The sequence below is a fragment of the Panthera pardus genome, unplaced genomic scaffold (assembly GCF_024362965.1).
Source record: "Panthera pardus isolate Hobbes unplaced genomic scaffold, ASM2436296v1 HiC_scaffold_19, whole genome shotgun sequence".
Classification (NCBI taxonomy): domain Eukaryota; kingdom Metazoa; phylum Chordata; class Mammalia; order Carnivora; family Felidae; genus Panthera; species Panthera pardus.
Window position 1 is genome coordinate 13,582,635 of NW_026526754.1, and position 144,179 is coordinate 13,726,813.

At 45.5% G+C, this 144,179-nt stretch overlaps 2 protein-coding genes and 1 pseudogene across 2 annotated transcripts in view; all 3 read right to left on the reverse strand.

The window, feature by feature from the left end:
* The window catches only part of RFWD3 (ring finger and WD repeat domain 3), a 42,005-nt gene extending 6,386 nt beyond the window's left edge, over positions 1-35,619 (reverse strand). The window contains exons 1-10 of the mRNA XM_019413188.2: positions 35,489-35,619; positions 30,330-30,804; positions 21,302-21,498; positions 17,936-18,006; positions 16,130-16,321; positions 15,942-16,033; positions 7,298-7,412; positions 6,574-6,802; positions 2,222-2,372; positions 931-1,107 (exon numbers count right to left, since the gene is read on the reverse strand). Coding sequence (XP_019268733.2) covers positions 931-1,107; positions 2,222-2,372; positions 6,574-6,802; positions 7,298-7,412; positions 15,942-16,033; positions 16,130-16,321; positions 17,936-18,006; positions 21,302-21,498; positions 30,330-30,802 — 1,697 coding nt within the window. The 5' untranslated portion in view covers positions 30,803-30,804; positions 35,489-35,619. The remainder of the gene's footprint in view (positions 1-930; positions 1,108-2,221; positions 2,373-6,573; positions 6,803-7,297; positions 7,413-15,941; positions 16,034-16,129; positions 16,322-17,935; positions 18,007-21,301; positions 21,499-30,329; positions 30,805-35,488) is intronic.
* LOC128778181 (40S ribosomal protein S11-like) lies at positions 23,125-26,678 on the reverse strand (annotated as a pseudogene).
* A 28,420-nt stretch (positions 35,620-64,039) lies between the features above and the next one.
* On the reverse strand, positions 64,040-117,249 carry FA2H (fatty acid 2-hydroxylase). Its single transcript, XM_019413186.2, has 7 exons — positions 116,878-117,249; positions 90,935-91,027; positions 79,161-79,303; positions 78,242-78,348; positions 69,981-70,153; positions 68,416-68,668; positions 64,040-65,566 (listed from the first exon to the last, which is right to left on the reverse strand). Exons 1-7 carry the CDS (start codon positions 117,217-117,219, stop codon positions 65,487-65,489), a joined length of 1,191 nt encoding a protein of 396 aa, XP_019268731.2. The 5' UTR covers positions 117,220-117,249; the 3' UTR covers positions 64,040-65,486.
* Between the last annotated feature and the right edge of the window lie 26,930 nt (positions 117,250-144,179).

Below are 144,179 nucleotides of genomic sequence, written 5' to 3' on the forward strand. Positions count from 1 at the left end.
AGTGTCCGCCTGTAGACTATGTTCCTGTGAACTTTGTTTCTGCTGAAGGTGCCCAGGTGGTCGCTGTGCCTGCTTTCTTTCATTGCCCCGTCATGTCACGACGAAGCAAACTAAAACAGAAACGAACACTGCATACGACTATTCTTTCCTCGCCATTTGCTCTATTCGATTGCCTACTCTTGAGCAGATCTCTCTACATCAGTGGCAGTTACCATGCTTGCCTGCAGTTCACACTTCTAGAAGTTTACATCAAGTCATCTTCAGGCCTACAGACCACATAACTGAAGCATGATTCTACCCCACTCAAATGAAAAGACCTCAAAGTGTTGAGCCTAGGTTTTCGTAACCAGTTACTACTATGGTGATAGCTTCTGAGGAGTCACAGTGGTGCTGGTGACCACCCATCCTCAGAATCCGGGCTGACTTTATAAACCTCCCAACTTCGTAAATGGTTATAAAGGATAAATCATGGTAATTGGTATCTTTAGACCAAGTTGGTTTAGCTGGAGATTAGGGAAGTTTTAAATCTTTTTTTTATAGGCCTACCTTTTACTGATCTCCTCCTGCGTGTTAGACATGTGGCCATTAAAGCAAGTCTGTGTAACAGGCCAAGAATTGAGACCAAGGTCGCATAGCTCCTACGCAGCGGAGTTTGGTTTTGAACGCAGATCTGACTTCATTTTGCCACACTGGGGGAGGAGCGACTGTATGAACCTGGCTATACTTGGTACCAGGGCTTTCTACTGTGTAGAAATATCACGAACACACGCTCTAAGGATCTTAGTGATTCCCAAGCGACAACACCTCACTGGACTCAGGAGAACTGCCCTCTGAGGAATTCTGATCAACTGTGAAACACACTCAGAAGACAGGATTCATACAACGGTCCAAGAGAAAGCTGCTACAGGGGAAAAGTAAGTGGCTACCCACCTGGCTTTCTGGGGTACCAACTCCTGGATATGACAGCTCGTGTTTCGAAGGTCATACACCAGAATTGAACCATTGACCAGTCCAGCATAGATGTGATTACTTTCATCAAGACACCAGCAGCAGCTCCAGACAGGACGTCCAGCGTTGTAAGTCTGGACCACTGTATTTGTCTCCAGGCTGTGGAGATAGAAGACTTTTACAACCATGTGTTAAGGAAATCAATTATAAAACAAAGATGTAAAGATTATCACTGAAATGATAATCCCTTAAGAACACACCCCCACACCCAAACTATTTGGGATTTCCAATTTCCTCTAGGGACTGCCCAGATAATCCCTTTTAATTCCAAAATATTTATTTTGGGGGTTACAGGTTTTCTTCTTGAAATGTAAGGAGATCAAAGAGATATTTAAACAGTACATTCCCTACCCTACCCCTATTTTCTATAATTACTATTATGCAAGTAATCAATATTCAATGCTGAAAAAATTAGAATATACCTATGAGAAAAATAAAAACTAATAATCTAACCACCCAGAGGTAGTCATCAATAACACTTTGGTATTTAACCTGCCCTTTGCATCTATTTTTTAACACGACTAGAGAAAAAAATCATAACCTATATATACATATAAAACATAATGCTACATGGAGTTTTGGGGCAAATTAAGCTGAAGCATTCTTGAAAAGTCAAGAGGCTTCTCAGGTCTGACAGTGCTATAATGATGTTCCTCAGATTTAACTGCAGAATAGGAAGCCAACTATCAGACATCTGATCAGAACTACTTTCTAAAAGATGAAGGCACATTCCATCTGGTTCACAGCAGTCACATGAAAGATGAAATACAGTGACCGAGGGTTACTGATGAGAGAAGTCATGGCACCCCAGGACAGTGAGTTCCTGGTGAGCATTTCTGTTAGGCAGAATGGTCCTCGTAACAGACCAGCAGCAAGCAGTTCCAAGCTGGTTTGGTAACTCCATGGTGCCAGGTACCAAGGCTCCTTCCACGCTGTCATTCGACCATCTCTAGCGTGTTACTCGCATCTGCGAGGCTTAAGATGCATTTTGTAACATAAATAATTTTAAAACAGACAGGACGTTGTACATACCATTTATGATGTCGCATCTACTTTGATGAGCAACACATTTTATATTCAACGAAACTGGATCTCAGAAGACAATGCCTTAGACCAAAAAACGCAATCTAAGGCCATCTTAATACAGATACTAATTTCTACGCTGTTTAACACTAAACAGCCCAGGCCCTACCGTCCTCCCTAAAGCACTCACCTGGTCAGTTTAATAGTGCTGTCTAGGGAAGCAGAGAGCAGTAGGCCTTTGGGCTGATTGCTGAAAGCCAGTCCACGGATCTGTTTGCTATGCATGGGAATGTACTGACTGCTTTGCATGTTGGCAGTACTCAACATCTTAACACCAAAGCCTGCCAAAGACAAGGGAGTGTGAAATAGATCACCGAAAGTCAATTCAAGGCAAAGCAAACGACCTTTTCAAGTAGCTCCTTCGTTCACCTTTCCTGGCATATAAATCCCTGGAAAACAGCTGGTCAAACAAACAAAAAAAATTCCCCAGGGTTATAATTATTTTAAAAAGCATATTCTACTCCAAATGCCCAGCAACAGGTGAATGGATAAACCACTATGTGAACATGTACACAGAACAGAATGCTACCCAGTAATAAAAGGAAATGAAATATTGATATACATATTAATACGGACGAATCTCCAAAACTTTATGCTGGAAGAAGCCAGACAAAAAAGAACAATGCTGCATGATTATGTTTATGTTAAATTCTGGGAAATGCAAACTAATGTATAGTGACAGAGAGTAGATCAGTGGCCGCCTGGGGATGGGGAGAGGAGAGGAGGGAGGGGCAGGTGGGAGATGGATTATAAAAGGGCATGAGAAAACTTTGGGGCAATAGATATGTTCATTATCTTGATTACGGGGATAGTTTCAAGGGTATAGACATAATTCACCCAACTGTATACTTTCGATATGTGCAATTTATTGTATGTCAGTCATACTTCAATAAAGCTATTAGGACAGAGACTATTCTACTTGAACCACAGACACTGAAGATGTAGAAGAGAAGGAACAATAAAGAATGGAGACAGGTAATCTCTATGTCAGGTGGTTAAGATATGCTACATTTGTTTGAACGGAATAAAAACAGATGACACTTCAAGTATTCTAATCAATTTGTGTCATTCCAGAAAGGGAAAAAAATCCCCCCCAAACTTGTCCTTGACAGGTCCTTAAAAAGTCATGTTACTGTTCTCTTACTAGGCTATGTAAATACATTATATTTGTTTTCACTAAGTATCCATTATTATCCAAGTTATCCACAAACAGGATTTGTCAAATCCTAGATTCAGGACAGCCTCGAGTCCTACCTCAGCTTCTCCAGGGAACGAAGTGGGAAAAGTTTATTGTGTTCTCTGCTGAAACAGAATTAGGACAGCCAGAGAGACAAACAGAGAAACCATAGGCTTTAAATCAACAAGGGAACATGACTACTGGCCTAGTTAATGATCAAGGGAAGCAAGGAGAAATTAGCACCAACAGGCTAGCAAGAAGAGCTAGCTGTACAGTGTGGAATGCATGCATTAGAAAAAAGGAACCGGGGCGCCTGGGTGGCTCAGTTGGTTGGGCAGCCGACTACAGCTCAGGTCATGATCTCGTGGTCTGTGAGTTCGAGCCCCACGTTGGGCTCTATGCTGACAGCTTGGGGCCTGGAGCCTGCTTCAGATTTTTTGTATCCCTCGCTCTCTGCCCCTTCCCTGCTTGCTCTCTGTCTCTGTCTCTCTCTCAAAAATAATAAACATTAAAAAAAAAAATTAAAAAAAAAAAAAAGAAAGGAACTGGGTGGCTGAGTCAGTTAAGTGTCTAACTTGTGACTTCGGCTCAGGTCTCACGGTTCCCGAGATCATTTGTGAGATCAAGTCCCACATTAGGCTCTGCACTGACAGCATGCAGCCTGCTTAAGATTCTCTCTCACTCCCTCTCTCTGTCCCTCCCCTTCTTGCGAGCTCTCTCTCAAAATAGATAAACTTTAAATAAACAAACAAGAAAAAAGGACCGGGGGCTCCTGGAGGCTCAGCCTCACAAACCATGAGACCATGACCTGAACTGAAATCAAGAGTTGGACGCTTAACCAACTGAGCCACCGAGGCATCCCTGAGCTTCCGACTCTTGATTTTTGGCTCAGATCATGACCTAACGGTTGTCGGACTAAGCCCCACATTGAGCTCCGCGACGGCGTGGAGTCTGCTTCGGATTCTCTCTCTCTGCCCCTCTTCCTTGCTCGTGAGCTCTCTCTAAAATTTAAAAATAAATATTTTCCCAATTTGGTGAATCTTACTAAAAATGTGGATGGGATACAGAAACATTATAAACAGTCCTTTTATGTTCTCCTCAAAAGGAGTTTCTCTCAACTCACAGCTATAAGTGATTAGAAAAATACATAATAATCTAGGAATTCTACTCCAAAACCTGATTATACCTAAGTTTGGAGGGACAGAGTTTTGAAGCATTTGAACGGAATGTTTAAGTGAGTAAACAGGAAATCAGGCTAAAGCAAAAAGACCTGACAGCTGGAGGAAATCATATGCTGAAGATCATGGAAAGAAGCATCTATAACCATCAGGAATAATTTAATCGAGCATGTGAGGAGATTTGTTTTTCAACCTTAAGACAATCTAAAATTTGGGGCACCTGGGTGGCTCAGTCGGTTGAGCCACCGACTTCACCTCAGATCATGAGCTCACGGTTTGTGAGTTCGAGCCCCACATCGGGCTCTGTGCTGACAGCTCTGAGCCTGGAGCCTGCTTTGGATTCTGGGTCTCCCTCACTCCCTGCCCCTCCCCGGCTCATGCTGTCTCTCTCTGTCTCAGAAATGAACATTACATAAAATTAAAAAAAAAAAAAAAAAAAAAGACAATCTAAAATTAATCTTAAAAAAGCACAAAATTTGAGAAAATTTAGTATTAATGTATTATTATCAATACTAATCTATGCATTTCCAAATTCTTTTATTTGGAATTTGTCAATTTAACACTACTGAACATAAATATTAAATCTTGTTTCAACTTGAATTAGCCCTTGGGATATTATTTTAAAAAAGAATTCGAGGGGTGCCTGGGTGGCTCAGTTGGTTAAGCATCCCACTCCTGATTCTGGCTCAGGGAATGATCTCACGATTCATGAGATCGAGCCCTGTGTTGGGCTCTGCGATGACAGCGCAGAGCCTGCTTGGGATTCTCTTGGGATTCTTTCTTTCTTTCTCTCTCTCTCTCTCTCCCTCCCTCCCTCCCCACTCTCTCTCAAAATAAATAAATAAACATTTTTAAAAAATTATTAAAAAAATATTCCTAGTCCAGGGATGCCTGGCTGGCTCAGTTGGTAGAGCATGCGACTCTCGATCTCAATGTTCTAAGTCTGAGCCCCACGTTGGGTGTACAGATAACATTTTATTTTATTGATTTAAAGTTTATTTAGAGGGAGAGAGAGAGCGTGCGCACATGAGCAGGGGAGGCACAGAGAGAGACGGAGAGAGAGAATCCCAAGCAGGCCCCGCGCTGTCATCGCAGAGCCCAACACAGGGCTCGATCTCACGAATCATGAGATCATTACCTGAGCAAGAATCAGGAGTGGGACACTTAACTGAATGAGCTACTCAGGCACCCGCCCTCCTTTTTTTATTTCAGAGAGAGAGAGAGAGAGAGAGAGAGAGCGAGCGAGCAGGCGTGCACATGAGCAGGGGACAGGGGCAGAGGGAAAGAGAGATTCTTAGGCAGGTCCCACACTGAGCATGGAACCCGACACGGGGATCATGACCTGAACAAAAAATCAATCAAGACCAGAGCAAAAATCAAGAGTCGGACACTCAACTGACTGAGCCACCCAGGCACCCCAAGATAACTCAAAAAAACTAATATCTTAAAAAAAAAAAAATTCTAGTGTAAAATGAATCTGTGACAAGGGCAACTGGGCGGCTCAGTCGATTGAGCATCCAACTTCAGCTCGGGTCATGATCTCACGGTTTCCGAGTTTGAGCCCCATATCGGGCTTGTTGCTGTCAGCCTGTCAGCGCAAAGTCCGCTTTGGGTCCTGTTTCCCGCTCTCTGCCCCCCACCCCCAAACTTACGTTCTCTCTCTCTCTCAAAAAATTAAACGTTAAAAAAAAAAAAATCTGTGACCTTATTTATTAAAAATTTTTTTGCCCCTAAGTAATACACCCAACATGGGGCTCAAACGTAAGTCACATGCTCTACCAAGTGAGCCAGCGAGGTGCCTCCACGGGGCATACAGGGAGTGCTGTCCTTCTCCTTGGCCTACACTAGTAACCCATACTTCCAAGTGCCCCATCTTCCTCTTTATCACTGTTATTGGCATTTCTGAGCTCTTGGTGAACAAATCTACAGGATGAAGCCAACACTTTAGCCAGACGCTAAAGATACCTTTGCAGTACCTCAGAGGACCTGCATTAACAGACTAGGAAAGGTGATCTGGTGGGCCGGGGTCAGTGTTCACCCACTAGTGAGTCCTGGATTCTCCAAAAAGAGAGAGAAATAAATGAAGTCCAATAATGAACATGAATGCTGAGGTTCTGGATGGTTCACCTGGCAGGAAGGAGGACTGAGGAGAAGGCTGTGACACCACCAGGCAGCTCAGAGTGTCACAGTATGTCATGATTCGGCAGTTTCCTGTCTGAGACACCGTGAAGGTCTTCTGGAAACGGTACTTGTGCCGGCCCTGGCTGGAGGGCAGGCAGCTCAGGAAACGTGCCTGGGAGCCCCCGGGTTGCTGTGAAATCTGATCCCGATGCTGCACAAGAAGTTTTTGCAAATCCTAAAGTGAAAAAGATTTTGTAAATGTGCAGCCTTTTCATTTGATATTCCCCTCATGCACAATTCCTTGATTTAATATGGAATGTTTTCTCCATTATATGAAAACGCTGACATGAATCCTAGAGGACTGATGCGGTTTTCACAGTATTTCAACCAGCAACTGAACTAAGGAGAGCACAGATCATAAAAGAGTAGCGTTCAAAGTCTTTAATGGTCATTTTGTCTAAACCCATCATTTTAGGGGTAGATTCAGGGAGGTAAAAATGACTTAGGGTTCAAATTATCAGCTAGCTGATTCATTTTTTAAAAGTTCAAATTGCAGAGTTCACCCTCAAGTGTGCACGCTGCCCTAATCAAGAATGAAACACTTGTTCTTGCTTATTTCCTGAAAAGCTTGATAGATCCTTCTTTGTATCGGAGAGGAACGGAAATCCAGTTTAGATTCCTCTTCCATTTTTATCCCGAAAGCTCTCTGGACGAGAAAAGGCAAACCTACCTGGACACGACTATGAAGCTTCGCGCACTCATCAGTGAGGACTTGAAGTTGGAGCCGGCACTGCGCCGATTCTAACTCGGCCTGCTTCCTTAGCATCTGCTCCTTTAGTAAGGAACTAGAAGGGGAAGCCAACGACAGGGGGAGATTAGGAAGGCGGCAAAAGACCTCCCATCAAGATGTCAGATCAAGTTCATGCTCTGATATACACACTTTGCTGTAAATACGTCGTGATGGTGAATATGAATGGAACAAAAGAGAAAGCTCTCACATCCAGCAACACTGCAGAAAAGTAGCATGCAGGGCTGAACTCTTGAATCACTGAGGTTCAGTGTTAAGGAAGGCAGTGAGGACCAGGAGTTCGGCTCTTACCGTGGAATGAGACTAAAAATGCCAAAATGCCAAATGAGGGAACAGAGCCAAGCTTATCGCTTGAGTTAGGGCCAAAAGAGTAAAATGGCCTGTTAAAAGACCACAAAGTTATCTGCTGGATTAAAAGAAAATAATAAGCTGCCAGCTGTTCATCAGATACTGAAATTAAGTAATACTACAAAAATGAGGCTGAAGTTAAAAAGATAGAAAGTATATACCTGGAAAATACCAAGATCGTTTAGAATTCAACAGCATGAATAGGTATAAAGAGGAATTATACATAAGGAAAAAAATACATTCACCAAGAACAAAAATAAATTTGTATGTACCTAAAGACACTTTCAAAATATGAAATGCAAAAAAAAATATTTCCACTCCAACAAGATAGGATAGAAAAAAGATGAAAGCTGGAAAGGAAGGGATAAAGCTGCCCAACTTATCTTCACGGAAAATTCAAGAGAAGTCACAAATTATTAGAGCTCAGCAAGGCGCTGGAATTAAGATCAAGAAAATTAGATTGGGGCACCTGGCTGGCTCAGTAGGAATAGCATGTGTCTCTTAATGTCGGGGTCGTGAGTTCGGGCCCCATGTTGGGTATAGAGATTACTAAAAAAATAGACTTAAGAAAAAAAAGAAATTTAGATCAAGTATTTCCCATATGCCAGGTAACTGATTAGTAAATGTAATACAAAAAAATTCATTCACAACAGCAAGTCTAACAATAACAACCTAGGAATACAGTGAAAGGGCATGCCAAGACCTTTATGAAGCAAAGTACACTAGTAGAAGGCACAAGAAAACAGCGAATAAGCGGAAGGATATTATAGAATGCTCATGGCTGGAAAGACTCAAAATCATGAAGATGGAACTTCTCAAAAATTTAATGCAATTTCAATCAAGATTTCAAAAGTTTCCTTTGAAATCTTGATTGAAATTACATTAAATGGAACTCAGCAAACTAATTTTAAAATTAATACGGAAGAACAAAGTGCCAAGAATAGCAAAGTCAATTTGAAGAACAAGGTGGGGGGACATATTTTAAAGCTACGACCTGGGAATACTGGGGTGAGAATTAACAAAGAGACCACAGAACCTAAGAGTAGTCCGTTCATATACAGAAACTTAATCTAGCGTAGAGGTAGCAATGAAAACTTACACAGGAAGAACATATTACTTAATAATTACACTACAACAACTGGCTATCTGTAAAACGAGATTTAAGAAATATTCAAAACCTATGTAAAAAGCAAAAAATTTAAAGACCTTTAGATGATGTTACGTCTTTAAGACTTTGAAGTACTAGGGACAAAAAAACCCACAAAACAAGTGATAAAGGACTGTGTTAAAATTAAAAACTCATGTTCAACCAAAGATACCATAAACAAGTTAAAGAGACAAGCCCAGACTGGAGGACTATATCTGCAATATACACAAGCAACAAAGCATCAGTACAGCTGACCCTGAACAACACGGGTTTGAGCCTCGCCAGTCCATTTACTGTGGATTTTTTTCAATAAATACATTGGAAAACTTTTTGGAAATTTGGAACAATTTGAAAAAACTCACAGATAAACTGCGTAGCCCAGAAATATGGAAAAAATTAAAAGTGAGATATTATTGTAAGGATATAGCGTAGAATACATATAACATATAAAATATATGTTAACCCACTGTTTATGTTACCAGGGAGGTTTCTAGTCAACAGTAGGCTATTAATAACTAGTTCAGCTCTGGGGGAGTTGAAAGTTATATGTGGATTTTCCACTGTGGGATGGGCTGGCACCTCTAACTCCTGGGTCAACTGTATAAGGAAAACACAAAAAACTATACAGATCAATAAGAAAAAAGCAATGTATTTTTCTCAGTATCAATGAACAAATGATATAAGCAAAACTGACAGAAGAGTATGTCCAACTTCATTAATAACTTAGGAAATGCAGATTAAGTAAATACTATTTCACTTCATGAGACCATCAAAATTAAGTCTGATAATACAAAGCAGACGAAGTATGAAAAAATAAGAAATCTGGCTTCTGCTGACAGGAATATATATATTGGGAAGAGCTTCTTGGAGGAACAATTTGACAGTATCTAGTAAAAGCTGAAATTATATGTGACCTATGATAAAGTAATTCCATTTCTAGACCTAAGGAGACTATTGCCCATCTCTCTGCACCGTGGCTTATGTTAACAAAAACTGGAAACCACCTTAACTGTCCACAACTACAAAATATGGATAGGAAAATTCTAAATTAGAGAACTAGAAGACTATACAGAAGTTAAAATGAATAAGCTAGAGCGATACGAAGTTGGATATGTGCCCCAATCATAATACTAAACCAAAAAAACAAGTTACAGAGGAAAATCATAATCCAATAACATTTGTATAAACTGTAAAAACTTCCTAAATCATACTATAATATGATTTATAACTCCTCTGAGGAAAGTGATGGAATTAAGGACATGTAGTTCACAAGGAAGCTTTTGCTCTATCTGTAATGATTTATTTATTTACTTAAGGCCTTAAACAAATATGGCAAGTTGTTAAGATCTGATAAGGTCAAGTACAAGGGTGCTCACTGAAGTCTCTATTTATTGGCATTTTCAAAATGTTCACATTTTCTAAAGAGGATAGGGGGAATACTGATTATGTGTAATCAGCAAGGTTTATTTTTCATTTTACTTCCAGTGTAGCTAATATACAGTGTTCTATTAATTTCAGGTGTGCAATATAGTGTTTCAACAATTCTATATATTACTCAGTGCTCCTCAAGGTAAGTGTACTCTTGGGGTGCTTGGGTGGCTCGGTAGGTTGAGTGTCCAACTCTTGATGTCGACTCAGGTCATGATCCAGGGTCGTTGGATCAAGTCCCGTGTCTGGTTCTGTGCTGAGCATGGAGCCTGCTTGGGATTTTCTCTCTCTCTTTGCCCCTCTTCCTAGATTGCGCACTCGCTCTCTTTCAAAAATAAATAAATAAATAATAACAACAACAGTAAGTGTACTCTTAATCTCCATCACCTATTTCACCCATCACCTGCCTCCCCCTCCGCCCCGCCCCCATCTCCCCTCTGGTAACCATGTGTTTGTTCTCTATAGTTAACAGTCTGTTTTTTGGTTTGTCTTCCCCCACCCCCCCCCCCCTTTGTCTAGTTGTTTCTCAAATTGCACATGAGTGAAATCATATGGTATTTGTCTTTCTCTGACTGGCTTACTTCACTTAGAATAATACTCTTTAGCTCCATCCATGTTGTTGTAAATGGCAAGATTTGGTATATATATACTACTTCTTTATCCGTTTATCTATTGATGGACACTTGGGCTGCTTCCACAGTTTGGCTATTGTACATAATGCTGCTCGAAACATAGGGGAGCATATATCACTATGAATTAGTGTTTTTGTAAACTATGGGTAAATACTCAGTAACGTGATGACTGGATTGTAGGATAGTTCTATTTTTAATTTTTTGAGGCAACTTCCATACTGTCTTCCACAGTGGCTGCACCAGTTTGCATTCCCATCAACAGTGCACGATGGTTCCCTTTTCTCCATATCCTCGCCAACACCTACTGTTTCTTGTGGTTTTGATTTTAGCCAACAGGTGTGAGAGGGTATCTCATTTCAGTTTTGATCTGCATTTCCCTGATGAGTGATGTCCACCATTTTTCATGTGTCGGTTGGTCATGTGTATGTCTTCTTTGGAGAAATGTCTGGTCATGTCTTCTGCCCATTTTTAAATTGGATTCTTTGGGGGGGGTGTGTGTGTATTGATTTGTATAAATTCTTTATATATTTTGGATACTAACCCTTTATCGGATATGTGATTTGTGAATATCTTCTCCCATTCCATAGGTTGCCTTTTAGTTTTATTGATTGTTTCCTTTGCTATGTAGAAGCTTTTTATTTTGATGTGGTTCCAATAGCTTATTTTTGCTTTTGTTTACCTTGTCTCAGGAGACCTATCTAGAAAAATATTGCTACGGCTGATGGCAGAGTAATTAGTGCCTGTGTTCTCTTCTAGGATTTTTATGGTTTTAGCTCTCAAATTTAGGTCCTCCATCCATTTTGAGTTTATTCTTGTGTATGGTGTGAGAAAGTGGTACAGTTTCATTCTTCTGCATGTAGCTGCCCAGTTTTCCCAATACTATTTGTTGAAGAAACGGTCTTTTTCTCGTTGCGTATTCTTTCCTGCTTTCTCAAAGATTAATGGCCATATAATTGTGGGTTGATTTCTGGGCTTTCCAGTGTTCCATTGATCCACGTGTCTATTTTTGTGCCAGTACCATACAGTTTTGACTACTACATCTTCATAATATAACTTGAAGTCTGAACTGTGATGCTTTCAGGTTTATTTTTCTTTTCCCAAATTGCTTTGGCTATTCGGGGTCTTTTATCATTCCATACAAATTTTAGGACTGCTGGTTCTAGTTCTGTGAAAAATGCTGTTGGTATTTTGACAGGGATCACATTAAATGAGTACACTGCTTTGGGCAATATAGACATTTTAACAATATCTGTTCTTCCAGTCCACGAGCATGGAATGTCTTCCATTTCTTTGTGTCATCTTGAATTTCTTGCATCAATGTTTTATAGTTTTCAGAGTACAGGTCTTTCACCTCTTAAATTTATTCCTAGGTTTTGGGGTTTTTTGGTGCAATTGTAAGTGGGACTGTTAATTTCTCCTTCTGCTGCTTCATCATTAGTATACACAAATGCAACAGATTTCTGTACACTGATTTTTCATCCTGGCAATTGACTGAATTCATTTATCAGTTCTAGTAGTTTTTGGTGGCCTTTGGGTTCTCTACATATAGTATCATGTCATCAGCAAACAGTGAAAGTTTTACTTCTTCCTTACCAATTTCGATGCCTTTTATTTTTATATTTTATTTCTCTTGTCTGATTGCTGTGGTGAGAGTGGACATCCCGGTCTTGGTCCTGCCCTCAGGGAAAAAACTCTCAGTTTTTAAGGATGATGGGTTTTCCATATGTCGCCTTTATTGTGTTGAGGTAGGTTCCCTCTAAATCTACTTTGTTGAGGGTTTTTTATCATGAATGGATGTTGTACTTTGTCAAATGCTTTTTCTGCATCTATTGAAATGACTATGCTTTTTGTCCTTTCTCTGAGAAAATATATCACACTGGTTAATTTGTAAATAACAGATCACCCTTGTATCTCAGGAATAAATCCCACTTGATCATGGTTAAATTATTTTTAAATGTATTATTGGATTTCGGTTGCTAATACTCTGTTGAGGATTTCTGTATCTATGTTCATCAGAGATATTAGTCTATAGTTCTCTCTCTCTCTCTCTCTCTCTCTCTCTTTTTTAGTTCTCTTTTTTTTGTGTGGTGTCTTTATCTGGTTTTGGTATTAGGGAGGCACTTGCCTCATAGAATGAATTTGGAAGTTTTCCTTCCTCTTCTATTTTTTGGAAAAGTTAGAAGAATAGTTATTAACTTTTCTTTAAACTTTGGTAGACTTCACCTGTAAAGCCAACTGGTCCTGGACGCTGGTTTGTTGGGAGTTTTCTGAGTAATCAGCAAAGTTTTTTTTTTTAAATGTTTTTGGTTTTTTTTTTTTAATTTATTTTTGAGACAGAGAGAGACAGAGCATGAGCAGGGGAGGGGCAGAGACAGAGGGAGACACAGAATCCGAAGCAGGCTCCACGCTCTGAGCTGTCAGCACAGATCCTATGCGGGGCTCAAACTCACAGACCGTGAGATCATGACCTGAGCTGAAGTCGGACGCTCAACCGACTGAGCCACCCAGGTGCCCCGCAAAGTTTTAAATACAATCATATTAACTGCGACACCTACAAACTAAGCTTTTTAAACAAAATTGGCCTCTCCACACAGCTACCATGTAAAAATGCTAAGTATTTGTTGGACCAAATACGAAAAAATAAGGAAGAAAATGAAAATCACCTGTAATTCCACTACTCAGTGACTACCTGTAGTATTTTTCACTTTGCAAAAATATAATCACCATAATGTACTTTCACATGACAAAATATTATGTGTACTTTAACATCAGTTTAAATAAATGTGTAGAATTCTATCACATGAATATGCCAGAGTTTACTCAATCAGTTAATTCTCTCAGTTTGGATTATTAACAATGCTTACATTTTTTTTTTTTTTAAGTTTCTTTTTGAGGGGGAAAGAGAGAGACAGAGCACATGAGTGGGGGAGGGGCAGAGAGAGCGACACACAGAATTTGAAGCAGGCTCCAGGCCCTGAGCTGTCAGCACAGAGCCCAAAATGGGGCTCGAATCCAGGGATAAGATCATGACCTGAGCCGAAGTCAGATGCTTAACAAACCAAGCCACCCAGGCCCCCTGGATTATTAACAATGTTTAAATGAAAAGTCTCATTAAATAAATCTTTGCACGCATTTCTTCACAAATTGTGTCTTTAGAATAAATGCCTGCAGATTTACTTTTGAAGGCTTTTAAAGCATAGTGCCAAAGGCCTCTAAAGAGTTGTGTTGGTGTACATTCTTACCAGCAGTGTCGTGAGAAAACCCAAGTCCCTACACTCTTTCAGTGGGGGGATATATATTTTTTTAATGTTCTTAAAGTTTATTTTAAGTAGTGTTATTACCAATTGTTCTTGGGCTTTCAAAATGCTGATACTTTCTTGTACTGCACTACACGTGCAAAGCTTCACTTAGGAAACTTCCATGGAGAGTGCTGCTGTAGGAGGGCTTAGCGACACGAACAAACAGCGGAACAAATGGCAACACTTAAGCCGTGTGCCAGATCCTCTTTTCTGTTATTGCTTTGTTTAAAGTATCATTAAGCCTATTCTAGGGAAGAGGAGATTAAGACTTGGAGAATGTTCCAAGTGGTCGTGAACTGTATACAAAAAGTAAGATGAGGAATTCCTGACTAAGGTATTTAGCAGCAGAGGCAGGCAGTAAATGTAATCCTTAGGGAAGAATCTGAATAAGCTACAAAAATTCCAGGGACTCACTCTGCTGGGGTCTGCCGCCCACACCAGGTGTGAGGTATTACTGGAGGGCTATAGGTTTCTCTATGACTTTTGATTTGGAGAGGGCTTAAGACACCATGGTCTTCTTCCCTGGGTCACGTTACTACAGGCTTAAGTGTCAGAGCTGATTCCAAGTTGGTGGGGATAGCTAAGTGCTCCTGCGGAAGGAACAGCCACTCCATTCCTTCTGAATTTACCTGTTCTAATCTGCACATGGCACTCAGGCCCTGAAAGCAGAAACTTACAAGAGGTACAGGGCACAGAAGAAATGAGCGGCAGGTCTACCACCTGTCATCCTTCTTTCACCTTCCCCTTCTCTTCCCCCCCCCCCCCCTTATTTTAGACTAAGAGAGCGAGCGGGGGAGAAGGGCAGAGGGAAAAACAGAGCGAATCTTAAGTAGGCTCCATGTTCAGTGTGGAGCCCAATGCAGGGCTCGATCCCACAACCCTGGGATCATGACCTGAGCTGAAACCAAGACTGGGCTCAAGTGAGCCACCCAGGTGCCCCTTTCCCCCGTTTCGAGGAAGATTTTCATGATCCAGGTGTCAGTCTTCCCAGAATGAAAATATTATGTGATGAAACAGTGGTTAATATTCCTTAGATTACAGGACAGAAACTTTACTTTAGCTGGCCAACTAAAATTGAAAACTAACGTTATCACTGAGAAATCCACTGGAAACTAATTTAGGCATGGCTGAATTGAGGGTCAGGAATCCGTCTTCCTCCACTGCTTAGCTCTGCTTTCTTGTGCACTGACTTCATTTTTAGATAAGCTCCCCCTACCCTATAGTTGAGAAGGTTCATTCAGTGAACCTGGGGCCTATACTCACTGAGCTAGCTGAAGTTGGAATTAGTTGTTGCTCTGAAACCGTATTTTAAAAAAACATTCATTTAATTTTCAAAAGAGGGTGAGAGAGAGAGTGCAAAGGGGGGAAGGCAGAGAGAGAGAGAGGGGGAGACAGAATCCAAAGCAGGCTCCAGGTTCTGAACTGTCAGCACAGAGCCTGACGCGGGGCTCAAACCCACAAACCGCGAGATCATGACCTGAGCCGAAGTCGGACGCTTAGCTGACTGAGCCACCCAGGCGCCCCTCCAAAACATCAAGAACACACCATGTAGACCTCCCTCAGAAGACATCAGACGTGTATTTATAAATCACAATGGGAGACAGATTGCCAGTGATCCCCAGTACGGTCCAAGTAAAGCCCGAGAACCACATTAAGTGTGACTCATACCTCCTTTTTCAGATTTGCCAGGTAGTCAGATTCTTGTCACCTACCTTTTCATTTGCTCATGTTCACTAGTGTCCAGAGCTCTCAGGGTTCGGGCATAAAGAACCACGATGTCACTGTGCTTGGCTTTCTTGTTGCACTAAAGAGCCCAACAAGACAAAGTTAGTGTGGGTCTAGGAACCCTGACCTAACATGCTGACTGTGCACATGCACAGTCCTTATGTACGGTTCTTACCTGAGGACATTTTCGTGTCTGTCCCTTGAGCCACTTAGAAATGCACTTATACCCAAAGAGGTGCCCACAGCGTAACGCTGAGAGTCGGTGATCCCCAGCATTGGTCCAAAGTTCCAAACATATTGTGCAAGTGTCCCCTTCTTCATCATCCATAGGAACAGAAGATGGAAGAGGACTGGTCTTCTGGGGAGACTGGACGGAAACCAGAATACATTCAAATTAGAGAGAATGCATATCGGTCTTGAAGAGGATGTGCGACTGTCACATCAACAAAACCACACAAAAACAATACAAACCCAACTGAAAACACTGTAGCAAAACCGCGACAGTTCGGAATCACTTGCCGTTCTTTGTTAAAACGCAAGCTGGCCAAATGTTTCATAACAAGCCAAGAAAATACTACCATCCTCTCATCTTAGGAAATTCTTGGATTTTTTTTCATGCAAATGAAGAAAAGGAGCTATGTTTACAAAGATACAAAACAGAACAAAACAGACCTGGCAGTTACCCAGATAATCAACAACAGGGAATAGCAGGTTTGTTATACGTTCAAAATTAGATTCATAATCAACTCAAGCAGTTATACTTGGCTCATGTAAATCAAAATTAAAAACAAAAACAGAAAAACAAAGGATATAAACAGCTTACCAAAAAATACAAATGGTTCGTTAAGTGTTTATTTATAACTGAAAAATGCAAATTAAAGAGATCATTTTTTCATTTATTAGATGGTATAAGCTGATGTCTGATGACACCAAGCAATGTTGAGGGTTAATGAAATGGGCATGTTTATATATTTTTGCTACAGGTAGAAAGCGACACAAATTGTCCATGGCATTATCTATAAAGACTAAAATACATGTATCTTTCCTTTTTTAAAAAAATGTCTATTTATTTTGAGAGAGACAGAGAGGAGAGAGCATGTGCATGTGAGCGGGGGATGGGCAGACAGAGAATCCCAAGCAGCTGTCAGCGTAGAGCCTGATGTGGGCTCAATCCCACAGGCCATGAGATCATGACCTGAGCCAAAATCAAGAGTTGGATGCTCCCAACTGAGCTCCCATGTATCTTTCCTTTGACAGAGCAATCTCTCTGCTAGAAATATACCTAGCATATATTCGTCACAAATACTTGCAAGACAACTGTACAAAGCACACACTTGTACCAGGGAAGGAAGGAAGGAAGGAAGGAAGGAAGGAAGGAAGGAAGGAAGGAAGGAAGGAAGGGAGGGAAGGGAGAGCAAGAGAAAGAAGAAACAACTATAGTGTATGTGACAAAAAAGTTGACCAAAAATTTATTTATAGATGGGACACTATGCAGTGATTCATGAGAGTCAACTTTATGTACTGATAAAAGGTATAATCAAAACTTAACCTTGTTAGGTAGGTAGGACAAGTTATCCTCACACCTACCCCTACTTTTTATTTTTTAATGTTTATTTATTTTTGAGAGAGAAACAGAGACAGAGCACGAGTGGAGGAGGGGCAGAGAGAGAGGGAGACATAAATCCAAAGCAGTCTCCAGGCTCTGAGCTGTCAGCGCAGAGCCCGACATAGGACTGGAAACCACGAGCTGTGAGATCATGACCTCAGATCATGACGTCCAAGTAGGACGTCTAACGCCTGAGCCACCCAGGTGCCCCTACCCCTGCTTTTTTAAACCTATGAGGAAGCAGCCACATAAATGAGTAAGTGGACTGGACCCACACCCTGACCTCCCACCTACAAAGTCTGCAAACTTTCCACTTTAGCCTGCAGCCTCTTTAAATGCAAATCACCACTTCATTTAAAAGGATGCTCATATTACCTGTTTGGGAAGGGTCTCTCCTTCACGGATACTTGTAACTTCTTGTTCTGCTGAGGTACCTCCTACTTGGTCTGCCAAGTCATTTCCAGAAATGATAAGATTAGTAACGCACAAAAGAAGACAGAAGTCAGGAATGAGAGTCTAGCAGGAGAGCCTAGCGTATCACAGCTTTCCATTTCTAATTGGTAGTATTGTTTTAAGTTTCCTAAGTTGTAAGAGTGAATTTATTTTTTAACTTATTTTGGATATTTTCAAATATGCATAAAACTAGACTGAACAGTATAAATAACATGTAAGTACTCATCACCCAATTAAAAAAAAAAAAATCGATCTTGTTGCCAATCTTTTCCCAACTAAGCCCCCCCCAGCCCCATTATTTTCTTTTACAAAGCTTAACAACAAACTCTAAAATGTCATTTCACTTATAAAAACTTTTGTAATACTAACTGATAAAGATTTCTTTTTACATCAACACTATCCTTATCACGCCTAACAAAACTAATAATCTCTTAATACTAATACCCAGTTCATATTCAAAATTTCCCAGTTGTTTTCAAGTTACTCATTACACTACATTTATTGCTATCAGAATCTAAGCAAGGCCTCCACAACGAGTTTGACTGTTACATATGTGATGTTTTTTTCACTCTAACAATTCTTCATTTTTATCCCTTCCCTGTCACTGATTTGTTGGAAGATATCTGGTCATTTGTCTTATGAAACACTCTAATCCCAGATTTGACTGACTGCTTCCTTGTGGTATTGCTTAACTATTTGCTCTATCACCGATATTTCCTATAAACTGGCAGTTAAATCTAAGGGCTTCAGTGGATTCAATTCTGTTTTCTGGCAAGAAGAGGGGCAGCAAGAATACTTCTTTGGTTGTATGCTGCTTCTTCTTTTTTTAATTTTTTAACATTTGTTCATCTTTCAGAGACAGAGACAGAATGCAAGCAGGGGAGGGGCAGAGAGAGAGGGAGACACAGAATCGAAAGCAGGCTCCAGGCTGTGAGCTGTCAGCACAAGAGCCTGACATGGGGCTCAAACCCACGAACTGTGAAATCATGACCTGAGCCAAAGTCAGACGCTCAAATGACTGAGCCACCCAGCACCTCCCCCCACACCGACCAAAGTTTTTTTTTTTTTTTTTTTTGTAATTTTACTGTACTGCCTCTAGACTTCAAAGTACTCGCTACTTCTGGGTTTTATCACATCTATTACTCTAATAATAGAATGGTTTCTTTTTTTACACTAGGTCTCTGATCCACTTATTTCTTAATTTTATAGTGTGAGGAATAAATCCAGTTTGTTTTCCAGTTAGCAATCCAGTTTTTACAATATTAATTTAAAAGTCTGTCTTTTCCCCACTATTTGAGATATTCTCTTTCCAATATACTAAAACTTCATGTATGTTTAGATCTTTTTTCTAGATGTTCCAATGGAACACATTTTAGATTTAAATGGTTGCATCTCTGGTATTATTTACCTTGTTCTTCTACTTACTGCAAACTGGGCAACCTGGTTATTATATCTAGAGTCTTTTTTTTAATTTTTTTTTTTTTAACGTTTATTTATTTTTGAGACAGAGAGAGACAGAGCATGAACGGGGGGGGGGGGGGGGTCAGAGAGAGAGGGAGACACAGAATCCAAAACAGGCTCCAGGCTCTGAGCAGTCAGCACAGAGCCCGACACGGGGCTCGAACCCACGTACCGCGAGATCATGACCTGAGCCAAAGTCGGACGCCTAACCGACTGAGCCACCCAGGCGCCCCATTATATCTAGAGTCTTAAGCAGACTCGGGGATTTGGGGGGCAGTAACAGTATTTCCTAAGTGCTATGGATGTTTCTTTCTTTTTTTTAATTTTATTTTTAAGTAACCTCTACACACATCATGGGCTTGAACTTACAACCCTGAGACCGAAAGTCGCTTGCTCTGCCGACTCAGCCAGCCAGGCGCCCCTCTATGGAGATTTCTGATTGCAACACATCAAAATGCACATTATGGTCTGGCGGTGTAAGCTTGCTTCCTCCATTGAAACGAATCCCATCAACCTTTCAACCTAATGGTTTTAGGATCCACTGCTGATCTTTGCCTAGATACAGAATTCCATGAGGAGTCACACAATTATGACTTTTTCCTGTCATCTCTGCTTCAATATGAGCTGGAGTTTTTCTATTTCAAAGAACTTCCTTGGGGGTAGGTGGGAGAAATGAAGAGGTAAAGAGAATTTTTAGGGCAGTAAGAGTACCCTGTGTAATGATGGGGATGTCATTATACATTTGTCGAAACCCACAGAATGGAAAACCTGAGGTGAACCCTAAGGTAAAGCACGGACTTGGAGTGAACATGCCACGGATTAGATGCACCATTCTGGCGAGCGGTGCTAACAGGGAGGCTGTGCACGTGTGAGGACAGGAGTGTGAGGAAATCTCCACGCTGTCCTCTCAATTTTGTTGTGAACCTTAAATACTCTTAACAAACAAACAAGACCTCCTTCATCAGCCAATATTTGGTTTTCCTGAATACAGTTCACCCAGGGAAAACAGGATAAATGTGTAATCCTTTATTTACCAGTTTTCAGAGTAATGCGTCAGGGCTCTAGTAACTTAGGATGCTGATAAGTGAGCTTTTAAAAAAGCACATAATTATGAATTAGGATTTTTCACAGATTTGATGTATTTCAACCTATATCTCAATCCATACTCCAAGAATACACCCATTATTCGTTTTGATGCTCAAACTGTCCCATCTTGAGGCCACTTAGGAGCCCCTTTAAAGTTGCTCCTATGCCTACCGACCTGATGACTCTCTGAGAGATGGCTCCCTTGCTTTCTAGCACAAACGCCCTAGGCTCATTTTGTATATTTCCTATCCCAGTCTTGGAAAGCCATTTCTCCAAGAAGTCCTGGGTCCCTTTAGTGGGAAAAGACCATAAACTGGGGTATCAGAGGGTAAGTAGGACATATGCTCCAGGGTCTCTGCCCACTACTGCTAAACATAGCTCTACTTGCATAATACATGGCATTATAGTAGGACTTAAAAACTGGCCGACTAGACAGGGTACCGAATTTACAACGCTTTCCTTTAAATAAAGAACCTACTACCTTATAAGATGTCAAAGAAGATGAAAGAGACTATAAAATGCCATCACAAAGTGACCAACTGACTGGGTCACAGATCACATTAAATTTCAAGTCAGATCAAATCCTCTATATGGAATTATGGCCAGTGAAAGCTTTGTACTGTACGAAGCAGGAATCTACTGACATCTGGGGGCAAAAGGGAAAGTATCACATCACAAGTCTAGACTTTCTAGCTTTCTGGGTATTAGCCCTGTGAATCCAAAACTGAGCAACATACTCACCTTCTATAACAACGGCTCTAGGTTCCTCTCCCTGGACAACCACCTCCTCATACTCTGTGGAGCTGTCGGAATCAGAACTACTGGAGACCTGCAAGTCCTCAGAGACAGGATTCCTGGTCTCTGAACCATGAGACGTGGTTGGCAAATGAGGCTGGGTCCGGCTCACTTGAAAGTAAGCATCCAACGGTGCTCTGGACCTACGTAAGCAAAAAGACAACAGAATCACAGTACCATGGACCATCAACACAAGAAAAAGCCACAGTAATCTGAGAGTAAATCCTGGTCATTTCAACCCATCTCCAGGCAGTTAAATGTGCCTTTGAACACTGAAGCACAAATAGCAGTTTTAGGCAGATGTTGGCTGGCCCCGATATTCTCTTTTCCACTCAATTATTACATTAGCCACACTGGAGGTTGACTCTTGCTAAAACCAAATTCTACTTTACTGGCCTTTGGCCGTGTGTCAGTATCTTTTAAAGGACACAACTCAGCAATCTGTCTCCTGATATTAGGGGTTGAAAGAGAGCGGGAAAGAAGAAAAAGGGCTCTGCTGATCAAAAATGGCCTCAAGGGAATTCTGCTCCTGCAACAACACAGACCAAGGTCCTTCGGGGTAGAATGTGGAGTCCTGCTTCAGTCATCATGGTTTTACCTCTGATTTTAAAACATTATTTTTCTTTTTAAGTTTAAATAATGCCAGCTATGATATCAAATGTCGGCATGATATCAAAAATTAACTCAAGATGAGAAGAGCAGGGAGCAGAATTAACCCTATTCTGGCTGGCTGAGTTTTAACCATACCCATTACTGTGCTGTAGTTTCGTTCACAACCCACCTATCAAACCACACCCTACTTACAGCACAGAATGACATTCGATAGTAAAAATCAGAAAGGTGTTCTGTACTTCCTCTAGCTGATAATTATAAAGTATTACTGAAAGGTAATCTACTTTTAAGTTTTAATAACTGTCTTTGTAACATTAAGATACATTATTACCCAGAAACATTGTTGGAGACTGTTCACTCAGAAAAAAATTGATTTCTTCTAGTTCGGCTACAATTTATGGCAAACTAGGGTGTTCTATTAAAAATGATGATAGAATGGAACAAAATAATTATTTGGTATCTAATTCAACAGAAGATACACCTTTGTAAAAAAAAAAAAAAAGAAAGAAAGAAATGTGAATAAATTGAAATGAGAAGTAGCAATTGTGAATCCTTTTTGACTCACAATTTAAAAGTGTGCCGTTCAGGGCACCTGGGTGGCTCAGTCGGTTAAGCGTCCGACTTCAGCTCAGGCCACGATCTTGCAGTTTGTAGGTTTGAGCCCCACATGGGGCTCTCTGCTGTCAGTGTGGAGCCTGCTTCAAATCCTCTGTCTTTCTCTCTGCCCCTTCCCTGCTTGCACTCTCTTGCTCAAAAATAAAAAATACGAATTTAAAAAAAGTACAACAATTCAGTGGTTTTCAGCATAACTACAGGTTACATAACCATCACCATCTTCTTCCAAAACATTTTCGCCATACCTAAAAGGAACCCTGTACACATATAACCAGTCCTTCCTCCTTCTCCCCTTTCTGCAACCTCTAGCAATCACCAATTTAATTTCTGTCTCTGTAGACTTGCCTATTCTGGGCATTTCATATGGTACAATCATAATATATATAGCGTTTTGGGTCTGGTCTCTTTCATGACTTCATGATATATACAAGGACCACGTCACCTGTGAATAGCTATAGTTTGATTTCATCCTTTCTAATTGGAATGCCTTTTATTTCTTTCTTTCTTTCTTTTTTTTTTTTTTGTCTAATTGCTCTGGCGAGAACCTCCAGTACAGCGGCAAACAGAATTGGCAAATTCTTGTTCCTGACCTTAGGAGTAAAGCTTTCAGTCTTTAGTAAGTTAGATGAGGGTTTTTTTATTCATGGTCTTTATCAGGTTGAGGAAGTTCCCTTCCACTGCTAGTCTGTTCTTTTTATCATTAAAGAGTTTTGTCAAATGCTTCTTCATCTATTAAGATGTTCATGTTTTTCCCCCTTTATTGTATTAATATAGTATCTATTTATTTTTATTTTTTTTAACGTTTATTTATTATTGACAGACAGAGACAGAGCATGAGCAGGGGAGGGGCAAAGAGAGGGGGAGACACAGAATTCAAAGCAGGCTCCAGGCTCTGAGCTGTCAGCACAGACCCCGACGCGGGGCCTGAACCCACAAACTGTGAGATCATGACCCGAGCTGAAGTCGGACACTTTACCGACTGAGCCACCCAGGGACCCTATTTTTTTAATATGTTGAATCAGCCTTGCTTTCCTAGAACAAATCCTGTTTGGTTTTAGTGTATCATCTTTTTTATATGTTGTTGGATTCAGTTTGCTAGTATTTTGTTGAGAAACGTTGTATCTACATTCATAAATTACCAATAAACGATATTGGTCTATAGTTTTCTTGTGATGCCTTTATATGTTTTTGGTATTGGAATAATACTGACCTCAAAGAATCAGGAAGTGTTCCCCCTGCTTCCATTTTTTTGAAAAGTTTGTTAAGTATTGGTGTTATTTAATTTTTTCTTTTAACTGGGAAAATAACTTTATTTTCTTTAGGTGTATGGGCAGATGTTTAGTCTCAGAATGTTTGGAATTGCTTCTCGGTACCAGCAGCCTTGGTGACTTTGAGCTCAGGGAAGCACACAGACTTGCTCAATGGCTAGCACTCGCCCACTGTTACAGTGTTGCCACTCTAGACATCCCGAAGCAGGGGGACAGGTGCACAGACAAGCTCTGGTGGCGTTTTTCAAAGCAGTTGTATTTTTGGAGGTAGTGGAAGCAGGCTCAGTGGATGACAATGGTTCATCTTTATCTTTGTCACCAGACCAGACAGAATCTGCCCTCGGATGGAGACCTTATGAGTAAAGGGGCATTTCTTGCCTGTACAGGTGCACTCAATGGCCTCCTTGGGCATCTGGAAGCCCCGACCAATGTTTTTGTAGTATCACAGGAGCTTCTCCTTGCTGGTTTCTCCAAACAAAACCCTCGTTTTTTGTTTGTTTTTTAATGTTTATTTTGAGAGAGAGAGAGAGAGAGAGAGAGCGCGCACGCGCGCAAGCAGGAGAGGGGCAGAGAGACAGAGAGAGAGAATCCTAAGTAGGCTCCACATTGTCAGCACAAAGCCCAATGTGCTCGATCCCACAATCCATGAGATCACGACCTGAGCCAAAATCAAGTCAGACGCTCAACTGACTGAGCCACCCAGGTGCCCCTAGCAGAACCCTCTTCTTATTTTGAAAGATAATTGGCTGCTTTTGGTAGGCATGCTCAGTCAGAATGTGTGCCATCTTCCCAATCGTCTGAAAAAAGGAAAGTCCAAAGGGTGTCTGGGCTTCCTCATCAACTGCCTATTGATTTCACCTTTAAACATTTGGTAGACTTCACCAGGGAAGCCACTTACTTCTGGGCTCTTCTGTGTGAATTTTGTTTTTAAATTCCTAATTCAATCCCTTTATTTGTTAATCATCTATTCAGATTTTCTTTCCCCTCTTGAAGGAATACTGATAAACATGTCTTCTTAGAAGTTTGTCAGTTTCACCTAAATTATCTAATTTCTTGGTATAACACTGTTCACAGGGGTGCTTGGGTGGCTCAGTCAGTGGAGCATCCAACTCTTGATTTTGGCTCAGGTCACAATCCCAGGGTCACAGGATTGAGCCCCACATGGGGCTCTGTGCCAGGTGTGGAGTCTGCTTGGGATTCTGTCTCTCTTCCTTTGCCCCTGTCTCCTGCTCTCTAAAACACCAAAAAAATCCCAAAACAAAAACAAAAATGTTCACAGTATTCCCTTATAAAATTGCTTTCTTCTGTAAGAGTGATAGTGATGTTCTTTCACTCCTGATTACTCTGGGTCTTCTCTCTTGGTCAGTCTACCTAGAAGTTTGTCAATTTTGTTGATTTTTCAGAAAACCAACTTTTGGATTAGCTGGTTTTCTCTCTTGGTTTTCTATTTCTATGAAATCTATTTCATTCATATCTGCTCTAATGGTCATTATTTCCTTCTTTCTGCTTGCTTGCTTTGAATTCTGGATTTTTTATTTTGCTTTTCTTTTTCTAGTTCCTTAAGCTAGGTTATTGAGTACTTTATCCTTTCTTAGCACGGTATTTAACAGCTATACATTTCCTTCTAAGCACTGCTTTAGCTGCATCCTAAAAGTTTTGGTATACTAGGTTTTTCTTTTCATTCATCTCAAAGTATTTCCTAATTTTTCTTGGTATTTCTTCTTTGAACTCTTGGTTATTTAGGAGTTGTGTAATTTCTGCATACTTGTGAACTGCCCCAAATTCTTTGTTACTGATGTCCAGTTTCATTCTGTTATGGTCAGAGAACATATTTTATATGATTTCAATCCTTTAAATTTATTGGCCTTGTTTTATGCCCTAACATATGATCTGTCCTGGAAAATGCTCCGTGTGCACTTGAGAAATAGGGATACTCTGCTATTAGGTGGAATTTTCTATTAGATCTAGTAGGGTTACAGTATTGTTCAAGTTTTCTGGCTCCTTGTTGACTTTCTGCCTAGTTGTTAAACTCATTATCAAAAGTGTACTGACATCTCCTATTATTACCGGTGAATTGTAGATTTCTACCACCAATGATGACAGTTTTTGCTTCATGTATTGGGGGCACTGTTACAGGGGCATATAGGTTTATAATTGTTCTATCTTCTAGATGGATTAGGCCTTTTATCATTATAAAATGTCATTCTTGACTCTTAAAACAATCTTTAAAAAAAATGTTTTTTTAAGTTTATTCATTTTGAGAGGGAAGAGCATAAGCACAAGGTGGGGAGGGCCCGGGAGAGAAAGGGAGAAAGAGAGAGAATCCCAAGCAGGCTCCACATCACGAGCACAGAGTCCAATGCGTGTCTTGAATGCACGAACCTCGAGATCTTGACCCAAACTGAGGTTGGACGCTTAACCGACTGAGTCACCCAGGCACCCCGACTCTTAGAACAATCTTGGTCTTAAGGTCTATTTCATCTGATATTAGTACATTAACTCCTACTCTCTTATGGTTACTGTTTGCATAATGTTATTTTGGTCCATCCTTTTACTCTCAACCTACTAATATCTTTGAATCTAAACTGTCTTGTAGACAGTATACAGTTGGATTAAAAAAAAAACAACAAAACAACTCAATGCTGCTGATCTGTACCTTTTGATTAGTGTTTAATACAACTGCATTTAAGGCAGGATTTATATCTACTGTTTTGCTGTTTTCTTTCTTTCTTTAAGATGTCTTTTATTTTTAAGCAAACTCTACACCTAACATGGGGCTCAAACTCACAACTGTGAGATCAAGAGCCACAGGCTGAGACTGAGAGGCACCCCTGCTTTGCTCTTTTCCATATGACTATGTCTTTTTTGTTCATATAGAAATGTTTATTCCAAATTCTAATAGAAAAGTTTAGGGGTGCCTGGCTGGCTAGTCGGTGAAGCGTGTGACTCTTGATGTTGGGGTTGTGGATTCAAGCCCCGTGTTAGGTGCAGAAATTACTCAAAAATTTAAAAATCTTGGGACACCTGGGTGGCTTAGTCTGGTGAACATCCAACTCTTGATTTCAGCTCAGGTCATTATCTCAGGGTTCAAGAGTTTGAGCAGCCAAAAAGTCTCCTGGTCTTCGCTGAGTGTGTGACTGTGTGTGTATGCTGGGGCACCCCTTCAGTAATCAGCCAGGCAGGTGACAATTCTTCCTGCTTGTGCAGAGCCTCAATGCCAATAAGAGTTGAGGAATTAGTGCCTTCTTAGGTCTTTCCTGGGCGCGGGCACAGTTGTACACAGCCCTTGGCATATGTGTGGCCTTCTAGATTTCTAAGAATATGTCAGAGCTTTTCAAAACCCCTACGAAGATCTCATTCCTTAGCTTTTCCTTTTAAGCTTTTTGGTTAGTTTAGTTTGCCCCAGTCGTTACGCACCGCCTCAGGCAGCCTCTGGGGAAAAGGCTTTTAGGCTTTTTAGACTGGGCCTAAGTGCTAAATCAGGAAGAGCCCTGCAGGTGAGATCTTCTAGGAAACCACCAAACAGGACAAAGAAAGGGAATTCTCTGGGAATGAGGCTCTGAAGGAGCTTCCATTCCATTCTACTCCCTCACGTTTTCACCGTGATCCCAGGCAGTGGCTTTTCATGGTTACACTAAGCCGAAGAGGGATCTGGGAACAAGGAATGTCACGAGGCTTACTGTTCTACTGACATCAGCTGTTTGGTTTGGTTTGGTTTTTAATATTCGCTCCCTGAAAATGGTGTAAGTATCTGTTTAATTTCCAGCATCCTGCAAGTTGATTCTGCTAAAGTTTGCCAACTGTTTCAAAGGTCCGGCCATTTTTACTGATGTCACTCAGGTTTCCTTTTTAAAAAATACTAATAAGCAACTTTATCAACTTATTTTTGGGAATTGTGTGTGAACAGCAGCTTTAGCTACCATGAGACCAGCACATAAGAACAGTATTTCTTAAGTACATTTTAATCAAATGAACTCCACACTAAAGTAAGGCTGAGGGGCTACTGGGCACGCACACTGAGCATTCTGCATAGAAACTGGTAAAAAAATCAAGTGATTAAAAAACACTCATTAACATTAAGATAGTAAAAGGCATTTCCAAAGTCAGACGGGGACACAGGAAAGGGGACTATCGTCATGAGGAAGTGCTAGGGTGTCTTTGGGAGTACAACCTTGAAACCCAAGAAATGCTCTTTCCCTGCACTTATTATCTCTGAATTAAAAACCAGTGTTAGTTCCTGCCCCTTGCCTAGCCTCTATAGTCCCAGATTCCATAAGCTCCATGAAAACAGGTACCCTGATCTGTCCTGCTCACAATGTATCTCCAAGACAAAGTTCAGTCTCTCCCAGAGTGGAATGTCAGAAATAGTTGATGAATGAGTGATGATGCTGACAGCCAGAATCAGAATCAAGCAGCCTCAAACAAAGAAACGGGAAAGGAGTTTGTGGTCTTGGCTGAGAAGCCTGTTGGGAAAAATACCTCATTACTCAGTTTTCTCCGACTCTGGCTTCTCGGTGGAGTCTGAGGCACAGCTGCTCACCCCGGCCCAGGCTGTCAGCACCTGGCCCAGAAACGGTCTATCAGGGGAGTAAATGCCAAACACCATAGTGAGAAATTCACGTTAAGAATTCAGAAGGTATAAAAAAATAATAATAAAAAGAAATTCAGAAGGTAAAATAAGCAAGTGGTCCTGGAAAAGCTCATATTTTAATGTGAATTTAGTGAGGCATTTACTTACAACACAATATTCAGGGGGAAGAAGTTTCAATACCACATTTACGTGGCTCCAGAATCCATGTTCTCTCCACGTAACTGCATAGTCCCTGGCCCCTTAGATTTATTCGCTTTGTACAGACAAACATACAGTTGTCAAAGAGCTCAACTAACATCCTTCAATATCTAGATTCTGTAACCCAGTTTCTGAGCACAGAAGCAATTTTCTGATCAGAGTTTAGCTTCTGTGTATAAACACCTCTTAGGAGAATTATGCTAACGGTGCCAGCAAGAGAATTTGGTCTCTGTGGTATTTCCATTTGTCTCTGTAAATTGGCATCTGGTTTATAAGCATCACTCTCCTGTGAGTTGGTAAGTGGACCCCACCAAGAGCAATCAGCTCTGCCCCCAACTCCCCTCCCCCAAGTGAGTATATGAACATCCAAGGCTGAGGAATACTGTGAGGCCTCCTGGCAGTCAGCCAGTTCCTGGGGACACCACTCTCAACTCTCAGCCCACTTACTTTGAAAGGCTCCCCAAACAGCACTGCAAGGTGCCTCCCCTATGACACAAACATACGAAATCTTATTCTGCCTTCACAATCAGAGTGGCACCTTAAATAACAGTAGCATGCGTGTGAAACTCTTGTCGACACAAAACGAAGCACATCAACCCTGATGGGTCACATCCAGAAAAGACCAGGCTCCAGAGACTGGACCAGCTGTAATAGAGCACCCTCCCCTTGCCCCAAACAGTCATCGCCAGAACCCAGGCAAAAGGATGCCGAATCCAGGATCAGAAGGCGCAATCCCAATTCCAGAGGTACCACAGTCAAAACACAAATGATTCCATCAGCTTCCTCATTTGTAAAACACAGTGAACAGGTGGCCTAGTTACTGCTTGTTAGTATCATCTCTTCATTTCCATAATGTAAGGAAAACACACGGATCTGACCGAAGCTTCCTCTGTCTGTCTGTCTGTCTAGAAAACAAGTGAGATCAGGGTTCCAATACCAGCTCAACTCCGTCCCTGCAGTGGCTATGAGACCCTGACAAAACACTTTCTCAGGGTCCAAGTTTCCCTCACATATAAAATAAAGATCTTAAATTCAATCTACGTGAAATAAAGGGTTTCAAATAAAGGAGGAAGTTAAAAAACAGACAAGGCATAGACACCGGTTACTTTTCATAACGACCCTGTCAGGACCTGACGGCTAAGGTCTTCAAGAGGCAAGTTCAACCCAAAAACTATAAAAGAAAATTACTTTCAACTCCGCAACACACTCTCGGGTGAGGAGGGGTGGAATGTTTCCCCACTTAGCGAGATAAGCTCTAAGTTTATTGACACCGTACTTTTCACAAGGCTTCTCTGAATCCAGCCCGCCTGTCTTCCAAAGTCTACCACCCCGTTACACGGAATGCCAAAGAACAACGGATCCTGGGGAGCCGAAGTGCGGACTCAGGACTTAAAAAAGTACTTCTGCAACGTGCCAGCGATCTGAGGAAGAGCCACTTCTCCAGAAGCCGCTGCCAACGAACCAGCACCTACTTTCCAAAGCACCTCAGTGTAACTGAGTCTCTCGGTCACTCCGTGAAGTGAATAAGGCAAGCGCTTTCATTTTCATCTAACTCCCGAGGAAACGGGGGTCCAGAAAGGCCACCTGACTTGCCAAAAGTCACAGTGGCAACCCTCGGCGCACTAGGGCCAGAACCGGCGTTCGCAACTCCCAGGGCGGCACCGATCCCGAGACGGACACGAGTTTTTACCTGGCACGGTCAGTCCTCTGAGACGCTCCGGGTCTTGACCTGCGGGAGGCAGACCCCCTCGTCCTCCTGGCCCTCACTGGCCCCACGCTGTTGTCTGAAGGGGGCCTCAGGAACTCCAGCATGCCGTGGAGCCTCTGCAGCCCGCTGAGGAAGCTGTTCATCGACTCCAGAGACGCCACTTGGACGGGGCGGTTAACACCGGGTCCCTGCCCGCGCTCCTCCGAAGCTCCCGGATGAACGTCCTCCGCACCATCTTCTCCCAACCGCTCCACTTCCTCCGTCAGGTCAGCAGACACCCGCGGAGCAGGCTGGAGCGGGGGCGGCCCCCCGTGGCTGGCGGCCACTTCGGCAGGTAGAGGCTGGAGCGGGGACGGTCCCTCCTGGCTGCCGGCCACTTCGGCAGGGGCGGGCTGTTCTGCAGCATGATGCTCTAACTGCATCTCAAGACTATACTCCATTTCTTCATGAGCCATCACTGGGGAAGTAATGTTCGTAAAAAGTATCAGCAAAGGAGAGAAAACATGCCAGGTAGCCGATATAATCACATCTAAGTCTTCTAGATGTTCTGTTTAAGATCATTCTCGGCAAAACTGAAAATCTTCAAGAGATTTTAGTTACTTATTTTAGGTCAGAAGGGTTCGGCCATCATCAACTTTTTCCCTCCGTAACAAGTACTTATAAAACTAGCTTTCCGGCTTACCCTTTACAAATGTGAAGGCATGTGATCACAGTACTATCTTCTAAAGCAGAAACATCTAGGAAATAAGAGGGTTGAACTACTGTATCTGAAAGTAATTTCCCAGACCTCCTGCAGTTCTTTGTCATGACCTGAATACAGAGATTTACCAAAACAAATGCATAGAACGCTACATCTGATTTTCGTGGGCAATATTCATCTTTCACAGCACCAAGTTACAAAGGATAAACAGAAAAAGGACATTTTTACACTTGCAAAATTAACTCAATACTAACTCAAAACAGAAATTTACCTAATTTTTCCAAAAAAGGCTGAGCAAATCTGATTTACTTCATCCTTGTCATTGTTTCCCCTCTCTAATGCCATTTGTTAGCCCATTTAACAAATATTTATTCAGTGCCTGTCATGTCCCTTTCCTTATTTGGTTCTTGTCTCGAATTCCACTATGTTAATCCATTCAAAAAATATTAAGCACCTGTTAAGTAGTCAGATCCCCCACAGAGGTGATGACAGGATAAAACTGTGTAAAGGATAAAACTCTGTAACAGAGTTTATATTCTAGCAAACGCAAGAATAATCAAATAAATGTGGAAATTATACATGGTGATATTTGGTTTTGGGAGGAGTCGCGGAGTACCATTTTAGACGCTCTTTCAGAAAGACTGAAAATTGAGCCCAGGCATGAAGGACTAAAAGAAGCTGCCCATAGGAAGAGCCAAAGAAGAGTTTCAGAAGGAAATCAGTACACAGCTCCCTGATGAGCATGGGTTTCGTAAAACAGAAACCAGGCAGATGTAGTGAACACAGTAATGAAGACTGAAAGTATGGGATGAGGTTGATGAGGCCGAACACTAACACTGAAAGCTTTGGTAAGGAGTTTCTTTTCTTTCTTTCTTTTTCTTTATTTGAAAGAGAGAAAGAGAGAGAGAGAGCGCACATGCACTAGCAGGGCAGAGTGGGAGAGAGAGAGAATATCAAGCAGGCTCTACGTTCAGTATGGAGCCCGACACGGGGCTTGATCTCACATCCCTGGGAACATGACCTGAGCTGAAATCAAGAGTCAAGAGTCACCCGGGCGCCCCAGGAGTTTCTTCTATGTTAGGAATGGACTGTAGGGGGAGCAAGATTGCAAGTAAGCTAAGCTGTTTACAGACTACTTGTGGGAGTGCAAACTAGTGGTCCAGAAGCTCGGGCAAGAGTGGTAGCAGTGGAGATGGAAAGTGGTAGACAGCTATAAGAACTATATAAGAACTGTCTATAAGAACTATAAGAACAGTCAGCATAGACATGCCACTTAAAATCATAGATTAAACTACCTAAGAAGGAAAGGGAGAGAAGAGAAGTGGGCCAAGGATTCAAAACCGAGGGGTTAACATTAAAAGGATAAGTTACAGGACAAGAGCCCAGAACAAAGGCTGTGAAGGAGGAGAAAACCTGGTAGAGCATGGTGTCTTGGTCTTGGAAGAATGTTTCAAGGAGGGAATGGTCAAGTGTGTCTAGCGCGGAAGAATGGTCACGAGATTTAACAATGTAGCGAGGACACATAACCTAGAAAAGAGCAGTTTCCGCACAGCGAGGGGGCCCGAGGCCACACTGGAGCGGCCCGAGTAAGGAGATGGAATACAATACACATGGTGGATGAAGCACACGTATCTTTCGTTTTCTAGGCATTCCTGAAAACCCATTAACATGACAACTCCCCCCAACTGCATTAGAGAAAGGATAAAGGATAAATCACAAAGACAAAGCAAATTCAAACAGGGCATGAGACGATGCAATTTTTGCTAGAACTGGTAACTTAGTAGAGCTGAAAAGAAGAAGCCCAAGTGACTGCAAAGAGGGGGTTACTGTGTGCTACAGAGAAGCAAGCGGACTCCCACCGAGGGGACTGCAGAAACCAGGCAACACAGAGGACAGTGTTGAACGTGGAGCTGAAGAACAGGACTGGTTGAAAGCCTGTCTCAAACGAACAAAAGCCAGCCAAACACACACCTCCTCCACCTCTGCCGTAGGAAGCTGGAGGCTGGTACCAGACAGGCTTAAGACCAGCATGGGTGACAGCAGAGCAGTGAAAATACGTAGTTAAGTGCAAGTCTACAAACTGAACAGTGTGAGACTCTCCCAACTCTTCTCCTCACCTTTTCCCCCTGCACAAATCCAGGACACAATATTCTGGTTTATATACGTCCTCTACCTAAAGCTAAAGCAGGAAATTAGAGGACTCTTCTCTAGAAAAAAAAAAAAAAAAAAAAAAAAAAAAACAACCTAAAAATATTGACAGTTGTGAATCCCCAAGAAAATGGGTGAGGCTCTGTCCCTCTATCTAACAGTAAAAGCCTACTACCTGATAGCTTGACAGAGTTCAGCCACTCATATAAAGCTTCCAAACAGCCTCAAGGGGGAGGGAAGGGGCTCTCCTTAAAAAGAAACTAATAGCCAAGGATCAACTGACATTTTGAGTAAAGCCTCCAAAATGAGGGAGAGACCAGAGCAGACAAACAGAAAAAACTTGGAGGGAAGAAAGGAAATTAATGCAAGAAACTGTAAAAAACAAAACAAAACCCAAAAACATATACAAACAAAAACAAAACAAAACAAAACTCCTCAAACTTACAAGAAAAGAATGCCAGGGAGGAAAAAAGGACACATTAGAAAACAAGGAAGAGCTCTGGGAAATGAAAAATGACAGATGACAGCCAAAATAAAATATTTAATACAAGGATCGGAAAAAGTCGAGGAACTCTTTCAGAAAGTAGAATAAAAGATAGTCAAAAAAAGACAGTAATAAAATAAAAATGTTAAGCCAGGATATTTCATTACCTTTAGTCCTGGAAAGAGAACTCAGAAAGTGGAGAAGAAACTAAAACAGGTTATAAAGGAATCCACTATAATGCCATTTTTAGGATAATGAAAAACATGAAAAATCAAGCTACTATCTGGACTTATACAACTGTAGTACAAAACAAACCTGGGCATGAAAAATATCAAATTCAGGAAGAGAGTTCCGAGGTTCTCATGGGCTTCAACTCTATATATGTATGTATGTGTGTGTGTGTGTGTGTGTGTCTATATATATACCTTGTTTTTATTTCTTAAAAAAGAAAAAGAAAAAAGAAAAGGATGCAATTACAGCAAAAGGTTTGTTAGATCCAGATGGTGTGTGCACAGGTTTTTATTTTTTATTACTCTCCGTACATATCAGTATGATTAAATATTAGAAATGAAGTTTCTTCCCACCTTATGTCAGTTTTCATTAAAGAGCAACCAGTTTTCATTAGAACAGCAAAGCAGACAGCTGAATCCAACCGATTCATTACGGTATACACAGTAGCAACAAGTACACAGCAGGTGCTAAATACCTACTGAATTATCCACACACCTAGCGGCAGTCTGGAGCAAAGCTTCCCAACCACTGCGGGGAAATATACATCCTCCAGCCCAGGTCTATGTCAGGAGTGACCAGAGCCAAAAAGCCACCCCAAGCCTTGAGCTGCCTTGTCCTGGACCTCGGCATGCCATACAAATGCCATTTTCTATGTGTGGCGTTTAAGTGGACGCTTAAGACGTTAATTTCCCACTTGTCATCTTTCCAAACTTTGTTACTCAGATATAAGTCTGTAACAGGTGGGACGATGGCCGCCAATTACAGGATAAGGGGCCGAGGCATGCAGTCTAGCCTATCTGGTTCAAATCCCCGTACTACGTGTGGCACCTTAGGCCGGTTTCCTAGCCTCTCTGTTCAACTTGTTCATTTCTAAAACGGGGATTAAAAGTATTTACTTTTTATTTATTTACTGAGTAAATAGTATTTACTGAGTGCCTGGGTGGCTCAGTCGGTTGAGCGTCCGACTTCGGCTCGGGTCATGATCTCACGGCTCGTGAGTTCGAGCCCCCCGACGGGCTCTGTGCCTGCACAGAGCCCGGAGTCCGCTTCGGATTCTGTGTCTCCCTCTTTCTCTACCCCTCCCCCGCTCATTTTCTGTCTCTCTCTCTCGAAAATAAACATCCAAAAAAAATTTTTGTAAGTATTTACGTCACAGTGTCGCTGCGAAGTAAAGCTGGATAAAACCAAAGAACAGGTTCCTCCGTGAACTTGAAAGTTACGCAAGTAACGGGCGCCCAGCGGGAAAGCAATTCTATTTGCACATGAAGAGCTAGGGGCTCGGCACCCCGGATGGAGAACGGCCGGCGGCGGACTCTTCTCCTGCCTTCCCTGCCTTCACCCCCATCTCCGGCATCTCCCCGATCAAGCCAGAAAAAGCGTGGATTCGGGGCCCTCAACCCCAACCGTTGGGGCCGCCCGGAGCCACCGAACCGAACCTCCCTATGCGGCCAGGTTCTGTGCCCGCCCGCAGCTCCCCTCGTGGGGGCGACCCCGGGCCCTGCAGCCAGGGATCCAGCCCGGGAAGTTATCCTGGAGCCAGGGGCCCAAGGCCTGGGTAAAGGCAAGTGCTCCCCTTACCTAAGGCCGGGGGGTACACTGCAGGGCTTGCAAAATCGCTGCGGTGGCGGTCGTTTCTTCGGAAGAACTCGCACACTTGGAGGGCAGCAGCTACTTCCTGAGCAGCTCAAGCTGCCCGCCCGAGTTGCGGGCGCAGCCTGCTCCTATTGGACAGCACTCCTAGACGGCAGCCAATACCCTCTCTTCTTCTTCCGTTGGTCTCCGCGGGCTGAAAAAGCGGCACTCTCATTGGCTGGTTCTTCATTGGCTTGTTCTTCGTAAACTGACTGCGCGAGGCCACGCGCAAGGGGGCCTTGTACAATTGGTAGAAATCTTCGTCCGTCACCTTGTGCCCAGCCCACAAAGAGAAGAATCCAACAAGGGTTTCCCCGCTCTTTATTTGAACTTTCTGGCGGGAGAAAGTTGTAAAAAGATCCCTCGGATCTTTCTGGAGCCCGAGCCGTGGGACAGCCCAGCTCATGTATATCCTTTCGTGAGGTTGAAGAGCTCCTGAAAAAGAACTTGCCTACACCATCTCTTTAATTCCAAACCATTGCAATAAATTGCTTGCTAATAGTAGCAAACTATTGTAACTAGGTGACCATGGTCACGTTATTTGACGGCAAACTTTTTTGAGGAATCTTGCTTAAAGTCGAAATCTCACTTTTTAGAAGGAAGACCTAAAAATCTAAACCTCAGGCAGAGACTGTACATTGCCAAAATTTTATTTACTCAGCTGTCAATTTTCAGTGGAATTGGTGGCAGAGGAGAGCATAAATAATTGAAAGTCATGGATAATCCAATTTTCTCCTCTGAACCTGTTAACCAAAGTCAGTGTTAGCATTTGTATTTTTTTCGTTTCCTGCCGCCTAAGGGACCTGCTACTGAGCTATATAGCCTGGCTAATATGAGGAGAAAGAAACTTTCTTTTGTAAACAAACATGAATGAAAAACGTATGTACTCATATAAATCCTGCATGTTCAATGGAGCAAAATTAGAGGATGCAGAGAAGCAAAAAACAAAAATTGTCTCTATCCAGAGAAATCATTATTAACTTTGTTTAAAATCTTCATTTATCTAAATATATACATTCAGATATAGATGGGATAGTGTTTTAATCTTAAAATATATTTTTTGAATTGCTTGCCATATTAATAAATACATAGGCACATTATTGAATACTGGGTGATTCTTTGAAAAATTTTTAAATAAAAATAGGTGACATGTGATAAAAAAAATTGGACAACACAAAGAGCTGTTTAGTGAAAAGTATACAGAATGTTTCTAAATGGTTCTGATATTCATTCATGATGCACCTGCTGGACTAGCTAGGAGAAAAACAATAAAGACACAAGTCAGAAACTTGTAGTCTTGGGCACCTGGGTGGCTCAGTCCATTAACCACCTGACTTGCGCTCAGGTCATGATCTCACTGTTCGTGAGATGGAGCCCAGTGCATAGCCTGCTTGGGGTTGGCTCTCTCTCTCCCTCTCTCTGCCCTTTCCCTGCTCATGCTTGCACACGCTCTCTCTCTTAAATAAACTTAAAAACAAATAAAGTGCAGCACATCCATAAAACTACAATACGCTGCAGAGCTTCAATGCAAGTTGGGAAAAAGAACAATCTCCTTTACCAAATATTGACGACCAGAACAGTGTTGGCCTGCAGTCCTTTTGCTAATTCCCGTAGCAAAGAGAACTTAGACTTAAATGTAAATTCTAAAAACTATAAAACTTCTGCAAGAGAGCAGGAGAAAATATTCCTGACCTTGGGTTAGGTAAAGATTTTTTAGATATAACCCTCAAAAGCATGATTCATACGAGCAAAAACTGATAAATTGGATCACATCAAAATTTAAAACTCTGCTCTCCAAAAGACATTGTTTGGAAAATGAAAAGATGAACTGCATACAGGTAGAAAAAATTTGCAAATCATGTATCTGATAAAGGATTTGTACCCACCATTTATACAGAACCCTCAAAACTCAATAACTGGCAAAACAAAACAACCCAATTTAAAATATGGGCACAAGATTTGAACAGACACTGTGCCAAAGAAGATATATCGACAACAAGTTAAATGAAAGGATCCTCAACATTACTAGTCATTAAGGGAATGTAAATTAAAGGCTCAATGACATACCGTCATTATATAATTATTAGAATTGCCAAAATTAAAAATCCTGGCCATACCAAATGTTGGCTAGGATATGGAGCTACGCTGCTAGTGGAATGGAAAATTCCACAACCCTTTTGGGAAACAGTTTGACAGTTTCTTAAAAAGTTAAATGTGATCTTATGATCACATATAATCCAGCAATTTGTTTTTAGGTATGTACCCAACAGAAAGGAAAGCATATGGTCAAATAAAGACTTGTACGTGAAAGTTCGTAGCAGCCTTATTTCCAATAGCCAAAAGCAATAAACAATTCAAATTTTCATCAACAGGTGAATGGATAAAAAATGTGAAATCCATACAATGCAATTGTTCTCAACAGTCAGAAGGAATGAATTAGCAATACATGCAAGCACATGGATGAATCTCCAAATAATTATATTGAGTAAAAGAAAGCAAACTTTTACACACCAAATGATTTCAGGCACATAAAATCTTAAAATGGAAACTCTATAGTGGCAGACAGTAGGTCAGTGGTTGCCTAGGGGGAAAGGGGAGTAGAAGGCAGTGATTGCAAAGGAGCGTGAGGATGCTTTGGGAGTTGATGGGTATATTCATTATGTTGATTGCGGTGGTATATACATACATCAAAACTTATCAAATTACATTGGGGGGTCTGGGTGGCCCAGTTGGTTAAGCCTCCGACTTTGGCTCAGGTCATGATCTCCTGGTTTGTGGGTTCAAGCCCTGCATGGACTCTGTGCTGACAGCTTGGAGCCTAGAGCCTGCTTTGGATTCTTGTCTCTTTCTCTCTCTGCTCTGCCCCTGCTCACACTCTGTCTCTCCCTAAAAAATAAGTAAACATTAAAGAAAGTTTTAAAAACTTATCAAATCACACACTTTTAAGTATTATAGTTTATTGTATGATAATTATACCTCAAAAATGCTGCTAAAAGTCAAGATTGTGGGGCAGGAGTGGATTGTATGGGCATAATGGAACTTTCTGGCATGATGATAATGTTTATTATCTTGATGGGGTTTGAGTTACTCATGTGTATACATTTGTGAAAACTCATCACATGGTATGTTTAATATTTGTGCATTTCACAACATCGAAAATTTACCTGCCCCCTGCCCCCAAAACGCATAAATAAACATTAAACTCTAGTTCATGATAGAAATGCTGAACTGTTTAGAAATGAAGTGTACTGATGCCTGATATTTTCTTTTAAATGCATAAAAAATAAAGATGGATTAATGGGTATAAAGAGGCATGGTTATAGGGGTGTGTGATAAATATAGTACATCGTTAGTTGTAGAATTTAGGTGATGAGTACACAGGTGTTTGGAGTGTAACCCCACTGATTTTTTGGTGTATTTGAAAATTTTCATAAATAGTGTTGGAGAAAAAAATTAGGTACAAGGCCTTAGAGGATGTCCTGTGGAAGAGAGGGACCCAGGAGATTAAGTGTTGTAAGTTTCTTTTCTTTCTTTTTTTTATGTTTTATTTCATTTTTGAGAGAGAGAGATAGAGTGCAAGTGGAGCAGGGACAGAGAGAGAGAGGGAGACACAGAATCCAAAGCAGGCTCTAGGCTCTGAGCTGTCAGCACAGAGCCCAATGCGGGGCTCGAATCCATGAACTGGGGGATCATGACCTGAGCCAAAGTCGGAGGCTTAATCGACTGAGCCACCCAGGTGCCCCTAAGTGTTGTAAGTTTCACAGTGAATCCACTTCTGCTGTGGGTCTGCCTGAGTATAAATAATTAATCTACAAGAAAGACTTCTCATTGTACCTCCTACAGCAAAGACAACAAGGGATTTTAAAGATGAAAATTGTAGTACCTGATAAACTCTAGAAAAGAATACTTTTAAATGTTCAGCCTGTCCATATTTATTCTTCTCCATTTTTTTATTTATAGAAAAAATATGTTCCAGGTTTTAAAAGAAACAAGAATAAGTAAACAGTAAAAAAAAAAAAAAATAGAAATCAGCCATAATTTTATTCCTCAGAGATGATTACTAGACTATAAGCTCCAAATGTATTTTGTCTATTGTCTCCTCAGTGATTGGAACAATGCCCAGCGCATTTGCTATTGAATGACTTGGGATGAGTTCTGGGTGGGTGGGTGGGGGGGGGGGGGTGGGGAACAACACGCAGAGGTAAGTGTTGGTGTATCCTAGGTAAAGCATACACCATGAGCAAAAGCGTAAAAATTCAGAACAAATGGGCCACATGCAGGAGACACGGGTCTGAGTCCGTCAGGGTTTAAAATTGAGAGCTCTTAGGCTAACATACTGTGTCCTCTACAACACTAAAATAATTTTTAATAGATGCCAACTTTTAAAAAGATGAAAAATTTACAGAAAAATATGAATTTTCAGCAACTTTTTTTTTTTTTTTTTTTTTTTTTTGCATAACAGAAAGCTCTGGAAATATTGGAACCCCTTTCCTATGTGATAAAAATAGGCTGGAGCAGAGTAGAGGCCGTCCTTCTCTACAAAGTTCATCTGTTTGCTGAAGTCCCCTCCAGGCTCAACTTAACACATTTAGGTTCCCCTCCTAGACTCTTTAGGTAACCAGAGTTTGCAGTCTCTAGTAGGAGAGCTCTGGGATCTGATACTGGAAGTTAGGTTTGGGTCAGATATACAAGGCCACGGGTATCCACTGAAGAATTTGTACCGATTTCTATGGGCAAGAGGAAGGATTGAACAGTGTTTGCTCAGTTACTACCCTTTATACTCTGTAGTAACTTCAGTGGAAACACTTCCCCATTCCAGGGATGCTCTCCTCTGTCTGGAGCTTTGTGGACGGTCTGAGAGATGTGGATCTAGAATGGGAGGAGACATTCCCAGGGATGGAGATGGTGTGAAGAAACTATGGATAAGCAGCTAATAACATGGTGAGATAAAAATCCGAGGAGGAGAAATTCTCCCAGGGATACTGGAAAATGGAAGGAAGGAAGGAAGGAAAGAAGGAAGGATGGAAGGAAGAGAGAGAGGGAGGAAAAAGACAGAGAGAGAGAGAGAGAGAGGGAGAGAGGCGGGGAAGAGAGAGAGAAAGAATATAGGCTGGCGTAAAGTAATCTGCCTTCTGAACCTACTTTGGACTAAGCAGTGGCCTTAGCGCAGGGTTTCTGAATAACACTGATGTTTGGCTGGATAATTCTTTGTTGTAGGGGGCTCTCCTGTGCACTGTAGGGTGCTAAGCAGTCTCCGTCCACTAGATGCCAGTAGCATGCCCCACCCGCCGAATTGTGAAAACCAGCAATGTCTTAAGAGATTGCCAAATGTCCCCTGAGAAGCAAAACCACCCCTGGTTGTGATCCACAAAGGAAATCTTTCACAAATGTGAAATAACACGTGTGGTTCATGCTCTTCAGACCGCAAAGAACCCCACCACTAAGAGAGAGCCACCTGGAGGGCTCACGTGCCTGGGAATCATCAGGGATCTCCCGCAACTGTGAAGGACAGTCATCACCCAGTGGCTCCTAGTGCCGGTCCACAGATACCAGCTGGTAAATTTTAGAATCACAGCCTGGCATGGAAACAATGACATGAGAGGTTTAAAAAATTGCTCTGGCGCTCACATACCTCTCTGGATGCTAATGGCTGGCATCAGAACTAGGGAAGAAACAAGAAACAAGAGCTTCCAGTGACCCCACTGACCAGTCCGGGCAATGCCCACTTTGAAGAATGGACCTCCCAGGACAGCATCGATGGGAATCTCTAGTCTATTGAAAGGGGAACCCAAACCCATCTGAGCCAGCCTTCACACCGGTTACTTTCAAACGGGATCTTCCCAGTGACGATTTCCCAGAGGACAATTCCAAAGCCAAAAGAAAACCAAGAAACTGAACAATCATGACGGGTTTCCCTTTTTCCATACCTCTCTATTTCCATAAAGCTGTGAATTTTCTCATTACCACCCAGTACCACTCAACAGAGTTGAGTTCTGAGGGTCCTCAGAAGTTTGACTTGGGCTTTCCCATTCGGTTCACTGAGTTAGAATCTTCACGAGAACACGGACATAGCTGTATATTTAAGCTTTTTTTTTTTTTTTAACTTTTTTTAAATTTATTTTTGAGACAGAGAGAGACAGAGCATGAAAGGGGGAGGGGCAGAGAGAGAGGGAGACACAGAATCGGAAGCAGGCTCCAGGCTCTGAGCCATCAGCCCAGAGCCCGACGCGGGGCTCGAACTCACGGACCGTGAGATCGTGACCTGAGCTGAAGTCGGACGCTTAACCGACTGAGCCACCCAGGCGCCCCCGTATATTTAAGCTTTTATGGCATATTTATTCTACACATTTTCCAGTATCTGAAGTGAGAAGTAGGGTGCAGAATTGACTCTCTTAGCCTTTTCTCTCCCAGTTTCTTAACTGATGGAAGTCTGTGATTTGCTCGCTTGAAATCCTACAGGCTAGACACCAAGGCGACTTACAGACAGAACGAAATAGCACAATCTTGGGTGGGGCTGGGGGGTAGAGGGCAGAGGGCTGGTGTTACACATGACTGTCAGGGAATGCTCTTTTACCTACAGGACGTATTTCCACCGGTGTCTTCTACCTGGGTGTCTACACTAGTAACATTATGGGTTCAACTTATTGGGCAGCAACCAAGAGAAACACAGAGAAGTTTCTTCTGTATAAAATGGGGCAACGCGGATCACTCGAGATAATGGTTATAAAGCACCTGTAAAACTTGGTAAGTTGTAGTTGTCCTCGCATTCCTGTATTAGATACGGGGCTTTCTCAGTTGAGGACTCAACTCCACTAAGTGAGGGTGGACAGGGTGCACAGAGCCACCCTATGGCTTGCTTTCTCTCCGAAGCAGGCGAAGACAGAGGGTATTACGTTAAAGCGAAATAAGTCAGAGAAAGACAAATATCCTATGATTTCGCATGTGGAATTTAAGAAGCAAAACAGATGAACATAGGGGAAGGGAAGGGAAAATAAGATGGGATAAAAACAGAGAAGGAGGCAAACCACAAGAGACTCTTAAGAACAGAGAACAAACTGAGATCAAACTCAGGGGTGGGGGATGTGGATGGGGGATGGGCTACACAGGTGGTGGGCATCAAGGAGGGCACTTGCTGGGATGAGCACTGGGTGTTGTATGTAAGTGACGAATCACTAAAGTCTATACCCGAAACCAATACTATATGTTAACTAACTTGCATTTAAATTAAAAAAAGATGATGTGAAGAAACCAATTTTGCATCATGTTATTTAGAGTTTGTGGATTACTATAAAATTGAAAATTGCTGTTCTGCCTTCACTAAAAAAATAAATAAATTAAAAAAAAATCATGCCCCACGTCGGGCTCTGTGCTGACAGCTCAGAGCCCGGAACCTGCTTCGGATTCTGTGTCTCCCTCTCTCTCTCTACCCCTCCCCTGCTCACACTCTGCCTCTCTCTCAAAAATAAATAAACGTTAAAAAAATTAAAATTAAAAAAAGCAGCAGGTGAGAAAATGATATGGGGGCATCCCTCACCCCCTCTGCTCTATCCGACCCTATAGGATGGCCAGCCTGTGCCTTTGGATTTAATATGACAACTGTGAGTTACTCTGTTGGCCCCTGCTTGGTCAACACCGTGACTTTAAAGAAGCCACAGCACAACTGATGTTCCCTTTGCTCCACGCACGCTGGCCATCAGTGCCATGCCTTAGTGCAGAGAACTGCCAGCCCCAAACTCGGCCAGACACCCAACTCTAGGGGCAAGGTCAGGAAAAGGAGTAGACGCTTAGATGGCTCATTCCCCTTTCACTCACATGTTTACTGAGCACTGACGTCCTCTGACATCTAGCGCCCTGCTGGATACCGGGGATGAAAGGCCGAGAAGCACAGGTTTCAGTCCGGTGAGGACCACGAGAGTGACGCAGGCACGGTGTTTGAGAGCACTTATATCCCACTGGCGAGGGGGAAAGGCATCTGAAAGTCAGGAAAGACCTATCTTGTGTTATTTAAGGGCTGTCCCAGGCACTTGTAAGGCTGGAAGAAAGTCATCTGTGGATGACAAAGAGAATATTCTTCTAGCATTTGGGAATTGTGGACATCGAGTTAACAAAACCCTTTCCTCTTCTGTAAAAGGATCTTTCAGTTAACTTAAAAAAAATTTTTTTTAATGTTTATTTATTTCTGAGAGAGAGAGAGAGAGAGAGAGAGAGAGAGAGAGCATGAGTGGGGGAGGGCAGAGAGGTAGACACAGAATCCAAAGCAGGCTCCAGGCTCTAAGCTGTCCACATAAAGCCTGACGTGGGGCTCTATGAACTCATGAACCATGAGATCATGACCTGAGCTGAAGTCGGACGCTTAACCCACTGAGCCACCCAGGCACCCCTCAGTTAACTTTTTAGCTCCATTCCCCTGAGAACCTGATAAGGGCAGATGGTCATCTATGTGCCCAAATATTGCTGATGATTAAAGACCCCTGATTGGTAAATTGCTTATGAGCTAGGGGTTGGGAGGGTATGAGAACTATAAATGAGGGATGCTGGGTTCTGTGGCCACTCTTATTACTGACACACCCTTTGTGGTGACACCCGAAGATATGCCCATGGAGTTGTTACAAGAGAATATTGACTCCTGTGTTTCACAAGGCTTCTAAGCCTGGATGGCCCCACACCCACCGGAGGGGAACCTCTTTCGCTAGTACCTGGGGTGAGAGCAAAGAGAATATCTCCTGGATGACTGTGGGGACAGCTGTGGGGACTCCCACTGGAGAGAGGGATTTGATGCTATCCTCTGCCAAGCCATGTATCCTGCATGCCATTACTCTCAATGCCAAGTGTGGCTTATGGTAGTCCCATGAGTCTGAATGCCTAGTTGGATCTAGGAAAATCCTTCTGCAGGGACACAGAAGTGGTGTCCAGGTATTTAAGTGGAAATGACTCTTAGCCGGTTCCTGCTAAGCAGGTGTGAGGGAAGATAGGCATCAGAACAGCAGGCAGGACTGAGCCTATCCTGTGGTGGGCGCATGGAAAACTGTCCAGGCAGGTGTAGAGGTGAGCCCAGTGCTAAGGTTAAGGCAGAGAAACAAGCAAGCACAGCCTTTCCGGGAAACATGTGTCCCTTTCCCAGCATTAGTGACACAGGTCGAAATCAGAGTCACCTGGAAGACTGTGCTTGCCATCACTTTGTAGCAGTCTGTCACCAGGAAGCTCGAGCTCCTGATGTTTCCGTGGGGTTCTGCAGGTGCTTCCAAATGGTGCTGTCTGACACGACCAAAAGCATTATATACCCACATCAGTTGTTTGATGGCTATGGACTGAGGGCGAGGGGCCCTGGGACAGGGATGGGAGGCTATAAAACTTTTGGGCACTTTCTTTTTTTTTAAATTTTTTTTTTAACGTTTATTTATTTTTGAGACAGAGAGAGACAGACATGAACGGGGGAGGGGCAGAGAGAGAGGGAGACACAGAATCGGAAGCAGGCTCCAGGCTCTGAGCGATCAGCCCAGAGCCCCACGCGGGGCTCGAACTCGCGGACCGCAAGATCGTGACCTGAGCTGAAGTCGGACGCTTAACCGACTGAGCCACCCAGGCGCCCCATTTTTGGGCACTTTCAACTACCCATAAGTGCCAAGGGTCTTCAGTACTCATGGATATTCCTATGTAGATGAACTGTTAGCCGCAAAGCCTGCCGATCAGGGCTGAGCATGATCAGCTGGTAAACAGGCCCTCCGGATGGGGCACTAACAGTGTCTCCCGAAATCCAGAATTACCCCTCCTAAAACCTACTAGTGGGGAGAGTCAAGAAGAATAAACTTTGTGATTTCAATAAATATCCAAATCAGTGTTGCCGAAAATATGATATGAGTATGAGTGGTACGTGGGATGACACGGTGGGAAAATTGCTCTCCCTTCAATTTATTCGTCTCTCTGATTACGTCAAGGACAAAGTCTCAGGTGGGTGTCAGGTGTCTTTAATGCTTCTTTAAATCTGCCAGTATCTCCTTTGTACGAAGAGAATGTGGGTCTGAATTACGGACCTCGGGCAGGCAGCGTCACCAAGCCAGAATTTAGCAACATTGTTTTGGCCTCATTTATGGTCACTTATTTGTGGCAAGTGACTCGGCTTTCCAATTTATGGTCGTAATAGAAAATGCCCTTTTTCCTTTATTTAGGTTCTTAAAAAGTGAGCTAATTTAAAGAAAAAAATTTAAGTAAATCATACTGGCAGTATGGTGGAGACATTAAAAAGCATGAAAGTGGTCTGTGAGTGGTTGGCCTTTGGGGATCCCTGGGCTAGAGGAAGCATAGGCTACGCATGTGACGGTAGGTCAAATTGCCAGATAAAATACAGGACACCTGGTTGATTTAGTAGAAGTATGCCCCAAAAGTGCATGGGGCCTACTTCTACTAAAAAAATTATTTATTATCTGAAATGATGTATATCTGAAATTTTAGTAAACGTGTCTCATGTCATATTTGGGACATAGTTATGCTAGAAAATTATCCATTGCTTCTCTGGAATTTCAATTAACTGGGCATCTTGTGTTTTTATTTGCAAAATCCAGCAACCCTAAGAATAAGGCCTAACTCCTCAAGAGCAGCCCTGGACATTAAATTCCACCCTCGGCGCCTGGGTGGCTCAGTTGGTTGAGCGTCTGACTTCGGCTTATCGTGGTTTGTGAGTTTGGGCCCCGCACTGGGCTCTGTGCTGACAGCTCGGAGCCCGGAGCCTACTTTGGATTCTGTGTACGGGGTTATAATCAGAGTAAGTAATAAGACAACTTACGGAAAGGGAGCCAGCCTGGGCTTCCAGCCTGTTCTCTCATCATCTCTGGAATTATTGATAGGGGAGACAGATTTTTACTCTGTTCTTGGCACCCTTCCCCCTCATTTGCTACCTGTACAAGCCTGTGGCTGCCCCAGGACCAGGACGATGCAAATATGAGGTGCTTTTCCTTATCGAGCGGTTCCTAGGGCTCCTGAGTTTACAGTACTCCGTGGCGGTGGAGAATTGAGGCAGGTTCACTGATGGAAAGGAGCCAAACACTATGAAGGCCCAGCCTCACTCAGAGGTCCTATTCTCTGCAGCCTGCCTCCCTCTCACTACAGAGACAAACTTGGGTCTGCTGTGCTTCTCCTCAGACTCTCCATCCCCATGTCTCACAGTTTGCTCCCTCACCTCCTTGAGCGGGTCAAGGACCCAAGAGTTCCCATGCCTCCCCCTGGTGGTATTTGCCATGTTGCAAACCTACCTCTCAGTTGTTTCTCTAATGTCTCCCCCACTCAACTGTATCCCCAAGAAGGCAGGGTCTGTCGTGTTCACACAGTGCTCACAAGGATCTCCATAAATATGTGTGGGAGGAATGGATAACACTCAGGCTGCAGGGGCTGAGGAGGGGACTCAGGCCAGAAGTCATGGGCCCGAGACCCAAGAACAGACACACGCAGAGTAAGTCAGTCACCTCAGCCGCGGCCCAGAAAAGAAACATCACTGGAAGTTTTCCTTTGAGTTGGGATTCCATGCTCCAAAATCAGGTCACTGGAAGATGTGCAGAAACTTCCAGAGGGAATGGAAAAGGAGTGGCTCTGTCCTCTCTGTTGGCAAGAACAGCAGAAAAAAAATAACCAGCGGGAGAGGCCATACTATTTGGCAAAATGCAGTCACATTAGAAAAATTAAATTTGGGGTGCCTGTGTGGCTCAGTCAGCTAAACGTCCGACTTCAGCTTAGGTCATGATCTCATGGCTTGTGGGTTCGACCCCTGCATCAGGCTCTCTGCTGTCAGCACAGAGTTCGCTTCGATTCCTGTCTCTTGGTGTAGTGACTGCCTGTGTTTGGGATGGTTGCCATGGATTGTCAGCGTCCCCTGAGCTGAGAACTGGTGCTGTGTTGAGCTTGGCCACTGATGGCAGAGCATGGAACCTTTCAGGCGTCTGTGGCAACAAAATCAGCATGGACATAGATTTACCTTGAAAATGTCACGCTAAGTGAAAGAAGCCAGACACAAAAGGCCATACGTTGTGCTACTCCGTTTGTACGAAAGGTCCAGAACAGGCAACTCTATAGACACAGAAAGTAGATGAATAGTTGCCTAGGGCTAGAGATGGCAGGGGTGGGAGTGAGTGGGGAGTAACTGCTGATGGGTATAGTGTTTCTTTTGGGGGTGATAAAAATGTTCTAAAATTACATTATGATGATGGTAGCACAACTCTGTAAATATATTAAAAGCCATTAAATTGTACACTTTATTTATTGAAAAAGAATTTTTAATGTTTATTTCAGAGAGAGGAAGAGACAGAGGGTGAGCAGGGGAGGGGCAGAAAGAGGGGGCACAGAATGTGAAGCGCGCTCCAGGCTCTGAGCTGTCAGCACCGAGCTCGAACTCACAAGCCATGATCATAACCTGAGCTGAAGTCAGGGTGCTTAACCGACTGAACCAACCAGGCAACCCTTTATTTATTTATTTACTTATTGTTAAATATTTATTTTTGGGCCACCCGGATGGCTGTCGGTTAAGCATCTGACTCTTGGTTTCAGCTCAGGTCATGATTGCATGGTTTCATGAGTTCAAGCCCCACATCCGGCTCTGTGCTGGCAGCGGGGTGCCTGCTTGGGATTCTCTCTCTCCCTCTCTCTGTCCCTCCCCCACTTGCACTGTCTCTGTCTCTCTCAAAATAAATTTTAAGAACTTTAAAAATAGGGGCGCTTGGATGTGTTAAGTGAAATTAGAGAAAGACAAATATCATAACATGACTTCACTCATATGAGGACTTTAAGACAAAACAGATGAACATAAGGCAAGGGAAACAAAATTAATATAAAAACAGGGAGGGGGACAAAACAGAAGAGACTCATAAATGTAGAGAACAAACAGAGGGTTACTGGAGGGGGTGTGTAAGGGGGGATGGGCTAAATGGGTAAGGGGCGCTAAGGAATCTACTCCTGAAATCATTGTTGCGCTATATGCTAATTTGGAAGTAAATTTTAAAAAATAAAAAATAAAATAAAATAAATAAAATAAAACTTTAGTCCAACACTGTATGGGTCACCTAAGACATGTTTGGCAAGTGGCTGTGGCCCATGAAGGCCCAGGTTGCAACCTTGACCACAGCTGGCCAAGCGTATTCAGGATTGTAACAGAAGTTGGCTTCTGTCAATCTCAAATTCTCTTTTCTGTCTTCCCCCTCCCAATGCTTGAGCATCCCTGCCTCTCCAGTCCTCCTCAGCATTCTCTACTGTATTTTCAGCAAGCTGTAAGTTTATTCCAGCCTCCCCATTGGCCTATGACTCAATGAGACTTCATGTTACAAGTGTTGCCTGCCTCAGCGGCATCTGCACTGAAGACTCAGAGATTTTCCAGGCTAGAGGAATTGGGGGGACATGTGTGCTGCCCTATGTAGCATCCGTTTCTCGACTTCCTATTACTGCCCAGGTTTTCAGAGGTTATCTGTTCTTTTCCCTCTCAGCAATGAGTTTGTGGGGCGCTGGCCCCATTCCTGGTTGGAAGTGATTTTGCCTCTCCCCACCCAGGGGACTTTTGGCAACGCCTGGAAACATCTTTGGTCGCCATGACTGGGGGATGGGTGCGACTGACATCTAGCAGGTAGAAGTTGGAGTGCTATACTGCACGGGACAGCTCCCCCACAACAAAGTATTATCCGACCCCACATGTCAATAGTGTAGGGTTTGAGAAACCTTGATCTAAGACAACTCCTAATATATCACAGTGATCAGTTCAAAACTGGGCGCCTGGGCTAATTTGAGTGGGGAGGAATGTTTGCTGGGGAGCTTCTTGGGTTCCCTACGACAGCCCAGGAAGCCAGCTTCTAACTCTTAATCTCTCTCTCTCTTCTCTGAATATGAGTGAGAAAGCACAGGGCCTTCATCCTAAAGCCTTGGAATGAGGCTAACCTATGAATGGCAGAATGGAAAGAAAAGAAGAGTCTGAGTCCTTGATGACAACATTGAGCCACCGATTCCTCAGTTATAGGTTTCATGAACCAATAGCCTTCCTTATTGTTTATTTATTTTATTTATTAAAAAAAATTTTTTTAATGCTTATTTATTTTAGAGACAGAGACAGAGCACAAGTGGGGGAGGGGCAGAGAGAGCTGGAGACAGAATCTGAAGCAGGCTGCAGGCTCCGAGCTGTCAGCACAGAGCCTGACGCAGGGCTCGAACCCACGAACCATGAGATCATGATCTGAGCTGAAGTCAGGCACTCAACCGACTGAGTCACCCAGGCGCCCCCTTCCTTGTTGTTTAAACCAGCTTGAATCACGTTTGCTGTACTTGGAACTAAAGATTACCGAGTTCAGTAATGAATGATGATAATAATGATGATCACAAATCTCTCTATTCACCTACGGCAGGGTAAGTGCTTTGGAACCATGAGCTCACCATGGTTACCTTCATTTTATAGACGAAGACCCTGAAGTTCAGGGAGGTTGTTGCATTTAAATAAATACAAGGCCACAGAACAGTTTCCAAAGTACTTTTAAACAAAGTCAATTTCAACAGCTGGATGAAGTAGCCAGGACAAGTATTATCAGCATTTTACAGATCAGATAACAGTCTGGAGAAGGTAATCGGTCTGGAACCCAAATCTGGTTTTAAAGAATGAGTTAAGAAACTAGCAGAAGTGAAACCAAATAAGCAACAGTCGATATACTTTTGTTTTTGTTGCCATAGTTATATTGATCTGGCAGAGGAAGTCACAGGCACTAGGGCCTGCCTTCAAAGACTCAATGGCTCTTGGGTTACCCAGCCATTCCCAGTTGCTAAGCAGATTCTCTAAAGGCCATTTCTTGAGACTTCAGGGCAATGGGCTTTATGCCTTTCTCTGGTCCAGTGGAGACAGAAGCAGATGTGAAATGCTGCTCAGGGAATCTTGTGTATTTCAGCTTCCCAGCTTCCAGTGTCACTGAAAGGTCCTATCTTAGCGATAACTAATCAGAAATGATAGGGGAAAAAATATTCCACTCAGCAAAGTGACAATTTAAAGCAATAAGAGTTACAGGAGAAGTGGCGGCATGCTAGGACGAAAACCACATAAAACCAAACTTGAATAAATGAAGGGATCTGTTACATTTTGGGGAAAGACTAAAAATGACCAACCTGGTAATCTTTCCCAAATGTAAATCCAATTTAACGCAATTCTGATGAAACTCCCAAAGGTGTATTTTGGTCATTTAAACCAAATGATCCTAAAGTTGAAAGAGGAAGTTGGTGGAGATAACCAGGATTAAAATAAATAAATGAACAAATACGGGGACTTACCTACAAAATATTAAAATACTGGGGTGCCTGGGTGGCTCAGTCAGTTGAGTGGTTGCCTCTTGGCTTCAACTCAGGTCATGATCCCAGGGTGGTGGGATCAAGCCCCACGACAGGCTCCACGCTAACCATGGAGCATGTTTAAAGATTTTTTCTCTCTCTCTCCTCACTCTGCCCCCCCATCTCTCTCTCTCTGTAAAAAAGAAAAAAAAACATTAAAAATTGTAATGACTAAAATATAACTAAAATTATATGACAAAGGTATCAAAAGGATGAAAGGAAATATAAAGACACGTATCCTCTGACTCAACAACGTGAATTTCTAGGAATTTATGCTTTGGAAAAGCTTGGGTAACAGATGAATACTAACATGTTCAGTGCTATTTATAATAAGTAAAACTGCTGACAACCTTAACAATAGCATGTTCATGTTACTTGCAGTAAAATAATGAAGAAGGGCGCCTGGGTGGCTCAGGTCGTTCAGCAACGGACTTGGGCTCAGGTGATGATCTGGCAGTTTGTGCGTTCCAGCCCCTCAAGCGGCTCTGTGCTGACAGCCCAGAGCCTGGAGCCTGCTTTGGATTCTGTGTTCCCCTCTCTCTCTGCCCCTCCCCTGCTCGCATTCTCTCTCTCTCAAAAATAAATAAACACAAAAACATTTTTTAAAAAATAAAGGAATAAGGTTACTAAGTTTAAAACTGAAAGATCTTAAATATAAGATACTGGTAATGGTAGTAATAATGTAAGTCCATAAAGAAGGGGCGCTGGCCGGCTCAGACGGGTAGAGGAGTCGACTGGATCTCCGGGTGGTGAGTTCCCACGCTGGGTGCAGAGATTACTTAAATAAAACTTAAAAGAAAAAAAAAATCCGTCAAGAACTCTAATGCCATTTCCTTCTCCCCTCCAAAAGAGTCTTATCTGACATAGCTTTACTGATGAGACATTTTACAAGTTACTCTCCCCGTGCCTAAAATGGGCCCGGGAAAAGAAACGGGGGCACTCATCGTTGGGAGCTGGAACCGTCTGTCTTGGTAATTTCCCGCTCACAGCCTGGAGTTCGTCTCTCTAGGGGGGCTTCTGCACAGTTCTTCCGAGCCGGGTTCCCCAGGCACCTCGGCGACTTGCACCCCGATCCCCACTCTCCACCCACCCCGCTCCGCGTCTTCCACGGCAGAAGACAGAGACCGGAGCACGCAGCCTGAGCAGCAGAGCGGAGGAAAGGACACCAAGTCGGTCCCGAGTTCCAGGAAATGGGGCTGCGGGTCACTCCCGCCTCCCACCGCGCGTTCCCCCCTCGCCGCGCAGAAATCCGGCTGCAGCCTCCGTGCCCCGCCGCCTCCCGCACCTGCCGGCGCCCGGGGCCGACCCGCTGACTCACCGTGGTGCCTCTCGAGGGCGTCCGGTCAGTCCCGGGCACAGGTGCAGGAAGAGCCTCCCGCCGTTCCGACCGCCCCCTCCGGTGAGGCCGCCAAACGAGGTTCAAGTCCCGGCGCCTCCTCTCGGCGCCTCGCGGCTTGCGCCCCCGGCAGGTCGGGCGGTGACTCGTCAGTCCAGTTTCTTCCGGAACTGACCCTGAGGGCAGTGCCCATGCCGAGCCTCGCCTCCCCGGGCAGTCAGCCTATTGGACCGCTGTTTGGTCCTTAGCCCGGCGGAGGCCACAGCCCCGGGGCTGGGACGTGGTGGACAAGGATGTTTGACAAGTCTTCTCGGAGCTTTCCACGTAGTTCTTGCTGCCAACCGCCAGGCTCACGGTGCCCAGACTCACTAGAACGCCTTGCTGGGCACTTCAGAGGGAAGGCTCCTCCTTCCTTCCTCTTGCCCTTTCCACACTTTCCCCTCACTTTCCCAAATGCACTCAGTAACTATGTGTAGAACACTGCAGTGCCAGGCCCCGTGCTTAGGGCTGGGGATCAGAAAATGCGTCCAGAGAGCTATTACAACCAGAATACAGTAACCGGAGAAAAGGCTCCTGTGCCTGCTTTTCTGTGCTTGAAGATAGGCCGGTGTGGGTGTGAAGGAAGCCACACACCTAAGGGTGGGTGGGGGGAAATCACCTCCTCCTCTTGGGTCAGTGCCCAGCTTTCTTTTATAGTGCGAGACATGTTTTATTGAAGTTAGCTGTGTTTCCAGCTAGAAAGTCTAAGTGATGTCATTCATTTAATCATCAGGCTATTTTCCTCTGCAAGGACACAATCGGATTGCAGTTTGGATTGGGAAGGCAGAGATGGAGGATGTATGTATGGGGCGTTTGTTTATTCACTTATTATTCTCCGTCTATCGTGTCATCCGTTTCCTTCTTATCTGAGGCTTCCTAGAAGCAGAATCTGAGAAAGAAATTCAGGTACCTGTGATTTATGGAAGGGGGCTCTCAGGACAGAAGTTAGGATAGGGCTGGGGTGGGGGGAAGCTAAGCAAGGACGTGGGCTCAGTGGAGACTAGCTTCAGCCAGATTCCATGAGAAGGTCTGGAGCTTGAAGCTCTTAGAGCAAGAGGCAGCTTCTGTTCTGCTCAGGTTAAATCCCATGTCAGGTCACAGAAAGTCTTAACAAATTGAAGAAGATTGAAATCATACCCAGTGTCTTTTCTGACCATAGTGGAATGAAACTAGAAATCAGTAGCAGAGAGGAAACCAGAAAATTCACAAATGGGTGGAAATTAACCAACTCTTTTTTCAAATTTATTTTTAAGTTTAATTTACATCCAAGTTGATTAGCACATAGTGCAACAATGATTTCAGGAGTAGAATCCAGTGATTCATCCCCGATGTGTAACACCCAGTGCTCATCCCAACAAGTGTCTTCCTTAATGCCCCTTGCTCGTGTAGCCATCCCCCCACCCACAACCCCTCCAGCAACCCTCATTTTGTTCTCCATAGTTAAGAGTCTCTTATGTTTTATCCCCCTCTCTGTTTTTATATTATTTTTGCTTCCTTTCCCTTATGTTCATCTGTTTTGCATCTTAAATTCCACATGAGTGCAGTCATATGACATTTGTCTTTCTCTAATTTCCCTTACCATAATACCCTCTAGTTCCATCGATGTTGTTGCAAATGGCAAGATTTCATTCTTTTTGATTGCCAAGTAATATTCCATTGCATATATATATGTGTGTATATATATATATATATATATATATACACACATATATACATTATGTGTGTGTGTATATATATGTGTATATGTGTATGTATGTATATATATGTGTACACACACACACACACACACACACACATATATATATACACACACATATATATATGCCACATCTTCTTTATCCACTCATCCATCGATGGACATTTGGGCTCTTTCTGTACTTTGGCTATTGTCGATAGTGCTGTTATAAACATTGGGGTGCATGTGCCCCTTTGAAACAACATACCTGTATACTTTGGATAAATACCTAGTAGTGCAATTGCTGGGTTGTAGGGTAATTCTGGTTTTAATTTTTTGAGGAACCTCCAGACTGTTTTCCAGAGTGGCTGCACCAGTTTGCATTCTCACCAGCGGTGCAAAAGGGTTCCTCTTTCTCTGCATCCTCACCATCATCTGTTGTTGCCTGAGTTGTTAATGTTAGCCATTCTGACAGGTCTGAGGTGGTATCTCAGTGTGGTTTTGATTTGTATTTCCCTGATGATGAGTGATGTTGAGCATTTTCTCATGTGTCAGTTGGCCATCTCGATGTCTTCTTTGGAGAAGTGTCTATTCATATCTTTTGGCCATTTCTTCACTGGATTATTTGTTTTTTGGGTATTGAGTTTGATAAGTTCTTTATAGATTTTGGATACTAATTCTTTAAATGATCTGTCATTTGCAAGTATCTTCTCCCATTCCTTTGGTTGAGAAGTTCATAGTGATAAATACATACATTAAAAAAGAAAAAAGAGCTCAAATAAATAAGGTAAGGAACTAGAAAAAGAAGAACTAAGGCCAAAGTTAGAAGAAGGGAAATAAATATTAGGGAAGAAATAGATGAAATAGAAAATAGAAAAATAACAGAAAAAATCAGTGAAACCAAGAATTACTTTTTAAAAAAAATTTTTTTTAACGTTTATTTATTTTTGAGACAGAGAGAGACAGAGCATGAATGGGGGAGGAGCAGAGAGAGAGGGACACACAGAATTGGAAACAGGCTCCAGGCTCTGGGCCATCAGCCCAGAGCCCGACGCGGGGCTCGAACTCACGGACCGTGAGATCGTGACCTGAGCTGAAGTCAGACGCTTAACTGACTGAGCCACCCAGGCGCCCCGAGAATTACTTTTTTTTAAAAGAAAAGATACAGAAAATGACAAACCCCTAATTAGACTAAGAAAAGAAGAAATAAGTTTCAAATAAATAAGATCATAAATGAAAGACACTGTAATTGATATCACAGAAATAAAAAGGATCATAAGAGACTGATGAGCAACTATGCACCAACAAACTGGATAACCAAGAAGAGATGGACACATTCCTAGGAACATACAACTCATCAAGACTAAATCATGAAGAAATACAAAGTCTGAACAGACCTATAACTAGTACTGAGATTGACTCAGTAATCCAAAACAAAGTCCAGGGCCAGATGGCTTCACTGATGACTCTACCAAACATTTAAAGAAGAGTTAACACCAATCCTTCTCAAGTTGTTGCAAAACTTATTTTTTGAGGCCACCATTACCCTAAAACCAAAGCCAAAGATATCACAGGAAAACTAAAGGGAATATCCCTGATGAATATAGATGTAAAATTCCTCAATAAAATATTAGCAAATCAAATCGAACAGCACATTAAAAACATCATACACCATGGCCAAGTGGATGTGCATCCTGGGCCAAGTGCATCTTGGGATGCAAGAATGGTTCAACATTTAAAAGTCATTATGTGATATACCACATTAACAGAATAAAAGATAAAAACACATGATCATCTCAACAGGTGCAGAGAAAACATTTCACAAAATTCAACATTCTTTCATGATAAAAACTCTCAACAAACTAGAAATAGAAAGAAATTATCTCAACCTAGTAAAGACCATATATGACAAGCCAACAGCTAACATCATACTCAATGGCGAAAAACTGAAAGTTTTTCCTCTAAGATCAGGAATAAGGCAAGGATGCCCACTCTCACCGCCTCTATTCAACATTGTAATGGAAATCCTAGCTGGGGCAATTAGGCAAGAAAAAGAAATAAAAGGCATCCAAATGGGAAAGGAAGAAGTAAAACTGTCCCTGTTTGCAGATGACATGATCTTATACACTGAAAACCCTAAAGGCTCCATTAAGAAAAACACTGTTAGAATAACGATTTAGTCAAGTTGCAGGATACAAAATCAACATAGAAAAATCTGTTGTGTTTCGACACACTAATAACAAACTATCTGAAAAAGAAATTAAGAAAACAATCCAATTTACAATCACACCAAAAAAAAATATTTAGGAGTAAATTAAGTAAAGAGGTGAAAGACTCATATACTAAAAACTACAGAGCATTGATGAAGGAAATTTAATAAGACACAGGCAAATAGAAAGACATCCTATGTTCATGGATTGGGAAAGTTAATATTGTTAAAATGTCCATACTACCCAAAGTGATCTACACATTCAGCGCAATCCCTATCAAAACCCTAATGGCAATTTTTACAGAAAGAGAAAAAACAAGTGTAAAATTAATATGGAATCAAAAGGCCATGAATAGCAAATTATTCCTGAGAAAGAACAAAACTGGAGGTATCACAATTTCTGATTTCAAAATATATTACAAAGGTACAGCAATCAAAACATGGTATTGGCATAAAGGCCAATATATAAACCGATGGAATGGAATAGAGAGCCCAGAAATAAATCCACACGTATACATCTGACAAGGGTGCCAAGAATACATAATAGGGCAAGGATCGTGTCTTCAAAAAATAGTATTGGAAAAACTGGATATCCACATGCAAAATAATTAAATTAGGCCTTTATGTTACATCACACACAAAAATCAACTCAAAATGGATTAAAGACTTAAACATGAGACTTGAAACTAAAACTTCCAGAAAAAGACCTAGGGGAAAATCTTTGTGACATTGATTCTGGTAATGATTTCATGGGTGTGGCTCCAAGAGGCCAGGTAACAACAACAACAAAAATAGATAGGATTATATTAAGCTAAGAAGCTTTTGCACAACAAAGCAAACAACCTTTTCACAGAATGAAAAGGCAACCTATGGAATGGGAGAAAATATTTCCAAACCATATATCTGATAAGGGTGTATCTGCAAAATATACAGGGAATTCCTACAACTATAATAATCTGATTTTTAAAAAATGGGTTAAGGACTTGAATAGATACTTTTCCAAAAAAGACATAAAAAAGACCAACAGGTATATGAAAAAATGCTCAACATTAATAATCACAGGGAAATGCAAGGCAAAACCGCAATGAGATATTATCCCACACCTGTCAGGGTGGCTGTTATTAAAAAAAAAAAAAAGACAAGTGTTGGCAGAGATGTGGAGAAATTGGAACCTTTGTGTTCATGGCAGCACTATTCACAATAGCCAAGATGTGAAAAAACTCTATCTATTGACGAATGAATAAAGAAAATCTGGTATATACTCACAATGGAATACTATTTAGCCTTAAAAAAGAAAGAAATTCAGGGCACCTGGGTGGCTCAGTCAGTTAAGTGTCCAACTTTGGCTCAGGTCATGATCTCACAGTTTGTGGGTTCAAGTCTTCAAATGGGGTTCTATGATGACAGCTCGGAGACTGGAGCCTGCTTTGGATTCTGTGTCTCCCTCTCTCTCTGCCCCTTCCCTATTCATGCTTTGTCTCCTTGTCTCTCTGTCAAAAATAAATTAACTTAAGAAAGAAAGAAAGAAAGAAAGAAAGAAAGAAAGAAAGAAAGAAAGAGGGGCACCTGGGTGGCTCAGTCGGTTAAGCATCTGACTCTGGCTCAGATCGTGATCTCACAGTTTGTGAGTTCAAGCCCCGTGTTGGGCTCTGTGCTGACAGCTCAGACAGAGCCTGGAGCCTGCTTCAGATTCTGTGTCTCCCTCACTCCCTGCCCCTCCCCCACTCATGCTCTATCTCTCTCTGTTTCTCAAAAACATAAAAAAGAAAGAAAGGAAAGAAAGGAAGGAAGAAAGGAAGAAAGAAAGAAATTCTGCAACATGCAACAACATGAATGAAGCTTGAGCTAAGGTGAAATAAGTCAATCACAGAAAGACAAATACTGCATGACCCCATTTATATGAGGTATCTAAAATACTCACATTCATAGAATCAAAAAGTTCAATGGTGGTTGCCAGGGGCTGGGTTGAGGGGGGAAAATGGGAAGTTACTAATTAAGGGACGTAAAGTTTCATTCAAGTAAGATGAATAAGCCCTAGAGATGTGCTATACAACATTGTACTTATAGTCAACAGTAACATATTATACACTTAAAAAAACTTGTTAAAAGAGTAGATCTCATGTTAAATGTTCTTTCCACAATAATAATAATAAAAGGAAATAAAAGGACTGTAATACTATGAACAAGTGGATGCAAAACAATTAGGTGACCTGGATGAGAGAGATAAATTCCTGGACATGCAAATTACATAAGAGACTGAAGAAGAAATAGAAAATCTGAACAGACCTATAAAAAAGAAAAGTGATTGAATCAGTAATCAAAACCCTCTCAACAAAGAGAAGGCCACATCAGATGACTTCACTGCAGAATTCTACCAAACATTTAAAAATGAATTAACACAAATCCTTCTCAAACTCTTCTAAAAACCGAAAAGGAGAGAATGCTTTCTAACCCATTTTAGGATGCCTTATCCTGATACCAAAGCTAGACAAAGACACAAGAAAGAAAACTACAAACCAATATTATTGATGAATATAGATGCAAAATTCTTCAACAAAATTTAGAAAACTGAATTTCAGAACATATTAAAGGATTATATACCATGACCAAATGGACTTTATTATGGAAATGCAAGGCTGGTTCAACATATAAAATTAATGGAATACTCCACATTAATAGAATAAAGGCAAAACAACCCACATGATCATCTCAGTTGAGGCAGAAAAAAATATTTGACAAAACTCAACACCCTTTCATGATGGAAACATTCAGCAAACCAGAAATAGAAGGGAACCTCCTCAATATGATAAAAGGATACTTATTTTTCAAGTTTATTTATTTATTCTGAGAGAGAGAGAGGGAGACAGCATGAGTGGAGCAGGGGCAGGGATGGGGTGGGTAGAGAGAGAATTCCAAGCAGGTTCTGTGCTGTGAGGATGGAGCCTGACATGGGGGCTTGATCTCATGAATCATGAGATCATGACCTGAGCAGAAATCAAATTGGATGTTTAACTGACTGACCCCCCAGCCACCCTGATAAATGATATTTATGAAAAACCAACAGCAGACATGATACCTAATGGTTAAAGACCGGATGCTTCACCCCACTTAGATCAGGAACAAGGGGCTCCTGGGTGGCTCAGTTAAGTCACAGACTTCTTGTCAGGTCATCATCTCGAGGTTGGTGAATTCGAGTCCTACATCGGGCTCTCTGCTGTCAGTGTAGAGCCTGCTTCGAATCCTCTGTCCTCTGTCTCCCCGCTTGTCTCTCTTCCCTCTATCTTTCTCAAAAACAAATAAACATTAAAAATTTTAAAAAAGGGGAACAAGACAAGATTGCTTGTCCTCACCACTGCTATTCAACATTTTACCACAAGTTTTAGCCAAAGCAATTAGTCAAGAAAAGAAATAAAGACATCCGAATTGGATAAGGAGATACAAAATTATCTCTGTTCACAAATGACATAATTTTGCATATAGAAAACCCAAAGAATTCATAAAATTCTTTTTACTAGAGCTAATAAATGAATTCAGGGGTACCTGGGTGGCTCAGTTGGTTAAGCCTCCGACTTCAGCTCAGGTCACGATCTTCCGGTTCACTAGTTCAAGCCCCATGTCAGGCTCTGTGCTGACAGCTCGGAGCCTGAATCCTGCTTCAGATTCGGTGTATGCCCCTCCCCCACTCACGCTCTGTCTCTCTCTAAAAAATAAATAAGCTTTAAAAAAAGTAAAATAAATGAATTCAGCAGAGTTGCATGATACAAGACTAACACATGAAAGTCAGCTGTGTTTCTATAAATCAGTAATGAAAAAGACGAGAAGGAAATTAAGAAAACAATTCCATTTACAATAGCAGCCAAAAGAATAAAATATTTGGGAGTAAATGTGACCAAATGGGTGAAAAGACATGTATGCTGAAAATTACAAAACAGTGCAGAAAAAAAAAAAAAAAAAAAAAAGAGCTCTAGGAATAAATACGTGGACCCCACTCCTCTCCATCCTGCCAATCTCTTGTAGGTGCCTCTATTTGCAGCCAATAAGCAAGTGAAGACACTGACGCAGTTCACACAGAGTATGGCGTGGAATGGGGGAAAGATGCAGAGTGAATCGGGAGAACAAATGGAAAATAACTAGCACATCTCGTAATTCTAATGTTTGATGTCTTTGTCAGTGTATTTCTGTTGCATATTGTTTCTTTTTTTTTAATATAATTTATTGTCAAGTTGGCTAACATACTCTTGGTTTTGGGGGTAGATTCCCATGCTTCATCACTTACATGCAACACCCAGTGCTCATCCCAAGTGCCCTCCTCAATGCCCATCTGTTGCATATTGTTTCCATCAGCTTTTACTCATGGTGCCTTTTTTCCTTGTGCGTTTTGTTTTGTTTTTATTGTGGGTTTATAGTCCTTGGAATTTTATCTGTGGGAATTTTAGGGGACCTTGATTTATGTTGCATTTCTCCACAGAAATTTATAAGGGCTCCTGCTGAAAGCCCTGTGGTTTCACCAGTCGGGAATACTTTATATTAAATTTTTGACCTGGGGTGTTTCAGACCACCCAGTTTGCATAAATTCAGGCTTTAGACCTCCATCAGGGCTGTGCTTGTGGTTCTACATTCTCAAGAGAAACTTTCTCCTCTCCATGCAGGCAGTGCCCTGGGAAGGTAGGTTTATTTCTGGTTCACTCTTACACTGACAATACAGCCCTTTGGGTTTGGTGGCAGACATATATGGTGACCCTGTTCTCACCCTTCTGTCCACCTCTGGTCTTAACCTTAATTGTGGCAGAAGGTTCTGTCTGACCACTGTCTCAGCTTTGATTTTGGCCACAGTTACAAGCGGAAGCTCCCACTCAGCTTGTAGTAATTGCATCCCATTTCAAGTACACACATCCATCTCTCTGCTTTTGCTCCAGGACCTTTGTCAAAGAATCTGGTTGGCTTACATGCCTGGACAACTTGTAAGTGAGGAGGGAGTAGACACCCCGGAAGAAATCCTCAACCAACAGGAAAGGAAGCTGGTCGATAAATGTTCCAGCCTCTTGCCCTTTAGGTGGACAATCCTGGCAGATATCCTGTCTGCTTCTCAAGATGACCCTGTAGAATCTGCATAAGAACCTCACATACTCATCCTTAAAATTTAAAAAAATGTTTACTTTGAGAGAGAGAGAGAGAGAGAGAGAGAGAGAGATCTTAAGCAGGGGAGGGGCAGAGAGAGAGGGAGACACAGAATCCAAAGTGGGCTCCAGGCTCTGAGCTGTCAGCACAGAGCCGGATGTGGGGCTCAAACTCACAAATGGTGAGATCATGACCTGAGCCTAAGTCAGATGCTTAAGCAACTGAGCCACCCAGGCGCCCCTCACATACTCATATGCTCTCCCCCACTTTCCCTTTCTAATCCTTCCCAATTCCTCACTCTATTTCCACAATCAACTCCCAAATTAACTACTATGTCCATGTTCTCATTTTAGGGACGCTAAATGAAAATAGGTTCCCCCCGCTTTATGCTTTTGCCAAAACAAGATCTCCTTCTCCTTCTTTCTCCTTCTCCTTCTTCCTCTTTATCACTTCTTTTTTCCTGCTACAAGCTTATAAGGTATTGGGGATGGAGTGAAGATGAGAGTTCTGGCATTTTTCAAATTTCACATTCAACTTGCAGCATCCTTAGTAGATACAATTTATTCATTGTGCTATTATCACCTCACTGTAAAGAAAGCTCCAGTCAAATCTCTACAGCCAGCATATCTTCATAGAAAATTAGAATCAGAAACTCATCAACATAGTTCCAGGTTTCCCTCAAAAACATCAGATGAAACAAAACAGTAAGTCAAGAGAACACGTAAAGTGGAAAAGGGCTGGAATTTTACAACCAGCGACATCTGATTTGCAACAGTCAGGAAGGCAGTCAGAAGGGGCAGAGCCCCATGCTGTCACCAGAGGGCAGCAGAGGCCAGAAAACAGGTGGAGAAGCAAGACTCCAACAATGTAACCCGTCAGAGATTTGACAGAGACAAGACTAACATTTATTGAAGCCTGTTACAAGTTGGGCATTGTGCTGGGCACAATAAGAAATGGTACAAAGTTCAAAGACAGAGAACAGAAGCCAGAGCCAATGGAGGAAAAGAACGGAGTCCAGTTAAAAGGGCAGTTCTTCAGGTCAGCCAAGAAACGCCCAAAGACAGCCTATCTAGAAGTACAAGCACAGCGCCAGAAATAAATATAATGGCTAGGGCCTGTCCTCTGCCAGGGCAGCTGGCTTGTTGGTACAGAATCAGATAGGGTAAATTGCTCGGATCACTGAATCATTCAGCCTGGATATTTACACCAATCAGAATTTAAATGGCCCTTTGCCTGAGCAAACATTCAACTTTCTTGATGGTTTTGTGTCTGCTCCCACTACAGAAATAAATATAATCACGTGCCATGAGTTCCAGGCTTTCCCATCATGCTATCTGTGTTGGCATTTTGACAATGCCCCCTGCTTGCTTTAGATCTGATCTTTGGCTCATGTCTCTTACACATGATAATAAATTCCCTGACTCTACTATATTCTTTTCTGTACAGTGAGACTTACTGTCTTTCAAAGGCTCTGTGGAAATTCCTAACCCCCTGGAAAGTTCTAGTGGGCACAGGAAGCTCTGGGGGAATCTGTCCAATATTCACCAAGAAGACTTTCTCATTAATAGGTTGGCTTGGTTTTACTCTTTTTTCCCCTAAATCTTATTATCATGCTATAAACTTACTTAGATTTCAGTGTTTCTTATGAGTTTTGTTTCAATCTTTTTAAATACGTTTTTTCCAGGACTTTTTTTTTTTTTTTTTTTTGCTCAAATTTGTTCATCTTAGACTTTTCTCTGTTGGACTTACATATTTACACCCAAGCAATCTCTTCCTCTGTTCTTCCTTCTTGTTTCTTCCTGTTCCTTGGGTGCGATGCTCTGCTGTCAGATTTCCGGCAACATCGAGGAAACACAGGTTGTGATTTCTGCTGCTTGGATGGGCCCGATTCCAGGAGCCTGTGGGATGGGTGGCTCGGACAGGTCACACCTGTCTTCAGGCTGGGAGCCACATGGACAAAGTCACCGCGTGGCTGCTGGAGCAGGGAGAGGCAGCAGGGGCGGGGGCTCTCGCCTCGTCGCCAGAGTCTCACCAGTGTTAGCTTTCTTCCACTTCCCCATCTTTAGGCAGGCAAATTCACAGCCCACCTCCGCCGGACCGACTGAATTAGACACTGAGGGTGGAGGACTTGGATCTGTACTACGACAGGTTCCGCAGATGGGAACTGACGTGGCTGAGAAGGCATCCCAGGAAACTACGTTACATCTAGACCGAACTGGCCTGAAATTCTAGTTCCCACTGTGGGCATTTGTTGTTACAGCCTTTCCCCCTTCATTTTAGGAAAGTCGACTGGAACCTCATTTGGGATCTGATAAATTCCAGAAGAAACACCTCCCCGGTGGTGCATCAAGGCGGCTGGTAAGAATGCCGACCCTCCAGCTCCAGCCCATGTCCCAGCAGTGAGGGGAGATGTGGTCTGCGGAGAATTTTAAGACAGTAATAAGACCGAATAAGAGGATAAGAGTTGGCAAGCTTTGCAGCATGGAGCCTGCTTGGGATTCTCTCTCTCCCTCTTTCTCGGCCCCTGCCCTGCTCCTGCCTGCTCTCTCAAAATAAGTAGAATAAACTTAAAAAAAGAAAGAGTCGGCGAGCTTTTTATCATCACTATGCTCCAGCAAGTCCACGCAGCCTGGTCAGTAGTAACATAAACACCCCTCCCTGCTGGACCAACTGCCTTCATCCCCGCCCCCCCCCCCGTCACCCCTCCCCCACTCCCCCTCACCCCCCCACCCCCCCCGCCATGAAGTTTGGTGAGGCCCCAATCAACAAGTGCCAACAAACTTTTGTTGATTTCTTTTTCAAGGTTTTTATTTTTCAAAATATACAATTTATTTACACTTTTATGTCACAACTGTAGTTTGTATATTTATTCCAAAATCTTTAAATAACTCCACAGTAAACAGTACAAATCACAGGATCCGTCAAGCTGCTTCTCTGTAGCCTTTACACTCTTAGAGATTCTAAAATGTTTCAAGTAGTAACGGTTTGTGGGTGAGAGGAGAACAAAAACGGGACAAAATGTCTTACGTAAGCCTGACGTGTGGGATTAGATACGGCGATCTGAGCAGCTACTCGGTCGGGGGCCAGACTAAGGGCATTTATATAGTTGATAAATAAGACCCTCGCATGAGCAGTGAGGGTTTTGGTTACGAGGCGGGGGTGGGAACCTCATCTGCTGGGGGAGGTGCAGGGAAGCAGCCGGGGAGGGGGTAAGGCACCGCATGATGGCTCCTTCTCGGCGTGAGGAGGTGCTGGCTGGAAGGGTCCTGAGTGGGGCGGCAGAGGCCCACCGGTGCCAGGCGGAGGTCAAGAATGGCCAGAGACGGGGTGGGGCTCCCGCCCACCGAGAGGCCCCGGTCGCCTCCCCCGGGGAAAAGCTGTGTGATTCTGAAGGCAGGTGGGGAGGTGGCTAGAGAAGCTGGCGGTTCCTCAGGAAAGGGGCCCGGGGTCCCGCCAGCTAGGAGGCCATGCCAGAGGCCCCCCGCCCCTCTGCACAGGCCGGAAAGGGCCGGGCGTGTGGGTGGGGCACGTGTGGCAGCCTGAGGCATCTGGCGGTGCAGCTGGCATTTGTGATTGGGGCAGGGGACAAAGGCACTGCCCCGAGTCTGGAGGTGGCCCATGGGAGGCATCATGTTGTCTCTCTCTTTGTGAGAGCCCTTCATCCACCTCAGTGTTCTCCTCTCATCAGGAGAACAGCCAGAGCCACCAAACCCTCCCCGGGAAGGGAGGAAGAGGAAGACGAGGACCCCAGGCCCTGTAGACTCACTTTGCTGTTAACACCGGCAGCTCCACCACTGGGGGGTGGGGGTGGGGGGGGGTTCTCCCAGGTGGCCCAAGGTGCTGAGACACAGGTGGGTCACAGGCCTGGCCCCAGGGGTCAGTTTCCTTCATTCCCCTTGGGAAATTCCCCATTGGCCGGGTTCTGAAGCCATCCTGTGGGTTAAGGCTCTGGGCAGGGAAGCTAATGGAGAGGCCAGGACACTCTAGAAAAGAGCTAGACCCTGAGAGCCACCTGGCCGCCTCGTGGACATGACCCTCCAGTGGGGGGTCAGGAGGGGAGTCTCAGGGTCTGTCTCAGTCTTCCGGGTCTCTCCAGCATGCCCCCACCAAGCCCAAAGGCCCGACAAAGCCTGTCCTGCCTGGCCAAGCAAACCTTCTTTGCAGGGTCTGGATGGGGGGTGGGGGTGAGGCAGGAGCCACGGCTGGGCTGAGGGCAGGACGGTGGGGCTGGGAGTTGTCACTGCATCTTCAGGTGGGGCTCTTCCGGCATAAGGGTGTGGAAGAAATGATCCCACAATTTAGTGCTGATGCCAAATCCTAGAGAAGGAGAGAAATGGGGAGAAGATGAGGGACCGGAGAAGGCATGGGAGAAATTTCCTCGGGAAGGGAGCCTGGGGAGGGCTAGCACGCAGGCAGGGTTTGAACATCTGTCCCCGCTGGCCTTCCCAACTCTCAGGGCCCTCCTGGCAGAGGTTGAGAGCAGAGTACTTGTGTTTGCAGTCTCCCAGGGATGCCACTGGAATAAACCCAAATTCCTTATGCAGCCTGTGTTTGGTGGGAGAGCCTGGCCCTTGCCTGAGTCTCTTCCCCTCTGCCTCACACTTCAGCTTCTTCCTTCTCTTTGGAGATGTCAAGTTCATTCCTGCTGCAGAGGCTGGAACAGAGGCTTTGCACCTGTTGCTTCTGGGATGTTCTTTCCCCAGACATTGGATTCTGGCTTCTCTTAGCTTAGGCCTCAGCTGTAAAGACACTTCTGCAACGATACGTTCCTAGACCACTTTACCTAGTGCTGTTTCATCCAATGCGGTAGCCACTGACCTGTGTGGCTGCTGAGCCCTGAGAACGTGGCCGGAGCTACGGAGGCACTCGATTCCTAATTTCATTTCATTTCATTTTTTTAAGTTTTTTTTTTTTTTAATGCTTATTTATTTTTGAGAGAGATAGAGACAGAGACAGAGCATGAGTGGTGGAGGGGCAGAGAGAGAGGGAGACACAGAATCCGAAGCAGGCTCCAGGCTCTGAGCTGTTAGCACAGAGCCCGATATGAGGCTGGAACTCGTGAACCACAAGATCATGACCTGAGCCAAAGTTGGAGGCTTCACCTACTGAGCTACCCAGGTGCGCCCACCCCCCACTTTGTAAGTTTTAATTTCATTTTATTAAAAAAAATTTTTTTTTAATGTTTATTTATTTTTGACACAGATAGAGACAGAGCATGAGCAGGGGAGGGGCAGAGAGTGAGGGAGACACAGAATCCGAAGCAGGCTCCAGGCTCTGAGCTGTCAGCACAGAGTCTGACGTGGGGCTCGAACTCACAGACCACGAGATCATGATCTGAGCCGAAGTTGGACGCCCAACAGACTGAGCCACCCAGGTGCCCCAATTTCATTTTATTTTAAATAACTCTAATTCCAATTTAAAAATTTATAGTTGACTGAGTTACTGGAAAACTTTTTTTAATTAATTAATTTTTTACATTTATTTATTTATTTTGAAGGGGGGGCAGAGAGAGAATCCCAAGCAGGTTTCCTGCTATCAGCACAGAGCCCCACACAGGGCTTGATCTCCTGAACTGCGAGATCATGACCTGAATTGAAATTAAGAGTCAGAAACTTAACCAACTGAGCCATCCAGGCACCCCTATTTATTTATTTTGAGAGGGAGACAGAGTGAGCAAGCAAGAATCCCAAGCAGGCTTTGCACTGTCAGCATGAAGCCTGACTCGGGGCTCAAGCTCACAAACTGTGGGATCATGACCTGAGCCGAAATCAAGAGTCATGAGTTGAGTGATTACTCAACCAACTGAGCCACCCAGGCACCCCGATCTACTGAAAAACTTTTAGGCATGTTTAGGACAACTCACCTAATGTGAATTCACTTTTTTAAATAGTCAATTTTATAAACTCTAAATATAGATCAAGTATTTCTAATAAGGGGTGCCTGGGTGACTCAGTCGGTTAAGCGTCTGACTTCGGCTCAGGTCATGATCTCGTGGTTTGTGAGTTCGAGCCCCGGATCCTGGCTCTGTGCTGACAGCTCGGAGCCTGGAGCCTGCTTCGGATTCTGTGTCTCCCTCTCTCTCTGCCCCTCCCCTGCTCATGCTCTATGTCTCTCTCAAAAATAAATAAGCATTAAAATTTTTTTTAAAGCATTTCTAACGAAAACTTAGCATTTGAATTGAGATGTGCCGTAAGTGCAAAGTACACACTAGATGTTGTGAAAATGTAACATAAGAAAAATAATGTAAAATATCTCATTAGCGATTTTTTATATTGGTTACAGGCAGAAATGGTAATATCTTGGTTGTATTTGGCTTAATAAAATATATATATATTTTTACTTTTTTTAATGTTAATTTTTTTTTTTTTTTTTTTTTTTTTTTTTTTTTTTGAGAGAGAGAGAGACAGAGTGCAAGCAGGGGAGGGGCAGAGAGAGAGGGAGACACAGAATCCAAAGTAGGCTCCAGGCTCCAACCTGTCAACACAGAGCCTGACATGGGGCTTGAACCCATGAACCAGGAGATCATGACCTGAGCTGAAGTCAGATGTCCAACCGACTAAGCCACCCAGCGCCCCCTTAATAAAATATATAATAAAAATTTTTTAAAAAATGTTTTTATTTATATTTGAGAGAGAGAGAGAGAGAGAGAGAGAGAGAGAGGGAGAGAGCACGAGCTTGAATGGGGGAGGGGCAGAGACACAGAGACAGAATCTAAAGCATGCCCAGGCTCCAAGCTGTTAGCACAGAGCCTGATGCAGGGCTGGAACCCATGAGCTGAGGTCAGGCGCTTAACCCACTGAGCCACCCAGGCACCTCTAAAATATATTATTAAAACTAACTATATCTGTTTAATTTTGCTTGTTAACGTGGCTACTAGAAAATTTGAAATCACATCTGTGACTCGCGTTGTTTTTATGACACAGAGCCGGACCCTCCCCGACATCTCGTGGTTTCTTTTCTTTGTGGCCCTTATCACTGTCTAAAGTTATCTTTGCTATTTGTTGATTTCCCTGTTTGTCTCCCGGTGGGTAGGATGGGAGCCCCCCGCTTGCCTTCCTGTGTATCCCCAGCACCCAGAACAGTACCCGACCCTTGGTAGGGGCTCACTGGTGGCTGTAAAATAAATACGAGAACAAAGGAGGGAGGCTGGGAGTGGGCGGCCTCACCTGACTGCTGATGTGCAAAGTGATGCTTGACGTGGTGAGCCTTCATGTTGTACAGGTAGGAGCCCTTGTGCGGCGAGCCGAAGTGCAGGTAGTAATGTGTCATGTCGTAGATGATGTACCCCAGGAGGCCCCCAGAGAACACAGTGCCCCCCACCGCCTCCGGCAGGAGGAGCTGTAGCAACGCGTAGAAGAAGGCAATCCCCAGAGAAGCCGGCACCGGGGGAAAGACCAGGCGGGACTCATCGAAGGGTGCCTGCGGAGGGAGAGGCTCACGCGTCAGCAGACGGCCGGGCCGGGCGGCCTGCCTGTGGTCCCAGCACCGCAGAGGACAGGGGCAGAGCCGCCCGCGCGTTCCAGTGAGGCGGCAGCAACCTGTCACGGGTGGGCTTGGCACCTTCGGTGGCTTCGGGGAGGGCATGCCACCATGCTCGAAGGCCCTTGAGAGACTGTCCCGCTCCCAATTTCCAAGCCAGGACGGGCCCTGGAGACCTGTCCAAGAACAGGGCGGCGGTCGTGGTGTGGGCGGCGGGCTCCCAGCCCACGAGGCCACGTTGGCCCTGGAACTTGTTAGGTGCTAGAGAGGAGCCTCACCGCCAGATACCATGCGGGGTACCCGGACGGAGGCCTGATGTTGTCTGGGGGGCCAGCACACCAGCAAGAGGAGGTTAACGCAGGCTCACAGGGTAGACCGGTACCAGAAGTGTGAGCGGATTTGGTCTCCCTGTCCCCACCTCCTAGGGGGCGTTCCAAGGGGGTGTGGTCACAGTGAAGCAGATAAGAGAGCCAAGCCTTAGACTCCAGCTTCAACAGCCAAGGGCCTGGCATAGAGGTAAGGTTTTAGAGACTGCTTGGTGAGTGTTCTGAGAAGGGACAGACCCTCTCTGGGCTGGAGGAGAAGAGAGAGAGAAAGCAGGTAATAGCCACAGAGCAATGCGCAGGTGTGGGCCTCCCCCCCCCCCCGCCCCCCCCCCCCCAACCCCAGGACCAGCTCCTGGAAGAAAAAGGCAGGAAGGGAGGGAAGCGGGGAGGGAGAAAAGAAGAAAGACAGCTGAGAGCACAGACTCTGGGGTTCACAGAATGGGGCCCAACATCCTGGCTGTGCCAGGTGTGACTTTGGACAAGTTCCTCAGTTTCTTAATTTCTCTAAGCCTCAGTTTGCGGCTCTGCGGAATGGGGAGAACCGTAGCACCATCCTCAGAAGGAAGCTCCACCAGGACAGTGAGTTTTTAGTTTTGTTCTGTTGTGTCTAGAACAGTGCCCGCAGGTAGTGAGCGCTCAGTGAACGTCTGCTGAATGAACGAACGAGTGAATGAATGAGATGCTGTGAGGATTAAAGATGACGGCTGAAATGTCCCTGCAGCGTGCCTGGTGTCAATCATGAATGGTGTGCAGACACGCATGCTCACTCTGTCCACGCCCGCTTCCAGTTAGGACCCAGTCACCCCTCTGAGCAGCAGCAAATGCCCTGATGGCCACTTGTTCCCGGCCTGACTCCCAGAAAGATCAGCAGCTCCCCCGAGCGGGTCATGGTTGCCAGGCCCCGGGCAGGAGCCTGCCCTGCTCACCTTGTGGTGCTGGCCATGCAGGACGAAGTGCAGCAGGATAAGGTAATAGCTGTCCCCGGGGGGCTTCATGTGGAACAGGAAGCGGTGGATGAGGTACTCCATGAGGCTCCAGAGGAGCAGCCCCAGCACGAAGAGGCCCGGGAACACGGACTTAGGCATGGCCACCGAGTACTCTGCAGAATGGCCAGACAGAGGCAAAGTCAGGGCAGACAGCCCCAGTGGGCGCTAAGGCCTGGTGGCTCCAGACACGCCATCTCACGGCCCCGTCACCTTGGGGGCTGCTGCTCTCCATCCCGGGCCACACTGATGGGTCTCTTGGGTCAAAATGGGAAGGAGGCCGTGAGGGGCTGCGGCGCTCAGAGGGGTCCTCCCTGGGAACAATGGGGCTGCTGGCCAGAGGTCTGAGATCTTCCTTTGGGGGACTGAGGGGAGCAGCTGTTGCCAGTGCTGGAAATTTCTCTGGTGCTATGTTCTGAATGTGTCTGCCCCCCGCCCCCCCCCCCCCCCCCCCCCAAGATTCATAGGTGAACAGAAACATCACTGCCAATGCGATGGGATTAGGAGGTGGGGCCTTTGGGAGGTGATTGGGTCATGAAACGGGAACCCTCATGAACAGGACTAGTGTCCTTATAAAAGAGACTGCACGGGGCGCGTGGGTGGCTCAGTCGGTTAAGCGTCTGACTTCGGATCAGGTCTTAATCTCGTGTTTCTTCAGGCTCTGTGCTGACAGCTCAGAGCCTAGAGCCTGTTTAGGATTCTGTGTCTCCCTCTCTCTCTCTGCCCCTTCCCCACTCATGCTCTGTCTCTCTCTCTCTCTCAAAAATAAATAAACATTAAAAAAAAGCGGGGGGGGGGGTGGCGAGAAAAAAAGAAGGACAGAGACTGCACCTAGCTCCTTCCCCTTTTGGCCATGTGAGGACACGATAAGATATTTGAGACCCGCAAGAGAGGCCTTCACCTGACCAGGCTGGCATCCTGATCTGGGACTTTTAGTCTTTTGAACTGTGAGTAATACATTTCCTATTTTTTATAAGTCACCCAAGCTGTGATGTTTGATTAAAACGGTCCAAATGGCTGACGCTTCTGGGAAGGGTGACTTTGTTTCGGTGGCATAAGGGAGAGGGAGGGACGATCCCAATGAAGCCAGCAGAGCCTGGGGGTTATTGATGAAAACTGTTAACAACCCGGGATCGGTGGGGCTGGGGGTAGGGCAGGAGGGACAGGAAACCCAAGCAGAGAAATCTTAACAGACAAGACTTAAAATCACAGCCGTGGGGGAGACATGAAAAAACCGAAGATGATTCGCTCAGAGACCAGAAGACTTCAGAGATGTAACTGTCATCAGGTGCGAGTTCCCAACACCCAGTGGTCTGAGGACAGCCCGCAGTCGCTGAGGGTCTCCTTCCCTTTCCCCATTCATTCTTTGACTTCATGGTGACGTCAGCTCTGGTCACTGTTTTCTCCAAGCCTAACCTCACCCTCTTAGCTTTACTTTTCCCCACAAGCCACTCCTTTGACCAGACTTCCTCTCCCTTTTTCAAAATAATAGTCTCACTGAAATATAATTCACATGCCGTACAATTTACCCACTTAAAGTGTATAATTCAGGGGTTTCTAGTATACTCAGGATTGTGCCACCATCACTAGTCAATTTTAGAACATTTTCATCACCCCAAAAAGAAACCCTGTATCCATTACCAGTCACTCCCCACTTCCTTCCACACCCCTGCCACTTTGCAACCCATGGAAACCACAAATCTATGTTCTGTCTATGGATTTGCCTATTCAGGACCGTTGATATAAATGGACTCATAAAATACGTGGTCTTTTATGGACTGGCTTCTTTTACATATACTATTTTGAAGGTTCACTGATATCGGGTGCCTGGGTGGCTCAGTCGGTTAAGTGTCTGACTCTTGATATCTGTTTAGGTATTAATCTCACGGTGCATGAGATTGAGCCCTGCGTGGGGCTCTCTGCTGACAGCTCAGAGCCCGCTTGGAATTCTCTGTCTCCCTCTCTCTTTGCCCCTCCCCTGCTCTCTCTCTCTCTCTCTCTTTCTCTCAAGGCCCATGGATGGCTCAGTCGGTTGAGCGTCTGATTTCAGCTCAGGTCATGATGTCACAGTTTATGAGTTCCAGTCCCGTGTTGGGCTTGCTGCTGACAGCGCAGAGCCCACTTTGGATCCTCTCTCTCTCTCTCTCTCTCTCTCTCTCTCTCTCTCTGTCTCTCTGCCCTCCCCCACTGCCGCCACTCTCTCTATATACGTCAAAAATAAACATTTTTTAAGAAGGTTCATCCATGTTGTCGTATGTATCAGGACTTCCTTCCTTTTTAAGACTGAATATTTTTCCATGCTATGCATAGACCATCTCCGTTTATCCATTCCTCAGTTGATGGGCATCTGGGTTATTTCTATTTTGGGGCTGTGGCGAATAATGCTGCTATGAGCGTTCATGGACAAGTTTTTGTGGGGGCATGCTTTAGTTGTCCTGGGGATAAGCTTAGGAATGAAATTGCTGGGTCGTATTGTAACTATGTTTACTCTTTTGAGGAACCACCAAACTGTTTTCCAAAGATAGCCGTTCTTTTTTGATCTTTCCTCCATCTCCCTTACCCACCCCCATGAATCCTCAACCCAGTACAAGAACCTGTCTGTCCTCTGCATATGCAAGCTGCTGAGCACAGAGGGAGAGCTGTGCAGACACGGGTCTGGAAGCTTCAACCTCAGCTCTTGCGCCGTGATCCTTTTATGTCTCCAGGCTTAGATCCCTTCCTGCTGCTCTCAAACACTGCCCCCCTCCGTCCACCCAGCCTCCTACTTCAGACTTCCTCCACACCTTCCCTTCCACCTTTAACCATACCCAATTCTGCCCCCGCCCTTGAACTTCTTTCCTGCTCCTCAGGGAAGAGAGAGGCACCCAGGCACCTGGGTACTGGATGGTGGCAATAATCATAACAGCAGGTGTATACTGATCAGTAACTACATACAGAGCACCATGTAAGTGATTTACATGGATTACTTCATGTTTCCCCTCACTGCAACCTTATGAGGGAAGCCCTGACATTACCCATATGAGTGAGGATATGGAGATACAGACAACTTAAGTTACTTGCCAGGCTCAACCCACTAGGGAGTGCAGAGACCACAGCCTGCTTCCCCCACCCCCTCCATCCCAACCAACTCCTCTCTGGGCATCTTCAACTTCTTCTCTAGTGGGCTTTCCCATCATAGACTCTGTCCCTGATTCATAGCCAAGCCTATGGGAAAGACAGACTAGACTCATATCTCTACTTGATTGCTTCCCATTTGATTCTCAAGCCCCTACAGTCCTTCTTCTGCCCGAAGCCACTGGAATTGCAAAGGCTATTCAGGATGTACTTCTTGCCAGATCTAGTAAGCTTTTCAATTCATCCCCTGCTTGGCTGTGGCATATGATATTAGTGACCAGTCTCTTCTTGAATCTGGAGCCCCCACGAGTTCCTAACCTGAGGTTGTTGAACACCCAGAGTCCTCAGTTGGATTCCAGGGTGTCTGTGAAACTCCTGAAATGGTAACCCAAATGATGCCTCTTTGTACGATTTTTCAGGAAAGCGAGTCCACAGCTTCTCAGAATATCTCGAAGGATCTACGACCAGTATGGTTAGAATACACAGCTTGGCTTTTCTCCTCTTCCCTAGATGCCCCTTGTCAGGTTCCATCATGGAAATGCTGCCTCAGTCCCCAGCGTCAAAGCCTTCCTGCTCCACTCTCCCATACTCCCTGCTCGATGTGGGAAGGTGGCCACACCCACAGGCTGACCACCCCCCACCCCAGACCCACACTTCACCCCAGCCCCAGACAGCCACTTACTACAGGGGAACCTCCACATGGCTGTCCACAGGCCCCCAAAGTCAACAGTGGCCAGACGAGACCAATCTTCTTCCTCTTCTTCGTGCCCATCCTATCACCCCACGATGCTCCTCTTGGGTTCTTTCCTCTGCCAGAGGCACCAATATCCACATGTGACCAAAGGCTTAACTTATCCCTTTCTCTCGCATCCATCCAGGCACCTGTAGGCTCCCCCTCTTTAACATGTCTTGGCAAAGCAAAAGAAGCCAGACACAAAAATCCATATTCTGTATGTTTCCATTTGTATGGAATGTCTAGAAGTGGCAAATGTGTAGAGACAGAAGGTAGATGTGGTGGTTGCCAAGGGCTTGGGGAGTGGGAAATGGAGAGCAATGGGATTTCCTTTTGGGGTGATGAGAATGTTCTGGAACTAGACAGAGGTGGCAGTTGCACGATGTTGTGGATGTACTAAATGGCACTGAATTGCTCGCTGTGAAATGGTTAATTTTGTTATGTGAATCTCATCTCAATTAAAAAAAAAATTTCTCTCTGGTCGATTCTTTGCTCTTAATCCCCTACTACCTTATTACTTCTTGCCCAGTGACGGCATCTGCCTCCCATCCCAGTCCCCTGCCTCCGTGCATGTTCCAACCCCTCCACGGCGCCTCGTTACCTTTAGGTAAAGTGCAAACACCCAACGAGGCACTCAGAGTCCCTTGAGACCCGCCCAGCCAGCCACATCCCGCCTCGGTTCCATGTTGCCTGGTAGTGGGACCAAACCAAAGCATGTGTGGCTCCTTAGATGTACCACATCCTCCCACCTCCCCATCTTATCCCTAATTTTGTTCATATTTTCTTTACTGGGATTCCCTCCCTGCTCCCTTATCCTCGGAGATTCAGCCCATGCGTCTCCTGCGAAAAGCCTCCGCGGACGCCCCTCATCCCCACTAGGGCTGGTTTTGAAGCTCCTGCCCCACCCTTCATATCCTATCACAGCTACCATGCTGCACCCTGGCTTGCGGGTTTTATCATTGGTCCCATTTTATGGCAAGGGAGGCCTTTCATTTGATATCTCCAGGGCTTCACACAGCAGGTGCTTGGATACTTGAGAGATGGGTGGTTGGAAGCAAGCCCCTCCGAAGGGCTGTACCCAGGTGAGGTCTGATCTGTGTCATTCTAAGGGTGGAACTGGGCCTAGAGGAAGCCAGCTTCGGGTTCTGTTGAAGGAAGTGTGGATGGCCACAGGTGGCTGCTGAGGAAGGAAGAAAGCCCAGGAAGGCAGGGAGGAGGAGGTGAGCTTCTAGCTGTTTGGAACAGAATCTAGGCCCAGCCCCATTCTGACAAAACAATGAAAGACCAAGGTGAACCTGACCTTTTGTACCAGGCTGAGCTGAGGGTGGGGGGAAGGGTGGGCAATAATCATGACCTTGGCTTGAAAGCTTCTCAAATGGGACTGTAGTGATGACTGTTGGCTCAGTGGGGAGGGAGCAGTGGCTTTCTAAAACCCCTCCCCACACAGGGCCTACCAGCCACAGAGTGGTAATTTAGAGCCAGATCCCTAAGAACTGGCACTGAGAGGAGGCTGGCTTCCTCCTCTCTACAGTTCCTGACCTGCAGCTCTGCAGGTTACTGTCCCACTGTGGTGGGCTCAGTGGGTGGCAATTCATCCGGACATCAACCTAGGCCACGTCCACATCTGGTACAAGATGCTTCCCTAACAGCTCTGTGCGAGTGGCTGCCTGACCTTGGCTGAGCTGCTCTGGTAGGTGAGGAACCCTGCTTCTAGGGAGGTCCTGACACCTTTGGGGTCCTTCAAAACACGCTGGTTTTGGCCTTTGGCTTTGCAGACGTGGGTTCAAATCCTAGCTCTGTACCACCTACCTCGGTGTTTTCTCAACAGTAAAATATCCTACGCATTGTGAAAGGCTGTTGTTAGGATGGAGGGAATAGACCACCTAATTATATAAGTATAGATAATACACAGTAAGAATAATATATTTTCAGATAGTAATACTGATAATATAATGCTCCTCATATATAATAAGTAGCTACTATAATATTTATTTATTTATTTAGCTACTATAATTTTTAAATGGGACCATTCACATTTAAATATGAGGCAAAATACATCTAAGTTCTAACTTGTGGTCCTACTGTGCCCATCTTCTCTTGATTTTCCTTGTAGAGTTCTGGAGGGTCCCTGGTTGAAGAAGTTCCCCAGCCCCCCGCCTCCCCCTGCCCAGAGTGCAGGAGCCCCACCTCGGTGCTCAGCTTTCCCATCAGCAGGGAGAGGACTGGACACACAGGAACATTCTGTGGCCACAGACTTTGGTCTTGACCTTGGCTCGGACTCCCACAACAGAGCCCGTTGGAGGCCTGCAGCGCCACCTGGGGTGCCGCTGGGCAATGGTTCTGGCTCAGCACTCCCTCTCATCTGCTCCCAGGAACTGCTCTAGGGGCCATCCTAAGTTTCCAGAACCCCTCTGCCTTTCAGAGCATTCTCATTCATGCATCTAGGCATCTCAGCATCGCACTGGTGTCTCCGTTCAGCTTCCACTGCCTCTCGGCCTCCCGAGTCCTCTGCCTCTATTCCAGCGCCCTCTGTCCACCAGCTGCACCGGGACCCTGCTGAGCAACCCCCTGCCTCACTTCGCTGGCTCTTAGTTTCTCTGCTGGCGCCCATGCCTTGCCTGGCGAGCTTGGGGAGGAGGGAGGGATGTGGACACATCTCTCTCACGCCATCATCACTGGCATCATGGTCACAGACTCTACACTGGGCCTCTATTAGCGCATTTCAGCGCTCTGCAGAGGTCTGCGTTCAGGCCAAGCCCCCAGGTCACCCTCCCTGCCACGCAGAAGAGTCCCCTCCTATAGGTCAAGTCTCTGCCCGCCCCCTCACCCCAGCATCACCCCTGTCGGCCCATCCGGCCGGAGCTGGTACCGAGTGGCATCTCTGGAGGGCTCCTGCAGAGGGACCCGGGCCAAAGCTCTGGCATCCCCTTCCCCCTCCGGCTGCCAGCCCCGGCGGCCCAGCCACTGTTGGTGATTGTTAGGGGAGCGCCGGGTGGACAGTGGGCGATTCAGCGAGCAGGCCTTCTGAGCAACAAGCCTTGTGCTGTGCCTGAGCTATTCAGCGTGGGCAGAAAAGGGTAACCTTGGCATGTGGGGGCGTGCATATTAACCCTTGGTGACCGGGAGCAGTTTGGGGCTCAGGGGGACTTCCTGCACTTGTTCATCCCCCATCCCAACCTGGGCCAGGTGGGAAAACAGAGGCTCCCATTGCTGTGGCCAGGGCCCCTCTCACCTAAGCCATTCAGGCCCTCAACTTGTCCCCCACCCCGCAAAGGTGGGCTGGGAAGGGACAGTGGAGCGTGGGGAGAAGGAGCCTGCGTCTGGCAGAGAGAGGGAGGCTCTGAAGGCACACAGTCAGGAATGGGAGACGTGCGATCAGGAGAGGAAAGCCCGCCTCACCCGCTCCCGGCACCCCTCCCCTGCCTGTCCCCTAACCTTGCCTGGGTCCAAGCCACCCACCAGGGGCTAGCACCTCCCTGAGGCAGGCTGTGCCAGGACACGGGACCATCTGTGCAGGCGGTATGTTTCTGGGGGCACAGGTAGGCGGTAAGCTTGGGAGGCAGCGGGCAGAAGTGGCCACCCCCAAACCTTAGAGACTCAGTCACATAGGCTCTTTGGAAGTTGCCCCACATCGGCCCTTCCCTCTGTCCCCTGATCCTCAAAGCTGGGGGGCACCCGACATTCACATTCTAGCCATGTGACCCTGAATCCTCACTTGACTTTTCTGAGGCATTATGTCCTTGTCTCTAAAAGGGCATGATGATAGTACCTTTCTCATGGGGATGCTGGGAGGGTTAAGTGAGGTGGTCCCTGGAACCTGACACGTGGTAAGCGCCCAATAGTGGTTAGTGGGGTTCGTACTCCAAGTCAGGGGTTCTGTTGCATGAGCTTTTGCTCAGGAGACACCGTAGGACGCTTCCAGATCTTTCTCTCCCAGGTTCTAATCTGTGCTGTGTTCAGTGGGCCACTTTGAGTTAAGCTCTCAGCTGTGCATCTAGTGAAATGATTTCATTTTGGTTTCTTTGACAGTCCCAAGTCATACATTTTCTAGTATTACACTCAGCAAGAAGCCCTCTCCTTCATTGCTACGCCTCCTGATGAAATAATTTCGTTTAGTTTCTGCTCACGTGTTGTTGTTGTTGTTGTTGTTGTTGTTGTTGTTGTTTTTATCCATGTGGGGCTGCAGTCGGGGGAGCCTTACAGTTTTCTTTGTCTATTGCTACAGATAGGTCTCATTTACAAATGTTTGTGAGGTGGTTTGGGGTTCTGTGTTATTCAAAATTCAGGACTAGAGACACCACTGAAATTTCCTGCCTCCAGGACCCAGGGGAGCAAATCAGGAAGGAACCAACATTACCTGTGGAGAAGGAAGCAAAGAGTCGAACGTTGCCCTGGGCAAAGGTTCGGTAGTAGGACCAGCTGAGGTACAGCACCAGGGGTATCCAGATGAGGGGGACAGAGTACCTGCAGGAGGATCCTCAGGGTGAGAAAAATACATGCATAGGGGCTCGACAGGGTTCAGCTTCCCCAGAGACGCATCGCTCAACTAGAGGAAGGAGTAAATGATACCAAAGCATGTGCGGAAAGCATATGGAGACATAGAGCCAAAGGGACACTGCTTTGGGGATGGGGAGAAGAAAAGAAGAGAGAGGCTGTAAGTCTATCTCCTTCTGTCTCTGAAGTGAGTTACTGGCAGAAAAGAATTGCATCCCTGTGGCTAGACTCTGTGCCGCTGGATTGATGCCGACCTCTTGTGGCAAAGAAGCCAATTGCAGGCAAAATTGTTCCCATGGGCTTTCCAGGCTGGAAAACCCTCCTAAGAGTCTGGAATAGAACAGGGGTGGCTGTTCTATTGAGCCTGGGTGGCTCCGTTGGTTAAGCATCTGACTCAATTTCAGCTCAGGTCATGATCTCATGGTTGTGGGATCAATTGTGGTGTTGGGCTTAGCATGAAGCCTGCTTGGGATTCTCTCTCCCCCTCGCTATGCCCCTCCTTCACTCATGCTCTCTCTTAAAATAAATATATAAACTTAAAAAAAAAAAGAATGAGGTGACATTTAAAGTGGCTTCTGGCTACATGTTAGGTTGCCACTCACTCAATGGATAAACCAAGCATAGGAATGGATTGTATCTATGGCACGTTCCACTATCCCCAAGAGTTTACACTACAGCTCTGGGCTCTGGAGAGGGACCCAACTGTCCCTTCCCCTTCTGTATCCGACTGGCGGCAGCAGGAGAGAAGGACAGCCCCACCATGGGCCCAGAGCAGGGCTCACCAGGCAGTCTTGGAGAGGGCCTCGATGAGGTCGGAGTGGAAGAGGCGGATGGGCCTGGTCACTGGCTGGTGGACCCACTCGTCATACTTCTCTCCCAAGTGGCCTACCTGCCACAGCAGGGGCTTCCGCCAGTCTACCAAATCCTGCAAGAGACAAAGTCAAGTGGACTTGATATTCACACCTGTGCACATTCACTCTCCCATTTTCTGGTACAATATCCCAGTCTCCATCCCCCACCTAAGCTCACATGATCTGTACCCACCCCTCCACTTCACTGATCCTAGAACTGACCAAGACACTCATCTCAGCCTTCCAGTCACAGAAACGGGACCCAGGACAGGTCCATGACCTAAGCCGGTGCAATGAGCTGTCAGACACCCTTTCTTCCTGCTGGGGTTGCTAAGCTGGCACAGCACGACCCTGGAGTTGCTAGCAGACTTGGTCAACACAGAGGATGGCCAACCTAGGAGCTAGAGACACTGAATCTGGGTCATGACACCCGAGCACCCGGATTCAACCACACCCGAAGACTGAAGTCTCGCCCAGGACCCTTTAGGTACAGAAGCCTCAGACAACAGGCCTGCTCTCTCGGCTGAAGGTGGGGCAAAAGGTGCAGCATCAATCTGAGGACACAGCTGTGGGGGTCCACGTCTGCATCGTATAGGCATGTTTAGAATCCAGGCCTGCATGTTGATGAATTGGAGGTGATGTGCTGTTGGAATTCTCCAGTGTTAACTTTGGAGCTCTGTATCCGATTGGGACAAGGGTGGCGTGGAGCCTTTATGGTCAGCAACCCAGTAAACCTCACACAGAGTGAAGGCTGTTGGACACCGTTTTGAAGGTCATGGCTGGCAGCCGACACAGGTCTTTTCTGATAGCACAGCAGTGCTGAAGCCAGAAGTTGCGATGAGATTTTGGTAGGAGAGAGACCCTAAGCTTTCTGTACATCTTTGCTCTTCTCCGCTGTAATTTTTATTTCTTTGCACATTTTGAGCATGAACACTTGATGTGACGTTGTAGCAAATGATGCATGACTTGCCTTCCACATCTAGCTTTAGTCCCTCAAACCCATGGCCAGGTCATGGGCATGGACTTACTTTAGATACGAATGGGAAAAAAAGTCTATGATAGGCATATTAAGTCTGCAATTTTATGAAGTTAGCTAGAGAAAATAAATTATTTGGCCCCTGCAAAAATGAAAACAAAAACAATAAAAAGCAAAAAAACTATATTAGTGGGGCACCAGGGTGGCTCACTCGGTTAAGCGTCCGACTTCAGCTCAGGTCATGATCTCGTGGTTTGTGAATTTGAGCCTCATGTCGGGATCTGTGCTTATAGCTCAGAGCCTGGAGCCTACTTTGGATTCTGTGTCTCCCTCTCTTTCTGCCCCTCCCCTACTCGTTCTCTCTCTCTCTCTCTCTCTCTCTCTCTCTCTCTCTCTCTCTTTCTCTCTCTCTCTCTCAAAAATAAACATTTAAAAATTAAAAAAGAAACTGTAGTAGCAATCTCTCTCTCTCAAAAATAAACATTTAAAAATTAAAAAAAAAACTGTAGTAGCAATAAAATAGGCCTTTTCCCTTTTACCATGGGCTTTCTTCTTGATATTGGTCTGGATGATTCATTCATTCACCCATTCAAACTATTATTCATTCAAAAATTTGCTTGATATTTCATATATGTGTATATTTTTATGCAAGCAGCTGGGAAAAAGAAATGGAAATGTAAGAGACCATCTTTGCTTTATATAGCTTACTGCTTAATTGGAGTTGACTGTAGAGTCAGGCCTAGGTGCAATTCCTGCCTCCATCACTTACTGTGTGACCTTAGGCAAATTACTTGACTTTTCTGAGCCTCAGTTTTCCCAGCTATGAGATGGAAGTAATGATACCTGCATAAAGTGTTCAGCAAGCTAAAACACGCCAGGGAAGGGGCGCCTGGGTGGCTCAGTCAGTTAAACGTCTGACTTTGGTTCAGGTCATGATCTCACGGTTTGTGGGTTCGAGCCCCACATCAGGCTCTGTGCTGACCGCTTGCTCGGAGCCTGGAGCCTGCTTCGGATTCTCTGTCTCCTTCTCTCTCTGCCCCTCCCCCACTTGGGATCTGCCTCTCTCTGTATCTCAAGAATAAATAAATGTAAAACTTTCTAAAAAACAATAACAACAACAACAACAAACACACCAGGTGAGATAGTTTAGTGGTGATGCAAGCAGACTGAGATTAGAAGGCAGAATGATTGGCACCAACGCCTGGGTCCAGGGTAGGAGAAAGGCCTTGCAGAAAACCTAGGGTTTGGGTTAGAGCCCACAAAGCATGGAAGACTTGGAAAGAAGAGGGGAAGGGTGCAGGAGGAGATATGGAGTTGAGATTATGACCTATGGAGGTCAACTCTATGGAGTTGAGACTGTGGCCTGTTATTTTGACACTAGTCTGCAGGGCAGTAGGAAGAAATCTGTTGATGGTCTTAGATGACAGAACACCCAGTACCAGGCCCAGGAGTTGGTACTTTATCCTCCAGGCCAACTGTCTCCAGGGTGGGGGTGTATGCATCCCCTAGGGGTACTCAAGGCTGGTCCACAGATGCAGGGAGAAAATTTTAGAGACTCTTTCTGTTTGTGACACATTTATCTCATCTTTAAACCATGTATGGATATTTTCTAATACAAGAGTACATGAGCACATGCAAATAATTTAGAGATAATTAAAATGGACATGTAATGGACAAGGTGCTCTAAATGTTCTACTCATAGGGATGCAAGATCAAAAAAGCCCGGAAGCTGCAGCTCTAGGAAACGCAAAGCCCTTGAAGGTTTCTGAGGAGTCCGCATATTGAAGAAGATTAATCTGGGCGCAAATCAGTAAACCACAACCGGTAAAGAACAATGAACTTGTAGTGAGAGACCACTTTCAAAGCCAGCCATGTATCAGCCGTGGGCAAGTGCCTTTACCTCTTGGAGCTCCTAGGCTCTGGCATCTGTAAGGCTGGGTGTGCCCTGACCTTCCACCCACAATAGGAGAGGGGGTCAGATGTGTCCAGTGCATGGTGGGTGTCAATAAATGTCCCCAAAATAAGGGAGTTAGGCAGTGTCAGGAAAGTAAGAGTGTGTACGTGGAGGAAGAGCACTCGTGCCTGGGACAAGGAGTCAACAGTGGTTCAGAGATCCGCTTTCCCACGTCCCTGGCTGGAACGTCATCCTTGCACAGGCCTCCGTGCCAAAGCTGGTGTGGCTTCAGTAGATCCCAGCCCTGCCAGAGGCGAAACTAGCCCCATTATCACAGCCTTGGAGCAGGGTTTAGGGGCCTCAGGGCCAACAGGGAATTCACTGGGCATTCTTTCTGTGCCTGTGACCAGGGAGGAAAGGCCCCGAATCTCTGTGGTTCCTGCCATGTGAACTTGGTGATTCCCAGGTGGTGGCTGCCTTCCTGCTTCTCAGGCTAGAAGATGACTCATGTCAGCCTGGAGCCATCCATCCAGCACCAGTTATACCTGGCGATCACCCAAACCTCACCTGGCCCCAGCTCCCTTCCTGGCCCCAGTCCCCAAGTCTCCTTGACTTTCTCCCTTGGTTCTAGCAGCAGATAGATTCATTGGGTACACACTGTCTCATTCCTTCCATTCCTCTGCCTTAGGTCTCTACACACGCACATACACAGCACCATCGCCACCAGGAAAAAGAACTGGAGGAACCAGCTAGTGGCCTTTGTTTACACCTTATCTTGCAGCACCTTCAGAGCCCCACCTCAGAGGAAGCTAAGCCGGGGTCATGGTGAGAGCTCGAGGCTTTGTCCCAGTTGCAATAACCTTAGAACTAACATTCACAGGGCATTTGTCATCTGCATATTCATCATGTACCAAGCACGGTTCTAAACATCTTACCTGAATTAAATAATTTGACCCTTGCCATACTCCTAACTAGGTAGCTACTATTATTATTGTTATTTTGCAGATGGGAAACGAAGGTGGGTAACTTGCCCAGGGTTGCCCAGTTACATCTTTTTGATGAGTTGGCTCCTTTATCATTGGGAAATGGCCATTTTGGTCCCTGGTGATACTTTTATCCAAAGCCCACTTCGTCCGATTTTAATAGAGTCGCACTGGGCTTTTTTATGCTTGGTGTTTGTACGGTCTATCTTTTCCTACCCTTTTACTTTCCTCTTGCATTTGTCTTTACATTTAAAGAGCATCTCTTGCAGACAGCATACAGTTGGGTCTTGCTTTTTTATCTAGTCAGACAATCTCTGCCTCGTAATTGGAGTGTTTGGTCTATTTACATTTAATGCTGGGGTAGGTCTACTACCTTCTTTACTACCTTGTTTTCTATTTGTCTCTTCCACTTTTCTTTCTTGTCTTGTTTGCATTAATCAAGTATTTAAAAATATGCTATATTATAATCTCTATTGGCTTTTTAGCTATGTTTTTGTATTTTTCCTCCAGCTATGCTCTAAGGATGATAATATGCATATTTAACCTATCACCATCTATCTTTTTTTTTTTTTATTTTTTTTTAATGTGTTTATTTGTTTTTGAGACAGAGAGAGACCGAGCATGAGCAGGGGAGGGGTAGAAAGAGGGGGAGACACAGAATCTGAAGCGGGCTCCAGGCTCTGAGCTGTCAGCACAGAGCCCGACGCAGGGCTCGAACTCACGGAGCGTGAGATCATGACCTGAGCTGAAGTCAGACGCTCAACCGACTGAACCACCCAGGTGCCCCTATCACCATCTATCTTGAACGAACCCCCTGGATTTTATATGTTCCATTTTTGCATGTTACACACAACACTCTATGCCTGTACACTTAGTTCAGACTTAGCTACCTTAGACAATGAACGTTTCTAGCTATATATAACACAAGGGTATGGCCAGGCAGGCCTCTCTCTCAGCCTAGCAGTGGTTTGGGCAAATTTTTGCCTGTTGATCCATTTTGCCCTTATTTCATAAAGTGAGTAGAAAACAGCATAGGATTTATAAGCTTAATTCAGTTGAGACACAGGAAGAATGTCTAGGTGAGCAGCAAGCTGGGAATCTAGCCTGAATCTTATACCCCATTGCAAAGGGAACAGAACAAAAGGACAGAGCAGGTGTGCAGAGCTGGTTGTTTACAGGTGGGGTAGATAGGGCCAGCTCCCTCAGCACCCCCCCCCCCAACATGGGCATCTTTTGTTTGATGTCCTGTGGCCCACCTGGTCTTTGGACATGACTTTGGTTCCTTCCTGGGTAGACCAGTGGGTACTGGCCATGTACGAATGGAAGACTTGCTATCTAGAGTTGGTCACAAGGCTGCCTCCGACCTGATCACTGGCCTTGGAGGACCTCAAACCTGGCTCCATGTATAGCCCACAGTACATTTCTGTGAGGGAGCCCTCCTTGGTGCCAGGGAGGGCCATGTCACTCTGGGGGCTGAGGTACTGCCCTGAAAGAATCCCAAGGAGGCTCATTTTCCCCTCTGCAAACATCCCCCTCAGTCCTCAATAGCCAACACCTGTATTTCCACTACTGGAGCATTAGCCACTATTCCAGGGGAAGTAAATTGAGCCTTCCATGCAAGTATAGAAATCCAGGCCCACTGCCCTCCTCCCCATTTTATGGGTCAGGGCATTGTGGCCCAGAGGGTACAAGTGACTCTTGAGATGGGACCGGCTGGTCCTGGGGCAGGGGTGACCCCACCCCCCCCCTTCCCTCCACACAATCTCCTAGGAGCTGGGACATTCACCATATGCTCAACCTTCAGTTAGATACACATGCACTGACAGTGTGTCTTTTCTCAATTCTCTTCCAGCCCCAAATCCTGCCCGAGAAAGTGTCAGCTGGATGCTAATGCGTCCAACACCTCTCACTTACTGGGTCATTTCCAACATGGCAGCTGGCTGGGAACTGGTCTTGAGAAGGGAGGATGGTAGAGGAGAGCTCCGAATCCGGGGAGATGGGAAGGGTCTCAAAGTAAATTTCACTTCCTCTTCTCCCCGGCTGAGGACCCTTAATCCCCCCATACAAATGGCTCTCTTCCTTCCCCTTCCAAGCTGGCCCCAGGTCCTGGCCCCTCCCCACCTCTATGTCCTGGGGCTCTGCGAAACAAGGAACTACAAGGAAAAAGATCTGCAGCCTTTGTCTGGTCCTGAGTGGGGAAAGGAGGGGGGAACAGACCACTGACCACACTTCCAGTTCCCAGGCATCTGGGGGTTTCCATAGCAACCTTCTCAATAACAAATCCTCCTTTTTCAAATGCGGCACCTGATGCTCAGAGACAGCAAGTCATTCACTCAGGGGTGCCCAGCTAAAACTGACGGCATGGGTGAGGGTGAGGATGTATCCAGAAACTGTTTGTTGGGGAGGGGGGTGGTCATTTAATGAACTCAAAAATCCTGAGCTACAGGCTGGGCCCCGGAAAACACATGTAAATGGGGATAAATTTGGCCCAGAGTCCTACGCCCCTCCCCCACCCGGCTCTGCCCTTGACCCAAGGGTGGGGGAGGGCTCTCCCGGGCTATGTCTGGAATGCAGCTGCAGCAAGGCCTGCAGGGGGAAAGGGCAGCCTGCTGCCCAGAGGGAGCCTGGAAGGGTTTGCATGCTGCCAGGGTTGGAAGGGAGCCTTCTCTGCTCCCCAGATCCCCCTCCCCGCCAGGCGGCACAGGGGTCTGCTGGCACAGAACTCTTCTGAGGGCCAGCCCCAGCTCAGGAGTGGCAAACTGGGAATCTGCTCTTCCCCGGACAGGGCACATGTGGGGAAAGGGGACAGCAGCTCTGTGCCAGCAGCTCCTCCCGCAGCCATAACCTAAGGCAATTGTTTAAAGAAATGTCCACCCAAACTGCAGAGCTGCTGAGCTCATAGCTCCAGGGATGGCTTCTGAGCCAGAAAGGTGGAGGATGGGCTTCTAACCAGCAGTGGCCAGTGGGGAGGGGAATGAGGGCTAGAAGCTCTACAAGAATCCTGGCCACTGTTCCTTTATCCTTGTCACAGGTCCCCTGGGCTCAGACTTCATGTCCGTTATCCTACATAAGTTGCGATTTTGAGAACTGGAGCCTGACATGGTCCCATTTTACAGGTGAGGAGACTGAGGTCAGATGCTCAGTGGTATATGCTGCAGGGGGGACATGCGCCCAAGCCAGCACAGCTCCACAGCCCGAGGTCTCAAAGGGCCAGGAGGCCTCCTATCAGCTGGCTAGGCGCCACCGTGACTGTGAATTCGTCAGCACAGAGGCTTTGAGGGGCCCAAAGGAGGCCTTATGGGGTGGCTGGAGGCCTGTCCTGTACAGTCTAACTAGGGGTTCCCAGCTGGACAAGCTCAAACCCACAAAGGCAGGTCTGGACCACCCACCTCCACCCTATACCCCGGGGGAAGTGGTGGCTTCCCCCATGAGGGTTCAGAGATAAGAGTGGTTGGGGAGCAGGAGGTGAGGGCCAGACCCCAGGGAGAGAGGTTTGGCCATGTCATACAGAAAGCCAATGGGAACTCAATCCTCAAGGCTGAAGAACCCAGAGGGGACCTGCCCTGCCCCCACCCCCATCCCAAAGCGAGGTGGGCTCTTCTTTAACCCTTTCTATACCCTTTCCTACACTCTGGGCAGCCTGGCTTTCTTGACACCTACCCTGGGGAGGGTCAAGGTGAGACAGGAGGCCCAAGGAGACCCAAGGTGACCAGGGGACAGAATGCTGGGAGGTGAGCCAGGCCTGCACCCACAGTGTTGAGGTTGACCCTTCCCCAGATGTGGGCTGGCCAAGGGGCCCTTGTCTGGATCCAGGGGCTATTCTCCCCAGTTCTCAGTGACATATCCGGGTGTGCTGAAAAGCTAACCCATGCAGCCAACGTCAACATCTTTGTAGGCGCAGGGGAACCCCGGAGCAGCCCCTGATGCCGAGGGTCCTGTGTGTGGGGACGTGTGTATAGACCTAGGGTTAGAGAGCTTCCCAGTGCTTATTGATTCGTGACACACCTGGATGGATGGTTCTACCGGTTTCTTAGGGGAAGAGAGTGGGCCTCACCCCCTGGTAGCCTGTGGAGCTAGAGCACTTCTGTCTCAAGGCAAGATGGGAAGGAAGACTATACCTCAGCCTCCGCCCTCCCTTCTGCCCTCCCCTCCCCCAGTACAGGCCTCAGGGTCTTATTCGTGGCCAGCTGTCAGGGTGGAAGGGGCCAGGACACATGGAAGGAACAGGTCAGGGGAGGGGGCTCAACAGCCCTGTGGTTACAGGCAGGCCACTGAGCCAACCAGCAGAGTCACTTGGGACAGGAGCCCTCAGCTCTTCCTCATTAGTAAAACCAGGATCATTTTTTTTTTTTTAAGTTTATTTGTTTTGAAAGAGAGAGAAAAAAAGACAGAGACAGACACAGCATGAGTAGGGGAGGGACAGTCAGAAAGACAGAATCCCAAGCAGGCTCTAGTCAGCATAGAGCCCAACACAGGGCTCGAACCCACGAACCATGAGATCATGACCTGAGCTGAAATCAAGAGCCAGAGCTTAGCTGACTGAGCTACCCAGGTGCTCCAAATCAGGATCATTCTAATCCTTATCTTGTCCTGGTGTTCAAATGATTGGATCAGACAATAGACAATGTATATAAAGTGCTCAGCCCGGCATCTGGCGCTTGGTAAGAGCTCAATGAAAGAAGCGTTAATTCAGGGCTAACTCCGCTTCCCCGGGGGGATCTGGGCTGGGAACTTTTGCAAACCCCTCGAATCCCTCCAGTTCTGATTCTTGGGAGGCTGGCCCCCAAAGTGGGGAGGGTGGAGGAGGCTGGGGGTGCAGAGAGACTGAAATGGACACAGTCGAGCGGTGAAAAGAGGCAGTGGAACAAATAGGTGCATCTAGAAGCCAGGAGCAGTGGGCGGCTCCGGCCACCTATACGGAGACAAGCTCCAGGCTGGCTGGGGTCCAGAACACGGGGAGAGACATGCAGGGGCTAGTGTAGGGTGAGGAGCTACAGTGTGGTTTCTCATCCCACAAGGAAGCTGGGCATGACTGAGTGATCCAGTGAATGATTTAGAAATTGTTCCAGTAAAATCCCATGCAGAGCCTGAAAGTCAGCCGATATTGCACCCGTAGGCAGGGCGAGGCACCCTGGGCTTGCTTCCTGGCCCTTTCAGAACCTTCCGCCCTTTGCCCAGGAACCCCCACCTCAGTTTCCCCTCACTCTTTCCAGAACAGCCCACTCTGTCCTCCAGCTTCCAGGCCCTTCCTTAGCAGCCCCCCAGAGGGGCTCCCTTGAACGCAAAACACGAAGGGTTAACTTTGGCAAGTCCTGCCCTAAGAGCGGTGTCCAAGTCCACGCCAGGCCCGGGACCCTGGCTGAGTCAAAGCTACTGCCCTGTTGGCCTCTCTCCTCAGCTCCTCAAGGTCCAGACCCAACGGACGCCCCCAAGCCCCTGGCCTGGGGCAGAAACAGGTGTAGGGTCTAAATCAGACCAGGGGCTTAAGGGCTCGCCAAGCCTCTCCACTCCCCCAAAGGGACTGGGATTGAACCTGTGGTAGACGAATGCAAAAATAAGGAAAAGCGGGCACCTGGTTCAGTCAGCTGAGCATCTGACTCTTGATGTCAGCTCAGGTCATGATCCGACCTGGTTTGTGAGATTAAGCCCCATGTGGGTCTCTGCAGTGACAACGCTGAGCCTGCTTGGGATTCTCTCTCCCTCTCTCTCTCTGCCCCTCCTCAGCTCACATTCTCTCTTTCTTTCTCTCTCTCTCAAAATAAATAAATAAACTTAAAAAAAAAAAAAAAGAAAGAGCAAGCCAGGCACTGTTCACTCTCCCTGGGAAGCCCAGCTCTCCAGGCTGAGCCCCACCGCTCCCAGTGGGGCTGGGGGCCCCTTCCCAGGGCAGGTCTCCAAGCCCTCTCTCAGCCGGAGACACAGGAGGAGGGGGGAGGAGGAAGAGAGAAAGTGTGTGAAAGAATGACAGAGGGGCAGGGAAGGTGAGTCAGGCTGGGCTGCCAGGAGCCAGGAGCAGGCCCTGGGAAGGGAGGAGGAGGGAGGCCTCTCTTCCACTCTGGTGGGGAGCGGGGCTGGTGGGGAGCGGGGCACGGGGCACATGGAGGAACAGGACTTGATTTCCCCTCCCCCTGCCACATACAGGGACACGGCTGGAGTCAGCCTTGAACCTGCAGCCTGGGGAGACTGAGAGGACCCTGCCCCAGGGCGGGGCTGGCAACCCGAGATCCCCTTGTCCCCTGGGGTGCCGGGGTGGCCCAGTCTGTTAAGCGTCAGACTTTGGCTTGGGTTGTGTGTTCATGGTTCGGTTCGTGAGTTTGAGCCTGCATTGGGCTCTGTGCTGACAGTGTGGAGCCTGCTTGGTGGGGCGGGGGGGTGGGGTGACTCTTCCTCTCTGCCCATCCCCGGCTCTCGCTCGCGTGCTCTTCTCTTCAAATAAATAAATAAACTTAAAAAAAAAAAAAAAAGAATCCCCTTGTCCGCAGCCAGCCTCCCTTGGCAGTCCCCTCCCTTCCAGGATCATTCTCTCTGATTCTCTCTTGCCTCCGTGCCACAGGGCTGCCCACGTCCATCCAGTCCTGGTTGGCTCTCTCTTTATTGCCTTTCCTACACTCAACCCTCCAGGCCAAGCTCACGGGCCCCAAGCATCCCTCTTCGCTGCTCCTTTCCAGACCACCCAGCCGCTGAGCCCTGAGCTGGACATCCGCAGCTCACTCTCTGGGCCTGCCCTCATCCCCACACCCTTCCCCCCGCTTCAGCTGCTCCTCTTTTTCCAGGATGAGGCCCTGACGCCACAGCTTCCGGGGTCCCCGTCCCATTCAAGCTGGCTGTCTCCCCATCCGTCCTACCCATGTGCAGAACAAGTCCAAGCCCCCAAAACTTCCAGAGAAGACACTCAAGGGGCATCTTTGCCATGGGCTGAGGGGCTCCCCCAGAGGCAGTGGCAGTTCCCATGTGACAGATGCTGTCTCCGGGTTCCCGGGGTCCTTCCTGAAAGGGGCCCAGGAAACAAGCAGCTTTGTGGATCCTCCCCACCTCTGGCCACCTATGTTCTCTGGGTGTGCTTCTCACATCTCTCCAAGTTGTAATAACTGTTGGCCGGGATGCTCTGTCCTCCCCAGCAGGTTGTGTGCTCCTTGGGGGCGGAGGCCTGTCCTGTTGTCTCCTGACCCTGGTGTCCAGCACAGGTAGGGGACATTCATGGATGTGCACGGTGGTGTCTATTCCAGGCTTGGGACAGTTCCACAACCCAGGTTGGAGGGAAATGGCGCTCAGGTCTGGTTCCCCCCAGATCTCCCAGGTGATACAGCTTCTACCCCTGTTCCACTGAACGACCTCACTTCCACTGTGACCCGTCAGCTCATCCAGGATTCCTCAAACCAGCATGTGTGACCCGCTTCATCACGGCAGGAGAGGTCAGGTGCCACGGATGGATGTTGTAAATGGTGCCAGCTGTCTCCCCCGGGGCCTCAAGGCTCCCCCCTCCCCCCACCCCTCCCCTGTATGGGCCGGTGACCCCTGAGAGTGATTATTAGCGCCTGGGGGCAGCTCTGCCCTGCAGGCTGGTCAAGCTGGGTTTGTCTGGACCTTCTGAACTTGTCATTGTGTTCTTCTCAGCCCCAGGCTCTGTGGGAGACCACCCTCTGGGGTGTTTGGTCCGAAGAACCCCCGTGTGCGCAGTTTCCCCACACCCACCACCTCGGCTCCGGTTTGCTTTCGCGCTATGAATGTCTGCTTCCCCATCTCAACGCTCCTGGGAGGATGTCACAAACACGCACAGCCTCTGGCTCCACACACTCCCGCCTTGGCCCCAGGAGCCCCCGATCATCTCCCAGCCCTGCCCTCTGCCAGCTACCTTGTCCCAGTCCACCACTTTGAGCTTTGGCTCCATCAAAGGGTCTGTCTTCTGAGTGTTCACAGAGGTCACAGTCCCGTTCTCCACGGAGCCCTGGGGAGAGAAGATACAGGTGGTTATCTATGGTGCTGGGGTGAGAGTGGGGGGAAGGGAGCAAGGAGCCAGCCCAAGGCGAGGCAGCCCACAGCGACGAGAGCCTCTTGCTGGGGCAGGGTGGGCGGAAATCAAGGACACCGAGTGCATCTGAAAATAGGTAGACGCTACTTGTGTTGTTCTCCGCACTTTTCTCCTCCTTTTAAAAAATAATTTCTGTAAGAACAAGAGGCAGAAAGGTATGGGAGAGAAAGAAAGCTGGCAGAGAGGCTGTAGGAAGTTAGAGCCCTCAGTGGGTATGCTGTGGGCAAGGGAGTCCCTGCCAGCCTCTCTCTCTCTCTAGGTCCCTGGCAGGTGTCAGGCAGAGGGAGGCACAGGGTGGCACCCTGGGCACCTGGTAGGCTCACTGTGCCGTTCCAGTGACCACCGCACCTCCCTCCCTTCCCAGGAATTGCAGAGCCCGTGGGTCACAGGCTGGGGCAGCTAGGTCCACATGCCCATAAGAAATGCAGCCCAGAGAAGAAGACGGTCCCTCTAGGAGCTCCCATGTGTGGGTCAGCAGCTGTACATGGGGCAGAACTGGCAGAGAGGTGCCCAGATGGGCTCAAGGTGAAATCGAAGTCGCAGAGAAGCCAAGTCAGAAGGAAATGGAATTGTGGAATGTACCAGGAAAGTCACATGGCTGCAGCTGGCCCTGACGTCATGGGGTGGTGGTGAGGAGGCTGGGGAGGGCAGGAGAGAGGTGGGGAGAGCAATGCCACTGGGAGGCCTGCCCTCAGATGCCCCGTGACTAAAGCATACTGTGGTGCTGGTGACCGTGGTGGGGACCCCGGAAGCAGGGTACTTGGCAAGGACTGAGGAGCCGAAGCAGCCCTCTGGGGTTTCTATTGGCACAATTCTTACGTTTTTGCTTCCAAACGAACCAAGAGAAACTGGGGGTGACGGCGAAGCTGGCATTCTCTGGGGAAACCCATATCAACCCAAGTAAAAGTAGACTTCTGTGGTCCTGTCTTGGGGTGGATGTGTCAGTGTTTTTAGTCTGGGTCACCGTACTGATACCTGAATTCTATTCTTTTCTTTTCTTTTCTTTTCTTTTCTTTTCTTTTCTTTTCTTTTCTCTTTTCTTTTCTCTTTATTTCTCCCTTCCTTTCTTTGCTTTTCTTCCTTCCTTCAATGTTTTTAAAGTTTATTTACTTATTTATTTAGAGAGAGCACGCGCAGTGGTGGGGCAGAGAGAGAGGGAGAGAGAGCGGATCCCAAGCAGGCTCTGCACGGTCAGCACAGAGCCGGATGCGGGGCTTGAACTCATGAACTGTGACATCATGACCTGAGCCAAAATCAGGAGTCAGATGCCTAACTGACTGAGCCACCCAGGCACCCCTTGAATTCTTAGAAAAGGATCTTGGGGCACCTGGGTGGTTCAGTTGGTTGAGCGTCTGACTTCGGCTCAGGTCATGATTTCACGGTTTGTGAGTTTGAGCCCCCCATTGGGCTCTGTGCTGAGTGTGCAGAGCCTGCTTCATATCCTCTGTCTCCCTCTCTCCCTGCCCCTCCCCCACTTGCTCTCTCTTAAAAATAAACATTAAAAAATTATAAAAAAGGATCTCGAATGACCTCTTGAGGTCAAAGAAGAGTGGATTTCATAGCATATTGTACAATGAAATTCCCTAAATATCCAATACAAATGTCACATGATAAACTCATCCCTTCTAGTTCTGTTCTACCCTCAAAATACCCTGGAGCACCCCCAGTCACCGAGCTATTGATTCTCCGTTCCTCCTGATGGTTATTTTCTCTGGGGCACCCCAAATCCTTTCTTAAAAACTTTTTTTAACATTTATTTATTTTTGAGACAGAGAGAGACAGAGTATGAACAGGGGAGGGGCAGAGAGAGAGGGAGACACAGAATCGGAAGCAGGCTCCAGGCTCTGAGCCATCAGCCCAGAGCCTGACGCGGGGCTCGAACTCACGGACCACGAGATCGTGACCTGAGCTGAAGTCGGACGCTCAACCGACTGAGCCACCCAGGCACCCCCCAAATCCTTTCTTAAATTGTGTAATCTGACCCTTCTCTGCACCCCCACGTCTACTCACTGCAACCCCATCGGTCCCTCTCAATAAAACAAAATGCTGGTCTTGGGGACCTGCCCGCCCATCCCAAACAGGGAAGGAGTCAGCACACGTATTATCATTTAATGTTTCTGTGCTACGCTTTTCACACATCCCTGAATGGCAGACACAAACCGGAAGCAGAAGAAAGGGTCATCCCCTCACGGCCCTGGGCCGTGTCCAACCCGTGTTTCTGCTCACTCAAGTCTGGACTGTTTTCTGAGACTTCCCGTCCTTGGAAAAGTCTTCCTTCTGCCCAACTGGTTGCCTCCGATTTTCCAGGAGTCGCTCCTGGTTCCTTCCCTCTAGGACTGTGCACACTTTCTCCTTTTCACCTGAGAGGCTCACACCTATTTGAGGATATGCAACACCCTAGCACTCTGTCATCTGCTTTTCCTCAAGGCCCTCTTAGCACATAACAGGGTCTCTCAGCGTAAGGATTGGCCGGCTGTTCCTCGTCTAAGGCAGATGTGATGGGGCCAGCACAGAACCCAGCAGCGTTCATGCCTCCCTGGTGTGGAACATGAGGGGGGCTGAGCTCCCGCCGGCCCTTGGGGACTGCCATCCGACGCACACACGTTCACTTGGCTTCCATCCCCCCTTGAAGCCTTTTGTATGGACGTCTGCTGCTGGCATCGTGTGGCGAGCTGGTGTGGCCCGGGAGGTGGTGTGGACCCGCACACCTGTTCACTGGAGGGCCCCAAAAGATATGTGATGAGGGTTGGGATGCCCAGAACAGCAATGAAGGAGAAAGCAGCAGGCAGCAGGAAACAGAGAAAGCCTGAAAAGGAGACCTGCAAGGGGGAGTTTGCAGGGACCGGAAGCCTTGGCTCCTCATCAGCTTCCTCTTCGGGGCTGATGGTCTCAGCGCGGCAGCACCGTGGCCCCTGCCTCTTCCCTCACATCTTGCCTCCCACGCGGCCCTCATCCACAGCCACCGCTTCCATGCATTCATCCATCCACACACGTTTGAGCATCCATGATGTGCCTCAGCATCAGCCCAGAAGACTCCCCATCTCTATCTCTCTGACCCTGGCCCCACTCCTTGCCTCCGGAGAATCTTCCCAACTACCCACATTATGGTCTAACCCAAAGCCCTGCTGTCCCCTGTCCCCTCTGACACCACTTCCTGAAAGCGAACACAGTATCACCCCCTGTAAATCGGCTTATGGTTGACTTCCCTATATTTAAAATCTTTCCCCTGTATTTCCAAACTGCTCTGCTGTCACGCCCTTGGATTTAACTCTAATTTTCCCTTCTAGCCAGCATTTTCCTTCTCAAATGTCATCCTTCCAGGATGATGACAAAGGTGAATATTCACAAATGCTTCCTCTGTGCCCAGTCCTTTAATCTTCAAAACGACTGTATGAACAACTGTATCATCTCTTCATTTGCCAACTTTTTCTTATTTTTGTAAATATTTATTTTTGAGAGAGAGAGAGAGAGCGCGCGATCGCGAGAGAGAAAGGGAGACGATTCCAAGCAGGCTCCACGTTGTCAGTGCAGAACCCAACGCGGCGCTCAACCCCCACACACCATTAGGTCACGACCTGAACCGAAATCAAGTCAGACGCTCAACAGACTGAATCACTCAGGCGCCTCTCATCCGTCAATTTAAAAAAAATCATACTGTCCATGTGTCCCCCCTGCCTCAGTTGGCACTTCTAATTTCCTGCCTCTTGCTTGGGCAACGTACGCTTGGGCAATTATATCATTTGTGCAATGGATCCCAATAGGGCAGGATACATTTCCTCTTTCTCACGGTGCCTAGGATGGGCTCCTGGAAATATTAGGTGCTCCGCTCATTATTTCTTGAATGGACCACGTTTCAATGTTCTTTGCGAAACGGCCAGGATTCCCTAGGGTTCAGGCAGTAGGGGAGGGCGTGGCTGCCGGGGGCGTGGCTGCTGGGTATAAAGTCCTGAGGCTCCACAGGGCTCCTGCTTCCTGAGAATGTAAAATAAACCTTCTTAGATGAGACAAGTGGCCCGGGACACTGAGCACACCTTCTTAAAACGCCACTCTGGATAGGGCAGTGCCCAGATACAAGGGTCAAAATTACAATAATCCGAGCCATATATTCTTGGCGCTCTTTGGCCAAGTACACGTGTTAAGCAGAATTAAAAGTGAGTCAGACTTACACAGGAGTGCTAGCATTTTATTTTGCCAAATAAAAATATTTTTTAGGGGCACCTGGGTGGCTCAGTCTGTTAAGCATCCGACTTTAGCTCAGGGCATGATCTCAGAGTTCGTGAGTTCAAGCCCAGCATTGGGCTCTGTGCTGTCAGTGCAGAGCCTGCTTTGGATCCTCTGTCCCCTGTCTCTCTGCCCCTACCCCGCTCTCACTCTTTCTCTCTCTCTCTGTCTTAAAAATAAACATTAAAACATTTTTTTTTTAAGTACCATCAACAGCATTTCATAAATGAACGAAAATTTCAACACCAAATAGGTAGGAAACACATACTTTCAGAATGAAAGACAGTTCTTCCTAAGGAAGGACATTTGGCAACTTTACATTTACTTTTTTTTAAAGGGACCTATTTATAAATATTTATTAATGCAGAAAAATTACAACCTAAAATTTTGTTTTGCGAGAACTAATTGTGCATATTTTCTTGATTCAAACTGGCCTGTGTGGGGCTCTCTCATCTACATGTGACAGGAAGTAGAGTCAATGTCTACATGTTCCACTTCCAAGGTTTTCTTAAAAATTAGTAAAAACCCAGTTTCACAGACAGGTGTGTGGGCTTCCAATGGAAACAGAATTTTTACTTTTTTTTTTTTTTTCATTCAACTGGAAAAATCCTAGATGAAGATAGGGAAGTGGGAGAGAGCCATGCCCATGGCATGGCCAGCACGCAGCAGCTGGGGATTCCCTCTAGGGGCGCCTGGGTGGCTCAGTCGGTTGAGTGCCCAGCTCTTGATTTTGGCTCAGGTCATGATCCCAGGGTCATGGGAATAGGGCTCCATGCTGAACTTAGAGCCTGCTTAAGAGTCTCATTAATTCTAATTCCCTCTCTCTCTCTCCCCCTCTCCTCTTTGCCTCTCTTCCTGGTTTACATTCCCTCTCTAAAGTAAATAAAAAAAAAAAAGATGGGTCCCTTGAACCCTGGATCAGGTCAGTGAAGGCTGGCACGGGGGGGGGGGTGCGCTGCCCATGGAGGAGGAGGGCAAGAGGGAGGGAGGAAAGGGAGCAGGCACCCTTCTTCCTTTCCATCTCCTCCCTCCTTCTGGGACCCCAGCTTCCTCTCCACTGGAGAGTCCTGGAGCCGCCAGGTAGCAATGTCATGGGTGACATGCTCTCGGCAAATAAGTTCCAGACTGACCACGCATGAGCCAGGTGCTCTCTGGGTGGCCTCCTCAGGGCCACACCCCTCCCTGGCAGACGCCCAGGTTATTAATCACAAGACTGTACACACCTCTGGTCCGGGAGGAGACTTCAAGGGGAGTCAGCATGCTGGTAGCACCAGGAGCAGATACACTGGGGGAGCAGGAAGTGTCCTCTAGCGTGTCTTTCGTTGACTATTTTTCTCGAGTCCAGCTGTGAGATTTCCAGGGCCTCAGTGCCTTTACCCCCACAAACAGGACAAAGACCCTCCCGAAGAAGGGCTTCCACGCCCACTCTGGAGGCTGCTCCCATCTGACCCTGGGCGCGGGGGTTCCAGGAACGGGTCCTCCTGGGAGCCGCTGCCCCGCACGCACTGATCTGGGCCACATTTTCCAGCCTTCCATGCCCCGGTGTTTATTTTATAGTTGAGCCGGGCTCACCCTTGAATTCCACAGGCAAACACCATCCATGAATCAGAAGTGTGTAAAGGTCGTTCCTGGGAACTAGGGTACAAGCTCAAGCGTTAAAAAATATTTTTTTTTTAAAAAGTTTCTTGGAAACTTCCACAATGCATTATTTAAAAGACTCTCCCGCTCCTGGAAGCAAGCCAGAGAGATCTTTAAAAACCGAAATGCGTCAGAGAGGGAAGAGCACGTGCGTTCTTTTCCAGTATTTGGAAACCGTTCTGCCTTTGGGCTGAACAAGTTTCAGTGTTTTTGGTAAAGGAGGGGAGAGGTAGGTAGTCAGGCTCTCAGTGGCTTTTGTAAGAGTGGTCGGCGCAAGTGCGAATGAGTGTAGTTTGACAGGGGGTGTGAGGCCCGTCTGTGGAAGTCGATAGCTTCCTCAGAGGGTCCGCCTGAAGGACACGGATGGCTGTGGGGCAGCAAGAATGGAGTGGAACACCCACCTCCTCGTCCTGGCATCCTTCCCCCGCTGTGAAGGGGGCAGGAGACACGGCTAGAGGCACTTTAATGGTCAGGTCCGAGGCTGTTTGAGAAGAGCCTGATGGCAGGAGCAGGGTGGTGCTCCAGTGGTGGTGAAAGCATCTCACTCTCTTGCATTTCCCTGTGACGGTCTCCCGAGCTAGAACGTGAGCTCGTGAGGGCAGAGGTCCGCTGTCTCGCTCACCGCTAGGTCCCCAGATGATGGCACGGGGTCAGTATTCGTGCTTGTGGGATGACACATTAATGCGTACATGGTGGCCTGTTGAGGCTCTAGGGGCCCAGGCCTGGAGAGGCCACGGAAGTGTGGGCGGGGCAGGTGGAAAGAGAGCTCCCCGATGCCTTCCAAACCCTGTGTGTACTTAGCAAGAGAAGGTCAACGTGCTCAAGAATGGCCGATGTGATCGGCCAAGGAGACCAGGTAGGCAGGTCCCGCCCATTCTGAGGTGAGAAACTCTGAACGTATTGGGAAATATGGCGGCGGCGGCAGGAGGGCGTTTCCATCTCCTCAGATCCTCCAGCCCCTGTTCAAAGCTGCAAGGAGAGAAGTCGGTGGGACAGCAGTGCCAGCCCTAGCTTCTCCCAGGGCAATGCCAGTTCCTGGCTAATCAAGAGGCATTATATCCAAGCCGCGGCTCTCCTCTCATGGAGAGTCCTGTGGACACGACTGCCCCTCCTGGGTTCTATCCTCCTCCGTCCTCTCTCACATTGAGTTCAGCAATCTCAGACCCCAACTCAGAGAGGACCCAGGAGTCACTCCTGTCGGCTCCCTAAGGTTCCAGGCAGTGCCCGTGACACCCGACTCTCAGGGAGGTAGTCCTGGGGGGCAGCCTGGGGCCGGGGGAACAATCTGGGGCCAGCCTCTAGTTCTAGAGTCTGCAGATTCACCTCTAGACTAAGGGGCATGGTTCTAGACCAGGCTCCATTACCAACTTGCTATGTGACCTGAGGATCCTTCTCTAGCAACAAGAAACCGCTGAGGCCTGACAGGGCATCCCGAGTTCCTGCCCTGCCCTCAGAGGTTGGGCCGGTGACGCCAATAAGTGAAGTGGGCAAAGTGTGGTTCGTAATATAGACTCATTTTGTTTGCATAATAAACACGTGGGAATATTCTTCACCTCCACAGGGAAAAACGCTCACTCTCATTTTTAAAACATGAGGTGCCGAGACACAAACAAACAAAAAACAAAACCGTGAGGCGTTTGCTAGAGATGAAACAAACATGGGAAATGCAGCAGGAGCAGAAACCAATGGTCATGGTCACTTGGTCTTGAATGGAGTGGACCTCAGGAAGCCTGAGGGGGTGCGCCCCACCGAAGGGGGAGCAGCCCTGACTCAGGTCCAGGTCAGATGAGGAAGGAGCTGAGCGTGGCAGACCTCCCCATTTCTAAGAAAAGCTGAAAAACTAGATATTTGTGTGAAATTTCCAGATTTTAAGATTTGTTTTGCATTTAAAACCAACAGACGAAGGATGCGGGCTACACCGACCTGAGTGCAAACGCAGCCCCTGGTCTGCCGGGTTGAAGTGCTGGGCGGGCTGCGGCCCTCCGCCTCATGGTACGGCCACAGAGAAGGATGCGCGTGGACAGCCAAGAGCAGAGGTTTTGTTCTCCCGTGCAAGGCCCAGAACACGGACTCTGCACCCGTGTGGGGCAGGCCTACAGCCAGCTGTATCAAGGCCCTGAGTGGATTGGGTGCCAGAGCCCCAGCAAGGTTCACTGCAGGGTGACCGTCGGCCTCCTCCCCGCCTCCAGTCTAGCAGAGAGGACTGACTCCAAGAGGAAGCCAACTACTGGTTCTCTTTCCCCATGTGTGACTGGAAAGGAGACAAAATTTGTGACGGTGTGAAGGAGTCACAGCGGAGACACAGGCCGGGCACCAACGGTGTGACCAACGGGGCCTCATTTCCCAGTACAGAGGTCTGGTACGGGTTGAACTATGCCCCCTCCCAATTCATATATTGGAGGGCTAACCCCCAGTATTTCAAAATGTGACCTTATTTGGAAGTAGGGTCATTGTAGAGGTGATTAGTTAAAATGAGGCTCTAATCCTATACGATCTGTGTCCCTAGAAAGAGGTGAAATCTGAAGAGCAGGGAGGACACCACGTGAAGGCAGAGACGGGGGGTGAAGCACCTACAAGCCAAGAAACTCCAAAGATTGCCAGTAATCCCCCAGAAGCTAGGGAGCGGCCTGGAACCCGTGCTCCCTCCCAGCTCTCAGCGGGGACTAACCCTACTACCGACACCTTGATCTAGAACTTCTAGCCTCCAGAACCACGAGACAATAAATCCCTGTTGCCTAAGCCACCCAGTCTGTGGGACTTTGAGACCCAAGCAAACTAGCACGAGGCCTGAACCAGGTTCCCCCAGGATGGAGACAAGACCACGGAAGGAGAAGGAATTGAGCCAGAAAACAACTGGAAGAGGCATCCAGGGACGTGTGGAGAGTCTGTCGCTCATCCTCTGCGGGGGAGGCGGCAAAAACCAGGGTCTCGTGCCCAACCCAGCCTTCCCACCAGATCTGCCGTGGCAGCCGGCACAGAGAGCCCTCGGTGGGGAAGATGTTCAGGCACCGCCCCCTTCCTAGCCCGCTGTTGGCTGTCTGGCAGCCAGGGTTGGCCTGGTTCCCCTTCCTCGGGGCCTGAAAAGTCACTCCTAGTTTTCCCCACAGGGAAGAGGCAGGCTGAACTGGGGAGGGGGGCGGGTGTCGGGCAAACTGCCGCCTTCTTCAGTGGAAACCGTGGCCAGCTTTACCCCGTTCCCCCTCCACTGGAGCACGTGGCGCTGGGACAGATGAGCCACCTCCATGGTGAGCGCCTTTCCCACCCCACATGTGTGGCCGGCATCTCATTGGTATCGACACGGTTGTCCCTGAGAGACTGGCACGAGGTATTCCACGGATGGGGGAAACAAAGGCACAGAGGGACCAAGTCACCGCTTCCAGGAGTCTCAAATGGTTGCTGGGACATCCAGACAGGAAGCCACGTCGAGTGCGGTCCCACTAAGGTTCTTCACGCACCACCCCTGCCTCTTCTGGGAGGGCTCACCAGGAGGCTCCCGGGTCCCTGCCGGGGACTCTGCCTTAGCCCCCCAGACCCTGCTGTCCCCAGGGAGGGCTTGCCTGGAGGGCACACAAGGGGGAGAGAAATGAGAAGAACAACAGAAAGCCTGCACTCTGCAGGGTAAACAAACAAGCCGACCCAGAGGCGGTGAAAGGAAGCAGTGTGCTGAGGGTGGGGGCCGCAGGAGGCGGGGGCTGGCATAAAGGAATGTTGTTCAGGAAAGCCGGGGCTGGGCACCCAGGGATGGACAGATGGCCTTTTATCCCGCAGCCTGGGTTTGGCCTGAAAACCCTTTCTCTGAAACGAGATGGTGCCCAGGCCCTGTGTCCAGCTGCCTCCGGCCTCTAGGGGCCCAAAGGAAGGTGGGGACTCCAGTCCGCACTGGACTCGATGCGGTCCTGGGAAGGTAGGAGGGGGGTAGGCCGGGGTGGGGGGCGGGTGCAGACCCAGAACCACAGCTGCACCAAGAGTCTCCCTTGGGGGGAAGCCTTCTTTGTTAACAAGCCCACCCCTGAGGCCTGTAGGGGACCACTGGTTGCTTTCAGTAGCTAGAAATTTAGGGCTAAAAGGAAGGCAGCAGGATCTGCTTGCTTTCATTTCTAACGAGCTGCCCTCTGCCAGACTAGGTCCAAACCAGAAGCCCTGGGGCCCATCCTCTCCTTAAAACATTTAAAATAAAGCCTTCCTGTGCAAAACCAAAAAACGACAATAATACCTGGCAGGTGACAAGGCACCCCCCAAACACCCCCACTTGCCCACCCACGATGGCTGCAAGATGATGAACTCTGCTGGCCGCTGTCCCTGGATTCACGATAGGAAGAAGAAAGGAAAAGAGAGCGAGTGGCAAACGTGTGCCTGGGGTGTGACCAACTTATCCCGCTCAGGAGGTGTGGGGGCATGGACCAGACCACCCCAGCCTCCAGGGTCCTTGACATCGGTTCGCTGTGGACCTGGTATTGCTTCCCCTGATGACACGATCCCCCATGGAGCATGTCACGAGCCACCTTGTCACCAGAAGCAGAAGCCTGTATAGGTGGGCAATCCAGGACATCAGAAAAGGGAGACAGTGGATTAAAAATACTAAATCACTATTCAGATCTCTCCAGAATACACCCACAAATTTTCAGGCTATTAACTTGGTTCTCTACTGGGCTCTGCCTGCCATGGACCATCTGCATCCACAGGGAGCCTCTCTTCTCTACCTCTAACCTCAGATTAGGGCACCACACCCAGGAATGCACTGAGTCAAGTGGACACGTGTTTTTTTTTTCCATTGGAAGCCTGACTCTGGGATTTGGGGCAGCTGGGAGCCCGAGGTTGGGGTGGGGGTGGGGCCTGGGCTTGGTCAGGGCGGACAGGAGGAGATCTGAGGCTCACCTCCTCAGTCCCACCTTACAGAGTCCTGGTGGGCACTACAGCACCCGACTTTTAACCCCGATGAGCGGCACCAACAGCCTGCAGGACTGGACAGGACACTTCTAGACCGTAGTTTCTCAAGACTTAGGCCTCAAAGCACGTCAGGCAGGCTTATAGAATGTGCTATGTGCAAGGAAAATACATTTAAACCATCTACCATATATTATCTCCTCACTGGCCCAACTACTATGTTAAAATACATTTTGGACTTATCATGGAATGCTCCAGTCCTATAAGGAGCATGCTGAAAATACTATATTCTGCCGATTTTGTTTGTTTTGTTTTAAGGAAGCTTCATACCCAGTACAAAGCCCAATGTGGGGCTTTAACTCACAACTGTGAGATCAAGACCTGAGCTGAAATAAAGAGTTGAACGCTCAACTGACTGAGCCCCCCAGGTGCCCCTATGTTTTGCTGTTTTATTTTTAAATATTTTTATTTATTTATTTTTGAGAAAGAGAGCACAAATGGGAGAGAGGCAGAGAGAGAGAGAGGGAGACACAGAATCGGAAGCAGGCTCCAGATTCTGAGCTGTCAGCACAGAGCTCATTGCGGGGCTCGAACCCATGAACCATGAGCTCATGACTTGAACCGAAGTCGGCCGCTCAACTGACTGAGCCCCCCAGGTGCCCCTATGTTTTGCTGTTTTTAAAAGAAGAAACAAGACCACTGTTTACAAATGACCTCGTATCTCGCTATCCCAGAAATAATATTCCCAAATTTTCCTTTTACGATCTACTAGTTTAAGAGAGATAATTCACTGCTATTGTCAACGTTGGTTACAGATGATTATATTGCCAAAAATAATAGAAGGCACTGAACTGTTTTGCAAGCAAAACAAAACAATAACAATGACAAAAATCAACCTGCCTTATACCTGCTACTTTTTACGGATTCCAGTCTACTGATGCAAACTATTCTCTCTCTCCATGCCCGGACATGGAAACTTCTCCCATTTACAGTCGAGGATGTTTATGTTCAGAGAGGTTGACTGGCCTGTCTCCAGGGGTATGATTAGTTCTAGAACACAAGACTGTTGGGTTCTGAGCCTGTGTCTTCTTTTCCACTCTCATTTAACCTAGTTCCAAACTCAGTGCACGTCTCTTAAACTAAGAAAATTGCCATGGTGAGTCCGAGAACTGGTGTCTCCCGGTGAGCTACAGCCTGTACTCCGTGTTTTACGCTCATTAAACATCATGTTTATACTCGTCGCTATAAGGTGCTTTAAGGGATGATGTCCTTGAACAATCCCGGGACAAACTGTCCTTCTGGGTGTTCAGTGCCTCTTTGATATAGCTACCGCTCAGGGACATCACTTGATACACAATCTGGTGTGGTCAAGGGCAAGAAGGAACTATTTGTTGAACAACACAGGGATACCAACTTCCTGGACGAGAGTCACCAGATTAGGATACCATTATCCTAGAGAGAAATACCTTTCAACTCTGGGTCACAGCTCTAGCTAGACCAGTGCTGCCCCAGAGAACTTTCTGCAATGATGGAAATGTTCTAGATCTGTGCTGTCCAATATGGTCCCCTATGTCTACTGAGCACTTGAAACGTGGCTCATGTAACTGAAGTACTGAACTTTGATTTTATCGCATTTTAATTAATTTTAAATTACAAAGCCACATGTGGCAAGGGGCTACCATATTGGAGAGCATAGCTCTGGACTCATATATTCAACTACCACTTAAAATCTCTACCCGAGTGTTTCCTTGGCATTTCCGACGCAATGTGGCCCCAAGGGACTTTGATTACCCCACCCCAAATCTGGGCTTACACCCAAGCATTCACTTCCCATATATCAAACCACCCAGTTACTCAAGTCACCTTGGCATCATCCTCAACTCTTTCTCTTACTCTCAGCGTTTGGTCCATCAGCAAGTTGTAGTGGTTCTACCTCCAAGACATTTCCAATCCCTAGACACTTCCTCTGTCTCAATAGCCGCTCAGTCCAGGCAACCTCCCTCTGTCATCTGGACAATAGCGATGTCTTCTTAGCTCTCTTCCTGCTCCTCCTCTTGGCCCCCTGCAACCTACCCTCCACAAGGGAGCTGGAACAATCTAGTAAAATACAGACCCATTTTGTCAGTCTTCCACTTAAAATCTTCCAGCCTAGTCTCGAAATAAAACCGAACCTCCCCAGCGATGACTGTGAGCTCTACAGAGGCAGGGCTCCTGCTTCCCTCCCCACTCCACCCCACCCCACACTCCTGTTCACCTGCAATGCTGTAGCAGCAGAAGAGCCTCCTTTTGGATTCCTGATGCCACATACCCCAGGACCTTTGTACTTGCTGTTCCTTCTGCTTAGAATTTTTTTGCTTTTTTACCCAGTTCTCCTTTATGACGACTCCTTTGTTTCCATCAGATATCAGTTCTTCAGAGAAGACTTGCCAGACTACTCCTGTCAGAAGCTGTAGCTGTTACTCTGTCACAGCCCCTGTTCTAAAATACATGATCTATTTTGTTGTATAATATATGCACATATGTATATGTATATACACATAGACTATAACAGTCTATATAAAATATGATATCCTGTTGTAGCTCTTGTCACCACCCCTAACTGTCCTATCTGTCTCCTCCCCTCCACTGGCAGGTATACCCCATGAAGGCAGCGATCAGTTGTCTTTTTATCCTCAGCACTGAACTCAGTCTGAGCATGAGACGTCATCTGTGTTTGTGCCTGAACAGGGAAAGGAATGGTAGGCAGAGGAAGGCAGGCCTGCAGGTCCCCGGGGCCACTTGAGGCTTTTGCCAGCCTCACCTTTGGAGACATCCGGTCCTAACGGTGGTCAGTTCCTCGGTCCAGTTCACTTGTCCAGGTGAAGATAGAATGAGGGCAGCAGGTCGGAACAGACCCCACAGGCCCTAGCTGGGGGAAGGGGCCACACTGGGAGATTAGGATGTCACCACCCTCCAGCTCCTCCGGGGGGTGCGTGGCTTTGCCCAAGAGGATCTGAGCCACGTAGCAACTCGGGTTCTGAAAACATCTATCTCTTGCCGCCTAAGAGAAATCTACCTTTTCTCGGCAGAAGCTGGGGCTGAAGGGGCTGATCATCACCCTATTTTGGTTTAATCTACACGGTTCTGTCTCACAGATCTCACGTGATTTCACTGTAGCCACACAAATCTGGTAGGGACGCAGGGAATAAGCGAACCGAGGCCACGAGCGTTCGCATGAGTCACACAGCATCACACAGCCAGGGCACAGGTCTTGGACTGCAGACCCCAGCCTCCTCCTCTTCTGGATGGGTGGGTGAGAGGGTGGTCTGTCTGCACAACTGCTCTGTGACAAGCGCCACACCAGGAGCCTGGGGATGCCGGTTCTTCAGGACTCCCGAGAGACCTGCCCACCGAGAAACTTTCATGTTCCCAGTTTTCCATCCCCATTTTCCCTCTGCCCCGAGCCTTCTAGGGCAGTGGGCTGCAAACTTTCCAGTGCGTCTGAGCCACACACAGTATTTGTTAAAAATACGGATTTCTGGAATCTCGCTTCCAGAGATTTCAATTTTATAGATTTGAGGGGTGCCCTCCAGGAGAAAAAATATATATAATATAATATAATATAATATAATATAATATAATATAATATATAATATATAATATTTATAATATATAATATAATATAATATATAATATATAATATTTATAATATATAATATAATATAATATATAATATAAATACTCATATAATTACATATTATAATATACTATGCTAAGTAATTCTTTGAGTTAGTTTACATGCATGTTTTTTCATTCAAATGAAACATCAAACTTGTCATCCAAGTCTTCAGTCTTTGAACCTCTGTTGCTACTAGAGTAATTTTCCTGAAATCTAACACAGTTCTGTAGTGCATACCACACTTGCTTCCATCTAGGTTGTTCGAGTGGTAGAGTTGTTTGGTGACATCTGTACTGGGTGGAATGGTGTCCCCCGCCCCCACCCTCCCCACCCCCAACCAAATTCATGTTTACCTAGAACCTGTGAACGCGACTTTATTTGGAAAGAGGGTACCTGCAGCCGTCATGTAGTTAGTTTAAGGTCCTACTGGATTAAAGGGGGCTGTGAGTCCAATATGACTGGTGTCCTCAAAAGAAGTGGGGAAATTTGGAGATGCAGACACAGAGATACAGGCAAGGACGCGTTTGTGAGGATGGAGGCAGAAATCGGAGTGGTATAATCTACAAGCCAAGAGATGCCCGCCCCACCAGAAGCCAGGAAAGGGGCAAGGAACAGATTCTCCTTCAGAGCCTCCAGGAGGAAACGACTCTGCCCATACCTTGAAGTCAGACTTCTAGTCTCTAGAACTGTGAGATGATTAATGTCTCCTTTTAAGCCACCTAGTTTGTGGTACTTTGTTACAGCTTCTTGAGAAAGTAATACAATATTACTAGAAATGTAATGTTTTGTTGCGCTTAAATGTGCATGCGCTGTGGATTTTTCTTTTAGTTTTCCACTGTTCCTTTAAGAATTTTTCTCTGTGTGATGTCTACAATGTAACTACTTAGTATTTTTTTCCAATGCTTTATTATTGAAACATTTTAAACTGCAGTCCAGCTGAAAGAATCTCCCGTGAACACCGAGTAGTATCCCCACTACCTGAAGTCCTACCATTTACATTCCACAGGGTCTTATTGTAAAAGCAATCTTTAAAGCTTTGTATGTATCAACACTAGCATTTGTCATCATGAGGTCGTATCTACAGGAGTGAGTTACTAAATAAGTATTAAATTTATTTACTTCTCTTTAAAAAAACTGGGTCTAATTCTCATATAGTAAAAACAAAAACAAAACAAAACGAAACAACAAAAAAAACTACTGATCTTAAGTGTATAGTTTGATAAGTTTTGACAATTACATGCCTCCTGGCAGCCAATGTCCAAGTCAAGATGCAGGACATTTCCGTCAGTCCAGAAAGACCCAGGAATCTTTTTTTAATAAGCTTCTCACTTGATCTTGATGAAGGGAGGTGGGGGCAAAAGCATCCATGACCCTTGGCCGGAGGGACAAGAGGTGGAGATTTACAGCGCTTTGCAAGAAAGACACCAGGTTCCCTGTTAGCAAATACAGCTGCTTCACTGCTCTTCCAGCCTCCAGCCAGGGGCTGCGGACACACTGCAGGGTGGGCACACAGGACCCATCCGTGTGCAGAGCTCCAGCGGCAATGCCGCTTTCACCACACCCCTCCCCGCCCCTGCATTCCCCGCTGAAATCGCTACCATTCCATGACCGCTTGGACACCCACTTTGGATGCCTCCCTCCCTTCCAGTATTGGTGCCTGGGGCCTGTAGCCTGCGTGAGCTTCCTTGAACTCCCTCCGGGCTCTCGCCACACGACCTCAGGGTCCAGGGCAGGCCAGGCAGCCCCAGTCGCTGAAAGTCAGACTGTTTCCCCAGCACCAGCAACATGGCCCAGAAATGATGCTCAGCCCCTGTCCTGCCCTTTGCTTTCTCTGGTGGAACATGTGACAGCAAAATCCTGGCTGGAATGGAACAGAAGGAAGGCGGTGGGGGGAGGAAACCTTAATGGTTAAAACCTAAAGAAAAACGAATGATTTCATTGGAACAGAATAAAGCCCCCAAATGGACCAAAGTATATCTGTGAATGGTTGATGTGTGATAAAGGTGTTTTTTTCAGCCAGTGGGAAAAACAATTATTTCATAAATCTATTGGGATAACCAGCTGGTCATCTGAAAAATATAAACCTAAAATACTCTATTTTTTTCCTGATATCAAAAAAATTTCAGGTAGATAATAAATTTAGGCAACTACAAAATCTTAAGTAGAGGTGTCCTTTCTAAGAATGATAAAACAATGTTTTATGTTTTAAAGGTTTAATTTTAAAGATTTAAATAGAGAAAAAAACATTAGACAAGCCAAAAGACAAATAACTGAAGGAAATATAGTAATACATATGATGGGAAATGGTTAATATCCTTTACATGTAAGGAGTGATTATAAATCAGTAAGAAAAAGATGCCCCTTGGTTTAATCTCATGCCTAAGATTTGTCCCTAATGTGTATGCACTGGAAATACTGGGTACCTAGAGACCAGCCACATTGCGGGATCTCTCAGAACTATAGGTCTCTCATCTATGAAATGGGGGAATGGATATCTGCCCCACCTACCTTGAGGGTTCAACTAGAAATCTATGAGAAACATCTAGAAAAATGTAAATCGCTATACAAATTTGGATGTGTTACTATTAGTCCTAGAGGCATCGTTATTATCCAAGTGTTCTTTATCTGAGTCCCTGAACATCCAAGTTGCAAAGAATGGCAAAAATCCTCTTAATGTACAGCTATTCACAAGTCAGCTGACCATTTATGAATTTGATTCCTGCTCAGATTGACCACCGCCTCCCCCAAATCCCCAGTCTACCTAGGCAAAGTGATGGTTGGGGTTGCTATCATCTGACAATATACAGTGTAACGAAATGCAAGCTCACTGCAAAGTGAAATTGAAAATCAATGCCAAGGGGCGCCTGGGTGGCTCAGTCAGTTAAGTGTCTGACTTCAGCTCAGGTCATGATCTCGCAGTTTGTGAGTTCAAGTCCCGCATCGGGCTCTGTGCTGACAGCTCAGAGCCTGGAGCCTGCTTCAGACTCTGTGTCTCCCTCTCTCTGCCCTTCCCCTGCTCATGCTCTGTCTCTCTGTCTCTCAAAAATAAATAAATGGTAAAAATGAAAAAAATTTAAAAAAATTAATGCAAAAATACAAATAATTTAATGAAGTCAGTGAAACTGAAGAAAACTGTTTTGCTCACAATTCTACTGCAAAATAAGGATTTGGCAAAGTTGGGCTGTTTGACGCTGAAACACAGGTTACCCACAAAGGACGAGGCTCTTCAAAAGAGAATGAATGAATGACCTGTTTATCACAGGATCAAGAAAGATCCTCAGCTCTTAAATACTCTAGCTAAAATGACTCTCTTTATGATCATGCTGTGAACAATGTGAAGTTTGGAATGTCCCACTGTCACTTTCATACAGTTTTGTCAGAAAAACCACACATGTGCACAAAAAGCACACCGCTTGATTTGGTATTTGCTCAATTAAAGGACCTGCCCACGAATGCAATCTTAATTTTGCTGTCAGGTTAAAATAAACTAAAACAATTTTCAGTTTCATTTTTATTTTTTAATTGTTATTAAATTTTTCCTTTTTAAAAAAGTAATCTCCACACCCAATGTGGGGCTCAAACTCATGACCCCGAGATCAAGAGTTGCATGCTCTACCAACTGAGCCGGCCAGGTACCCCTTCCGTTTCATTTTAAAAAAATAATCGCTTCCCCTCTCCCAAACCCCTGCTCCATTTTCTATGAAAGTTTGGTCTTCATTTAAAGTAGATTCATTTTGGGGCGTCTGGGTGGCTCAGTCGGTTAAGCATCCAACTTCGGCTCAGGTCATGATCTCACTGTTCGTGGGTTTGAGCTCTGTGATGGGCTCTGTGCTGATAGCTCGGAGCCTGGAGCCTGCTTCAGATTCTGTGTCTCCCTCTCTCTCTGCACCTCCCCTGCTTGCACTCTTCTCTCTCTCTCTCTCTCAAAAATAAACATTAAAAAAAAAAGTAGATTCATTTCAAGTGACCTTCTTTCCTAGGAGTCAAAGACTTTCCCATGTAGGTCTAAGGAACAACTGAATTTTTTATGACACCTTGTTTTCCAACCTGCAAAAGCCATTACACTTGGCAGGCCAATGGGTCTTGCTGGGATAACCACTAAATCAGGTTAGTCTGACCTTTTTCTGGCCTGTGGGGGGTGGTGTACAGGATCACAGAGTCTTGATTCAGTCCCATATAGGTGACCCTTAATATTCCTCCATAGCAGTCAGTCTCACAGTGGGGGCCTTGAATTGACTTAAAGATTGGAGGTCTATCTTTCATCCTTGTGGATAAATGATGCCCGTTTCATAGCCTTTCATTATGATAGAAGGCTAAGGACTAGATCTTAGGAACTAAGTGGGTTATTATGGACCATTAACATCTGGAACTTATAAAACTAAAACTAGCCATTACTAGAGATCCCTAAAAACCCTGATTCCACTTTCCAGGGGGAAATCTGAGCATCATGCAATGCTAAGCAATGTTGAGAAGGTTCTAATGGGCACAGAAAAAATGTAGAGAACCAGAACTCTACTCCTTTGGAATTCTGTTCCCTTTAAAGGAGAAATTAAGACTACTTCATGTTGGTAATTATCAGTCAAGTTTGTTGTAGATTGCATGGTTTAGTCTACATGTGTAGTCACATGTTCTTTATCAACGGAATTTCTGGCTACTAGTTTTCCTATGACAGGACTTTACGATGTATCTATATGAATCACAGTTCAAATACTTCAAATCCCCCCAAATTTGTTTATCTGGTACCGGTATTTAAATATTTTGCTATATACAATCAAAGCAAGAAAACAAAGTATTTGGAGAACTATGCTTTACAACAAAAAATCCTAAGTCCGAGGTTTATGCATCATATCGTGCAAGATGAGTGGCGATTAGAGAAGATTGGGAACTACTGTTCCGAGACACACACTTTAGAGAGATTTGCATGACAAGACACAGGGAAGAGTAAACGGAACTGGAAATCCAGGCAGCCCAGGTCCTGCCTGAGCACGTCATACAGGCACTTATAGCCACATGGGGCTGGCCACAGCCTTGACAGCAAAGGAGGCTCTTGACTGACATTTTCTTTTCTTTTTTCTTTTTTTTAAGTTTATTTATTCATTTTTGAGAGAGAGGGAGAATGAGAAGGGGAGGGGCAGAGAGAGAGGGAGAGAGAAAGAATCCCAAGCAGGCTCTGCACCGTCAGTGCAGAGCCCCAGGTGGGGCATGAACTCACAAACCACGTGATCATAACCTGAGCTGAAATTAAGAGTCAGATGCTTAACCGACTGAGCCACCCAGGCGCCCCTTGACTGGGATTGTCTATGGTTCACTTCTTGTCTTGTAGGCAGACTCATGGGCATGGGTGAATGGCAGTAGCCTGGTATGGAAGACATTTTGTCAACTCTCTCTGGCTGAGAATAACTGAGGGCGAAGGCAGAAATGAGTGATTCACTTGATAGCCCTCCATCCTTCCCATCAAACTCCCAACTCCTTTAGCCAAAAAGAGGAACTGGAAAGAGACTTAACTTTGTAATTCTTGAAGTATCTTGTGTGTGCTAATATTACCACTTTCATTTTCATTTTCTTTTTTTAGTTTATTTAGTTTGAGAGAAAGAGAGAGAGAGAGAGAGAAAACGAGCATGCACAAGTGGGGGAAGGGCAGAGAGAGAGGGAGAGAGAGAATCTCAAGCAGGCGCCATGCTGTCAGCATGGAGCCCAATGCGGGGCTCAAGCCCACGAACTGCGCAATCACGTATGACCTGAGTTCAGATCAAGAATCAGACAGTCGGCCAACTGAGTCACCCAGGCGCCGCCCCCACCTCCCCGCCCCCCACCGCCCGCTTTCCTTTTCAGTAGGGCACATGCCTCAATTTCCCAAGCAGCGCAGTCATTCATTTATTCAAACACTGATTAGTTTCTGTTGGCATTCGTCAGTGTGCTACTGTGTCCTAAAGAAACCCAGATGAATCACACGAGTCCAGTTCTGGGGGTGGGGGTATATAGTTTAGTTGAGGAGATAAGACACATAGTGAAAATACAGTAAATAAGGAAGAACATCATGAGCACTGTAACACAGGTACGGGCAAAGTGCGGGGAGCTCTGTGGAAGAAGCAGCATTGGAACTGGACTTAAACCGGGTGGCGGTGAGGAGCCCGCGAGGGTTTAGGATTACTGCTGTAACACGAAAAGGTCCCAGGCAGTAGGGTGTAGGAAGTACTGGCAGGGAGAGACCTGCCTGGGAGATTGCTGTAAGAATGAGCAGAGCGGGGCTCTGGCCAAAGTAGGGGAGTCGTGGGGAGACATCCTGGAAGGAAGACCAGGAAATTCACGCGGATCAGTGTGTGGTCTGTGCAAGCCATCCACTCTGTCCTTCTAGTTAGTCCCCGTTTCCCCCCCTTCTACAGCCCTGGATTCTCCAGGACAGAATGGGGATAGTTGCTGTTCCGAGGAGGGAAAACACAGATAATCTCCCATGACATAGTGTTGAGTGGAAGCAGCCATCCGGCAGAGTGCACATTGTATGATTCCGTTTCAACTTTGCGAATGTTTCTTTGAAATGAGGAGCAAGAGAAATGAGCAACGGAGACTGAGAAGTAACAACCAGGGAGGGGGCTACAGGTGGTGAGGTAGGTAGAGCAGCCCTCCTCCCCAGTCTGTGTCCCAATACCTGGAGCCTGTGGATATGTTACCTTACATGGCAAAAGGGACTTCACAGATATGATTAAATTTAGGACCTTGAGATGGGGAGGCTTTCTGGATGATTCTGGTGGGCTTAGTGTGATCACAAGGGTCCTTAGAAGTAAAACATGGAGGCACGAGAGTCAGAGAAGAGACATGAGAGCAAAGGTTGGGGCAATGCAATTGCTGGGAGGGGGGCACGAGCCAAGGAATACCAGCAGCTTCTAAAAGCTGGGAAAGGTAAGAAAATGGATTCTTCCCTCGAACCTTCAGAAGGAAGTCTGCCCTACTGACTTATTTTTGACTTCTGAACTCTAAGCCGTGACAGAACACATTCGTGTTGCTTTAAGTCACGGAGTTTATGGCAATTTGTTACAGCAGCCACAGGAAATGATAGTGGAAAACTAAAGGGTGTGGTCTCGGGAAGCCCATGAGGAAATCGTATCAAGGAAGGAAATTGGTGACCACATCAAAACTTGCTGCCAGGCCAGGTGAGGCAAGGTGCAAACTGGTGACCGGCTTCAGTGAGGCGAAGGTCCCGATGACCTCGACAAGGGCAGTTTCGGCGGCGGGGTGGGAACTCTGAGTCCTCCTGCACTTAGATATCCTACCCATTGAGTTACTCAAGCCCTGGAGCTCTGAATGGCCAGCCTCCAAAGGCTGGCAGAACCACACAAGGCAGAGGCCGAGGACTTCTCAGCCGCCCAGAGACGGGTGCACCCTGTGGCATTAGGACACGGCACCCAGAGATACTCAGACATCCGGGTTACCTGACAACAGTGGCTGGGGCATCCGTGTGTGTAAGATGGGGAGGTAGGAACCACCCTTTCCCAGTTATTAGCCTCTTGACGGCAGGTTCAGAGGGAGGGGAGGATCCTGGCTGGACTATCATAAAAGCTGTAGCTCTCTCACTAGAAAAAGGCACAACCATGTATACTTTACATACAAATTCATCTCTTTCACCAGTCCCAGAAAGTGACCCACAGAACCCCAGGTGCCTCGGTGGCTCAGTCTGTTAAACATCTGACTCTTGATTTCGGCTCAGGTCATGATCTCATGGTTTGTGAAATCGAGTCCTGAGTTGGGCTCTGCGCTGACAGCACGGAACCTGCTTGGGATTCTCTTTCCCCTCTCCCTTCCCCTGTTGTCTCTCAAAATAAATTAATTAATTTTTTTTAAAAAAGGAGAAGCTATTCTTCTTTCTGAAGTATGATATCCACTCCACTGATGGTACCCAAGATGATTTTAGGGAATACAAGGGATGAGCCTTTCCTACCTTAATAGCTCTCTGTTTTAAATTGCATGTAAAACTTGTGATTTCACTGGTATTATTGCTTAGGGTGATTAAATGGTAAAATAAAAAGTGAGTCTACTTAAATATTACATATAATAGTTCGAGGGGTATACGAATTCAGAAAAAAAAAAACAAAACTTGACAGTGATTCATGGATGACGCAAGTCCAGGAAACACAGTATCTACGATCTTGGGAGGAGATTTGAACCCAAAGTTCCTTCCTTTCCTATTTATTCCTTTTAAATGCTGGTTGCAGCTCAGTAAATGGACCTCATGTGCCACTAACAACATGAGCTCCAGTTGGAAGAGTGCTGCTCGTATCTGAGCTTGGACTGAGCAGCTTGACCCTGTTAGCCCCTGAGGGCCCAGGAGGAGAAGGGGGCCTGACTTCTCTGCTCAGCCATAGCTCTGTCACTTGCTCAGGGCAGGCAGCTCAGCTTTCTCAAGTCCGAGACCACGGCCACAGCAGACTTTGTTTCATCCCCACAGTATGTTGGCTGAAACGAGTTTGACTTGTTTTATGTGTGTGTGTGTGTGTGCCTTTGCGTGAGTGTGAATGTGTGTGTCAGAGTACACACGGGTGTGTGAGGGGGTGTGTGGCAAATTGGGGAACAGGGGAAACCAAAGGGACCGGGACTTCTCCCTGGAGATTTCACAGCAGAGCCCCAGGACACTCTCCTTCAAGGACCCCTCCAAGGGGCACGATTCAGAAATGAACTCCAACAAAGAGCTGGGTCATGACATTTCCTTTCCCATCACCCCACCTGGTCCTCACATTACAGAAGCTAGGCTCTGAGCTCAACAGAAGTCAGCATCCATGGCCTGGCAGGAGGAGAGAAGGGAGGTGAAGGAAGTAATATAGGGGGTGCTTGAAGGGCTTAGCCAGAAAAAAGAACAGAAAGTCTCCATTCAGGCCTTAAGAAGAGGGCTTCTCTCAGTACAGGTACAGGTACATTCCAGATTTCTCCTCTGACTACCTTTCTCCCTCAGTTTAAAGACAACATTATACCAGTTTCCAGGATAGAAATCTACAGACAGAAGCCAACAGGCCACGGCAGTATGGGTAAGTATGGCTCCTGGTCAAGTCTGACCATGGGTTTGTGATGCGAACGTGACAACCACTACACTACGGAAACTGAGCCATGGGTTTTTAAGTGTGTTACTAGTTTTTAGGTTTTTTTCCCATATCCTCAGACCGGGGCCCAGATATAAAGATGCCTGCAACATGGCCACATTGGGACCCTTGGGGTAACAGGGGAGTGCAGGGGTAGATATCAAATTTGGTCGCTGTCTTCTCTGAGTCCTCCCTGAGGGTCAGGTAGGGCAGAGCAAAGCAAAAGCATGGGGGGTGGGGCCATCTAGGGCAACTGTTGGGGAAGGGGGGTGGGTTGGGAGTTTGGAGGGTGGCTCCCAGTAGCCATCACAAGCCTGGAAGTCTCTAGTGTTCCGGTCCCAACCTCTCATTTCCTGCACTCAGCTTCAGTTGTATCCACGGCTAAACCTCTGCCCCTTCAGGACCTGGCACCAAACGCCAACTTCCAAGATTCAGCTGGGCTCCCATTGCAGAATGCTGGGCCCTGGTGCTTTACCTATGAAATCTCTCCAATTCAACCCCGTTCTGCGCTTGGTCACAGCCACCATCATGCCTTCTCCTCTTGCCCAGTCCACGCGGTGGCCTCCTGCCTGGCCTCCTCACACCCACTTGGGCTCCCTGCATTCCTTTTGACACTGTAGCCAGGGCGATCTTCCAAAGATGCAAATCTGACCACACCACACCCCTTCCTGAATCCCTTCCCTGGCTTTCTGTCATTTCTTAGAATCAAGTCCCAAATCCTGCCCACGACCTAGGAGGCCCTGCGTGATGTAGCCCTGACTGACCTCTGGCCTCCTCCCCCTTCTCTCTCCATGCCCGCCAGCCTCTGGCCACACTGGATTTATTTCTGTCCCTTGACTGCTGAGCCCTTACCCTTCAAAGCCTTCCTTGGCACATGCTGTTCCCTCTGTCTGGAATGTTCTTCCCACCACACTTCACCAGGCTAATACCCTATCTATGGTTAGCTCTCAGTCCAAATGCTACTTTCTCAAGAAAGCTCTCCTTCAACTTCTCACCTCCAAATCCATATTCTGATAGCACTAGGTAATTAATTACTATGCAGTTAGTACGTTCCCTCATTAGCCTGTTTGCTCTACGAAGACTGTATTGGTGCTGATTACTGGCGCCTCTCCAGGCCTACCCAGCTCAATGCTGGTAACCATCAAGGGACCAAGCCAGTGAGTGAAGAAGTGACTGAAGTATTAAACAAGGTGGTCCAGTGCAGAGCCGCCAGGAACAGTGAGAGGCAAGTCCTTTTATCCAAAGATCTAAAAGCATTTGCTGGGCCCACCCTGAAAGCAAGAGCTAGAAGCAGGGAGCGGCTGTCAGCGTAATGCCCAAGCACGATGGCCCCGCTGTCACCAGTCCTACAGCTGAACCTGGGGAAGGCCCAAGGAGGCAGTTTGCCTCTGGCTCGGCCTACCTGCAGCCCTGTGGATAGGGGCCATCTCCCATATCCCAGAGATCCTTGGGATGGAGATGGAATCGATTTTGCAGCCAGGTATGTTTGGCTTTTGCGCTAACTAGCTCTTTGACTTTGGGCAAATTACAGAGCCTGCTCGAGCCTCAGTTTCCACATCGTAAAATAGGGATAACAAATCTACCCCAGGATCAGTTGGAGGTTTAACTACCGAAATGAGGCTGTACCGCATGGCAGCATGCTGTTCACGGTGCTAATCCCCCCTCCTCTAAAAAACTAGCTTAGTCTTGTCATTTCGATCTTTTGGACCCCCATGCCAGCATCCAAGACAAGCAATACTGAGGGATGGAAGGACATAGTCCACCCCGGACACTGCCCTAACCTCTAGCGATCCAGGGAAGCCCTAGTGCCGGACAGGGCAGCACCAGGAAATCCAAACTGGCTGAGAAGGGTAACGGATCTGTAACTTTTGGAAGCAGGAGCAGGGTGAGGTGGGGAGGGGAGCACAGGTGAGGATGAAGCAATTATTCAACAGAAGTGAAGGACGGATGCAAAGGGGGAGAGGCTGATAAGGGAACAGGAAAGAAAGGAAAGATTGAGAGTGTGCGTGGCTGGTAAAAGGTGATCCAAATTGTCAGATGGCAGAGGCTGCAGGAGGAACAAGTAGGAAGGAGGGAGCAGATAGAAGCCGGTCAGGGGAAATGCTGGAGAGCAAGGGCAAGTCCTGGTGAGGGGGACCGGTCGTGACCTGTTACCTGGAGAGAAGGGGGAAGCGAAGGTGAGGGCGGAGGCTGTCACCTTGGGTCCTCCTAGAGGGCAGGTGAACCTGGCTTGCCGGCGAGGGGAGAGTGGGGGAGGGGGGAAGGCGAGTAGAGGGGTGCGACCCCGGGCCGGGCTGTACCTGAGGGTCTCCTTGCAGCTCGCCCACGTAGTACTGCTCGAGCCAGCGGCGCGCGTTGGCCGAGTGCCGGTGCGGCGGCCCGTCCAGGTCGGCGCTAACATCCTCTCCAGCCCGCGCCCGCAGCAGCTGCTCGCCCCCCGGGTGGTGCCGCACGAAGCCAGTGAGGTCGTAGAGGCGGGCCCCGCAGCGGACCCAGCAGTCGCCGGCCGCCAGGCGCCGCTGGACCTCGGCGGGTGAGAAGGAGGCGGCGGGGGGCGGAGCGGGGGGCCATGGCGGGAGAGCGGAGCTCGCAGCTGGAAGCCCGGGCTTCTGCTCGGCGGCAGCCCAGCTTGCTTCTAACATCCCCGGAGCCGCGGCCGCCTTGACGGGCCGGCCGCCACCGCACCTGCTCATTTGCATGCCGCTCTCCTATTGGCCGCTCGGCCGGACGCTGCTCGAGCCCGGAGGCGCCCTCTTCCCCATTGGCCCGCAGGAAGCTTGGGCGACGCGTGCGGGGCTGGCCACCCGCTGCGGGGGGAGGAGGGGGGCGGGCAGCCAGGTGGCCCCGGGCAGGTAGAGGGCGCGCCGGCCAGGTGTGTCCCGTCGCAAGAGATCGAAGGGGACGGGCGGATGCAGGCGGAGCAACTCTTCCTGTCGCGGGTGGCTGCCTGGACGGACATCCTCGGTGGCGTGATCGCTACTGGAGTAACTCTTCTGCTGCTGTCTTTTTGGGAGAAATTTGCAGCTTTCGATTCTCAGGCTCCTAGAGGGGCCGAGGAGTGGGGGAGGCAGGGCGAGGACTCGAGTAAGGCGAGTGAGACTCTGGGCTCGGACGCCCTCGAAGCCGGTAATCACAATATATAATATTTTAATGTAATATTTAAAAGATGTTCACAACAACGTGAATGTACTATTTAATACCACTGTACACTGAAACATGATTAAAATGGTAACTTTTACATTGTGTATATTTTATCACAACAATATAGAATAGTTTTTTAAATCATGTTTTTGTAAATAAAGTTTTATTGGAACCAGGGCTAGTGAGGCGAGAGAAGCAAGCTGGTTAAGTGCACGATTGGATCTTGTCTTCAATATTTAAATTTCTGGTATTGTGTTCACCGTGGATTTTTTGCATTAATTTCAAATTTTTAAAAACACTGCGTTAAAATATTCTTTATCTTGATTGTGAAGTGTTTTGGGCACAGACATAAATTGTGCACCCAGAGTGACTGCCTCATTCTAATCTTGTCCTGGGGAGAGGGGGGAGGACCCCGAGGGGAGAACAGAGAATCCAGCTAGCATCTGTCTCTCTCAGGAAGATATTTTCAGGGTCACCTTTGTGCTCTCCTGGGACTGGGCACCTGTGCCCAGCTGGCCCTGTGAGAAAGCCTGGCCCAGAGGCCTTAGGGGCCACCCGAACAGTAGAGGTATCCAAGTTCAGGACACTTGTCCCTTTCTTCTCTCCCTTCTACTTCTCTCCCGGTGCGTCCTCAGGGAGTAGGCAAGAGTTGGGCTTAGCCTGGGTGGAACTGCTGTCCAACAGGCCTGGAGGCCTTAGGTCACAAATGTTTTTCTCAAGTGGTGAATGCATAGTCACCCTCACCCCATTTCCACACCTCTTCTGTTCCAAATACCTTGCCTGTGCAAAAGCAGTCTGCGGGGCTTCGCCGTTTGCATGTTACACCATTGTCTTAAACACCTGAAGTTGACCAAGTAGTTTAAGGCATCTATTCAGAATCGTAACACACTTACCATAGTAATTCCAATTATAGAAATTTGACCTTACAGATATACTGTATAAGGATGTGTATGTAATAGTATTAATTGCAACACTGCTTATAGGTTAGAAACAACCCCAGTGTTCATCATAATGGAGGACTAACTGAATGACCGATGATGCATTCACACTGTGAAAGGCTATGTAGCCGTTAGGAAGAACCAGGTAGATCTGTATGTACTGATAGGGAATAATCTCCAGGACATTTTCGGTGGGAAAAAAAATAGTGTGCATGGTGGGCTAAACATTATTTTGTTATCTTTAATTCTTTAATCTTTAAAAATATTCTGAAAGCAAACAAAAGAGTGTATGTAAATTTCAAAGCAAAAAGAATGTATTCAACTCAGTGAATTTGCCTCCCAACCCGGGAGCTGGGACATTATAAAACACCTGCACGTACCTCTGTACTCCAAAACTTTCATCTCTCTGCCTCTCCCCAAGAGGTAATCACGGTGCTGGCATTTGTGCTTATCCTTCCTTTGCTTTTTATTTTGAATATTTTGATCACGTCTGGGGCACCTAGGTGGCTCAGTCGGTTAACCGTCTGACTTCAAGTCAGGTCATGATCTTGTGGTTCGTGAGTTCGAGCCCCACATATGGCTCTGCACTGACAGTGTGGAGCCTGCTTAGGATTCTCTCTCTCTCCCTCTCTCTGCCCCTTCCTCACTCTCGCTGTCAAAATAAATAAATGAACTTTAAAAGTATTTTTATCACATCTGTGTATATGCCTATACAATATATTATTTAGATCAGCTTAGTTTTGAGTTTTATGAAAATCACATGATACTGTATTTTACTTTATGTGGCCTTGCATGTTTGACTCAATATCATTTTAAGATTTATCCATGTTGGGGGCGCCTGGGTGGCTCAGTCGGTTGAGTGTCCAACTTCGGCTTAGGTCATGATCTCACAGTTCGTGAGTTTGAGCCCCACGTCGGGCTCTGTGCTGACAGCTTAGAGCCTGGAGCCTGCTTCGGATTCTCTGTCTCCCTCTCTCTCCCGCCCCTTCCCTGCTCATGCTCTGTCTCTCTCTGTCTCTCAAAAATGAATAAACTTAAAAAAATTAAAAAAAAAAGATTTATCCATGCTGTTGAGGGTCACTGTAGTTCACCAGTTTTCAGAGCAGCGTCATATTCCACTATATGAATTTATTTACCCATTTTCTTTGCTTGAGTTTTTTTCTTTTTTCTTTTCTATTATGAGCATTTTTTTTTAATTTTTTTTTTATTTATTTTTGAGACAGAGAGAGACAGAGCATGAATGGAGGAGGGTCAGAGATAGAGGGAGACACAGAACCAGAAGCAGGCTCCAGGCTCTGAGCCATCAGCCCAGAGCCCGACGCGGGGCTCGAACTCATGGATCGCGAGATCGTGACCTGAGCTGAAGTTGGACACTCAACCGACTGAGCCACCCAGGCGCCCCTATGAGCATTCTTTAAAAAAAATTTTTTTTTTACATTTATTTATTTTTTCAGAGACTTAGAGCACAAGCTGGGGCGGGCAAGGAATCTACTCCTGAAATCATTGTTGCACTATATGCTAACTAACTTGGATGTAAATTAAAAAAATAAATTCAATTAAAAAATATACATGCATATATACATATATATGGGGCCTTATTATTAGTTGCAAAAAAAAATGCAAAGTTGTGACACCTTCCCTGTGGATTTAACCTTTTATCATTACAGAGTAAATCTGTTCATCTCTTTTAATGATTTCTGCTTTTCTGTCTATTTAATATTCCTATACCAGCTGTATTTTGGCAAGCACAAGTCTAGTATATATTTGTTCGTGCTCTTTTTTTTTTTACTTTTACTTTTTCCATAATCATATGTTTAGATTTCTCTCTTGTAATCAGTGAACAGTGCGTTTTTAAAACGATTTTGACTGACAGCTTTTGTCTTTTAAGTATTGGGAAGCTTAAAAAAATTATTGCAAAGGAAAAGTTGAATTCAGCTTTCCCTTAGGTCAGCAGCCCCTTCCGGACTGCCTTATTTCTTCTTATTAACCAACTGAGCCACCCAAGATCATGATATTACCGCTCACCTGGCCCCAACATCCAAAACCTTAGAGTCACCCAACCTCCATGCCACACCCTCCTCCTTTAAAAGGCATCTCCTATATTTCCTTTTCCTTTTATTTTTTTTTAAAGTTCGTTTATTTTATTCAAGTAATCTCTATACCCAATGTGGGGTTTGAAGTCATGACCCTGAGATCAAGAGTTGCTCACAGCTCCAACTGAGCCAGCCAGGCGCCTCTCACTTCCTTTTCATTTTAGAAATGTTAAAGTTAAGGGGCACCTGAGTGCCTCAGTCGGTTAAGCATCCAACTTCGGCTCAGCTCATAATCTCACGGTTTGTGAGTTCAAGCCCCGCATCGGGCTCTGGGCTGACAGCTCAGAGCCTGGAGCCTGCTTTGGATTCTGTGTCTCCCTCTCTCTCTGCCCCTCTGCCGCTCATACTCTGTCTCTGTCTCTGTCTCTCTCTCTCAAAAATAAACATTAAAAAGATTTTTTTAAATGGATAAACACTTAAAAATTTTTAAAAAGCAAAGAAATGTTAAAGTTGAAAGTGGCCCAAGAGAAGGACTATGGCTCAATCTTAATTCTTTGGTAGATGAGGAAAATGAGACCCCAAATCACACTGCTAATGAGGAGTACAGGTGGGAGCCGAGTTCTCTTTCACTTTAAGGTTAAATGCTCCTTCTTCCATTGCCACTAGACATGAGCAGCTCAAGGCCCCGTCTCGCCTACGTGGTTGTTGCTTTGCTCCGAACAGAGCTTCTGACGCTGGAGGCGCATAGTAAATATTTGCCGAAACTGAACTTCACTCTCTAACTCGGATTCTCCCCTCACGCTGACTCCTGCAATGGCTCTGACAGTCTCTTTTCCTCCAAGCCCCAGCCCTTCCAGTCCCCCTTCAACACCACGAAGAACGAACATTTCACTCAGTGCGTGGCATCGCCCTGCTCAGAAACTGCCAGAGGTTCCCTCTGGCAAACACCGTGAGATATGAATTCGACCTGGGATGTAATCCCGAAGTACCTCCTCAAACTCGCCTCCCTCTCCTTCAGAGGGAGAGATCCTTCTGTCTCTCCACCTGGCTGGCCTGACCCCGCCGTTCCAGGACCACCTCTCCAGAGAGCATTCTCAGCATACAGCGTCCTGTGCTGTTACCCAGTCCCTACCTAGACTGGTCCCTAACGAGAAGCGCTGGAGGCAGGGAGTGTTTCTCGTGTTGGTTTGAGTCTCCAGCACTTAGCACGCAGGACAAACCCAATATCTGCTAATAATTATACCAGTAAACATAAACACACATTTGCCTCTAGCATACGTGTGCACACAGAAAACATACAGTTGCATACCCCTTTTAAGCACTCATCTGAATACTAAACATTTTGCCGCTGTTGGGATATCTGAAGGTACTATCTTTTTATCCCACGGGTCATGGAATATGGGCCTCATTCACTGTGGCACAAACCCTAGGTTTTTCATTGGCTGGTTGTTTGGTTTGCTGAAAGGCAGGTTGTGTGAGACGAAGCACTGAGTTTGGGTGTTTTTTTGTTTTGTTTTAGTTTTATTGAGATATAATTGGTACACAGCTCTGTGTGAGTTTAAGGTGTATGATCTCACTTATGTATAGAATCCAAAAAAGCGCCCAAACGTAGAGGGAAAAAAACAAAACAAAACAGATCACAGTTACCAGAGATGGAACCATTGATTTGTGACTCAGAAGCCCCGAATCTACTTTGGGTCTGGACACTGGCCCCAGTGACTTTAGCAAGTTTCTTAAGCTACTGAAGGCTGATTTCTTTCACTTTTATAAAAATTGAGTTAGAGTTCACATAACATGAAATGTATCATTTAAACTGTTTTAACACGTACAATTCAGTGGCATTTAGTTCACAATGTTGTACGACCATCACCTCGACCCAAACATTTTCATCACCCCAAAAGGAAACCCCGTGCCCGTTAGCAGTCACCCCCCATTTCCTTCTACCCCCAACCCCACCCTAGGCCCTGGCTACCAGTAATCTGGCCTCTCTGTGGATTGGCCTATTCTGGATACTTAATATAAACGGAATCGTACAATATATTTGTGTCTGCTTACTTGTACTTAGCATCATTTTTTCGAGGTTCATCCGTGTTGTAGCACGTATCAGCACTTGATTCCCTTTTCAGGCTGAACAACATTCCCGCCCTCTATGGACAGACCACATTTGGTTGATCCATTCACCAGTTGAATGACATCGGCAGTGTTTCCACCTTTTGACTCTTGTGAATGGTGCTACGAATACTTTGCTTCTTTTTGTGTAAAATTGCGATTTAATAGGCCCCCTGGCCTGGCTGCCTTAAGGGCTGGGTGAAACCCAAAGGAGAGCACATAAAAAACATGTCACGAGCTGCCGCCCCACGCACGTGTGTTGTGGGGTGCTGGTGGTAGACTATTACGGTTATGCTTCTCGGCTGATTTACCCGTTATGGCCTCCGCCCTTTCTCAGTGCCAGCTTGTCATCCAATGCCAGCTCCCGGCCTGGCAGAGACCAGCTGCTCACAGCTGAACCTAGACATCCATTCTTGGCCATTTCAGGTAAAGCAATCAGGGCAAAAGGTGCCAATTAACTATGAGGACAATAACGTGCTTTGGGGTTCTGAGTCATAATCTGGCCTTGCTGCTGTTGGGCCTGAGTTACTTGTGGGTAACTCGAATGAGCACGAAACAAATCTGCTGGGTGGGGTGCCTCTAGACCGGTAGGGTAGGCAGTGAGTGATTGGGGTTATTGAGAAACTCTGTTAGTGGCTCTATGCTAGACAAGACTCCCGTGCAGAGGGTGACCTTCACTTCCTCCCTGTTGGCCAAAGCCCACTCTCTAGTTATCCAGGACACCAAAGAAAGGAAAGATATCCATAAGCCCCCAACAGGGGAAAAAGAACATGAAGCTATAGAGTATTTGTAAAGCAACTCATTAAAAAAAAATGTCTAAATTGCTATGATGTTGAGTACAAAAAACAGAATATATGCATTAAGAAATGATACTTTAACATGAATGGACACTTCTCCAAAGAAGACATCCAGATGGCCAACCGACACATGAGAAAATGCTCAACATCACTCATCATCAGGGAAATACGAATCAAAACCACACTGAGATACCACCTCAGACCTGTCAGAATGGCTAACATTAACAACTCAGGCAACCACAGATGTTGGCGAGGATGCGGAGAGAGAGGATCTCTTTTGCACTGCTGGTGGGAATGCAAACTGGTACACCCACTCTGGAAAACAGTATGGAGTTTCCTCAAAAAACTAAAAACAGAACTACCCTATGGCCCAGCAATTGCACTACTAGGTATTCATCCAAGGGATACAGGTGTGCTGTTTTGAAGGGACACATGCACCCCAACGTTTATAGCAGCACTGTCAACAATAGCCAAGTATGGAAAGAGCCCAATGTCCATCAACGGATGAATGGATAAAGAAGATGTGGTATATATATACAATGGAGTATTACTCAGCAATCAAAAAGAATGAAATCTTGTCATTTGCAACTACGTGGATGGAACTAGAGGGTATTATGCCAAACGAAATTAGTCAGTCAGAGAAAGACAACTATCATAGGACTTCACTCACATGAGGACTTTAAGACACAAAACAGATGAACATAACGAAAGGGAAGCAAAAATCATATAAAAACAGGGAGAGGGACAAAACATAAGAGACTCTTAAATATGGAGAACAGAGGGTTGCTGGAAGGGTTGTGGGAGGGGGGATGGGCTAAATGGGTAAGGGGCATTAGGGAATCTACTCCTGAAATCATTGTTGCACTATAGGCTAACTAACTTGGATGTAAATTAAAAAAATAAAATAATTCACTGAGAAAAAAAAAAAGAAATGATACTTTAGAGGGGCGCCTGGGTGGCTCAGTCAGATGAGCATCCGACTTCAGCTCAGGTCATGATCTCATGGTTCCTGAGTTCAAGCCCTGCATCGGGCTCTGCCCTGACAAGTCACAGCCTTGAGCCTGCTTCGGATTCTGTATCTCTGTCTCTCTCTGCCCTCCCCTGCTCTCTCTCTCTCCCTCTCTCTCTCTCTCTCTCTCAAAAATAAGCATAAAAAAAAGAAATGATAGTTTAGAAAATTAATTAGAAAAAGCCCCCAGGCAGCGGGTGCTCAGGTGACTTAGAACAGAGAAGTCTGGAATTGGTGCAAATTATTCTATCCACCCCAGGTTTTCGCTTGGGGGTCAGGGGCCCCATCTGATTTTTTTGTGTGTGACATTTATACACTTGCTGGGACACATTGTGTGAGGTTGGAGTTTTCCTCCTTGTTCAACAGATGAGACTACCATCCTGCCGACCTCCATGTTCTTACACCCACCACCCCCCGCCCAGATCAAAGAAGAAAAGGGTGCAAGGGAAGTGAGAGCCACGGGTCTCGGGTCCTTGTAGAGGATTGGGAGGCTCTGTTCTCTCACTTTCTGCAGACCAACTTTGGCCCCAATGTGTTGATGTATGTGCCCAACCATCTTAATGATGGCAGCTCTTATTCTGTTCTCGCTCTTTGGCTTGAACTCCTTGTGGATTCCAGCCCCTTCTCTGACACTCACTTTCTGAATGTTTATCAGCCTCTTTGATGGCCCCACCTTTTTTCCCCCATCACCAGCATATTTTCTTTTTCCCACTGCCCCTGAGATGGAGCTATTCACAAGGTCACCTTCAAGTCTCCATTTTCCCCTCTGTACTTTTCCCTTGGTGACTGTATCTACTACTTTGACTTCAACAACCATCTCTTGTTGTTGAATTTGAAATCCATAGCTCCATCCCTGACCCTCTCTCAAATACAGAGAGGTATTTCTGATGACACCTGAGCCTCCTGCAAGCCCCACATGCTAAACCCAAACAGATTATCTTGCCCCTAAAACCAGCCTCTCCTGTTTCTGCAATGACATCATGAAACTTTCAATACTCAGTGACGGACCTCAGCATCCCCATTTAGTGCTCGTGTCCCACACGATCCAAACCAACCAGCAGCTGAATTGTGTCCAGTCTACCTCTGAGATGTCCCTTATCTTCACCTCACCTTCACCGTCAGGATACAGATCCTTCCGTCAATCACGAGGACCACAGAAGCTCACACTACTTCATTCAATAAAGGCTGTTGGGATAACAAGTCAATTACTAAGGCAAATGAAAGTCTGTGAGTCAATTTGGAGAGTAGGAAGCAAACATATTAAAGGAGTGTGTCAGAGCTGCCTGGATCGGCTCAATGTCTATTTGAGAAAGTTGGAAAAATATGCACCGAGAGGGTTTTGGAAGTTACCTCCCATTTGCATGTTTATATTTCCTGTCTTTTTTCCCCCCTGAAATGAACATGTGTGAAAAAGGGATGAGGAAAAATAACCTTATTGAGATTAACATTTGTTTATACGGGTAGTACACAAATGTGCTATTACCATACAAAAGTTTTATAAGGAAAAAAATTGGATCAAGGGCTGGGGGTGAGGGAAAGAACGGACCATAAAATTGCATGAAGAACCTTTTTTGAGGGCAATGGAAACATTTTAAGTCTTGATTTTGGTGGTGGTAACATGACTATATTTGTCAAAACTCAGAACTGTATGTCTAATAGGGGTGAATTTTACTATATGTAAATTATACCCCAATAAACCTGACTTTAAGAAAAGAGTTATGTAATACAGAAATTTATAGAGTGAGTCAGGCAAGCCTTCTTTCAGTTGTCATCCCCCCAGCCCAAACCCCCAGTTCTACTTCCTGGTCAAGAGGTAGCCGATATCCAGTTTAGCTTATTTCCTTCCGTTCTCTCCCCACCCCCACTTCTGCTCCTCATACACATTTTTTTTTTGAAATTGACATCACATTGTATTCGTTTCAGGCACCCGTCTTAATGGTTTGACATATGCATATGTTGTAACACCATCACCACTCTAAGTTTAGTTAATATCCATCGCTGAATGTAATTACATTTTTCCTTGTAATAAGAAATTTCAAGATCTATTCTCTTAGCAAATTTCAAATATACAGTACAATATGGGGGTGCCTGGGTGGCTCAGTCGGTTAAGCGTCTGACTTCAGCTCAGGTCACCATCTCTCAGTTCATGAGTTCAAGCCCTGCGTAGGGCTCTGCACTGACAGCTCAGAGCCTGGAGCTTGCTTCAGATTCTGTGTCTCCCTCTCTTTGCCCCTCCCCTGCTCACATTCTCTCTCTCTCTCTCTCTCTCTCTCTCTCTCTCTCTCTCTCTCTCTCTCAAAAATACACATTAAAAACATTTTTTTTACAGTACAGTGTGTTAGCTATAGTCACCATACTTTACATTACATCCCCAGGATTTTTTTTAATGCTAATTCTTCCATTTCTTGGGTACATTTTATTTACTTATTTATTTTGAGAGAGAGAGCGTGTATGTGAGCAGGGGTGGGGCAGAGAGAGGGAGAGAATCTCAAGTAGGATCCTCGCTGTGAGCACAAATCCCAACTTGGAGCTCACACTCATGAACTGTGAGATCATGACCTGAGCCAAAATCAAGAATCAGTTGCTTAACCAACTGAGCCACCCAGGCACCCCCGCAGGACTTTTAAAAAATCTTATAACTGGAAATTTGTACCTTTTAACCATCTTTACCCATTTCACACACTCTCCTCCTTCTGCCTCTAGTAGCCACTGAACTGTTCTCTGTATCTGTAAGTTTGTTTGTTTGTTTGTTCTTTAGATTCCACATATAAGTGCGATCATACAATATTTGGCTTTCTCTATTTCTTTTTTTAATGTTTATTTATTTTTGAGAGAGAGAGAGGGAGAGAGATAGCCTGAGCAGGGAGGGGCAGAGAGAGAGGGACAGAGGATCTGAAGCAGGCTCTGCACTGACAGCAGAGAGCCTGATGTGGGGTTCGAACCCACAAACCACGAGATCATGACCTGAGCCAAGGTTGGACGCTCAACGGACCGAGCCACCCAGGCACCCCAGCTTTCTTTATTTCACTTAGCACAATGCCTTCAGGGTACATCCATGTTGTCACAAACAGCAGAACTTTCTTCTTTTATATGACTTAATATTTCATTGTGTGTACACATGTATACACACACACACACACACACACACACACCACATTTTCTTTATCCAGTCACCCATTGATGGACATATAGGTTGTTTCCATATAGACACCTATATCACAATGTAGCTTAGACATGGGGGTGCCTGGCTCAGTCAGAAGTACATAACACCCTTGATCTCGGGGGCATGAGCTGAGCCCCATGTTGGGTGTAGAGATTACTTAACTAAATAAATAAACTTAAACAAAAAAAAAAACAAAAACAAAACAGTCTAGCTTAGAAATCACTCCATATTAAGTCAAGGAGATTCTCCTTATTTTCTCTTCTAATTTCCTAGTGTTTCACAAGGTGGATATATCACAGTTTTATTAAAACAGCCTCCTTTGTGTACAAGTACGTTTAGATTATTGCCCGTATTTTGCAATTACAAATTATTCCAGAGCGAGTAGTCGTATACATATTATTTTTATATGGCTTAGATGAATATTTCCAGGGTAAATTCCTAAGAATGAAATTGCTGCGTTTGGGGGTAAGTGCATTTATAGTTTTGTTAGATGAGCCCAAACCCCATTCCACAGAGGAAACACCCCGTTTCTCTCCTACCAGCAGCACATGAGAGTCAACAGTGTGTGGTCAAACTTTACAATGCTTGCCCATCCGATAGGGAAGAAATTGTGTAGTCGATTTGCATTTCCCTTATTAAGAATCGGAGTTATCTTTTAAAAAGCCTTTCTGGGGGCGCCTGGGTGGCTCAGTGGGTTGAGCGTCCGACTTCAGCTCAGGTCATGATCTCGCGGTCCGTGAGTTCGAGCCCCGCGTCGGGCTCTGTGCTGTCTCTGTCTCAAGATAAATAAACGTTAAAAAAAAATTAAAAATAAAATAAGATAAAAAGCCTTTCTGATGCAAGTCTCTTCCCACTTAAATACTCCCTACATACTGACTATTGCCAAGTTAAAAATATTTGAGCGTGTTGCTAAAGCTTTGCTGAGTGTAACGTACACTCCCTCTAGTATGCGGTGTCGTCTGCCCCCTGTCTCAATCCACTTTTCAACTGTCCCTCCAATTCTTGTTTACATATCGGAAGAGCAGACGGGATTCATTAGCGCTAAATACACTCTTTTTTTTTTTTTTTTTTTTTTTTTTTTGCCTCTGAGGCTTTTCTCACTGTGGTAGTGCCCTCTTTTGGGGATGACAGTTAGTCTCTTCCCAGGAATTGATATTTGTCTCTATCTCAGGGCCCAGCTTAACTATCTACCCTAATTTCCCTCATTCATATTTGTCGTATCTGTCCATCAGTCATCCTCCTTACCAGACTGTGGATTTTATACCAATGACTTTCTCTACAGGAAGAGGGGAAATACTGAATCACCAGAGAAGGATTTTTCCTTTGTTTTTCTTTTAGAGCACGAGGTGGGGGGAGGATGAGACGGAGAGGAAGAGAGAGAGAGAGAAAGAGGGAATCTTAAGCAGGCTCCATTCTCAGCACAGAGCCCAACGTGGGCTGGATCCAGCCCCTGAGATCATGATATGAGCCAAAGCCAAGAGTTGGATGCTCAACTGACAGAGCCACCCAGGCGCCCTGAGGATTTTTCTTTTAGCAAACATACTCTTATGTTCAGCTCATCACGCAATTATTACATGTATGAAAAGTTCTAGAGAAATTTGGCATGTTCTAGGGGGATTTGGGTACAGTGGTGAAGAAATCAGGTAAGTTCTCTCTCTGAAGGAGCTGACATTCTGGGGGATACCATTAATTTAAAAAAATCAGTAAATAAACAGGAAGTCAAAAAGTGAAAATTACCAATCAGAGAATTTAAAGCAGGGTGACGTGAAGATTTCCTCTTCCATTAAAGATGTAATAAATCAATGAAACCAAAATTGGTTATTTGGGAAGATCATCAAAGTGGATAAAATTCCAGACAGATTGATAAAGAAGAGAAAAGAAGGCATAAGTTAACAATATCAGGAATATTGGGGCATCTGGTATGAAGACGGACGGTGACAATGGCTGCACAACATTATGAGTGTATTTAATACTACTAAACTGTATACTCCAAAATGGTTAAGACGAGTGGACACCCGGGTGGCTCAGTCAGTTGAGTGTCCGACTTCATCTCAGGTCTGATCTCACCGTTCGTGGGCTCAAGCCCTATGTCGGGCTCTGTGCTGACAGCTCAGAGCCTGGAGCCTGCTTCAGGTTCGGTGTCTCCCTCTCTCTGCCCCTCCCCTGCTTGCACTCTGTGTGTGTGTCTCTCTCTCAAAAATAAATAAACATTAAAAATTTTTTAACAATATCAGGAATGAGAGAGGTGAAACCTTCAACTATTAAAAAGTTAATAAGGGTATATTACAAACAATTTTTTCTCTAATAAATTTGACAATTCAGATGAAATGAACTAATTCCTTGAAAGACACAAACTACCAAAACTCATTGAAGAAGAAATAGATCACCTAACTAGCCCTATAACTATTAACTAAAGTGAAATTATAGTTTAAAATTTCTCACAAAAGGGGCACCTGGGTGGCTTCGTCAGTTAAGTGTCCGACTTTGGCTCAGGTCATGATCTCATGGTTCGTGAGTTCGAGCCCCGTTTCAGGCTCTGTGCTGACAGCTCAGAACCTGGACCATGCTTGGGATTCTAGGTCTCCCTCTCTCTCTGACCCCACCCCATTCTCTCTCTCTCTCTCTCTCTCTCTCTCTCAAAAATAAATAAACATTAAAACGTTTTTTAAAACTTTCTCACAAAGGAAATTTTAGACCTATATGACTTCACTGGTTAATTCTACCAAACATTGTCTTCACTGATCATTTTACTAAACATTTAAGGAAAAAATAATACCAACTCCATGCAAACTCATTCAAAACTTGAAGAGGCAATACATTAACTTATATTTTGAGGCCAACATTACTCTAATACCAGAACTGGATTTTAAAATTACAAGCAAGTAAAACCACAGACCAGCATCACTCATTAACATCATTGCAAAAATTCTTCACAAAACTTAAGCAAATTGAACACAACAATACATTAAATAGATAATACATCATGACCAAATGGGGTCTATCAGGAATTCAAGCTTGGTTTAACATTAGTAACTCCGTCAATAATATCATCTTATTAACAAGATGAAAAATGCAAAAGCATATGATCATCTCAGTAAATGCAGAAAAAGCATCTGACAAGATCCAATATTCATTTCTCATTTTTCAATTTTTAAAATTGTAGTAAAATGCACAAACATTAAAATTTACCATCTTAATCATTTTTTAAAAAATGTTTCCTGGGGTACCTGGGTGGCTCAGTCAGTTGGTTTCGGCTCAGGTCATGATCTCACAATTTGTGAGTTTGAGCCCCACATCGGGCTCTGCACTGACAGTGTGGAGCCTGCTTGGGATTCTCTGTCTCCCCCCTCTCTCTTCTCTTTCCCTGCTCTCTCTCCTTCAAAAATAAATAAACATTAAAAAAATTTTTTAAAAATGTTTACTTATTTTTGAAATAGAGAGTGCCAGCAGGGAAAGGGCAGAGAGAGAAGAGGACAGAGGATCCCAAGCGGGCTCTGTGCGGACAGCAGCGAGCCAGATGCTGGGCTTGAACTCACAAACCATGAGATCATGGCCTGAGCCAAAGTCAGACGCTGAACCAACTGAGCCACCTGGGTGCCCCCTCATCTTAAGCATTTTGAAGTGTACGGTTTAGTAGTATTAAATACACTCATAATGTTGTGCAATCATTGTCACCGTCCATCTTCATACCTCTTTTTGTCTTGCAAACCTGGAACTCTATACCCGGTAAACAATAGCTCCCCATTCCTCCCTGCCCCTAGCCCCACACAACGACTATTACACTTCCTGTCTATGATTTTGACTACTCTAAGTACCTCAAGTTTCATCCATGTTGTAGCATATGTCAGAATTCCCTTCCTTTTTAAGGCTGGATAATATTCCCTTGTGTGTACTACATTTTGCTGATCAATTCCTCTGTTGACCGATATCCATTTCTATCATCCCGTCATACCCCTTCTTCAAAGGAAGACTAGAAGGCAACATCCTCAGTCTCCTAACGGGTATCTTTGAAAATCCTACAGCTAATACAAAACTTAATGGCAAAAAAATGATACTTTCTCCAAATATCAGTAAGAATGCAAGGATTCTACTCTTACCACCTTTATTCAACATTATGCTAAAGGTTAGAGCCAGAGCAATTGACAATAAAAGGAAATGAAAGGTTTCCAGATTGGAGAGGAAGTCAAATTGTCCTTAGTGAGAGATTACACGACTAAGATCCAATGGAAGCTACAAAAAAGCAACTACAAGTATTATATGAGTTCAGCAAGGCTACAAGGTATAAGGTTAATTTACAGAGATCAATTATATTTCCGTATACTAGTAACAAACTGGGTTGGAAATTAAAAAGCAATACTGTTTACAAGCAATACTGTTTACAAGGCATTTAAAAACATGAAATAATTAGGAATACATTTGACAAAAGATGTGTGAAACCTGAATCAGGAGAACTACAAAACATTGTGAGAGAAATTAATGAAGAACTAAATAAAAGGAGACATACTATGTTCAAGAATTGGAATGCTTAATATTGTTAAGATGTCACTTCTTCCCAAATTGATCTACAGATTCAATGCAATTCTACTAAAAATCCAGCAGAGTATGTTTATAGAAATCAACCAACAGTTTCTAAAATTCAGTGGAAACCCAAAGGACCTAGAATAGGCAAAATAAATTAGAAAAAGAACAATCTGGGGGACTTAAACTACCTGATTTCAAGACTTCTTATAAAGGTACAGTAATTGAGGCAGCATTCATAGTGGGGATAAAAAAATAAATACATGATAAACCAGTGTCTAGAAACAAACAAAAAAAGCAAATAAATATATTCGAATATGTATTTTATATAACACTTGATCGAGCCATAATCCACACAACATATAGTGAGTCCATTTAAAGTGTATAATTCAATGGTTTTAAGTGTATTCGCCAAGTTTTGCAGTCAACACCACAATCAATTTTAGAACATTTTCATCATCCTGAAAAGCAACCCAATATCCATTAGAAGTAACTTCTTAATCCTCTCATTACCCTTCCCTACCCAGCCCTAAGAAACCACTACTTTACTTTCTACCTCTATAGATCTGCCAATTCTATTTCCACCTCCTATAAATGGAATGATAAAATATGTGACCTTTGGTGCCTGGTTTCATTCACTTAGCATAATGTTTTCAAGGCCCATCTAACTTATAGCACATATGAGTATTTAATTTCTTTTTATTGATGAGTAATAATCCATTTTACGGATAACACACTTATTATTTATCCACACATTACTTGATTAATCTTTAAGTTGTTTCCACTTTTTGGCTGTTGTGAGTAAGGCTGCTATAAACATTCATTACGAGTTTTTATGTAGACATGCGTTTTTATTTTCTTAGGGGTAGAACTGTGGCAGCTCAATATTTAACATTTTGAGGAACCGTCAGATAGTTTTCCAAAGTGGATGCACTATTTTCCTTCTTCACCAGAAGTGTATGAGGGTTCTCATTTTCCTACATCCTCACCAACATCTGTTATTGGCTGTTGTTGCTATCATCCTAGTGGTGTGGAGTGAGATCTGATTGCAGTTTTCATCCTTACTTCCCTGATGGCTAATGATGTTGAGCATCTTTTCATATGCTTATTGGCCATTTGTTTGTTTTCTTGGAGAAATGTCGATTCAGACCCTTTGCCCATTTTTAAATTGGGCTATTTGTCTTTTTATTATTGAGTCGTAAGTGTTCTTTATATATTCGAGATGCAAGTTCTTTATTAGATATAAAATTGCAAATTTTTAACCTTATTCTGTGAGTTGTCATTTCACTTCCTTGATGGTGTCCTGTGAAGCACACAAGTTTTTTTTTTTATTTCTGTGATGTCCAATTTATTTATTTTTTCTTTTGTTATTTGGGCTTTTGGTGTTCTAGATTAGGACCAATTGACTAATGTAAGATCATGAAGATATACGCTTATGTTATCTTCATATTCATAAGAGATATTGGTCTATAGTTTTCTTGTGATGTGTTTGGTTTGGGTATCAGGGTAATATTGGGCTCATATAATGAGTTGGGAAGTGTTTCCTTCTATTCTAGTTGTTTGGATGAATTACAAAGAATTGATATAAATTCTTCTCTAAATGTTTGGTAAAATTTACCAGTGAATCTGGGCTTGGGACTTTCTTTGTGGGTAGTTTTTAATATTAGTAATTTATTCCCTTTACCTGTTATAGGTCTATTCAGATGTTCTATTGTTTCTTGAGTCAGTTTTAGTAGTTTGTATCTTTCTAGGAATGCATCCATTTCATATAAGTTATTAAATAGTTGGCATATAGTTGTTCATAGTATTGCCTCATAATCCTTTTTATTTTTGTATGGTTATAGTAATGTTCTCTCTTTCATTGCTGATGTTTGTAATCTAAAGACTCTCTCTCTCCCCCACCCTCCCTCTTTCCCTCTCCTTCTCTCCCTCTCTCCCTCCTTCTCTTCCTCTCTAGTCTAGCTTAAAAAAAAAAGCTAAAACCTATTTTGTTGATTTTGGGGTTTGTTGATTTTCTCTCTTGTTTTTCAATTGTCTATTTCATTAATTTTCACTCTAATTCTTATTATTTTCTTCCTTCTGCTTGCTTTGGATTTAGTTTGCTCTTCTTTTTGTAGTTTTTTAAAGTAGAAGCCTATTAATTTGAGATGTTTCTTCTTTTTTTCTTCTTTTTTTTAATGTTTATTTATTTATTTATTTATTATTATTTTTTTTAATGTTTATTTTATTTTTGAGGCAGAGAGAGACAGAGCATGAGCAGGGGAGGGGCAGAGAGAGAGGGAGACACAGAATCGGAAACAGGCTCCAGACTCTGAGCTGTCAGCACAGAGCCCGACGCGGGGCTCGAACTCACAGACCGCGAGATCATGACCTGAGCCGAAGTCCGACGCTCAACCGGCTGAGCCACCCAGGCGCCCCATGTTTATTTATTTTTGAGAGAGAGAAAGAGAGAGAGAGAGAGAGAGAAAGCAGGGGAGGGGCAGAGAGAGAGAGGGAGTCAGAATCTGAAACAGGCTCCAGTCTCTGAGTTGTCAGCATAGAGCTTAATGTGAGGCTCAAACTTATGGACTGTGAGATGATGACCTGAGCCAAAGTCAGACCCTTAACTGACTGAGCCACCCAGGCTCCCCAAGGTGTTTCTTTTTTTTAATACAAGTATGTACAGCTATAAATTTATCTCTAAGTTCTTCTTTCACTACATTCTATACATTTTAGGATGTTATATTTTCATTTTCATTCATTTCAAAATATTTCTAGTTTCCCCTGTGTCTTCTTTATTGACCCATAGGTTATTTAGGCGTGTGTTGCTTAATATTCACTTATTTTTGAATTTCCCAAATTTCCTTCTGTTAATTTCCAATATTAGCTCATTGTTATTGGAGAGCAAACTTTGTATGATTTAAAACCTTTTGAATGTATTGAGGCTTGTTTTAACACTTAGCATGTGGTCTATCCTGGAGAATATTCCATATGTACTTAAGAAGAATGCATATTCTGTTGTTGCTGAGTGGAGTGTCCTAGACATGTCTGTTAAGTCTCATTGGTTTATAGTGTTAATCATATCTTCTATTTTCTTTGTGAGCTTTTGCCTAGCTGCTCTATCCATTATTGAAAATGGAATACTGAGGCATCCAATTATTATTGTTGAATTGTCTATATCCACCTTCAGTTTTTTCAGTTTTTGCTTTATGTGTTTTATGGCTCTGTTATTAGGTGCATATATATTTATAATTATTATATCTTCTTGATAGGTTGATCCATTTAACATTGCACAATGTTCTTCTTTACCTTTAGTAACATTTTTGTTTTAAAATCTATTTTATCGGATATTAGTAAAGTTACTCCAGCTTTCTTACGGTTGCTGTTTGCATAATATATCTCTTGCAATCCTTTTACTTTCCCCCTATTTGTATTTTTTAATCTAAAATATGTCTCTTGTAGGGGCACCTGAGTGACTTAGTTGGTTAAGTGTCTGACTCTTGATTTCAGCTCAGGTCATGATCTCGTAGTGGTGAGATAGAACCCTGCATAGGGCTCTGCGCTGACAGCATGGAGCCTGCTTGGGATTCTTTCTGTCTCTCTTTCCCTGCTTCTCCCCCACTCTCACTCTTACTTTCTCTCTTTCCCAAAATAAACATTCGGAAAAAAAATGTCTCTTGTAGATAGAATATAGTTAAATCTTCTGGTTTTTAAAATATCCAGTTTGAGGGGCACCTGGGTGGCTCAGTCAGTTAAGCATTTGACTTTAGCTTAGGTCATGATCTCACTGATCTCGGTTCCCGAGTTCAAGCCCTGCATCGAGCTCTGTGCTGACAGCTCAGAGCCTGGAGCCTGTTTCAGATTCTGTCTCCCTCTCTGCCTCTGCCCCTCCCCCACTTGTGCTCTGTCTCTCTTTCAAAAATAAATAAACATTAAAAAAATTTAAAATATCCAGTTTGACAGTATCTGCCTGTTCATTGAATTGTTTAATCCATTCACATTTAATGTTATTTTTTATGCAGTTGGCATTAAATGACATTTTACTTTTTGTTTTCTATATGTCTCATGGCTTTTTGTTCCTCTGTTCCTCCTTTACTACTTTATTTTGCATTAAGTGAATATTTTTTAGTGTAACATTTTATTTCATTTAATGATTTTTTTTCCTACCAGATCTCTTTGTGTTCTTTTTCAGTGGCTGTTCAAGGACTTACATATACATCTTAACTTATCAGGGTCTACTTCAGATTTATATTAACTTAATTCCAGGGAGATGTAAGAATGCTATTCTTATATAGTTCTATTCCACCTTCTTTTTTTTTTTTGCACTATTATTAATATATATATTATCTCTTTATGTGTTACAACTCCTACAATACATTGTTATAATTACTACTTTATATAATTTTGTCTACTCAGGAAGCTGAAAAAAGAAAGGAGAGAAAGTATGTTTATAGAGCTAAAGTAAGCTTTTTATTTACCATTTCTGATTCTCTTCATTTGTACCTGTGAGTTCCAATTACTGTCCAGTATCATTTCCTTTCTCCAGTACAGCCTTGCTCCTATCTACCTCCTTTGTACTGTCATTGTCATGTATATTACATTTCTATACGTTATAGCTCCAATCATATAACTTTTGTTTTACAATCACACAAATACAATCATATATATATATATATATATGTATATATATATATATATATATATATATATATATATACATATATATATATAGTCTTATACAAAGAAAGGGATGGCCTGTGATAGGAGTAAGGATGGCTCATACATGGCAGAGAGAGTCCGGCATGTAAGCAGATGATTTAGATAGCATGGATATAGAGTCAGGTCTAACACTGCTACTTTCTCAGTAAAGTATGAGGCAAGACCCCAAGTAACAATAGAACTTGGAGCCAAAAGGAAGGGACATGTTACTGATGGTACTATAGATAATAGGCCATCCAGCTGGGCAGATCTGTATAGCTGGCTGCCAAAAATGTTATTTGTTGGGTGGAGTCCCAAGTTTATTAGTAGGTATTTAAATAATCCCACGTAACACTACGCTTATATACACACACCAATGGTGACTTTAACCAGAGACAAGCCCTCAACTATCCAGAAAATCTGTGAATTTGTAGCACTTTCCAGTGACTGACACACAGTAATAGCTTTAGGAATGTTATTAAACTGGTTTAGATACAGAATATACATTTCCTTGCCTACAAAGAAAGACTTCTGATGGACTACCAGAAAACATAGTTTTTAGGATATATTTCCAGGGGTCAGAATAGTTTTCTGGAGATCTATCCACATACTCTACCCAAACTTCATGGCACAAAGTAGGGACACAGGTAATCAAGCACAATCAAAATAAAGGCAGATCTAAGCTAAGTGGATTGACTCTTTAACCTGACTCCCTTAGTTATAATCAGTTGTGCAGATGCAGGTGTAAACATCTGCCTATAAACATCTGCCTATACAGGTATACACAGTGTTAAAGATAAACAAAGCAGGATATTAATTACAGCAGTAAAAACAGAATTTATTCTATAACCACTGATAGTAGGGGAAAGGACTGAGCTCCATTCTGATTTGTGCAGACATGACTGGATATTTTATTTTATTTTATTTTATTTTGTATATTTTTAAGTTTATTTATTTTCAGAGAGGGAGAGAGCAGGAGCAGGGGAGGGGCAGAGATACGGGAAGAGAGAGAATCTCAAATAGTCTCTGTGCTGTCAGCACAGAGCCCAAAATGGGGCTCGATCCCATGAACTGTGAGATCATGACCTGACCCAAAATCAAGAGTCAGACGCTTAACTGACTGAGCCACCCAGGCGCCCCAATGTGACCAGATCCTTTAAAGACAGAATGAGGGAGTAAGGAGGGAAAGAGTGTGGGGCTCTAGTAAAAGTGACAAATGGTTGGTCAGTGTCCATATGATTAGGCTAGTTGTGTCTGTTAGCTGGCAGTTATGGAAGTTAGGACCCCATCTTCCCACAGAGACCAGAGACAGAGGCCCTATCCTTTCTCGAAGGAATGGCTTTCAGATCCTTGAGAAAGAGACTCCTGACTTGCAGGAGATACATATATATCTCAAAAGGAACAGAGGAAGGATTCACTGTTCTAAATAAACAGACTGTAAACTTGGAACAAACTATAAAATTTACTGGCAGATTTAAGCTTTCGTAGGCAAGTATTTTATAGGGCGGGGTTTGGAAGTCATCCTAGGAACATGCCTTAAGCCACTGGAAGCCATGCTAAAATTTAGATGGAGTCCTGATGTGCCCAGAGTTCTGCAGTTTTCAACACACACTTACACCCACACCTACGCCCCCCCACACACATTCTCATTCAATATCTTAGTTCACCCTAAGTTCCACAAGATCCATATTGAAATTCTTTCTCTTCTTCGGAAATCTGGTGGGGAAATCTTGAATGGAGCAATGTGTAAAGCTGAATCCTGGCACATTGTAGGGCAGGGGCCTGTGGAAGAAGGACATTATGTACACAATGAACTTGTGGAAAAGAGGCCTAGAAAGTTCTCTCCTGTCTGCTACCATACCCATCTTTGCAGCTTCCCTGAGCCCAACCCCACACCCAGGGAACATACCAAGTGGTTTCTTAGCTTCAGCCCAGGAAATGGACTTGTAGGTCTACTTGGGGGAAAGGAGAAGCCCTCCAAAATGCCCATCGATAGTCAGAGCCTATAAATAATCCATCCCTCTAGCTCTTAGAGCACCTAACCCAGGACCCTCTCTCTGACTCATGACCTGGGGCTGTATCCCTCCCTGGGGCAATCCTCCCCTTGCCCAACCCTGCAGAGCATCATCTGAAGAGCCTCCCACGCTGAAGCCTGGAAGGAGGTGCAGAGGAGAACATTTAAATCCCGGGCCCTGTGTGTGTGTGTGTGTGTGTGTGTGTGTGTGTGTGTGTGTCAGGGGTCGTCACCATCTGGAGTCCTGGCAGCGGATGCCCAGCCGAGTGTGGGCGCTGGACCTCCTGGGGGCTGGGTGCAGACACCGGGTTCAGCACCCGCCTTCGTCTCCGCTCACCACTAGGTGGCGGACTTGCCTAGGCAAGGCCTCACGTCTGCCCTTGTCACAGCCAGGCCGGACCTGCCCAGGAGGGGTGCGGGAGGAAATAAGTGTCATTCTCTCTGAAAACCGAATCCCAGACAACAGGAATGCACCTAGAGGGTATTGTGCTAAGTGAAATAAGTCAGACTAAGAAAGACAAATACCATATGATTCCCCACATAAGTACAATCTGCAAACAAATAGGCCACCAATGAATAAACAAACAAAAGCAGAATCAGACCCCAAAAATACAGACCCCCCAAAAACAAACTGATGGTTGCCAGATGCTAGAGGGGAGGGGGTGGTGGGATAGGCAAAATGGGTGAAGAGGAGAGGGAGATACAGGCCTTGGGTGTGGAATGAACAAGTCTTGGGCATAAAGAGGCAGACCATGAGGAGCACAGTCAATGATACTATAATAGCGATTTAATGGGACAGGTGGCAGGTAACTTTGTGGTGAGCACAGCGTGACGTATAAACTTGTCAAATCACTATGTTGTACACTGGAAACTCATGTACCTGTGTTAACTACACTCAAATAAAAAGAAGAAAATGAAAACAAACAAAACAAAACAAAACAAATAAACTAGAAATAATTCCCAGAGCCACCTGGGGCACCAGAAAATGAACATGACCCTCATCAGGGATCCTTCACCCAGTTTTGTGCTCGGACTCCTTTAGAGGGATGGTGGAGCTGCAGCACTCTCCATGAATGATGCTGCCAAGTGCATAAAATATATAGGAGTAAATAAGAAGATCTAGGAATTTTGGAAATGTGGGCACAAGTGACTTTTCTTGATCTCTGCAATGACCAATATGACATGAATGTCTCTGATTTCTGTGGGTACCGCTAATACTACTCTGGTTTATTTGCTGCCTACATTCATAATTGAAGAAAATCTGAAATACCACTTTGAGGTTAGTGAGATTGAAGACTTAATTAGTTTCCCATGCAAGTTCAAGGATTCCATGAACTCTCTCTGCAAACCCAAGGTTAAGAAACCCTTAGTGAAAACAGAGGTGATAAAGATGGGTGGAGTTTATTTTATTATTTTTTTTTAAATTTTTTTTAACGTTTATTTATTTTTGAGACAGAGAGAGACAGAGCATGAATGGGGGAGGGTCAGAGAGAGGGAGACACAGAATCTGAAACAGGCCCCAGGCTCTGAGCTGTCAGCACAGAGTCCGACGCGGGGCTCGAACTCACGGACCGTGAGATCATGACCTGAGCCGAAGTCGGCCGCTTAACCGACTGAGCCACCCAGGCACCCCAGGTGGAGTTTAAATTGAGTGTCTTAAGTCACGCACAGGGACACCTCAGTCCCTCCATGTGGAGACATGCCGAACATTTTCCTGTTCTGCCCTAGCTTCCTAGCTCAGTGCTTCCTCAGCCTTGACCCTAAGAGGCTGGCTCTGAGCAGCCCTGAACAAAGGCATAGCCTAGGTCACCAGGGTTTCAGGAGACATTCCTAGAAAAGGTGGAGATTGGCAGGAGTCTAAAATGTCATCCAGGTGCACCCTTTTGGTTTCCAGAGATTGAGACACAGGAGGAGTAAGTGCCCAGTGTCTTACCACTCATTCAGGGCAGAGCCAAAGGTCCAGCCTCCATTACTATTTCCCCACTTGGGTCTAGAGGACAAACTGGGAGGGACACAGTGAGGGAGATCTCCCCAGAGCAGGGGACTCACCAAAGCTTTACTGAGTCACCAGGTAGCCATGATGGGGAGTCTGGTTTCTGTGAGAGTAGGGGTGCTCAGAGTAAGCTTCCCTGAGAAAACATTTGAACCAAAACATAAGAGAGGGAGGGACTGAGCCAGGAGGACATCTGAGGGAAAGAGTGTTTCACAAAGAGGGAACAGTTAGTACAAAAGTGCTGAGGCAACAATATGCTTGGAGTGCTTCCAGAAGGAAGCCATGTATCTGAAGCAGAGCAAGGGATGACTGACAGACAGAACAGTAGGAAATGAGGTCTGAGAGGTAACCAGAGACCAGACCTAGAAAAGTATGCCAGCCTTTTTGCTGGGACTTTGGCTATTGTAGTGTGTGAAATAGGGACCCAGCAGAGTGTTTTGAGCAGAGAGAGAACACAATCTGACTTATGTTCTAACCTGGGTGATCACATGTTCCAGTTTGCTGGAGTCAGTACTGGCTTATTCCTGTTGTCCATTGTAATTATTATTAGCACTCCTTTTTCCTCTCAAAGAGGATGGTAACTTAGAGTCACTTGGGTAAGGTCACATGGCTGCCATGTTGAGAACGACTGAAGGGGGTCAAAGATGAGAGGAAGAAGATCATTTAAGAGATCACTGTAATAATCCAGGCAAGAGCAAATGGTGACTTTGGCCAGAGTAGTAGCAGTGGAAGTGGGAGAAATGGAGGAATAAATCCAGAATTCAGTTTTTGACATGTTAATTTGAGATGTCTACTAGACTTCCAAGAAGTCATTGGCCAAGAGGTGGATGCTGCTGGTCCATGATGAGCCTCTGGTTACTTGTGCCCTGTGTCTTCTGCCCTCTACTGCCTGGTAGAAGTAGGGTGTGCATCCCTGGATGTGCCTGGTCCACACAGACTTGTTGAGGATGCAGTTGGATACACAGGAGAAATGATACTACAATCTAAGGGTGGGCAGGGGGAGCCCTGGCTCTCCCTACACAGAGCCTGGACCAGAGAATCTCTTATGTCCTTAAGGGATCCAGCTCCAGGGATCCAGACACTCTCCCAGTGTCCTCCTGTCCCAAACAGCCCAAGAGTTTAGAAGGCCACCTGGCTACATGAGGCAAGCTGTGCTCATGGTTAAACACTCAAACATTATCCACCATTTTTTGCTAGGACTTCACATACCCTATAATCCAGCACTGGCTACACAATTTGTGGTGCCCAGTGCAAAATAAAAATGCAGCGCCCCTTGTTAAAAAATTAATAATAATAATTTTTTTCCTTGCAATAAGAACTTCTAAGATCTGTTCTCTTAGCAAATTTCAAATAAACAGTACAGTATGTTAGCTTTGGCCACCATGCTTTATGTTACACCCTTGGGACTTTTTTTTCAATCTTGTATCTGGAAATTTGTACCTTTTGACCACCTTTACCCATTTCACACTCCCCCCTCTCCTGCCTCTGGCAGTCACCCAACTGTTTCCTCCATTATTTGCTTTTGATCTTTGCCCCAATCTATCTCATTTGATCTGAGCTCTAAGAAGTGTTTCGGTCTTTAGCAAGACAGTCAGTCAGGGTCCATTCAGGAAAACAGTAACCACAATAGTTATTTTAACAGAGAGAATTCAATATGGGTAATTCAGCAGGTACTAGAGAAAAGGCAAAAAAGGGAATGTTGACATAACATAGACATTGTAACTTCAGGAAGCAGCTCTCACCCCAAGGGCTGGGAGGACAAAGAGGGGATGTTAGGTCCATTGGAATTCAGAGGATTATATGAAGGGGTCAGGGTGCTACAGCTTAGACCTTTGGGAAGGAGTTCCTGCCAGCTTAATGTGGTACCTCAGAAGATTAAGGGATGGACCCTCCAGAGCTGGACCCCAGATTGCCAAGGAGTGGGCAATGCCTGGCTGTTGTCTTGAAGGAGTGTGATAAAGTTGGTTTGGGAAGTGCAGAAAGTGCCTGTCAGGGTAGAGCACACTTGCTGTGGTGACGTTGGTGGGAACAGAGAGCGAACAGGATGGAGCAGCTCCCTCTTCCCCTGAACCCGCCTTTCCTTTCCCTTTTGCACCATTATTGCCAGAGCTCAATGTAGAGCCAGCTGGCCAAGCAGAAATGTGGCTATCAGAGTCTCAGCCCAGCACCATGAAGCAGAGCACAGAGGGTAAGCTGGAAGAAGAGAGATAGTAGATTGCATCTACCAAGTCCTGAAGTCGGACAGGCCACAGCAGTCCATTGTAGGATGGAAATGGTATATTTGGACCTGAGTCAATGAAGAACCAGAGGACAAAAGTAAGCTGAGAAGGCAGGTAGGCCAGACCCATGTGCCAGCCACCACAGTCACAAGGGTCCGAGCTGTGGTGTCCTGAAATCCATCACTGCGAGTGCCCTGAGGCCATGCCTGCCATGAGCTGCTCCCCACCATGACCACACATGACATGTATATTAAGGCAGTCCTGTTCCTGGTAGACACAGGACTCCTCTGACAGCCAACTTTGGCTCAAGAACTTCCCAATGTCTTGGCCAAACCTTCCTTGGATGCATGGCAGTCTAGAATTCTTCCATCCATCTCCCTTTCCCCACTTGGGCTCATATTTACATTATGGTCTAATGATTCCTGCAATCTCTCTATTTTCCCTCATACAGGAATTTTCCCTCCTTTATTCATTTCCTTCGGTCAGGTACCCAAGTTTACAAATTCATAATAAAATGCTTCTTGGAGCATTTGAGTTTCTCAGGAGCATTGTCAGAAACAAATCTTCAGGATGGTCAGCATCTGCTCCAACTCCAATTCCCATGGCCAGGTGGTGGGCAGGAAACACCCCACTTCTCCTCCCCAAACTTCTACTAGAAACGAATACACTGAAGCCTGACAGCAGCCTCCTCAGATTCTGCAAAAAGACTCCACATGCCAATAAGCAAAAGCTCATCAAATCGAAGGTACAAAGGCCAAAATATCTTTGGCCCTTGGAAACAGCTCAGGCATGAGGATTGCCCAGAGAGTTCCAACTCATCTTGGGGGCATTTCGGGGGGGGGGGGGGGATGGCGGGTTGTGAACTGGTTTAGGGGAAGTGGAGGAAAGGAGGACAATGGCCGTTGTTTGGTGCTGCCCTTGAGGACAGTTGGACAAGGGCTAAATGTTAGAAACTGGGAGCTCCTCCTTGATCTGGATTCCCCTTCCCCAA

Coding starts and splice junctions, on each gene's coding strand:
- FA2H (XM_019413186.2), bottom strand. CDS start 117,219: ATGTTAGAAGCAAGCTGGGCTGCCGCCGAGCAGAAGCCCGGGCTTCCA. Junction 91,028..116,877: donor AGCTGCAAGGAGACCCTCAG/GTACAGCCCGGC, acceptor TTCTCTCCCCAG/GGCTCCGTGGAGAACGGGAC. Junction 78,349..79,160: donor GCCCTCTCCAAGACTGCCTG/GTGAGCCCTGCT, acceptor ATCCTCCTGCAG/GTACTCTGTCCCCCTCATCT.